The sequence below is a fragment of the Zalophus californianus genome, chromosome 6 (assembly GCF_009762305.2).
Source record: "Zalophus californianus isolate mZalCal1 chromosome 6, mZalCal1.pri.v2, whole genome shotgun sequence".
Taxonomy (NCBI): domain Eukaryota; kingdom Metazoa; phylum Chordata; class Mammalia; order Carnivora; family Otariidae; genus Zalophus; species Zalophus californianus.
In genome coordinates this window covers 47,566,294-47,667,993 of record NC_045600.1, presented here as the reverse complement: position 1 = coordinate 47,667,993, position 101,700 = coordinate 47,566,294, and the positions used below count along the sequence as shown (strand labels likewise).

Genomic DNA, 101,700 nt, shown 5'->3' with positions numbered 1-101,700 from the left:
ATCATCAGTCCTGGGGCATATTTTGATACCCTGTCTCTGTCTACTGTTCTTTATTTGACCCAGCAGTTAATGCACAGCAGGAAGTGGTTATTGAACATGTGCCTTCTGGAGCTCATGAACTGAGCATTTAGGTGCTTTCCAAATACTTGGCACTCACATGGAGAAGAGATGTTGCATGTGTGTGCGTGGCAGAGGAGGAGGGCTGCTCTTCACTTTGGGAAGCATCTATTTTCATGTGTCTGCAATCTGGAAATGTTCTACTGTTCTAAAACCTAAAGACTGACACTCCAGCTTCACTCAAAGTAGAAGAAAATGAAATTCTAGTTTAAGGAACATTGCTGTTCTTTCTCCTCACACTCTCTTCAACACTTAGCCAACATGACATGAAATTTTTACCTTTTTTTAAAAAAAGACCTTTGAATGGAAAATGAGGTAATATCTTTTCCCAAGCAAGACTTCTTTAAGTTTTCTAGAATTTGATGTGCATCCAGAAGAAATGGGAACTCAGAAACATACATTTTTAAATAGTTCAATCAATCAATCAATTAAAAAAACCCATTCTGTCCATAGAAATGTAACATAAGCCACATGTATAATTCCATAATTTCTAGTAGCCACAATTTAAATAGTAAATTAGTAAAATTTTTATATTTCATTTAACCTAATATACCTCAAATTATTATCATTTCAACACATAATCAATATAAAAATTTTTAATGGTATAACTTACATTTGCATTTGTCCCGAGTCTTGGCAATCTGGTGATTTTTGGCACCAGCCGCACATCTCAGTTCAGACTAGCCATATGCAACCAGTGGCTACTGCAGCTCACAGTGCAGTGTTAGAACAAGAAGAGGATTCTAACTTCATAACCTCATTCCTCATTGTCACAAGGAACCTGGGTTCGGGAGGGTTGGGTGCCTTGCTCAACAGGATCTCCTACTGACTGCATCAGACGCCTACGCAGAGCCCGGCCACCCTTGCATTCCCCTTCCATGGTGAGTTTGCATGGGTGATGCAAACAGCTGCCTCAAAATGAAGCATGGTGTTTAGAGATATTTTTTTTTTAAATCACCATCCTCTAAAACCTTTGGACCCACCCCCACAAATATCTTAAAAATAAAATTTCAGAAGAAAATAGCCCAATATATACTATTTATTTATTTATTTATTTATTTAAAGATTTTATTTATTTATTTCACAGAGAGAGGGAGCACAAGCGGGGGGCGGGGGAGAGGGAGAAGCAAGCTTCCCACTGAGCAGGGAGCCCGATGCGGGGCTCAATCCCAGGACCCCGATGCGGGGCTCGATCCTTGACCCCAAAGCGGGGCTCGATCCCAGGATCCCAGACTGCTTAATGACTGAGCCACCCAGGCGCCCCTATACTATTTTAGTACTTAGAAACAGCAGCCCTGTAGGCCATTTGCTAATGCGTGCCCCACGACCTACCTGTTTTCTGCTCAGCTGTATCTGAGTCTGCAGGGCACCCAGCAGAGAGAGAGGGCTAGAGGCCCAGAAGGCACTGCTGAGCATTGCCTGTCCTCCAGGGATATGTGGAAGTGGTACTTCTCCATCATGTCTTTCATCTCACCCACATCAGCTCCTGCCAGCATCCCGAGGACCAGGATGTTGCTTTCCATGATTAATCTCAAAGACCTTCAAATAACTGAGTGACCCTTTGTCTTCAATCTGCACATTTTGCAGTGCATTATATTCTGAACCAAGCCAAAGCTGCTTGTGGGGAAAATGACCATTTCAAAAACAGAAAATGAGACCAACAGAAAGAAAGTGTTGCTTCCAATAATGAGGACATCTGGGAGTAAACCGAATAATAAGGGCATCTTTGCACCTGGATTAATGAGAAAGCAATTAGGCACATCATTATAAAAAACAACATAAATCTTTGATTTGTATTTTGTTTTCAATTGGGAGAAAACGGGTATGGTTCTCTAGGGATATAAATTAGAGCTCTTTACATCAAAATACTGCAGTCAAAGAGATGATAAATTTTATGGTAGTGAGCTCTGTAGTCATATTTCAGGGTACAAAAAAATGCCATCTTAGAGGCTGAGGTTTGGAGGCTACTGTTGAGATGCCCAGATACCATATTCAGACTTTAATAAAAATGTATTTTGTCTGATTCTTGATTATTGATAGTCTGTATGATGAGCAACATCATGCAGCCTTATCTCTGGGTCCTCTGAAGTATAAATAGGATAAAAAGAAACAAGATCAACAGGGAGAAAAATCAGTGCCTATTTATATGTGTCTAGTCACAGGTCAAAATCAAGAACGGGACAAACTGTGTGTGTGTGTGTGTGTGTGTGTGTGTGTGTGTGTGTGTGTGACAGAGACAGAGACAGAGAGAGAGAGAGAGAGGGAGGGAGAAAAGGTAGGTAGTTACGCCGGATAGCTTCTGCTCGTCCCTCTGGGTGCCCTCTCTGCCCTTCTCCACCTGCCCTATGCCCTTAGAGGCCAGCTTAGATGTGCTGCACGAAGGGGCTCTTTTGCACCTGGCTTCCCATTAGGTTCAGCTGATGGGATCACTGGTAAAAGATGGGAGGAATGAAGGAGCATGAGATTGCAGTATTTATTTGGCCAGCTTGCTCCCTGTAGGGTCCCCTAGGCTGGCTGCATCCCTCAAGATCACAGCTTCTGTCACACAGCCCTCTCCACGCAACTCTGTCACCAGTTCTCCGCTTTCCAGTGGAGCCTCGGGTTGGTAATGGCACCCTGTTATCAGTTCCCAGGCAGGTAATCTCCTTGTTTCTCTGCACCCAGCCCACCCCTTTATAATCAGTCCTTTTATTAACTATTCTCCAAAGACCTAATTTGAGTTTATCCACTATTTCCTTCTAAGTCTTGATTGATAAAGTAGGTATGCATACATTTCTTGCCCCAGAAACAATAGCCCTTCTCTCTATCAGCATGAAATGCCTTGAATTTTTCCATTGCACAGAATTTTAAGTCATTTCCCCAGAAGCAGACCCTGAGATAAGGATTTGGGTGCAAGAATGTTGTTAAAGAGATGCTCCTTAATTCTGTAAGGGAGTGTGGTGGAGGAGAAGGATGGGGAAGGAGGAATACGTTAGGGAAAGCCGAAGAGAAGGAACCAGCCAAGAGTACACTTTCAGGCAAAGTCTCAACCTCAGCTGCATCTTGAATGGAGCTCTGGAGCATAAACCACATCTCAGAATGTGCCCTGACTGGCATCAGGGGAGCTGGGCTTTCAGTCTCCTGGAAGGAGAAAGGAAGTCAGGGACGCAAGAGTGTCCAGGCAGAGCACCATCAACTTATACTTCATGTATATTCCCTGTAATTTGAAGGTTGTTAGGGAGGGGGAAAAAAGAAAGTTAGGGAGGGGAGACATGCTGATTATTAATTGGCTTAAATAATGGAGTTATTGGTAGAGAGGAATGAGAACTACCTCCAGATACTAAAAAAGCTTACAGCAGATGCTAAAGGGACACATCCTTTGAAAAACACTACATGTAATCAAATAGTATTTGCTTTTAATGGACTCAGTTAATACACTTTAATATTAGTAAAAATCAAATCAGGGCTCAGTCTTCTTAAAAAGCAGAGGCATCTTTGTCGGAATCTTAATTACCAGATGCAGGTAGTAGTTCTATGGTGTGTGCATGTGGTTGGTGGGGGGGGAGTGTATCAACACTTGCCATTTCCCTCTGAAGCTTCTCACGCTTGGAAATTTGTCATAGAAGCTTTTCTCATCTGCAGTTCAAACACTTTTTTCAGCAGGAATTTAGCTGAAGTTGAAATCACCATCTGGCATCTCATATTGAACCAGGTCCTTTGTGTGCCAAGAACTTCTTCTTTTGGCAATGACGTTGACTGTGATCTTTTGAAAATGTTTCTTGGGTTGGCAGTCTTGACTGAACAGAGCAAGCAGCCTGTCTTGGAATTTAGGAAGAGATATGCTGAGCAAATTGTTGCCCGGGGAAGAAAAGTGCAAGGTGAAAAGTTGAACCTTAAGTTTTGAAACCCCAGAAGCCCTATCTTTTATTATTGAGCTAAAACCAGCTAGGGGGAAAAAAAACCCAGGAATATGATTAGTAGCAGCAAAATGTTGCAAAAGACCTACAAAACGAGTATTCAGTTCGGACCAGTAAATGCAATTTAAGCACTTTCCAGGTGTGAAGTAATATCTTCCCTGCTGTAGGGACATAAAGACGACCAAGAAGGGGTCTTTCCTCTCAAGTAATTCACCATCCGGGGGCTGGAGGTGTTTAGGTGGAAACAAGGCTGAGTATACTGAGGAGTGTAGCTGATACTATCTGCCTCCTCCTAAATGCCTGGGGATCCCTTTTTACCATTCCTGTTCTCCTCCATCAACTCTGACATACTTTTGCTTCCAATGGCTTGCACCTATGACTCCTTGAGCAGCCGCCCTTGAGTACTGCGAACATATTCAGAGGGCAGGAAGTGCTTGGGAGTTGAGTTCCTTGCTAGTGACTGCTTGGTGTAGGGGTAGGAAGGCCCAGCCCCCTTGCCACAGAGCAGGGCATAAATTAGTGTCCAGGCTTTTTCTACTCAGTGAGGCTGAGCCACTCCCTCTGGGACTTCATCTAAAGCCACCCTTGCTCAATCCCTTTCTCTTGCCTGTCTCCTCTCATTTATACTGGCCAATCTCTTCTGAGAATATTTCCTTAAGGAAACACTTCCCTGGGGCGCCTGGGTGGCTCAGTCAGTTAAGCGTCTGCCTTCAGCTCAAGTCATGATCCCAGGGTCCCGGGATCAAGCCCCACATCGGGTTCCCTGCTCAGTGGGGAGCCTGCATCTCCCTCTGCCTGCAGCTCCCCCTGCTTGTGCTCACACACTCTCTCTCTTTGAAAAATAAATAAAATCTTTTAAAAAAGGAGAAAGAAAGAAAGAAAGAAAGAAAGAAAGAAAGAAAGAAAGAAAGAAAGAAAGAAAGGAAGAAAGGAAGAAAGGAAGAAAGAAAAAAGAAAGAAAGAAAGAAAGAAAGAAAGAAAGAAAGAAAGAAAGAAAGAAAGAAAGAAAGAAAGAAAGAAAGAAAGAAAGAAAGAAAGAAAGAAAACACTTTCCTACAAATCCTCCTCTCAGGTTCTACATCTGGGAACCTGACCTAAGACAGGGGCATAATAAGAATAGAAACAAAATGGTATAAGAGCAAAGAAGGACTGACTAACTCCACCTGGATACCAAGGAGGGTATTTGAACTAGGCCTTGAAGGGTAATTTGGATTTTGCCAGGCAGACAGAACTCAGGAATGTCACAATAAGTCTGAGGAGAACACATATATGTGTCGCACTAAGGAAGGTAATGATGGGGAGTGATAGGAAATGGGACTGCTAAGGTAGGCTGGGAGTAACCAAAGGTGAGTCTTGAATGTTATTTCTTTAAAGATTTTATTTATTTATTTGACAGAGAGAGAGAGAGCACAAGCAGGGGAAGTGGAAGGCAGAGGGAGAAGCAGGCTCCCATGGAGCAGGGAGCCCGATGTGGAGCTCGATCCCAGGACCCTGGGATCATGACCTGAGCTGAAGGCAGACGCTTAATGGACTGAGCCACCCAGGTGCCCCAAGTCTTGAATGTTATTAAAGAGTTTGGACTTTTTAAAAATTAGCAATAATGAGCCATTGTAGGTTTCTGAGCAGGGAAGAAACATGATGCGTCTCTCTTTTAGAATATAATTGAATGGAAATATAGAAGATGGGTTGGTGGGATAAGAGATACACCGCGGAAGCCAGTTTTGGGGGGTGGGAGGGGTTACTGCAATATTTTGGGCAAGGATGATGAGGGACTGACTTAGGGCATGGGAATGAAAAGGGAAGGATGGATCTAGAGGTTGAATGAATGGACTTATCAACTAACTGTATGTAAGTGGAAAAACAAGAGCCATCAAAAGTGGCTAAATGTTGGTTTGGATCAAAGAGTGAATGATGGTGCCATCAACCAAGAGACAGAACCTAGGGGGAGAGAAAGACAGATGGGGGAGAGAAATCAGTGAGTTCATTTTTTGATATATCGAAATTGGATGAGACATCTGAAAAAAAATCCCTAATAACTCAAAGAAATTTGAATGAAATCTGAAAATCATCTAAGAATAAAGAACAAAGAAAAAAATGGAATATTGGGGAAATTTGGGATATTCAGGGACTCATGAAGTTCTAGTTCAAGGTTAGATCACAGAAATACTTTTTAAAATTAGCTCTCTGGATAGGAATCAGAACAACAAAATCAACAGTAGAAACTTGGACACCCTTTAAGAATAAGAACACTTAAAATTCACTTGTGACAACAGTGTAATGATTCAGTTTCACCAGGATTTTACTTTGCTGATTAAAACCAGAGTGGGGGTCTATATGGTCTAACGATTAAATCTAATGTATTAAATTTGTGTGACAGTTTGGAGCATTCTATGGAAGCAGACACTGATGATGCTGGTGCTAAAATAAAGAAGAAACATGGCATTTTTGGTGTTCTCAACCTATTGTCTACTGAAATATGTTGCTGGTGGACGGATTTCTATAGTAATATTTCCATCAACTGACAGTGGCCATTTCCTTAATTATTGCTGTTCATTTGTTTATGGACTTGCAATGATTAAAAAAAAATCAATATGTCCATGCACTGTATTGACATTTCAAGCGGCACATAATTAGAAGAAAAAGCGCAAGTCCAAATTCTTAAAAAATGTTTCTGTTTGAGGAAAAATCTACTTTATATAAGACACATTGTTTCAAAAGCCAAATGAATTATAGGGCTGCAGAGAATCCTCCCTACTCTGCAACAATGTTACATTTAAACTCTTCTTTTTGAGAACCCTTGTTACTTAGAGAAACTAACACTTCTTTCTATCTTAGGTAAGATGTTGTAAATTTTAGAGGCGAAATTGCCCATAGAAATAATACAGGAAAAGAAGGCAGAAAATATAAGGAGCAAGAGAAAGAGAACATTAACTGTGTTTATTCATTCATTCTCTCTTCCTTCCTCCTTCCCTCTTTTCCTTCCTCCCTCGGTCCCTCCTGTTCTCCCTCCCCCACTTCCAGGAACACGTGAGGACCTACTGTGTGCCAGGAAGTATACTAGGAGATGGAGACTCCATACTGAGCAAGGGAAACATACATGATCTCTACCTTCAGAGAATTTAAGTCTATCATACTTGATTTCAGATTCTACATGTAAATAAAAGATAATATCTCTCGTCTTTCACTCTTGTTCTCTCACACCTTCATATTGTATATTAAAGCAGATTAGGTTCACCTGTTTTGGGGGCAAATGTGCCACGCATAACCCAACTAGGCCACCTTCATTTGAAATTCAACTCTATCAGTTAATAGTTGTGTACATTTGGTCAAACGACTTAACCTTTTGACCCTCCCAACTCTTTACGTATTAAGCATAGATAATAGCACATGCCTCATGGGACAGTTGTATTACAAGAATCAATTCATTTAGAACTTAGAATGGGCTCTGGTACACAGTGGGCAATCAAATTATGTTACCCATTATTATTTTTAGCATGCACAGGAATAAACAGATGAAACAGACCACATCTTTCAAAGAGCTCATTGTTTTGCTGTTGGAGACAGGTACACAGATAAAGGCAATAAAGTGTGGTGGGTGAATGATGAATAAAGAATATTTAAGCTATAGTCCAGGGTGGCCACAAAGAAGGGAGCGGTGAATTCTTTTGGTCAACTCTTTTGAGATGAATGTAATATCAGTCCAAAGTAGTTTCTTATTTCCCTGCCCCTTACTTAGGTAAATGATCCTTCCCTATTAGATGCCTGTTTTGCTTGCTTTATTTGCCCATAGTTATTTGACTGTGAATAATTACGTAAGCACAAATGCTGGCTTTTCATAAAAGAATTGTCCCTCTTTATTTACACCCTGAATAAAAGAGCTTACCATAATTGGTAAAACAGGGTTACCTGTTTTCTTGATTTCTTATGTTCAGTGGCATATTTCTTATAGAAATCAGAGTTGTTTGTGCAAAGGGAAATTAGGCCTTTTCTTATCCCAGGAAGTGGTCTTTCCTTTTGCTCATGACTGGCTGAGTCATGGCCATGCAATTTAGTTCTGGCCAATAGGACCCAAGGTAAGCTGGAGGTTCTGGGAAAGATTTTCTCAATACGATGAGACTAGTGGAAGGAAACCCTACTATTCTTCTCTGGATGTTACTTGTCTGCATGTGATGGCTGGCACTGCTACAGCCATTTTGTGACCACAAAGAGAGATAGTGCTGATATCCTAAGGATGGTAAAGTAGAAAGATGGCAATAAAATGGGTCCCTGAAGACATCTTTGAGCTACTGGATTTATCAACTTGAGACTTGATCTACCTCCAAACTTCTTGTTGTGTAAAAAAATAACCCCTTAATTGTTCAAGCTGCTTTTAGAGGGGTTTTCTGTTAACTTTCAGTTAACTCTTTGTGGTAAGTTGTCCAAGTATTTGGGGACACTTCCCTGTAGAAAAATTATACATGTTCTCCCTTTTAAGCCCAGACATGGCCACATGACTTGCTTTGACAAAAGAAATATGAGCAATTTGAAGCTTCAAGAGCCCCATGTGGTTTGTCATGTTTTTTCTCCCCTGCCCCTATGATCAAGGAAGCCTGTTGAGATGGGGCCTCCGCCAATCTGGTTCCTCAGTAAGACCTTCTTGTTCCTTCCATGGGGGACTTGTAGCATGAACATGAAGTAAAGTTCATCATTCTAAGTTGCTGAAATGTGTTGTGACCACAGATAAATCTGGTTTACTTTGACTGCCAAACATCCCCAAAACTATAGTGAAACAATGAAGTGAAGGCAAGAGCTTGAGATGCAGAAGCTCAACTCTGAGTTACTGCAAAAGATAGACTCCCCCTGCCCACTCCACAAACTTCCTGTTCAGTGAGATGAGCCTCGGAATGGTAGCTAACTTAATCTGAAGAATGCTGTAAAAATGTCTTCACATCAATGCATTATTCAGAGTAAATTAATCACAACTTATTAAGTGTCTCTCTAGTATCTCTGAGCTCACCTCATCACTTTGCCCCACCGAGCTTTTCTGTAATGACCCCACTGTGCTCTCTCCTAACCACATCCACCTACACACCTTCCTAGGGGGCTGGGTACTGACTCCATAATCAAAGTGCTGAATTTTTGGTGCACAAATAAGAAATGAGGGTGATGCCTCAGTGGGTGGGGCAGGAGAATGATGAGGGTGATAGCTAACACTTACACAGCACTCGTTCTATGCCAGGTGCCATCCTAAGCACTTTATACACAGTAGCTCCCTTACTTCCCACCTTCTGAGGCAAGTATTATCATGTCTTATTATAGACGAACAAACAGAGGCACACAGAAGAGGTTAAGTGTCTTGTCCAAAGTCAGGCAACTGAAATGTGGTGACACTCAAATTCGATTTCAGGCAATCTGGCTCCAGAGTTGTGTTCTTTTTTTTCTTTTTCTTTTTTCTTTTTAAGATTTCATTCATTCATTCATTCAGAGAGTGAGCAAGCAGAGGGAGAGTGACAAGCAGACTCCCTGCTGAGTGCAGAGCCTGACCCGGGCTCGATCCCATGACCCTGAGATCATGACCTGAACCCAAACCAAGAGTTGGATGCTCAGCCAACTGAGCCACCCAGGCGCCCCTAGAGTGGTGTTCTAACTATGATGCTTAACCAAGTTCTTGGGGCGGCAGTTCTTGGAGAAGCAAGAGGTTAAGATCCCAGTGCAGCTTCACCTGACTGAAAACCCAGCTGGGTATTGTTTCACAATTTGCAAACATGTCTGTGTCCTGGTTTTCCTAACTGTTAGACGGCACTGCTTAGGGTTCTGTCCTCTGTGAAGTAACTGAGGCTTGTGAAGAACCCAGCATTGAGCCGGGCCTTGCTAATGTTACCGAGGCTGCTGTAGCTTCTAGGACAACCCCCAGAGAGGGCAGAAGTCTCGGGGATATGAAAAGTCATGCACAATTATGAAATGACTGTGTGGGAATTTCTCTAGGAGTCTGTAGGAGGCTATGGATGGTGAGGTGACAGGACCTAGGGAAGGCTGTCTGGAGCATCATTTCTGGGATCTGCAGACAGAAAAGCAGCTCAAATGCACTTGGTGCATTGGAAGGAAGGCTACGTAAGCCATTTGGACCAACTGTGATTTAAGAGGGCTGGGGGGGACATTTTCCTGAGGCCTGAAAGGTGTGCATATATATATATGCATATGAGTAGGGAGGTGAGGGCAAGGGGCTTGGACATAAAATTGTTTCAGAAAAGCTTTGGAAGTGTTGCTCAAGAGAGAGAACTTAGTTTGGGAAAATGCAGTTAACTACCAGCCAGTCCTTTAGGTTGTATCTCTAAAATATGTTTTGAATTTGAGCACGTCCCACTCTCCCCACTAAAGCCACTGCCAGCAGCCTACTTGGGGCCACCATGTGGCTCTCCTAGACTCCCACATCAGTCCAGCTGGTCTCCCTGTTTCCCTTCTTGCCCCGTCCCATCCATTTGCCTCACAGGAGACAGACTGATCTTTAAGAGAATGCAGTTAGTTCCTATGGCTTCTTCTCACTCTTAGAATAAAGTCCAAAGCTTTACTACGAAAGTTGCCTCTAATACTAATAAAGAGGAGAAAGATCTCCTCTTTCACTACTCTCCCTGCCAAGTCTGGCACACTTCTGTTGTATGAACACACCAAGCTCCTCCCTGCATTCGCTAGTTCTCTTTGCCTAAAATGCCCCTCTTCCCCTCCCCCAGCCCCAGGGTCCCCAGCTCTTTGCCCTGCTGACTCCTTGCCCTTCAGTGATCTAAGCATCACTGCCTCCAATTTCCCAACCACCCTGTTCCCTGCCCCTCACCCTCTCTCATCACCCTCTATACCATTAGCAGATTTCCTTTCCTTCACTGTACTCATCACTATCTGAAATGGTCTTATTCATTCATTTGCTTATTTATGGGGCTGTTGCCAGTTTCCCCCATTAGCCTGACTGGGCTTGTTCGCTTTGTTCATGGCTATATCCCCAACACCTCGATAAGTTCCCAGTGCACAGAGGTTCCAGAACCTAAGAAATAAGTAATTTACATTTAATTTCCATCAGTAATACATTTCAAACAATTTACTTATATGCCCCAGTGGAAAAAGGGAGAAAAAATTAATTGTATTTACATTTAATTGAATATTGATGTATTCTTTGGATGATGGCAATGGAATAGTGATGTTTGAACATAATTTTGTGAGGTTAATCTACTCCTAGAAAATCTGAAATTACATGTGGTTCAGAATGAATTAGTTTTACACAGAAAATTAAAAACCCAGGAGTCATGATTGATAGGTTCCTACATTTAAATATTATGAGAATATAACATTTAAATACTATGAAAATGTAAAATATAAGCTACAACATGTCTATAATAAAGAGTTTATAGTAAGGGCAAACAATACAATGTCAAAATCTAGCCAACCATATTCTCTTTACTGATTTCTTTGAATAATATAATGGCACTGAATGTTTATTTGGAGTCCACTGAAATATTAACATTATACCTGAGTATTGATGACATTTGCCCGTTTGCCTTATTTCTGGATTAGATTCAACAATTTTATATTTAAAGATTCTTAATGGAGAGCTCTCTGGGACATAATCTTCTTCAATCCACATATGACTAAATTTGGTCATATTTGCTGATTGTGTATAGAGCTCCTTTCTGAGAAGTAAATATTAATGCTGCCTGGTTTTGAAGAAAGAACCCTTGGGGCACCTCTTCTTTCCATTTTTAGACACCTCTGTTAGCTGCTTTAGCACTTGGGTAGAAGTGTTTTTAAAGGAGCCTGTGAAGATTTGGAAAAGATTTTATTTTTAATATCCCAGATTGCATTCTCTGCTTTTGGTTGGTTTTGTTACATGTGCCCCATCTGTCTTGGAATATGGAAAACGCAGTAGGGGAAAAAGGGAAAGGGCAAAATTGTTTCCCTAGCTCCATAAAATATCTAAAAATTACTTCACATGCAAGATCTGGCACATGGATTCCTTCACTTCTAACTTCTACACAACCCAGGTGCCTGTCGATCTTTCCTCCAGAGCAGGGAGAGGACAAATTGTCTAGTTACTCCCTGGTTAGAAAGTGTGCAGAGTCGAAAGTCTTTTTACAAAACCTCCACTTTGAAAGACTTCTGTGAGACTTCTTATCATTTTAGGTGAATTTAATGAACGTACAGATTGGTTCTGTTATTATGAATACCCTTAAAGTGAAATCAATTTCCTGGCTGGCTACAGTTGATCTGGGATTTCTGATATCGTTCTTTAATGTTTCAGGCTAAGTACTGGAGGAAAAAAATCTGAAAAACCAAACAAAACATTTCTTTGCCTATCCCCGGCTGCACCTGACAGTGAAAGAAGTGGAAATCTTATTCCTCACTGGGACATTACATCCAATTTCAAGCTTCTATTATCTTTGTTAAAAGCCACTGGTGAATACCTAGTAAAGTTTTTTGTTTCTCTGAAAACCAGCTGGTTATATTGGTAACTGGAGCACTTCATGGACAGGGTGTCTGGGAGATATAAGTGTTTTTATCCATCCTACCATTGTTTAACATTGTATTTATGCATTTATTGAGGGTCTCGTAACCTTGGAATGTGGAGACTTCTGGAGACTACAGATCTTTTATGATGTGTTTAACGCCAAATAAAATATGGATTCTTCAGTATCATCTTAAAAGGGACTTAATCTGGAGCTATGAAATAACACTTCTTTCATGTGTGTTTATCTGCAAATGAACAGAATTAATCCTTCAAACAAGCAAAACAGCTCCAATTTTATGAGCCTACTGAATTGAGATGATGCTAGTATCCTGGTTTGCTAATTTGGGGAGGATCATTATTTTAGAATTATTATAAATAAAGTATTGTCAATCAAAAGTGGAGCATTGGAGAAGGTGATATTTAAGGCTGGTTTTACAGTTTACAAAATCATGGCTCAAGCTGATAAACTTATACATTAGTGCCTAACCCACATAATATCAAATTTTCTCATAACCTATGAGTCATCTGAGAGCTCTATTCACTTGTCATCAATATCACCTATCCTGTTACAAGACCTTGTCATCACCTAGAACTGTTTCACCTCTGACATCTTAAACTTTGAAATTCTACTCTGACCTCAACCCTATACCCTTCCTCCCTTATGCCACCATCCCTCTCATCGTCAGTCTTTTTTTTTTTAAGATTTATTTATTTATTTGAAAGAGCCAGTGAGAAGGGAAAGGGGCAAAGGGAGAGAGAGAATCCTGAAGCAGATTCCCCACTGAGCATGGAGCCCAACATGGCGCTCAACCCTAGGACCCTGAGATCACCTGGGCCAAAATCAAGAGTTAGCTGCTTAACAGGTGCCCCCATCTTCAGTCCTGCCAAGGCATCTGGCCTTCAGTCTCCCCAACTAACAGGCCCCAGCCCTCTTGGTTTTAAGGACATTCTTATCATCAGATACAATCTCTTTACTCCTTTGACTTAATGGCACAGTCAGTCAACAAATCCTCAACTTTGGATCCATCCATCTGTCTTCTTTGGCCCCTGAGTACTACTGGAGAAAATCACATAACACATAACCATGCAGTCAGGTGTTAATATAAATTTTGAATTTCAAGCCTCAACTGGGCACTCAAGAGCATCTGAAATTCAAGACGATCTGATCACTCCTAGTTGGTTCCCTGTATAACCAACCTGATCTTAGACACATGGGACTAGATAACATGAATCACAAACACTTAGGACAGAACTGTGTTGAATATATTATGTATATATTCAAAATATATAATAAAGTTCATTTTCTCCCCTCGATTTCAAGTGAGCCACAATTTCCCCGTTTTGGGGGGGTATTTCCTCTTATTTTCACTTTCTTTTGCAGTTTTCTGAATAGATTACTTTTTTTTTTTCAAATAGATTACTTCTTAAAGAGTTTAGAAGAACAGGGGCGCCTGGGTGACTCAGTTGGTATACACGTCTGCCTTCAGCTCAGGTCATGATCTCGGGGTCCTGGGAATGAGCCCCATGGCAGGCTCCCTGCTCCGCGGGGAGTCTGCTTCTCCCTCTGCCTCTGTCCCACCCCTCCCCCCATGTTCCTTCTATCTCAGATAAATAAATAAAATCTTTAAAAAAAAGTTTAGGAGAATGCTAAAGAATTTATGATAAACAGAAAATATTTACTATACACCTACCATGGGCTAAGCACTATTCCAGGTGCAGGGAGACAGCAGTGAGCAAAATACACAGTTCTGCCCTCAGAGAGTTTATATTTTAGTAGCAAGGGACAGCAAACAGGCAAATAAGTAAAATATATACTGTCAGAAAGGTATAGGCAGGACTGCAGAGTCCTAGAGGGCAGTGGGGAGGTTGTGAGCTGTGCTGTGGAGAGACTGCTTCCTGTACTGGATACAAGTATGAGCCAGACTGCCTGGGTTCAAATCCCAGGTCTGGCATTTACTACATGTGTGAGCCCGGGCAAGTTGCATAATATCTTTATTACTCAGTTTCCCTATCCGTAAAATGAAGATTTTCACAGTACCAACATCACAGCGTCATTAAGAGGATTAAATGACTTAATACACAAGTAACGTTTCCCCTGGTAGGCACTACGCAATTGTCAGCTAGTTTAAATAGCTGTCTCATCATGGCTCCCAGCCTCCCCTTCACAGCCTGTGCCCTCTAGGCAGAGATAGAATCACCTTGAAGGGAAAGCTCCTTGCTGGGTGAGGTCACTCACTTCCCAGGCCCTGAGAGAGACCCCAGCAATGTGTTTATGTGGAGGTTTTATCAAGTTTGCAAAAGTAAGATATATATATATATTTTATTATGTTATGTTAGTCACCATACATTACATCATTAGTTTTTGATGTAGTGTTCCATGATTCATTCTTTGTGTATAACACCCAGTGTTCCATGCAGTACGTGCCCTCTTTAATACCCATCACCAGGCTAACCCATCCCCCCACCCCCCTCCCCTCTAGAACCCTCAGTTTGTTTCCCAGAGTCCATAGTCTCTCATGGTTTGTCTCCCCCTCCGATGTCGCCCCCTTCATTCTTCCCTTCCTGCTATCTTCTTTTTTTTTTTTTAACCATATAATGTATTATTTGCTTCAGAGGTACAGGTCTGTGATTCAACAGTCTTGCACACTTCACAGCGTTCACTATATATATATATATATATATATATATATATATTAAAGTAAGATATTTTAATTGCACTGGTTAAGATGCCGCTGTGTTAGGTAGCATTGAGGTGGCTGTGGGCATTTGGGGAGTTAGCTAACGACGTAAAGTTGGAGACACATTTAGTTTGAGTTTAGTGGGGAACATCTATGTGTTTGGGTCACTTCCACATCAATTTCAGTTACTGCTGGCCATCCCAGTATAGAGGCAGCTCCCAGGCTTCCTACCACCCACTGCGCCGTAGGTACAGGGTGGGACACGGTGAAGAGAGGGGTACCATACAGGCTGACAGCAGGCGCATGGGGGTTGAGGGGAAAACAGGGTTTGAAATGTACAGAGCCAGAAGCTGGTCTTCTGGAAAGTTGGAAAGTTCTTATAATCCTCTGATGTATAAAATTACAAGTAGAGGATTTGGTTCTCAGGGCATAGTCAGAACAGAAATCAGTGCACACACTAGATAATGCAACATTAATAATTGTTAATGTATTTTGATGGATTGAATGCCCCCCCCCCCATTTAGACGTTGAAGCCCTAACACCCAATGGGATGGTGTTTGGAGATGGGGCCTTCAGGAGGTAATTTGGTTTAGATGAGGTCATGAGGATGGGGTCCTTATGATGGAGTTAGCGGCCTTATAAGAAGAGACCAGAGAGCTTGCTGTTTTTCTCTTTGCCGTGTGAGCATAGCCTCTGCAAGCCACGGAGGGCTCTCACCAGAACCCGACCCAGCAGGCACCTGATCTCAGACTTCCCGGCCTCCAGATACAGGAGAAGTAAATGTCTGTTGTTTAAGCCACCCCATCTAGGGTATTTTGTTTTAGTAGCCCAAGCTAAGACACACATTATACTTCTTTTTTCTTTTTGAATGGGAATTAGGTTAGAGAGAATTGTAATTCCTGCATTTGCAGACCGGAACCCCATAGCAGTACTACAAACAGCAAGCGTGTGTGTGAGGTTGCAAGCTTTATGCGTCCCACCTATCGATATTAAAAAATAAATTTCAACCAAGCACATGAGAAGAAATATTGAATTCTTCTACTCTCTCTTTAGAAAATATTACAAAATTATTTTCATTTTGAGATAATCAGAGTCTATAGCCATATATGTAGGGGCAAATAAAGTATTGTAGAAACATGCCAGTCAATGAATATAAATCATATTATTTTCTGAATTTTATCGGGTTTGTGATGTAATTTGTGTGACTTCTTTTCTCATTCTAAATAATATCCATTTTGTCCCTAATTTTGATTTTGTAAATTGTGTGTTTTTTCTTAAACAGGCCCTCCTCCCAAACTGCATGCATTTCAGGCCCACAAGCCCTGGACCCACTTCTACCAGGAGGAAACAGGAATGAGGGAATGCTTTGCCTTTCCTTCTCACCTCGTCCAGACTGAGCTGTGTGTTCTGTTATACTTAACATCTTCTGTCCTGGAAGAGGACCAGATGGCCCTACTCATTCCCTCCCCGTGTGCCCTGATGACCCCTGGCCCCTGACCCTACTCACCCACCGCTTCCAGCCCCTCTGTCCCCACCTTTGGACGGCTCTCCACTGGCTCTTCCCTGTCACACCACAAGCACGCTCAGAAGTGTCATCCCCTGATTCTGCCCACCCACTCCCTGCCTTCCTCTATTTTAGAAGCTTCCTGACTCTTGCCCCCTCTCTCCATTAAATGTTTTGAAAGAGAAGCTCCTATATATGGGCCTCTGCTTCCTCATTCCTCACTGCATTGAGATCTGGTTTCTTGCAGCTTCTGGGAACCGTTCCCTAGAGTTGTCACTGCCGGCCTCTGGCCACTGGTCCTCCTTCCAGGGGGCCTCTCAGCTGCCTCTGCCGATGTCTTCCCCACTCTGCCCTGCATCCTTTCGGTCCTGGCCCCCGTGGCCAGGTCTCCTGGTTCCCGTCCTTCCCCTCTGACCACTTGATCTCGGTTTCTTTTGCCACTGCCTCTCCTTCCCAGGTTCCCTTAAGTACCTACCAGTGTCCCCCAGGCTCCGGCTGCTTGTCTCCCCATCTCCCATGCTCTTCCTGGATATGCCTGTTGATTCTGTGACAAGTCTCTGCTTGACTCAGCAATGAGATTTCTATTCCTGCAGTCGATCCTGAACTTCGTAGCCACGGTTCCAGCTTTCCACTGGAAAGCTCTAACTGCTTTTCATCCCTACCATCTTCACAAATGAAGATCCTCCTCGCCGTGCTCCCCAAACCTCTCCTCCCTCCGTGTTCTCCATGGTGGAAGGTGCCACCGCCAGTCACCCAGGTACTCTTGCAGCTTCCTTGCTTACCTCCTTCTCTCTTGCTCCTCATCACCAACCATTAACAAGCATGACTTATCTTACTTTTCGGTCAGGTGTTCTTTTTTTAAAAAAATATTTTATTTCTTTATTTGACAGAGAGAAAGAGAGAGCACAAGCATGGGGGGGGGGATCAGCAGAGAGAGAGGGAGAAGCAGACTCCCCACTGAGCAGGGAGCCTGATGCGGGCCTCGATCCCAGGACCCCGGGATCACGACCTGAGCCGAAGGCAGACGCTTAACCGACTGAGCCACCCAGGCACCCCTCAGTCAGGTGTTCTTAATTTTTTTTTTGAATCATTAAACCTCTCGGCAGCATGGGTGAAGACTTTGGACTGCTTCAAGAATAATGCTTTTTTAGGGGCGCATGGGTGGCTTAGTTGTTAAGCGTCTGCCTTCAGCTCAGGTCATGATCCTGGGGTCCTGGGATCGAGCCCTGCATCGGGCTCCCTGCTCAGGGGGAAACCTGCTTCTCCCTCTCCCACTCCCCCTGCTTGTGTTCTCTCTCTCTCTCTGTCAAATAAATAAAATCTAAAAAAAAATAATAATGCTTTTCAGAGCATAAAATACAATACAAAGGATCACAAAGGAAATATTTTTTTTGAAATATGGTTTATGAAATTATAAAAAGTTTTGATATAGTAATACATGTAATAATGCATTAATATAGTATTAAATACTCAGATCCAATGTCAGGTCTAATTACCATTATTTTAAAGTAGTGATGAACACAAACGATACTCAGAGATACCTGCTGAAATGTGAAGTGAAAAATCTGTGATTTCTATTGATGATAGAGCCATAAATATTGCTAATGTTGCTACAGTAGGGTTTTTATATTAATCATCAGAGAATATGATACATTTTAGTAAGAGAAAGGTAAAAATAAAGATATAATATTTCTCCCCTACAAGATCACAAACCCCTTGAGTTCTTCCCAGGTTAAGTATGCCTGCTTTAAAATGATCTCCGGCACTTGCCTCCTCTTTTCTGTTCCGGCTGCCAATGACCTAATTAGGGTCCTCTGTCTGCATGGGATCTCCACAGGCCCCTAATTGTCTCCTCCCCTCCCTTCGAAGCCTGATCTTATTATTGCCGTGTGCCCAGCGTACCTGAGCCAAACCCCCCCCCATCCCCGTCCCCTAAACTGGGTGCTAAGTATCAGGCCTTGTCTCCTCAGTAGAGCTCAGATTCATCTACCTTCTCCACCTGGCTTGACCGCCTCACTTGTCCATTAGATGGCTCACAGCCACCTTGCTCCTGCCCTAGCTTTGCCTCACCAATCCTTCCAGAAGCACAGATATCCCTAAAACCCAAATCTGATACAACACTCCATTGTTTCCAATCCTCTCCCCATCCTCAGTATAAAAATTTGGGTTCCTTAGCATCCTGTGGCTTCTGCCCACCTTTCCACCCAGCTCCTGCAACTCTGTTCCAGTCACCTCTCACTTCTGGAGTCACCCAAACTGGAGGATAATTGGGGGTTAGAGCAAGGGCTCTGGAGCCAGACTGCCTCAGTTCAAATCCTGGCTGCACCGCTCATTATGTGCGTGACCTTAAAAAAAATTAGTCCATCCTCTGTGCCTCAGGGACCTCAGCTTTAAAATGGAGCCATAAGAGCACTTGCCCCACAGGGTTGTGAGAAACACACGCAAAGTGTTCAGACTTGGCGGGGGGTGGGGGGCATGAGGTATAGAAAAGCTCAACGACAGAGGGACCCTGTTATTATTTAATGTTTGCCTCATGAGGAATGGATTTTCTCATGTTTTCTGCTTGGCCAACGGTCCTTTCAGACTCGGCTCAGGCATCTCCTCCTCCTGAGAACCTTCCAGGACCTGGGCTGGTGGGGCTGGGCGAGGCTCGGGCTCTGTGGCTCCCACCAACCCATCACTTAACTGCATCCCACACCGAATGTGTGGTCCTCTGGGTGCGGGATGTGGCTCCCTCCTTTTGTAACCCAGGAACTGCACAGGGTGGGTGTTGAGAGGCTGAATGGATTAAAGAGAGAATGCAAATCAAAGGACAAAGTGTTAAAACAAAGAGGAGCCAGTTCTCTCCTACTCTCCTGACAATTTGCTTTTCCAAGTATCATATACAGCGTGGACTTACCTGCCCGTTTTTCTGAGAGGTCCTGTCTGTAGTGAACACTTCCCTGGCCAATTCTTGGGCCTGATAGCATCAGGCTTCTGAAAAAGGGGAAAAACCTGCAGTGTGTAGGGGGAGGGTGGTGCACAGGACGCTGGGCGACTAGGAAGCCCTGAGCCTGTTCCTCAGCAAATAGGCATCCAAGGATAGGACAGCCACTCAATACTCTTCTAGCAAAGGAGACTACAACAGAGAGAGCAGGAATTGAAGCATAGCTTTAAGAATGAAAGAGAATCACCTGCCGCGTGAGCCCTGTGGAGGGCACATCCAGTGTGGCAAGGACCCTGACTTCAGCCAGAGCCGTCCTCATTCTTTCCTTTTCAAACATGACAGAAGAATTCATGTTTCTTGGGAAAAGGTGAAACCATGCAGAAGGGTAGAAAGGAAAAACAAACAAACAAAAACCTCAAACTGCCTATTCCCCATAGGCAATCTCTGCTTCTGTGCAGATTTAAAAACACACCCAGGGAGGCTTGCCGCTGTGTTCAGTAGGGCTACAGCCATGCTCAAAAAATTAGGAATGTGGGCGCCTGGGTGGCTCAGTCGGTTAAGCGGCTGCCTTTGGCTCAGGTCATGATCCTGGAGTCCCGGGATCGAGTCCCGCATCGGGCTTTCCGCTCAGCGGGGAGTCTGCTCCTCTATCCAACCCTGCCCCCTCTCGTGTGCATTCTCTCTGTCATTCTCGCTCTCTCAAATAAATAAATAAAAATCTTTTAAAAAATCAGAAATGTAAAATTATGCCTGGATTTGTCCAGAGAGACAAAATGGATGGAAATGCTTACCACACTTTATTTTTTTTTTAACAGCGGAAGGAAGAAACGATTTAAAATATGACACGTACCAGGAGCCCTTCCCATCAGAGACGGTCTGCGGTGTTGACTCTCGGCTGCGCCTTTCCTCGCGGTGACCGCAGGAGAAATGGCCCACGCTCAGAGCGCGGTCAGGAGGGCCCAGCGTTTTGGGACGCCCTGCGGTCAGGCCGCCTACGCCGGGGCCGCAGGGTTCAAGTTCGAAAGGTCTGGGTTGGAGGCCCGCTGTGGGACGAGCGAGGGAAGGCTCGCTGTTTCAGGGCTGGGCTGGGCGCGGGGACCTGGCAGCGGAGGCGGGAGGAGGGACGTCGGCCCCGGTGCCACCTTCCCTGGCAGCCCCGTCCCTCGTGCCACCGGTGCGGGCAGGCGCGGGCGAGGGGAGGCCCTGGGCGCCGGGGCGTAGGCCCGCAGAAGGCACGGCTCCGCCAGCGGAAAGCCGGGAGCCGGGAGGGCAGCCCCGGCCGGGTCTAAACTGAAACCCGGCCTGCCGGCCGAACAAAGGCCTCTTGCGAGGCGCAGCAAGGGGGGCGGCCCGGGGTGATCCTTGAGGGCGCTTCTGGGGCCGCGGGGGGGGCGGGAGGGCCCAGACCCTCCCTGGCTGGGGTGTCATTGCCAACACCCGCTTGGGGTGGACCAGCCTGCCCTCAGCCGGCACCCCCATCCTTTGCTTCCAGGCGTGTCTCTCTCTCTGTCTCTCTCTCACCCTCAATTGCGGGTGAAAGATGGATTGGCTGTGGTACCTTTGTTCCCGGAATGCCCAGCCTGCAGTGCCCACACAGTTTTCAGACAGACAGGGCTGAGACCAATCTTTCTCTTTGGGGAGGAAGAGGGTTTAAAGGAAAGGAGCCCTTGGAAACCAATTTGCTCTAACAGTGTTGTCAGGGGCAGCCCACAGAGGGTTCTCCCCCTAAGGCGGTCCTGGTTACCTCGTGCCCGCCGAGGAGGAGCTAGCTGGCTTTCTGTGGGGTGGGAACACCGTGTTCACCTTGGACTAGTCAGAGATACCTTTGTGAGCTTTAAAATGCTCCAACTCCTACGTGGATTAAAAAAGAAAAGGGTCGCGGCGCCTGGCTGACTCGCTCAGAAGTACAGCAGGCAACTTTTGATCTCAGGATTGAGTTCGATCCCCACGTTGGGTGTGCAAAAATAAAAAATCGTAAAAAAAGAAAATCGTCAGTAGGAAAAGCAAAAACATTTAGGAAGTAGGGAAAGTAAGCACGAACGGGGAGCAGAAAACATGCTAGAACAGAAAATTCTTCTAATGTTTAATTTTAAAGTCTTTTAAATAAGTGTTCCTGTTGGGGTTATAAGTGATTTTATTTTTTATTTTTTAAAGATTCTACTTATTTGACAGAGAGAGACAACAGCGAGAGAGGGAACACAAGCAGAGGGAGTGGGAGAGGGAGAAGCAGGCTTCCCGCGGAGCGAAGAGCCCGATGCGGGGCTTGATCCCAAGACTCTGGGATCACAACCCGAGCTGAAGGCAGACGCCTAATAACTGAGCCACCCAGGCGACCTGGAGTTATAAATGATTTTAAACAGCTAGCAAGCCAACTTTCGGCCTCCAAGCGGTTACCATTGTTTACGCTCCTCATTGGCTTACTGCTGCCTCCCTGTGTCTGATCTGAAAATAACAACACAGTTTTCTGCTTCACAAATAAATGGTGGATCCCTCCCCCCGCCAGTCCATTAACTCCCATGACAATAAATCACACAGAATTAAAGCAATGCTTAAGCTTGTTAGTGAGAGCTGTATGACCCAGGTGAGGTTTTAATAAGTCTTTCGTTTTAGAAGACATCATTATATCACCTTTTTTCTTTTTTTCAATTCATCCTGCCTTTGCTGGAAGGATACATTTAAAATGTAATCCTTAGAGGGAGGGGTTATGATTATACTATCAATGTGAGTCTTACTAATGCTACCCCCTTGCAGAGAAACTACATGACTTATTCACTGATGTGCATTACATTATATTTTATACCATTCAATAAAAATCCTATATTCAGGATGATCGAAAGTTTGCACAAAAAGTCTCCTATGTGAGATAATTTCTGAAAAATGGCTCAGACAAATACACATCAAAGTGCAACCTCCTTGTGCTCACCTGCTACCTTTGTCTTTAGTGAGCTGACAGGATCAGCATCTTGATGTGAACCAGCCTGCCTCTGTGGGTTTGTACTAAGCACCAATTCTTCCTGTTTCTTGCTCATCCATGTAGTTTATTTTAGTTGCTTCTTGCTTCATAGCAACAGGGAGCCACACAGAATATCATGTTGTCCTGGATGGAATTGGGAAAATGCCTTCCATCCTGAATAGATCAAGGGGTTGCTCCCTCTTGCAGAAACATCACCTGCCTGGAGGAAATGGCCACTTGATCCTAACACTCATCCCAGATTCTTTCTATTCTGCAGGGGTAGCCCTAGCGTCACTCACTTCCTAAAGTCACCTGCCACCTGCAACCTTCTGTGGTTCCTGAGTGCTTGTCTGTGGATCTGATCGATTTTTCGCTGCTCAATCCAAAAATAGCTCTGAGGGAGAAGACGTGGGCTTTACCTCCTCCAAAGTAATCAAACAGATCTAGTCAAATTTCGTGCCCACATAGGATGCTGTAGCTTCCCGAAGGTAAATTCTCTTACACCCAACCCCATGTCTGCTCCCAAAGGGAAGCTGTGAAGGGCATGGAACGGATAGCCTGTATTACTGAACACATCAAATTTGTGTGCCCACCTGGGTGATGTTGAACTTGTTCTTCTCTCTGGCTGGAACTCTGTCCTCAAGTCTTGTTATTAAGATCTCAGATAAAATAGTTTCTCCATGACCTGATTTCATTTTAATAGCACTTACCTGAATTTGTATTATGTGCTTATTTGTATGATGAGTTTTTGTCTGCACCCTCTAGAATGTCAGCATCATAAGAGCAGGGAAGGTCTTTGCTTTGGTTAACATTGAATCCCCAGCACTTAGAACAGTACTTAGTGCATATGCTCAACAAACGCTTTTAGAATAAATAAAAAATAATGCAGAGTTTCCCTAACTATCATCTTAGCTCTTGAGATCAGGAGCCATATCTTATAATTTCTGCTCTTCTCCACAATGCCTGGCATGGCATAACATGTGCGGTTGGATTTGTAAAAATGCTTGTTGAGTGGGGTTGAGCAGGAGAAGGGGTGCGTGTCAAATCCTCAGATGGGTCAAAGGCAGAGTGGGGCGGGACCCCACCCTTATAGAGGGCACAACGGCCGTACTAACCTTGCAACGTGGCGCTGGGTGGGGAAAGCAAGAATAAGGCAGTGCACCCGCAATAGGCCACTAGGCCTTCTAGCACTTTTGCCGGTCTTGGGTTCTACTTTCCCATCATCATGCAGTTCAGAATTTTACAGGTGTGAATCAGAGAATGCCAGAGGGGCCTCTAGAAAATGTATGGTGATGGAGACGGTGGGATTTTGTAGTGCTGGACTGGCTGCTGAACAGATTCAAGTTTTCCAGTTATTGATTCATCTTGCAAAAGACTTACCGAGCACCTGCTTTGTGCCAGGCATTACGCTAGGTGCTGGGGAACCCCATGCTGTTCCCAACTTGACAAGGAATGTCAAACACGGCAAGGATTCCTGATTCGTATATTGCAAGACTATGGGATCGTATGCTAAACCCTATAGCCCCTCTGTTTAAAAATGCCCTAGCAGGTCACCTCACAGTGCTATTCAACACTCACCTCTCCGGGGCTGGTGTTTGCTAAGTAATTTGTGGACTCCTGGGTTGGGAGGGCTCCTTTGGGAGTTGCTATCCTTCTGCCTTTAGCAGGCAGAAGAGTGAAGAGCATCCCCTGCCCCGCACCCCCCCCCCCCCGCGACATTCCTTTGTCTCTCACACCGTGGGGAAGGAAGAGAGTCTCCTGTGATGTCAATTTTTAATTCCTTTTGGTTGGTGATGAAATAGAAGAGATTGGCCCTATGGCCTCCTCTGTACATCTGCGTATGTATTAGTATTTATCAGTCATTAAACTTCTACGTTAGTCTATAAGCCATAATGCTGATGATTGTATTTTTAAATGAATGCATGCAAATACACCTAGGAGCTGGACAAAGACAGTATCAAATACATTCATTAATAAATAATCTCAATACTATGCATTTGCAGGCTGAAAATTTTTTTTAACTTCAAAGAAGAGCTTTCATATCTATGATCTCATCTGACACTACATATTATTATTTTAAAACTCCTCTCTAGGGACAGGTTGTTCCATGCATGCAAAGGCAGGCTGGGTGAGGATAATGAAGGCTACCTGACATCCCTCCGCAGGGCAGTCCAGCACGCAGGCCCATCGGGTCTCGTGAGGTCTCTCCAGGCTGCTTTAAAAAAAACTAAAGGCAAAGATGAAAAAGTACGCTAATTTCAAGCTGCGCTGGGAGCACATAGACGCTCGGGGCATGAACAGGGGAACTAAGGAAATGAGGCTCCTTTCAGGACCGACTTTGGAGATTGTACAAACAATGAGAAATAGATGACTTCAAACTCCTGTCAGGCATCCAGAAAGCCCAGAATTGGAAATCTCTGCTCTCCTGGGATTGCAAAGCCAGTTCCTGTTTACCCTATGTACAGCTGTGACATTTTTTCCTGTCTTCCACAATTTCTCCAGGAGTGTGCCTTCATTTTCAGGAAGATGAATATATTTTCACCTCATCGTTTGGCTTTTCCTGTTAGGTTTCCTTGGGAGTGAAAACCCCGTGTCACTGTTTTCCTAAGGTTGGGCTGTGGTTATGGAAGTACCCTCCTCTGAATTTGTTAGAGGGACATTTTAAAAATAACTCAAGTAGAAGTTAAAAAAAAAAAATCCCTGCTGGTGAGACTCTCCCCCAGTGCTGTCTGTGTTGTCCTAATACCAACCTGTGGTGTTTGTACTTCACAAAAAGTCAGGCCGCGTTGCCTTCCCTTGAGTGGACACTGTAAAGATTACTTCAGAATCTCCTACCTGGCTATCTGATGGGTTGACCCGGGCACTGTGGGTGGTGGTGGATTCTTCCACCCTGATGACTCAACCAAGCAGAAATAACTAAGCTGTGATTAACTATTTTAATTCTTGTATTTTCCAGGGTAAGTGTAAGGACTTGTAACCCAGTTTACAACCGCCAGTGGGTCCCACCACGTTGCCATCCCTGCTTTGACATAGGTTAGTTTCTCGCCAGATACCACGTGCCCTTTGAGAATGACTCTCATCTCGCCTGCTGTTTTGAATGAGTGTAGTAGCCTCGCCTGCACCTCGGCATGCAGTGGGCACTCAATAAATACTGAATGAGGGCGCCTGGGTGGCTCAGTTGGTTAAGCGACTGCCTTTGGCTCAGGTCATGATCCTGGAGTCCCTGGATCGAGTTCCGCATCGGGCTCCCTGCTCGGCAGAGAGTCTGCTTCTCCCTCTGACCCTCCCCAGTCTCATGTGCTCTGTCTCTCTCTCTCTCATTCTCTCTGTCTCAAATAAATAAATAAAATCTTAAAAAAATAAATAAATACTGAATGAATGCAGCTTAACATCTATCATTTGGTCTCTGGGGGGTGTCTCAGTTTCCTCTATGTAAAATGAGAGTATCGGCAAATGATTGCTTATATTTCTTCCAGTTTTAACATCCTCCGAGGCCTTTGGGATGGCCATTTTAAATTACCTCCCATTACGAAAGCTGTTTCCAAGCAACAGAACAGTATTCCCGGAATCCTTGCCTGACCTCTTCAGCCCACAGAGATGTTGCTCCCTGAGCCTGCCCCACAATATTATCTGTAATGGATATTTATTTATTACCTAGTGATAAAGCTCCAGGTTGTTATTCAGCTTTTCCTTGGTGTGGGTCCAGTCCTTGCGATTAAAGTGTAAGCTTCCCAAGCCAGATACTATCTAAAATGAGCTCAGTATTTGTTAAATGAATGAATATTATAACAAGGAATAATCTTCATTCTATCTAGAGGGAATTCTAGGATTAAGGCAAGCAGAAGAATCCAGGGTGAGTCCCAAATATGTGGCTTGGGAAACCTGGTGTGTGATGAGCTGTTCTTCAAGACAGGGCAGGTTTGTGGGAAGGAGGAGAAGAGATTGTTTTTTTTTTTAAGATTTTATTTATTTATTTGACATAGAGAGAGGCAGCAAGAGAGGGAACACAAGCAGGGGGAGTGAGAAGCAGGCTCCCTGCTGAGCAGGGAGCCCAATGCTGGGCTCCATCCCAGGACCCTGGGATCATGACCTGAGCCAAAGGCAGACGCTTAACGACTGAGCCACCCAGGCGCCCCAAGATGAATTTAAAGAGAAGCTGCATTCTATACCTTCTTCTTGAGATTCTCAAAGAATGTTGACCAAGTAACGATTTTGAGACCTGAGATTCTGGCCAAAGGAATATATTTTATTGTGTTGAGCCCAAAACTTCCCAAATAGTTGCATGTGGTTTTGGAAACACTGGTATAAGACAAGAAGAGAAGCAGGGCTAGGAAGGAAGCCTGCAGAACAAGTCACTTTTAAGGAATAGCAGGAGGAATTTGAAGTAGAGTATCCAGAGAAGGAGGAAGAGTTTTAACCGCTGGGCTTCAATCCTGGCTTAGTGCTTCCACAGATACAGGGAAAACCAGAGTCCCATCTCTCGCCACGGAACAAGGGAGTCTGTGAGCCCCGTCTGGGAATGTGCAGGGTTCTTGGGAAGACAGAAGGCACTCAAGCCCTTCACTTCCAGTTTCAGCTCTCCTATCACTCTCTCTTCTCAAAGAAATCACCTCTTTGGCTAAAAGGAAGCTCATATTAACACTCTCAAGTTCAACCCGAGAATAACCACCCACTCTTGTAACTATAATAAATCAGTCCTTAAATTAGATCTGATATAAGCAAAGACAACACAAAACTTTAACAGCATAGAAAAAGAAATGCTCTGAGTGACTCACCTCACTCACTGTCTATCATCTGGGACTGTCCCCAGACTTCCCCTGACTGTTCCTTCTTTTTTTTTTTTTTGACTGTTTCATTTCAACCTCACAAGCATCAGTTTGTTTGTTTTTGTAATTCTCTAATTTGCATATGGGAAGTGGAGGAGGGGTGAAGAAGGTGAGCAAGGGGATATGTGAGGCACTCATGATGGTGAGCTTGAACCATGGAGTAGCCACTTTGGAAAAGAGTTTAGAAGTTCCTCAAAAATTAAACACAAAATTACCATATGACCCAGCAAACAGTATGGGGTTTCCTTTTGGAGTGATGAAAACATTCTAAAATTAAAATGTGGTGATGGATATGTAAAACCACACATTGTACACTTCAAAGGGTGAATTTTATGGTATGTAAGTTATGTCTCAATAAAGCGGTAATTTTAAAAAAGAAGAAAATGCAAGGGGGATGAATTCTTTGCTTTCAAGATAAAATTTTCTTTAAATCATATAAAATTGGTGATTTGTTGTTTGCTACTTCTTTGCTCCTCAAATGCCTTATTAGTAGTAGTTTGCTTTCATGGCTATGTGGCAGCCGAGAGACAGTGTTATCTCCCATTCCTTTTTTTCCAGAATAACTCTTTTTTCTTAAGTTTTTATTTATTTAAGTAATCTCTACACCCCCCATGGGGTTCGAACTCACGACCCCGAGATCAAGAGTTGTATGCTCTTCCAACTGAGCCTGCCAAGCACCCCTCCAGAGTAATTTCTTGGTGGTAGAATTAATCTTTCCCTAACTGAGATTTCTTTTTCTACTAGAAGTACAAATAACCCCCAACTATTGGATTCCAAAGTATTTGTACCCATAGCTTTGTTTTGACATTTCTACAAAATCATGTAAGACATGTTTGTTTATATAATTTATTCGTACATTTCTTAGCTCGCTTTTCCAAAAGCCAGGTATGTTGAGGTATAATTTATATTCAGTCAAATTCACACTTGGAAGGTTTCCAATTCTATGAATTTTGGTGAAAGTTTATAGTCTTATAACCACTACCACACAAAATATAGACTATTTCCATTACCCTAAAATGTTCCCTCCTCTCCCCACATCCAGGCCCTGTGACCCCCCTGACCTGATTTCTGCCCTTAGAGCACGCTTCAATTCCTAATCTGTGTTCTCCTGATTTCTCCTGAGATTAAATCTCTTTACCAGGCAGGATCCTGCTTTGTACCCAACGTGGTAGTTGGCACCTTAAAAGTTGCTCAGTAAATAGATGCTGAGTAAATGAATGAATTGTTTGTGTTCTAGATTCTGCCAAGTCAAATCAGAGACTGCTCTCTGATTTCCTGGATGTGTTATTTGAAAAAGGGTGATTAATGTTGGGGAGAGCTTTCTCCTAGAGTTCCTAATTTATAGAGTCTTTTATTTTATTATTATTTTTTAAGATTTTATTCATTTGAGGGGCGCCTGGGTGGCTCAGTTGGTTAAGCGACTGCCTTCGGCTCAGGTCATGATCCTGGAGTCCCAGGATCGAGTCCCACATCCGGCTCCCTGCTCAGCAGGGAGTCTGCTTCTCCCTCTGACCCTCCCCCATCTCATGCTCTCTCTCTCTATCTCATTCTCTCTCTCAAATAAATAAATAAAATCTTTAAAAAAAAAGATTTTATTCATTTGAGAGAGACAGAGAGAACACAAGCAGTGGGTGAGGCAGAAGAAGGAGAGACAGACAACCCACTGAGCAGGGAGCCTGATGCGGGAGGCCATCCCAGGACCCTGAGATCATGACCTGAGCTGAAGGCAGATGCTTAACCGACTGAGCCCCCCAGGTGCCCGAATGTAGAGTCTTTAAAAAAAGGGGGGGGGCATCGTGATTTCCAACTTCAGAGATTTTGCTGAGCATTTCAAATATTTCATTTGAATGTTTGATTCTATCCACCTGAATGAACAAGTGGAGGTAGAATCTGGGACCAAATGCAGCTGCTGCTCCCCAGCTCTGATCACTCCATCTCCACAGGGCATGGCCCAGGGTCTCCTCCGGAGCTTCCCTAAACAAGTTCTATGGGATTCCGGACCCATCTTGTGAACACCTCCGGGGTGGAATCTTACACCAGCTTGAGTGGGACCTTAACCTTCCTCATCATGCAGGGTGTGGCCCTGAGAAAACCCACCTGCTGCTGGCTCATCAGGCAGGCTCAGTTCCCTTGTGTCCTTCAGATGTGATTCCTCTTCTAGCTTGATACGAATCAGAAAATTGACATCCCCAGAAAGATTACAAGAGGCAGTGAACGAGATTCACCCTTGTCTGACTGGTTTTAGGAAATGGCCTGGTCCTTGAAGAGAACTGCCCTTTCTTGAAAGGTGTGGGTGCTTTTCTCCAGACTGGCCTACCAGCCCCAAACAGGTGGGTCCCTAGGCACTTTCTGTGGCTTGGCAGTCCTCCCTCCTACCTGTTGACCCAGAGCACAGCCACCACAAAACAACACAGTATTCCCTCTTGGAGAGGTTGCACCTTGCCTCCAAGATGAAGTCTGCATGCTGGCATCAAATTGTATCTGACGGAGACCTCGTTCCCTTCCTTCCACCTTTGCCCTCATACTTTGCTGTGTGGCTTCCCTGGGTGAGGATGCATTATGTAAGCCTGTATCCAGGCCAAACCTTTCCAGATGTGAACTTTTTGATACAAGGTGGGGTTCTGTTAGATGTTGCTAAATAAACCAAATGCCAAAATGGTGTTAATTGTGTAGTTCATAACCCTGTGGACGGATAAACCATTACTCAACGGCAAGGGCGGGGGGGGGGGGAAGGGAGCGAAAGAGGGAGGGTGGGTGCTGGAGATGGGAAAGCTTCAGAAAAAGGGAAAAATAGAAAGGACAAAGAAAAAAAAAAAGGAAGCCGGGTCAAAGTAGAGAAAAGCTTATATCCCTCACGCAGATCTTCTGAGGCTGTGATACCAGACTTCCGTTTTATTACTAGCACAGTAAGAAATCTATTTCAGTTCATCACGCGGGACGCGCACACACGTACACACAGGTATAAAATAAAGTAGAAAAGAAAATCGTGCGCAGCTAGCCACAAGCGTGGGAAACTGGCTCCTCCAGCACGGATGTGGGGGGCTGGTGGGGGGCGCTGAAGCCCGGGTGCAGCCCGCCGCCCGCAGGGCCCCCGCGCGGGGGAGGAGGGAGGGCCGGGTGTCCGCGGGGGCGGCTCAGGCTCCCGGCCGCGGCTCCCCGGTGGCGGCTCGCCACACGGCGCGGGATGGAGATGGACGCGCAGGACCGTGTGGCGTCCTGGTGGGACATGGTGGTGCGGAACCTGCGGTGAGTGCTCGTGGCTCGCGGCCCAGCGCCCTGTCATCCCCCCCCACCGCCACCCCGCCCCGAACCCCGGGGGGGATGGGCAGGGCGATCAGGCGCCCCGCGGTGGTCCCGGGCGGGGCATTTCGGAGGCCCCCAAAGCTCTGCGAGCCCTTTGGACCGCGTTATCCTTGGCCTCGGCGCCTACCCCGGCCAGAGAGCCTCTGCTTCTCGGGTTTGATCTTTCAGAATCTTGCATCCCTTTGGGGCTTCTGAAATAGAGATTTCCAGAAAGATGGCTCAGATTCCTATACCAAGCTCTTACCTGCCTTCATCATTTTACTAAAATTCAGGACACATTTTAAAGACCAATAATAGTAATCTACCTTGTACTCTTTCTTAGATGGCATCCTCTTGGGTCAAAGGCCTACCTGTGTAGGTGGAAAAGGATCCCAAGGCCAACTACCCCAGGGTGAACTCTCTTGGATGTATTTAAAGAACATCCCTCCATAATGCTAAAAAAATGCATAGTGCATTGAAACCATACAAGTGCCAATTTTTTACATCCTTTAACTCTGAAATGTACTATATCAGAGGGTTTTAAATTTTTCTTCCTCCTTTTTTTTTTTTTTTTTTTTAAGTAGACTCCTTACCCAACCCTGGGCTTGAACTCATGACTCTGAGATCAAGACCTGAGAGGAAATCAAGAGTCAGACACCTAACCAACTGAGCCACCCAGGGACCCCTCTGGCTCCTATTTTAAATCCTTGGCTTAACACTGCACCAAAAACTAATGATGTAATATATGGTGATTAACATAACAATAAAAAATTAAAAAAAAAAAAAAGAAAAAAAAAATCCTTGGCTTAAATGGTAATGTTAAACTACCTGAATTGACCAGCAATATATTGCCAGTCTCCTTTGCGTTGAAGCCAGGTATTGGCTAGAGACCCTGGACTCAGAAGACTCAGGTATCTGTTTTTGTTGGGGTGGGAAGGTATTGGCACTTTTGTTCACCCTTCTTCTTTATATTTCTTTGTTTTGTTTCTCGCTGAGTACAAAATATGCAAGAGTCCCAGCCAGACACAGGCAACTTCACTTTGGAATGTCTGAGTGATGAAAACAAAAACCCATCTTCTCTCTTCTCTTCCTTCTGTAGCTCAGGGCAAAGAGCAGAGAGCAGCTTTCGCCTGGCCCAGCAGTGTAGACCCACATCCCCCTTCTGTGTTGGATCTGAATGTGAGTCAGAATATCCTGATTGACCGCACTTTTCAACCGCACATTCCTGGGCCTTACCTCCTCGATATGGTTGTTCTAGGGAAGCTGACATGTTCTGCCTTTATCTTTTGTGCTCTCTCTAGAGTTGATGGCTGATATTTAACATTTATTTGGCAGAGAATCAAAGCTGCACTTCATGCTTTTAGAGAACCTGCTTTGTTGATAATGGAGTGGGACGTGGGGAGTTGGGGACCCTCTCTTACTTGCCTTACTAATTACTAAAAAATAAGTCTCAAGAGATGCTTCCTGAAAGAATAAAATACAAGCACATTTCTTCATCTGAACCAAGAATTACTGCTCTAATTTAAGACACACTGAGGCGGAAGCACAGACCGAGATCCAGGATCCTGAATCCTTTTGTTTCTTGGAACCAAGTTAGCTTAGATCCGCAAACATCCACAGAGGGCTGCCTGTGTGTCTGGAGCTGCTAGTAGCACGGGATCCATGGTGATGTGTTGTGTGACTCAAGGAGAACAATTCATCAAAACATGTTTTCAGTGATCATTTTTTAATGCCTTGGGGATCTATTTATTTATTTTGCAAAAATTTCATCTGCTGTCGCTGCTACTTAAGATAGATGGGCCTGGGAGAGTCAGTCTTCACTCGCCACTGGTTTTCTTTGAACTAGAAACATGGAAAATGTGCTCAGGAAAGCAGCTGGGCGAAGCCAGTGGGCTACTTACCTCTTCCTTGCTCCCCATTCACCCCAAGTCTTTACATTTCTGGGTACTGTTAAGGAAACCCCCAGGAGCAGGCTGATAAACTGATTCATTCTTTCTGCAGTACTGGTCATTGCCTACCTTTTGCGTACTAGTTTAGGCCTGGGCACAAAGCTCAGCTCTTGTGGAGCTCACAATTAATTTTCAATTATAATTCAAAAGAGAATATGAAGCCCTTCCCCTCTTCCCCAAAGCTTCCAATAAGCACTGCTTCCTTCTCCCTCAAGAAACAAATACACTTTGCTTTCAGGGCTCAGTCCTGTGCTAGACAGGGTGCACTAGATGCCATGTGGTTCTTCTCAGTGGGAAGCCAGGACGAATAGTGGGAAAACCCCCAGAGAACAATTAAGGGTCAAACCGAGGCCCGATTGTAATGAGTGGGAGAGGTGAAGAGAGAGGAAAGTCACCGTGGAAGATCTGTATAGAGAGGCTTTAACAAAGAAGGAACACTTGAGTGAATATGAAGGAAAGGGAGGATTTGGTGGGGAGGAAAGAAGGGAGGAGAACATAGGTGTAATTTAGGTGCTCGGTGATCAATACATGTTGGCCAAATGAATGGGCACCTAGGATGGATGTGTCGCGTGTCTTAGTATTTGGAATAGCTGTCTTGCCATATGGGGTTAGAGCTGGGCTTCCCGAAGTTGGTGCCTCTGAGCATGAACATGAATGATTGGCCCTGTAGCCACTCAGATTCCAAGGTAAGAATGATCCAGTTAGTTCTGTGGCCCCTGGGGGATGCTGTGCAGTTAGAGCCACGGCTGATCAAAGGGCAGGCGAAAGAACACCAAGACATCAAGGTGGCTGTTTGATGTGGCTGGCCATTGGCAGGGACTGGGCTGAAATTGCATCCTCCACTCGAATAAGGTCTATTAGCCACTGGTGACTTTTGATCCTCTACTGATCTACAGGAAGTCAAATTGACAACCCCTAGTTAAAAGAAGCTGCTGTGCATTATTGATGCTCCGGGGGATATGGTCACTCTCTTCTCCTCCCGCAGTGCTTCTCACAGAAGTGCCTTGAGCTATTTGAGAGAAGGGTCCTATATGAATTATTCTTTAAAAACAGAAACATATTTCCCTCTACCGCCTCTGCTTCCCAAGCACCCTGCCACCTTCAAAAGATAACTTAGTGGGAGACTAACAGGCGGGGTAGCGTGAGTTCAGAGTCAGGAGAAAGAAAGCCTGAGCCAGCCAACTGGAAGGAAGCCTAAGAATTCAGATTGTGTTCAGTTCTGCCCATTTGGGCTTGATCTGGGGCTCAAAGTGGCTTCTCTGGGTTTTGATTTCTTATCTCTAAAATCGGAGCAACAATGTCCTTTCCTTCCTACCACCTTCATGGAGGATATTTTAAACTATTATGAAAAAAATCATTTTCATTTTTTCCTTGCTAATTTTGTGTGTAGGCAGTTGCCTATGTTTGATACACTTGGAGAGCTACCCATTACCCTTAGCCCACATCTCTTTTCCATTCCCTGCAGAATTCATCGGAGATTCATTATCTTCTCTCTTCATGCCTCTTCCAAACATATAAGCACTCTCATTTTTTAGTTATTAACACTTGAGGGAGAATTTTTCTTCGAGGTCTCTCTTTGATGACTTTTAGAGTCAGAAGGCTCCTGAGAATACAGGAGCAGGAAGGAAGAAGAACATGGGAGGAAGAAGGGACCCTAAGAAGGGCCAAGGGTGCAGAAGGGGAGAAGGGGGATCCGGAAACAACTTTCTCTAAGGGCTGAATCTTGCCAGAAGCCAGTCTTATTCCTGGGGTTCATTTTTGCCTGCATCGATGGCAAGTTGCACTCACCAGGATCGTGACAGCTCACTGGAGCTCTTCATAGAACTCCGGGGTCAGACAGACCTGGGTACACGTGACTCAGTCATTCATTGACTCTGTGGCATGGGGCAGGTTACTTAAACTTTCAGTCTCCTCATTTGCGAAGTACAGGTGATAACAGCTATCTTCGAAAATGCTCTGGTCTAGCAGAGAAATCAGGGCAGGGGGAGACTGTTCATCCAACATGCTTTCCAGTCCCCCAGACTCATGATCTCATTATACTGAGCAGTCTTCACATGGACAGCTCAAAACAGGGGAAGGGATTTATTTAATGGACGAGGTGGACAAAAACCAGAAGCAGGAAGCGGTGACAATGACTTCCTGTGTCCCCCGTTTCTCCAAGGTAGGAGACATTCAACTCTCATAAGAGATGTGTCTAGAGACAGAAGTGGCATTAGTGACCCCTCATGGACAAGTCGTAACTTGTCTGCCGATGGCTCCTGGTTCAGGTGGTTTGTGTCACAGCGAACAAATAGTAGAATAAACAAGATGTGCCTGGCCGCTGTGTCCCTGACCAGGCTCCAGCCCTGATGTAGCAACAACCTCCAGGTACTCCCCTCGCTCCCCACCCTGCTCCTCACAGTCCCTCTTACCAGGGATGTCACATCAGAAGTGGGGATTTTTCTTTCATTGGCTCATTTCTTCCTAACACCCAGCCAGAAGAGTGGGGATCTGATGGTTTTCCATTCACTGCTTTAGACTAATAATAGTTAATACATACAGCACTAAAGTGTGATGTGATAAAAAAAAAAAAAAACATGACAAGTGTTAAATAGTCTGAATCCTGTTTCCTGATGACTTTGGGGTCCAGCCTTGGTCTTCTGTGGGGATGCACTTGAGGAAACAGGCTTGACTCCTGTGCGTTCATGTCCCCCCACTCCTGTTCTGTCATACCAGGGCTTTCTCAGCAGCTAGTTGGGGGCCTGATTTATTGCTTTCCTCTCCTGTTCTCCCTTAGTACCCAGTCCTGATCTGTGCTAATGGCATACAATTCTGGAAAGCATTTTGCTTAAATGCCAAGTTACCTGTAATTCCCGGTGTTGGTCTCTGAAATTTTATTTGGATGCTAAGAGAAAAAACACACGACAAAACTTGGAGTGATTTTGAATGCCTTGCTTGTTTCATTATATCTTGCAGATCTTTTCCACATTCCTGTTCAACACTCGGAAGAAAAATTGCCTCTCTGTACAACAGCTTTACTAGTAAACCATTAAAAGAACACATTTTTCCTCCTCTGATGAATATGCTAATATTTTTTAATTTTTGTAAGTATGTATCTATCATGACTTTGCCGATATATATTTTCCCAAAGAAAGAACTCACTGCCCTTAAAGTTGCCCATGTGACAATGAAAAAGGCATGTCGGCTATAAAAATTGTGGCTAGACTTCAGTGGTCTGAAACCCATTTAACAGAGGCTTTGGGGTCTAGCGCGAATCCCTAAAGACTCTTGGGGGGATGGAGAGAAAAACCTGGCCTTGTGGGTGGGGTTTCAGTTCAGGAGCTCAGTCTTTGAATTAGCTGTTAATAGGGATACTTTATTGCTTGGTGTATTCTCTACTTTTTTGCTTTTTCTTTTTACCTATATCCCTTGAAAGAGAGAGAAAACGGGGAGCTGGGGTTGGGGAGAGGCTGATGTGAGGAATCTGTTCTCCCACGTTTTTTCTACTGAGTGCTGTTAGTCAGTGTAACACACAGTCCTAGCCACACAGGTAATGGTCTCACCGGCTTGTCCCCAGGGGTTTGTTGATTCTGGCCACTTCATGGTTTATGGCTAATTACTAGGTTTTATTTAGTGGAAAAAGTAATGCTTGACATAGGTAGCAGAATACTCATTACTTTCTTCTAGACCTCCTTACCTTTGTAGGGGAATGGTCTCCTTTGTTTTTAGCTTGAGACAAGGATAAGGACTGAACAAAACCCTATGATGACCTGTCACACTGGTGCTATTTTTAAAATCTAGCTTTAGGGGTTTTTGTTTTGGCAACTTTCCTGTGGGCTGGTCCTCGTTTATAAAATAAAATACTTTGCTGGTAATTTAGTGTGGTAGCTTGCTACTTAGAAATCATGTTAACGATGAGACTAATTACTTTTTTTTGATTGTGATTAAAAGACATGGAATTTGACTCTGGGCGTTGATAATGAATTCTACTTTCTAGTCAAAGCACCATTTCTTGTGGATTTAAAGAAACCGGAGTTAAAGATTCCTCACACGGTGAACTTGTATATCAGAGTTGAACCTGGGGTGATTCTGGGAATCTGGTGAGTGCACTGATGGACACTGGTACTCTTCTGCCGTGTTGCACACGAGCCTTCCTGCACTGTTGCAGAACGGCTAGCCTCCTGGCACCCCAAGTCACACTCTCGCGGGATATGCTCTGTCTGCAACCCTTGTAGGTCTCTGCTCCCTCCTTTCGCCTAACTAACTGCATACTTGTCTTTACAGTCTCAGTTGCCAATGGTAGTGCGGTAATTTTCAGAGAAGTCCTTTCTCAGCTCCCATTTTAGGCACAGGTGGCAATCTGTGCTTGTCCTTTATGGCATTTCCCCCATTGTAGTTAAATAAATGTTTGTGCGATTATTTGGTTAATGTTTGTCTTCTTTACAAGACTATAACTTTTGTAGGTGACTTTGTTGGTAGGCATTCTTTAAAAAAATTTTTTTAAGACTTTATCCATTTATTTGAGAGAGAGAGTGAGAGAGAGAGAGAGAGAACACGAGACGGGGGAGGGGCAGAAGGAGAAGCAGATCACTGAGCAGGGAGCCCGATGTGGAACTCGATCCCAGGACCCAGAGATCATGACCTGAGCCAGAGGCAGATGCTTAACTGACTGAGCCACCCAGGCGCCCCTTTATTCTTTCCTTTCCTTTCCTTTCCTTTCCTTTCCTTTCCTTTCCTTTCCTTTCCTTCCTTCCTTCCTTCCTTCCTTCCTTCCTTCCTTCCTTCCTTCCTTCTCTTTCTTTCTTTCTTTTTCTTTCTTTCTTTTTCTTTCTTTTCTTCCTTCCTTCCTTCCCTTTCCTTTCTTTTTCTTTCTTTCTTTCTTTCTTTTTCTTTCTTTCTTTCTTTCTTTCTTTCTTTCTTTCTTTCTTTCTTTCTTTCTTTCTTTCTTTCTTTCACTTCCTTCCTTCTTTCTTTTCTCTCGTTCTTTCTTTTTTTCTTTTCTTTCTTTCGTTAGTGGGTTTTCACTGCTTAGCACAGTGCTTGGCACAGCACAGAAAAGACACTCAATTGTCAAAATTGTGAGCTATTGTCTTTTTTGCTATGCTACTGTCAACATTTTTTTCTGTTTGGTTCTACTTCTTGTTCTTGGCTGCCAATTTCCCAGTGTCCTGTTTTATATTTCCTCCCTGACTTTAAACATGTGATCATAGAATGTTTAGGAACCAGTATGAATTCACATAACTTCTTCCTAATCTGCACAGTACAATTCAGCTAACGGTGTTGGAATTTGAAAATCTTTTTGTCCGTTGCTCTTGCCCTGGCTTATGTAGCTGGCAGGGGTGCCAGTCCTCTCAGTCCAGAGGCCCTGGGGTTTGATGTCAGACTTTCTGCCCCTAAAGGGTTGAGAAGCCTGAAGATTTATTATATCGTGGCCAGTTCTCCAGGTCTCCTTGTGACATGTCATATGGAAGTGTTTGTATCTTCAGGGCTCACTCACTGGTTTAACAGGTGGAGGGACTGGAGCTCGGGCAGGTGTTTAACTCCACAAGGTCACTGGTTTCTTGAGTAGAATAGCTTAGTTTCATATTTAAGTTCTTTTCTCCCACCTAAACTGCTCTCTCTTTAAATTCTTTCAGTTTGTTTCTTCAGCTAAACCAATAGCAGGTGGCAAATACCTATTGCCTTTTACTTGTTTCCATCCAGTGGACTGCATTTCAATGGACTGCACCTAAGAATTGCAGTCCTGGAAGATTAGTGGATATAGGAGTCAGAAGGACTAGAACAGTCAGTGGTTAAAAGGGGTTGTTTCTGTGCATGGGGGAGGGGAGTAGAGAAGTAGTGCTTGTCACTGTAAGATGTTTGTGGTATTATATTTTAATTTTTACCATGTGCATATATCACTCAGATAGAAATTTAGACAGACAGATAGATATACACACACACATACATATAAATATGTAATGGATATTTATACATTATACAAATATCTGTCTTTGACCTGAGGAGGGTTTCATACTTTGGCAAGGAAAGTGAATTCTCTCTGTATGTTTGTTAAAACGTTTCCTTGCCCTTCAGGCACACGGTTCCCAGCTGCCGGGGGGAAGATGCTAAGGGGAAGGACCGTGGCTGGTATGAAGCAGCCCTTCATGACGGCAACCCAATTATTGTTTATCTTCACGGCAGCGCAGAACACAGGTCAGTGCCTTCGCTTGGATTTTTTTTTGTTGTTGTTTAAAAAGAGAGGGAGCCTTTCAGCCTGGGGTGGGGGGCAGGGGAAGGAAAGGCAGAGCTTTCCAGAGTTTTCGACTCTGTAAGTGTGCCTCCACATATATATTTTTTTCCTTTGTTGAAATTTGAGGGTGTTCTGGCAACAGGCTTCTCTTAAAAAAAAATCTATATATTCTGTATGTAGACTCATGTCAATCTTTCACTGAAAGGGAGACTAACTTCCAAAATTTGGTTGTTGATTTCCAAGAAGGCAGTGGTTCCTTTACTCCCAAAGAGTGCCTGAAATGCTGAACTGAGCCCATGGATGACGGGAAAGGGGACAGGCCTGAGATATGGGGAGAAGGAAGAGCAATTTCCTTATCCGTGGTCCTCTCACAGAAGTACGTGGGGATTCCTTGATTTAGCATGAATCCTATTAATCAAATGTATGGACTCCCTATGAGAGATCATCTGGAATTCTGACCGTCCGTACTGGGGACCATCTGAGTGATTCTGGTCTAGAAGCCTGATGCCTCAGTCCACTCTCTGTTGTTCCAACCTTGCTTTGCCACCAAGAATGCCTCCCTGAAGTCCTGAGCCCCTTTGATGTGCTGCCAGGGCTTCCCAGTGGGCCTGTCATTCTGGTGGGTGATGATCATCAGCTGAGACTGCAGCGCTTCGGGCTGGGGGAGGGGTGATGTGCCTCAGGGACCCACAGACCCAGCTCTGTGTCTGGAGGGATGTTGCAAACTAAGTGATGAGCTCTGGAATCTGCCCCTTGGCTCCCTTGCCTATGTCTCTTTTTCTCATTGTCTTTTTCTGTGTTGATGGCTTTCTCAAGGCTTGCCTTTGCACTAGGGCCTTTCTGAAGGTGTCCATTTTAGAGTGACAATGATGAAGATTTCCCATGAAATTCAACCTTTTTCTTTTTCTTTTGTAATTATTTTTTTAAAGATTTTTATTTATTTATCTGAGAGAGAGAGCATGAGAGAGGGGAAGGTCCGAGGGAGAAGCAGACTCCCCGAGGAGCAGGGAGCCCGATGCGGGACTCGATCCCGGGACTCCAGGATCATGACCTGAGCTGAAGGCAGTCGCCTAACCAACGGAGCCACCCAGGCGCCCCCAAATTCAACCTTTTTCAACATTGTTGAACATTGTTCTGATTGTGCAAACTTGGGCATGGTGTTACAGTGTATGTATTTAAAGGATCATCCGGCCCACCCATTCGTGTCTGTCCCCCTGTGCGGATCTGCTGTGGTCCCAGATTGACTGGCTCTGCGGTCAGCCACAGCTTCCTCCTGTCCACTGCAAAACTCTCAGCCGGCTAGCAGCAGTACTGAGCCGAAAGGAGGCCAAGTGGGAGGTTATAGGAGCCTTGCTGAGAACAGTGCTTCCAGACTTGGCACCCAGAGAAACCCCAGAGGGTCCATGAACCTCCTCCCAAAATTGTACTAAAAATGTCAAGTGTGGATACATTTTTCTGGGAAGTGGGTCCATAGCTTTAATCATACGTTCGAAGGGCTTCATGACCCACTAAAGTTTAAGACACTTGGCTCTAAGACAAAATTCAAACGGTTTTCAAAAGAATCCTCTGCCTTTTCAATCATCCTTGTCTCTCCTTTATTAGCGTGGTTAATAGAGAGTAGATGATATCGTTATTTTGGGAAAAAGCCTTTCTTGTACCTCCAGCGCTGTGAGTCTCCCTCACTTCATCTTGTATTTAATGGCAGAGTGAACAGGGCACAGGCAGGTCTTGGTTTAGTGAACATGACTGTATCATCCTTTGTTCTGAAAAACCACTTTCTGGAGCTGATTTTCCTTCAGCTTCTAAAAGTATTCTCAGAAATTAGTTTTGCTGTGTAGCAGTGAGAGGAGGTGGATTATCAGTAATTCATCACATGCCTCTGTTGAGAAGCACTAACCATCTGGGCATCCAGTGCTCATGCAGAGGAGTGCAACAGCAGTGGGGAGCCATCCATCACTCCCCCTGACACAGCCAAGTGGGCTATGACACCAAAAACCATTTCCCTTTCTCCCAGTTATTTATTTCTCTAACCTGAAAAACAAAGGCATGAGATCAGATGCTGGAAGCATGATAGTGATTTTTATTGAATTTGTCATTGTAATTCCTAATTCTTGCTCTTTGTTTTAACCTCTTCCACAGGGCAGCTCCTCACAGACTTGAGCTAGTAAAGGTATGTCTGAAGGGGCCTCAAGGTACCAGTTTTATGTCTCTGTTTTTTCTCTTCTGGGCTACAGCCCTAGATCTTCCTCAGCCCTCAGCAAGGTTATCTACTGAGAGCTCCCAAGGGTGGGTTTGGAGTCTGGGACTCAAAGTCCCACACGTGGATTTCTCTTCCTGCAGTGACCACAGGGCTTTAAAACAGAAGCGAACATCTCTGACTCCCCAAACACTTTCATAAATACATTGCCTTCATCACCAGGTGGAGTTCAAGACCCTCTTTATCTGCTTTTCCTGAGGGCTGGGGGGGAAGGGTTGTGAGGGTATATTAAATGTGAAAGTTACTCCCGTGAGAAACAGCCTCTTTTTTTTGTGATAGAGGATAAATACACAGAACGTCTGCTGTTAGAGTCCTTCAGGCTCTGGCTTCAGCCCCATGGAAGGTTTTGCGCGTGGGATGGCAGCCACACTCTTCTTGCTAGCCTGCTACACGACTGCAGTTTGTTGGGGCGGCCCCCGCGTGGGCAGGGAGATGCAGCCGTGGCTGACTCACAGTTGGTAGGGCTGTCTGTTTATCTTCTCCCACACCCCAGTTGGGTAATCTCTCCCTCAGGTGACCAGGCTGCTTGTCCAATTTTTGACCGAGGACCTGCTGTCGCCTCCCACAGACCAGCTCCCACCTCAGAGCCCTTCCCTGGTGTAACAGCCTGAGTGGGGACCCGCGTCCTGCCAGGCCCAGGAGGGCCAGCCCCTCCTTCGTCCTCCCTCCCTTGTTCAGACAGGAAGCCCCTCTCCAGTCTGCTCCTCCCTTTCCTCACGGTCTTCTCGGAGCCAGCTCTGGTGGGTGGTGGGCTAGATGCTGTTCTGCCTGGGATGATAATGTCTATTAATTTTTAGGTTTGCTTTCTACCCTGCACCTCACTGTCTGCACTTCCTACGTGGGATGGTGGTGAGGCTGACGTCCATGAGACCATGGGTTGTTTTTTTTTTTTCTTTTTTTCCTCTCCCACCCTCGGCAAAGCTGAATTATAGCCCCTGTGTGCACAGAAAGGAAAAGAATCATAGGTGTAGGTGTGAAAAGGAGCCAGGTCATCCCTGTGGTAGTTGGCATGGTAAGGGAAGGTATGATAAGACTTCTTCCTCCAGGCAGATTCTGGATACCCCGTGCCATAGTCATCATCTCCCAGCCTGACCAGACTTCCTCAGGCCTTTGTTCTCTTCTTTGGAAGGGTGATTTCCCTGAAAAACCAAGTCTTTGCTATTATGTTGTCCTTTCCCCCCCTTCTTCTTTCCTTTCTTCCTCCACATCCTCTCTGTTTCTCGTTCATTCCATTTATTCATCACTTCAGTCATCCAATACGGCTGTTTTCATTTTGTAATCCCACCTCGTCGTCTTTATGTAAAATTTTTATGTGATTATATCTATATGTAATTTTATGTTGTTGCTCTTTTACTTAATGCTATATTATGTACTTACTATGTTGTAAATATTCTTCCATGGTTTTCTGTAGTTACCATAGTAACAGATTTAAAAGGTGATCCTTCTCCATTATATTTGTAGACAATTGTTTATTTAACTATTCCACTGTTACTAGATACAAGTCCCCCCCCGCCCCCCCCGCCAAAATCATCTCAATAATGTTGCTAGAGAAAACCTGAAGCATCGAGTTTATTCTTTTTTTGGACTTTTTCCCTAGAGATAAATTCTAACTTAGGAGTCAGATCTGTTCTCAAGTTGTTTCACCAAGTGGTCCTTCCGTCCACAGCACCACAATGACGCACAGACGTTCCCACCTCCCGGGGCGCTTAACTGCTCTGTGTCCTGGATCTCTGTTTTGGAGGCAGTGTCATTTAAATAGATATTAAAAAGTTTCCTTTAGTTCCTCAGTATTAGTTGAATTTGTATTGAAAGATTTCTGGTGAGACTCAGCTCCCCACGTCTGTGCTGTGGCAGGGGGAGCGCAGTGTTTGGACAGCAGACCGAGGGGTGAGTCTTGGTTCTCCCTCTAGCTGTCTGGGTGACCACGAACGAGTTACTTAAACCCTCAGGACTCAATTTCTTTATCTATAAGACGGGGATAATACCTACCTTTAGGGACTATTGTGAGGATTAAATAAAGTTTTAAAGTTATCTGCGCAGTACATTTTTGTCCCCATTTTCTCTCTTCGTCTGTCATTGTAATTCACTTCGTTTGAAATGATGCTGTCATATTCCTTCCTTATTTATCCACATGGGGCATGGCAGTGGTTTCATATAATCGAGTGATCTCTTTTTGATTGATATTAACTCTATCTGTTCACATTTAATATAAATATCTTCCCATTATTTGACTGCCTCTACTACAACTCTGTGTAGACCTTCTGTTCTCAAGGGAATTCTTAAAACGGACATTTACTTTGCACCGAGGTACTTCAGTACTTTCATCTCATGTCATCTTCCAACAGTCCTGAAGGTGCTACTGTTGTTTTTCACTTTTCAGAATCCTGTTTACATAGTCAGACGTTGGGTGGCTCAAGGTCACACAGCCAGGGGCAGAGCAAGGGTGTGGCCAGGCTCTCTGACCTGCTCTGCCGCCTGCCTCCCTTCTTTCCCCTTGAGCCTGACCTTCTCATGTTTGAGGTCAAACAGCAGATTTCATCTATTCCCTGCCTAGGAAGCCATCACAATGAAAATTATGCAAGTGTTGAGGCGGTTACACCACCGTTTCGGTTTATACCTTCTAATTAAGATGATAACCTCTCTTTTGTCATCTAGATGCTGAGCGATGGTGGCTTTCATGTCCTGTCTGTGGACTACAGAGGTATGTTAAGAGCAGTATATAAAGACTTCTCAGGAAGCAGGAGGGCTTTTGATGGCCCTCATTTTGGAGGTAGTGATACTGTGCCCACCTTTCCTTACCACCAGGGTACGGGGACTCTACAGGTGAGCCCACAGAGGAGGGGCTGACCGCAGATGCTGTTTGTGTCTATGAGTGGACCAAGGCGAGAAGTGGTACCACGCCTGTGTGTCTCTGGGGCCACTCTCTGGGTACAGGGTAAGTGGGGTCTGAAGATGGCTTCTTGGGGGTGGGGAGTCCTTGGGGCTTTAGTGTCATCAGAGGCAGCCATGAGCAGAGGAGGGAACACTGAGCTAGGAGGCGGAGCTCTGGTTTCCCTCACATCCCATACGTGGTTAGAGCCAGTGCCATCTTGGCGAGCCTGTTGTAATGCAAGGGAGGGTGAGGGTGTAGCTCTGTGGTTATCTAGGACACTGAAGCCCATTCCAATACTCCTTGAGAGTATTAAAGGGATTTTGGCCCGTGGAACCCCTTGAAATCCTATGCAAAGTTGTACATCTGGTCCTACCAGAGGGCCCCAGCGCTTTCATCAGGTGCTCATATCAGATGTTGCATTTTGTACTGTTTACCTGTTAAGTCCCTGCTTTACATATGTACTAATTTTCATTGCTTTGCAGAGTTGCAACAAATGCTGCAAAAGCACTAGAAGAGAAAGGTAATGTAAAATGCCTCCATGTGGCATGTCTTGGCTCGCAGTGGTGAAGGAAAGAGAGCCTGCGGAACATTGTGCACACTCTGAACACAGAGATACCTAAGCCCCCCCGACCTCAGACAGCCTCTGATCGTGTAATAAACTTTCTTTTTTCTATTTAATATAAAACAACAGTTGCCTTTCAAGGCCATGAAATTAAAAATAAATACTCAGCAAGAGTTAAAATTCCCCTTGAAAAAGCCCTTCTCCTGAAGTAAATGTTCCCGTGGAGTAATTTGGATTATGGCAGAGGAAAACATCCTTTATGAAGTAACAAGCAGGACTTGCTTTCAGCTGCCCGTCTTCCATGACATTTATGTCCGTGTTTCCCAAAGTGTTCTGAGCATTACCTGTCTCAGGTTCCCTGGCGCTTGTTATAAACACAGGTTTCCTGGATCCTAGCTGTTTTGATGAATTAGCATCTCTGTGAATAGGACAAGGTGATAGTGATGTACATGAAAAGCTTGTCATCTCTTGAGTTGTATCTTAAGCTTGTCGATACTGGTCAGGGTGAGTTATGTGAACATGTTAAAGCAAGTCACATGCTATCCACAGTCTTAATTAATTATGGAAATAAAGCTGACATTATTTCCTGCTCCTCTAGCTCTCACAGCTCCCTGGGCACACTTCCTGCATAGTGTTGACGGTGCTGTATTATTTAACCTAAATTCCCACATAAATGAATACTTCACTTCTTGGATAATGCAGTGACCTTAGGACACTTAAATTCCATTTACATCTCTGACTTTGAACTCTTGCTATTATGTATTTTAATTTTCTCTATATTATATACTCCATAAAACATTATTGCTCTTATATTATAAAGTCAATATCTAGATTTACCCTTTTCTTTGCTTTTTATTACTTCTTGCATTTCTGTGCTTCCATTTGGGATATTTGTTCTGCCTATCTGTGGTGAAGAATTCCCTCAGTTTTGGCCTGAAAATATCTTTATCTTTGTTTTTGAAGGATATTTTCATTGGGCATAGAATTCTTGGTTGGCAGTTATTTTATTTCAACACTTTGAAGACGTTCATTTTGTTCTGGCTTTCACTGTTCCATTGGGAAGTCAGCTTCCAGTCTTCCTGTTGCTCCTTTGAAAATAATTACTTTTTCTTCTGGCTGTTTTTGAGATTTTCTTTTTGTCTTTGTTTGTCAGCATTTTTACTGTGATTTTCCTAGGTGTGGGTTTCTTAGTAGTTATCCTGCTTGGGGTTCATAGTACCATAATAACTCTAGCTTGATATTCATCCATCTTGGAAAATTGGTCATTTATCTTCAAATATTGTGCCTACCCCATTTTTCATCTTCTCTCCCCCTGGGACTATAATTATATGTATTTTTTTTAGGTCTTTTCCCATGTCCTGTATGTCTCCAATGTTCTTTCCTGGGTTTTCCAGACATTTTTCTCCTTGTGCTTTAGTTTAAATATTTTCTTTTGACATATTACACAGTTCACTACGTAATATCAAATTTTATTAAATATTAAAATTTTAACAAGTATTTTACTATAGTACAATTGGTTATTTACAAATTATTTTAAAGTCCATATAGAATAATGCCAATATCTAGATCCTTGTTGATCTATTTCCATTATTTGGTTTTTTTGTTTGTTTTTTGTATTTTTGGCCTATTTTAGTTTAGTTTTGTATGTCTAGTTATTTTTGATTAAATGCTAGATATTGTTTATGGAAATTGTAGAGATAATTTGAGGGTTAGGGATAATATTATCTTCTTCCAGACAAAAGTTACTTTTCTCCTGAAAAGAAGTTAAAATAGGGGGGAGATCACCTTAATCCAATCAGAAATTGAGCTGATTTGAAGCTGGGCTTTAGTATTTATGAGGGCTGGTCCGGTTTTAGTTCACCATTACTCCCAGGGTGTAGTCTTTTGAAGTCACAAAAAGCCTGAGAAATTTATTAGAGTTCTCCTTCTTGTCAGATTCTGACCTCTAATTTTTGCCCTTTTGGTCCTGTGGGACTGCTGAAAGTTCTGTCTAGTTCTAAGCCTCTAAGAGCAGCCACCACTGTTGCTTTCAGGTTTTCAGCTGTTTTGAGGGGAAAAGCATCTCAAACTCTTGTGGATTTTTTTCTTTTGGTATTGGCTCTCAAAATCTCGTGGATTTAGTAGCCCTCAGATGCCTTCAAACATATACATATACATACAGTAGTCCTCCCTTATCCATGAGGGATATGTTCCAAGACCTATAGTGGATGCCTGAAACCACGGATAATACCAAGCCCTATATATACTGTGTTTTTCCCATGTGTATATACCTATGATAAAGTCTAATTTATCAATTAGGCACAGTAAGAGATTAATAATAACATGCTAAAATAGGACAATTATAACAACATACTATAATAAAAGTTATGTGACGGGGGTGTCTCTTAAAACATCATATTGTACTGTACTCACCGTTCTTCTTGTGATGATGTGTGATGATAAAATGTCTCCATGATGAGATGAAGTGAGGTGAATGATGTGGGCATTGAGATGTAGTGTTAGGCTACTACTGACCTGACAATATGACAGAAGCAGGATTATGTGCTTCTGGACTGCTCTTGACTGCACGTAACTGAAACTGCAGATAAAGGGGGACTACTGTGTACATATACAAATACATATCCCCATCTGACACGCATTTTCTAATTGTTCTTAGAGGAAGTGTTGGCCAAACAACCTAGTCAGCTTCTGATCCATTCCTAACCATGGGCTGCAGAACACTGTCCCTTCCTATAGTACTTTGCCTTCTTAAATTATCCAAGTCATGAAAACCTGGCTGTGTCCTAGAAGGTAGTGATTTTCAACAATCATGTGCATAGAAATCTCTTGGGGTGGGGATGCCCATTAAAAATGCACTCCCCCCACCCCGAGACTCTGACTGATTCAAGTCTAGTGCAGAGTCCAGGAATTTGCATTATTAACAAGCTTCGCAAATAACTTTGGTTCAGGTAGTTCATGTACAGGACCTTGAGGACTCCTTATTTAGGAAAGGTAGTATTTAAATATGATAGCAGAGTTATTTCTTTTTTATTGTTTTCAAGGATTCCCAGTTGATGCTATTATCCTGGAGGCTCCATTTACCAACATATGGGTTGCAAGTATTAATTATCCCTTGTTAAAGGTGAGTCTCTGAATCATCTTTATAAGATGTGAAAATGTAGGCTATTTCCACAGACTTATGCTTATTAACCGTTTTCCTTTTCTTAACCAGAATTATATGTTTCTGAGTTATTCTAACCTGAGACAGGTCATGAGCCAGTTGCTATTGAAGGGAGGACACGATGGCTTTTGGATTTTGCAGTTCTTTTATTTCTTCTAATAGGTTGAGATAGTGGCTTATTAAGAGCCAAAACTTTTTTTCCACCTCTTCCTTTAACTGTACCTTTTATCATGTACTTTTTTAAATAGACTTGATTTACTTTAGTTTATTATTTTTCCCTTTTAAAGTGAAAACATGCCTCTCATACATCATTTTTAACCCTATGATTGTCAGCCATATATTTATCATTATTTTATGATAAAAAAAAAAGGCTTTAGAGAATTCAAGGAAGCTGCCAAAGGGTTTTACACAGTATCCCAAGTAGAGACGACAATCTTTCCAAGATAAAGTTTAAAGAGTTGGGCAGCAAGATCTAGTTTTTTATCTGTTGTGCAGATTATCCTAACTTTATCCCATGCCTAATGCTCAACTGCTTATAGACATAACCTCCATATAAATGTTAGCCAATGAGCCAGAGAAAGAGATAGGATTCTCAGAGGGGATACACGACCCAAAATTTTAAATTGTTGATTAATGTTAGAAGGTATTTTAAGGGTACTTTAATACAACTGCCTACTTTTGGAATCTTTTTTTTTTTATAATAAATCATCACAAAACTTTCTGAATTTGCTTAACTATTTCAGGAGAAGGTAGCTCATCACTTCCCAGGACAGCTAATTCACAGAACCACATAATCTAGAATAATGCCTGTACTATAAACTCCACCTCAATACAGAAATCCCCTGAACAATAGAAAATACTGAGTGCTGAGTAATTTGAGATAATGAAACACTTTCAATTGGTTTTAGACAATTAAATCATTTTAAGATAGCCACTAATTGAGCATCTATTATATTACTCTAAGTAATTACTAATAAATTCACTAACTTGTAGGAATAAATCAGGTACAATCCATGTACTTTGGTTTCTATTTTGAAATTCTAATTTTGAAATTTAACATAATAGGAAAATATATGATTTAACAAATAATTATGAACTGCACATCCATTTAACTAGCATTTAAGTCCAGAAATTAGCATCACTAGCCCCCTAGAAGTCTCCTGCATGTCACTTCCCAATTCAATAAGCCTCACCTTAGATGTAATCCTTAGACTGAGTTTTATGATAATCATATCCATGCTTTCCTTTATAGTGTTACCATCTATGTGTGCATCTCTAAGCAATATAATTTTGTTTTTGAACTTTATATAATTAGTAGAATTATATAGGATATGTTGTGTTTTTCAACGAACATATATTTGTGGGATTTTACACAAGAGGTATAGTTGTAGTTTGATCATTTTCATTGCTATATAGTATTTCATTGTATAAATATACAATATACAATATACATTGTATATAATATACAATATATTGACCTATTGTTTATGGACATTTGAGTTGCTGTCTGTTTGGGGTAATTAATAACACTGCTGTTATGAATGTTCTTGAACATGTATCCTGCAAACGTACATATTTCACTGGAGTATACCCTAGGAATGAAATTGCTGGATAGTAAGATATGCATATGTTTAGCTTTAGTGCCAAACAGTTTTCCAAAGTGACTTAACCATTTTACTCTCCCACCTGTTGTGTCTGAGAGTTCCAATTGCTTCACATTCTTACCCTCATATGGATATCTCATTGTGGTTTTAATTTGTATTTCCCTTATGACTAATGAAGCTGGGCATTTTTTTCATGTTTATTAGTCATTTAGATATCTCTTGTGAGATACTTGTTCTTCCTTTTGTCTTTTTTTATTTGTAGTTTTTCATAGGATGAATCATTAGAAAATTATTTGTATTGCAAGTATATTCTCTCATTTTGCCTTTTTACTCCCTTAATGATATCTTATGATGAAGAGATAGTCCTAGATTTAATGTGGGCCAGTTTATCAATTACTTTTTTCATGGTTAGTATTTTTAAGAAAAGTGTCCTGTTTAATAAAACTCTGGGTACCAAAGATTATGAAGATACCCTTCTATGCTATCTTATAGAAATTGTTTTATCTTTTACATTTAGAGCTATAATCTACAGGTATGGATTTTTGTATGTAGGAGGTAGAAGTCCATATGGATATCCAGTGTTGGTCTAGTACCATTTACTAAACAAACCTTCCCTACCAATTCTGCAGTGCTAGTGTTTGAATATATCAGGGCTTAATGTATATGGGTCTGTTAGTAGATTCCCATTTCTTTCCCTTATCTATCTGTCCATTCTCATATGAATACTGCATCTCCTAATTACTAATTACTATAGCTTTTTTTTTTTTAAGAGAGATTGAGGGTGAATGGAGGGAGGGGGAGAGGGAGAGAGAGAGAGAGAGAGAGAGAGAGAGAGAGAGAGAGAATCCCAAGTAGGCTCCACACTCAGTGTGCAGCCCAAAGTGGGGTTCTATCTCACTACCCAGAGATCACAACCTGAGCTGAAATCAAGAGGTGCTCAACCGACTGAGCCACCCAGGCGCCCTTAATTACTGTAGCTTTATAATATGTTTATATATATGTCTGTGTAAGTTCTTCAGCTTTGTTCTTCTTACTCAAGATTTGTCTTGACTATTCTTGATCTTTTGTATTTTGATGTATATTTTGGTATATACTCATCAATTTCTACAAAAAACTTCCCAGGATTTTGATTGGAATTGCCTTAGGTCTATATATAATTTGGGGAAATTGATACCTTTTTAATATTGAATCTTCTGATTTATGAACATGGTATTTATAAGTTTATTTTGATTGATTAAGGTTTTAATTTTAGTTTTAGGTCAGGTTCTCCTATAAGCAGAGCCCATGGCAAGGACTTGATGTACGTGATTTATTGAGAGTGCTCTAAAGGCAAAACCTGCAAGGTCATTTGAAAGAGGGTTGTAGCATAGGGATGGGGAAAGAGCAGAACAAGATGTGACTTCTGGTAAAGTGTAGCTTTGGTCTGATCCACATGGGACTCTAAGCCTTGAGTCAACTGTAGGGGGTTGGTGGTTGTTTCTGCCATCTGCAGGGTTAGAGAATAGTTTGAGGGAGGGTGACATAACTTTGACGGCAATGGCTTCTTTTGTCCAAAGCTAAGGAGAAGGGGGACAGCCAACATTTACAGCCAGAATTAATTTTATTAGTCTCTTCAAAGAACCAACTCAGACTGTTGATTATCTATATTGAATGCTTTCAGTTTTATTATCTGTTCTTACCTTTATTATTCCCTTCTATTTTCTTTAGATTCATTTTATTATTTAAAAAATTTCTAGAGATGGTACTTGGATAATTTATTTTCAGTATTTCCTCTTTTCTAATTTATGCATGAAGGCATACTCTTACAGAAGCCACTCTTCAGATGGATCCCACCAGTTTTCAAATGCATTTTAACAATAATTCAGTTCAAAATATTTTATAATATTATGACCTCTTTGACCTATGGGTTATTTAAAAGTATATTTTGTAATTTCTATACATTTGGGGATTTGATTATGTTTGCTGTTGACTTCTAGCTTAATTCTACCATGATCTGAGATTTCTCTCTGTAGGATTTCAGTTTTTGAAATTTGTTCAGACTTGCTTTATGTCCCAACATTATGGTCAATTTTGGCATATGTTCCATATGCTTGGAAAGAATATGTTCTGTTTTTGGTGCAGTGTTCTTATATATATCAATTAGGTAAAGATTGTTAATCATGCTGTTCAATTCTTCTATATTTGCACTGATTTTTTTGACTGGTTGTTTTATCTGTTACGCAGGGAAGGGTATTAAAATACCTTGCCGTGATTGTGGAGTTGTTTATTTCTATCCTAGTTCTGTCAATTTTTGCTTTAGCTTTTTTGAGCATATGTTATACATGTGTAAAGCATACATCGAGTAATAATGTAATTTTATATCTTCCATGTAAATTGATTTTGGACACCTTTTTTCATTATGAAATATCTTTTGATTAATAATGCTTCTTGACTTAAAGTCAACTTTGTGCCTGATATTAATATATCTTTGTTTTGAATAGTGTTTGCATAATATATAATTTTCTATCCTTTGACTCTAAACTTTTCTGAATTCTTGTATTTAATGCATATCTCTTGTCAGCAGCATATAGTAGGGTTTTGTTTTCATTTCTAACAAGCTTTGTCTATTAACTACAGTAGTCTATTTAACTTAATGAAATTATGATATATTTAGGTTTAAATCTACTTTCTTTTTTCTTTTCTGTTTGTGTCATCTGTTTCCTTTTGTGTTCTTTTGCCTCTACTTTTTGCTTTCTCCTGACTTGCAAGCTGTGTCTCAAGGCGAAAAGCGGCCTTGAATGTCACTTTCACCTCTCTGACATTCCTTTCTCTCAGGGATCTAGACCATTCAAGATGCCTTGGCAGGTCTCTGACACCTTCACAGAAAGGTTTTTAAAATACTTTTTTCAAAAAAAAAAAAATATATATATATATTTTTCCAGCTTTTCTAGTTGTCTTGGGTAAAAGGTCTGGTTTGTAATGATTCTTCTATTATTAAAAGTGGGGAATCTTCCAATATTTTTAAGTTTGGAATTTAATTTAAAATGTCATGAAATCTCAGTTTAATAGGTACCTTTATGGTTTAGAAGTAGAGGAGTCCTGTATTATCGTGCTGTCTTTACGAACCATAGCTCTGGTGTCAGACTTCCTGGGTTTGATTTCCAGGGCTGTCATTTATCAGCTGTATAACCTCAGATTAATTGCTTTTAATGCTCTAATTGCCTTATCTATAAAATGGGGGTAATAAATAATTTATTCCAGATTACTGTGATAACTAAATATATTAGTATATGAAAAGCATCTATAATAGCGCCTGGGACAGAGTAAGCACTGAATGGCCACTAACTCTTTTTATTACCAGTGGAGTGCCATAACCCTGAACGTTCCTGTTAAATAAGAAAGTGTAGGTGGTGTGAGACATACAAATATAATGGAAGGCATGGGTCCTTACTCTCAAGAAGCTTCCTGTCTAGTTGAGGAGATAGGAAATTAATGGTGGATATAAAGTAATGGCAGGGATTTCCATTAAGTCACTTTGGAATCAATTTCATTACTAAAAATAGGAAGGCAGCATGACACAGTGGAAAAAAGAGCATGGGCTATGGAGCCAGACAGATTTGGGTTCAAATTTGGCTTCTGCCACTAACCACTTATGATCTTAGAATACTATTTCCCTTCTCTGAGTTTTCCCATTTTTAAATAATGGGGTTGATACTGCCTATTGCCTAGGGTTGTTGAGAAGATTAGATTAAGTAAGATAATCATTGCAAAGTACCCAGCAGCTAGCGAGGACTCAACAAATACATGTTCCCTTTTCCCACTTTTTCTATTGCTAAGCAGACTAAGGTAAATGCTAGGGTAGGACCCAGAACAGTAATTTTAGGGTAGGAAGAATTCAGGGAAGAGAAAGGTCTTGTGCACAGATATGGTCAGTGAAGACTTACAGAGAGATAGGATCTAAGCTCCTTTCTTGAAGGTAAGGGAGAGCAGTTAGGAAACATAGAGAGGCGGCAGAGGGTGAGCCAAGGCAAGGCACATGGGTGGAGTGGAGCAACTATGTGCTATAAAATATCTGAGAGTCATACAAGGCTTCCATGAAAGATCTTGCACACTCATCATCCTTTTAAATCCTCGTAACAGCTCTCTGAGTTTGGCATCATTGCCTCCACTTAGAGCTGAGGGAAATGGCGGCTCAGAGGGCTTACCCAATTGTCACACACCCTATAAGAAGAGGAAATGGGACGCAATCCTATATCTTCTAACTCTAGGCAGATGGATTGGAGCTGTGCAGCCTTTGGAATGAAAGATTGTGGCCAGATGTGGATGGGCTTGCAGCCAGGATGGGAGTTTCTTACTTTAAGTAGCTTGTGTGGTACTATGGAAGCTTTGTGACAGTACATTTCACATTACTAGTCTTTTAAGAATATTTATTTGATGGCATTCCAGAAGAGAGAGGAGGCAGGAAGACCAATTAGGAGCCCATCGCTGTGGTCTGGGCTGGAGGGGATGGTATGACCTCTGAGTCTCAAGGGGCACCTCTGGCTGATGAGGAATAATGGGGGTAGATTGACTTAGGCCTGCTTTCTTCTTACTCCTTTGGAATTTGAGATGAATTGCTGAGGGGCTTCTCTTATTGAATTTTCCTCAGAGGAGTCCTGATTCCAGGGGTGGCAGAATCAGGAGACAAAGACAAAAGAAAACAAAACAAGGAATCTTGCCCTTAGTTATGGGTAAGAGAAGGAAAAAGGAAAAGGGGCAGGAGAGGCAGTATTAGGATCTCCAGACTGCTCCTGAATGCAAATCATCTGCCATGAGACCATGCAAAAAATGCAAGCCAGACAAACTCCCATGAAAATGTGAAAGCATCCTGGAAACAGCAGGCCTATGCCAAAATTGTGAAGCAGACACCCAGCCTCCCTATTCTGTGCTAATTTCCCTACAATGACACGAACTACTTTTTAAAAGCAGGAAAACAAATTTTTAAGTTCATTCTACTTAGAAAGATACTATTCTCTGTATTATTACAGTTCGTAGTGGAAGACTACAACAAACGATGTATTATAGCAGCTGACTCTAATTTCTCATATCATAAAGGGGCAGTGATACGTATAACCTAAAAATTGCTTCTACAACGAATAGAACTCTTTTCTTTTTAAACTGGCCCCAGCCGACCTGTGCTGTACCCAGTTCCTTCCTTTGGCAATGTCCCATTTGTTATGTAGCGCTTTCCTCCCCACTCCCCTCTCAGGCACAACGGAGGAATACACATAATACTTTTCTGGTCTTTTCTCTTAGCAAATCTATTCCAAGGAATAAAATCTGAATGAAATTCAAGTCACACTAAGATGAACATGACAGATAATAGCTTATAGTGTACGCCAGGGATATTTGCACAGGAGATTCATTCCATCTTTAGTAAGTCTTTATTCAAGTGTCTGTTAGGTACTCAGAACTTTCCTAGGTTCTGGGAATACCACAGGGAATAAAAAAGCTGTGGCCTGACTTCCTGTGAAGTGTATCTACTTACTGGGAAGACAGGCAGGAGACGAGTACACAATAAGCTGATTTTCAGGAGTGAGAAGTGCTGTGTGTGACAGGGAGTGACTTGTGGGTGTTGGGGGGGGGGTCGGTAGCGAAAGCTTCCTCGAAGAGCTATCACCTGAGCTGAGACTTGCATGACAAGAGGCTGTCATGGGAAAATCTGGAGGTCTTGAGCTGAGGGAAAAGAAAGGCAAGGGCCCTGAGGTAGGTTTGAGCCTGATGTGTTCCAGGAGAAGGCAGCAGGGTGGACAGGGGTGGGCTCAGTGAGAGGACAGACAGGCAACAGCCAGATTCTGTGGGGCCTCAAAGGCCAAGGTGGTGCAAAAAGGACGAAAGAAGAAACAAATCACACATAATCCCCACCACCCAGAGATAATCACTGTTAACATTTTGTTGTTTTTGCTTCCTATCTTTCTTTAAAATACAAACAGCACCACTAACTCTTTTTCTTCACACTTGTAAAGGAGCAGTGATATGCATAATCTAAAAATTGTTCTACAGTGAACATAATTAACTGGTCTAGTCACTGAACAGAATATCCTGATTAGTCAAAAATTTGATGCCAAACTATGGAAAGAGCCCAAATGTCATGAATGAAGAAGAGGTGGTGTGTATGTCTCTCTCTCTCTCTCTCTCTATATATATATATATATATATAATATTCCATTATACACCACCTTTTCTTCCTTCCTTTTTGTATTTTCCAATTTCCCTACAATGACATGAGTTACTTTTATAATCATGAGATTTATTCTTAAAAAAGTTTATTATATGTGGAAAGTTGCTACTCTCTACATTAGTATAGTTCATGTAGGAAAACATAACAAATGACATAGATATAGGCCATGTTTTAATTTTTTTTTCTTTTTAAAAAACAGATTTACCGGAAACTTCCAGGATTTTTACGTGCGCTTATGGATGCCCTGAGAAAAGACAAAATAGTCTTCCCTAATGATGAAAAGTAAGCTAATGATGAAAGAATGTCCATTATTAGTGTATCTATGCGATTCTGGAGGGTAACTATCATGTAACATACTGAACGGGTAGATGAGAATTCTTAGATGGGTACCAAACTTTGAGGTAATGTGTGTACAAATTTTTATTGTTTGATATTGTCCTCATGTCTAATTTGAAAACTTCACTAATTCAATACTTTCTCTGAAGTCATAAAGGGAGTTGTAGACTTAGGGTTTACAGGATCTTTTAAAGGTGCTCTGAGAAGGTCTAGCCTAGTCAGGATCCCTGACTTCTAGGCCTTATTCCCCATGTAACCAAAACCCACCCACCATTCAGCCTATTGACCCAACAGCAAGTCCAATGACCAGAATTTGGCAAGTTAGCCTCTTGCAGCTGGAGAATTTAAGAGTGCCTCCAATGGGCAGTTGTTATCAGTACTTTATGTCGACACACTTGAGGGATCTAACCTTCTCAGGAGCAACAGTGAGTCATTGTGACAGGGTGGATGGGTATCAGAATTTGGGAAGTATTGTTTGAGAAAGTTATTAGAATGAGGAACAAGTCTTCTTCATGCCGTAGCCTCTCTGAATTACCAAGCTAGGAGGTTGACCAGGAAGCTGATTAAACCTGTTAATCGTGTGTCCCTCTGTATATTTATGGGGAAAAGTAAATACATTGCTACAAGGAGTTCTCTTTAGTCCTATGGTAGTTCTTGTTATTTTTGAATTTTGAGTTGTTTTGTTTCTTTTATATAGTCTTTTAGTTAAAATATCCCAGATATTATGAAATAAGGTAGAATAAGGGAAAAGATGAGGTTCTTTTAACTGTACAAATTCAGTGTTTTTTCTTATTTAAAAAAATCATGTAGAAATAAATTAATTAAATACCTAATTAAATTGTGTGAGTAAATAGAAGAGAGAGAATCTTGCCTGGAAGGGAAAACAGTGACTATATGAAGTTTATTACATATGAAGTTGTCATTCCTGGGAAGGAAGGAAAGAGAGATCTTGTATTTTGAGGCAAATCTCATGTTTTGCTAAAGCTTTAACTTAGAAGAGAAATCTCAACATATAATTTTTGAGCTGAATGCTTTTCTTCTACTTGTCCCTAGTGTTAAATTCCTGTCTTCTCCCCTTCTCATCATACACGGTGAGGATGACAGCACGGTGCCTTTGGAGTTTGGCAAAAAGGTAAACTAAGAGCTCAGTGCTGACTGAAACATACTATACTTGTATCACCATTTTCTCATCTAGCCAGACTTTGAGATTAGAGCCTACAGGAGGGTCTCTGACATTATAAGAGATTCTCTACATCCCTAAATAGGCATGCTGCCTGGTGAATACAATATGCATCAGCGTGCTATGCTTTGTAGCTTGAAGGAGTGTTTGTGGTGGATCCTGGTTCCTCGTCGGCAAGTGCGTGTGTGGATCTGCAAGTATAGAGAAGATCCCAGGCTGCTGTGAGAATCTCCATGTAGTCTCTCCCATAGTGGCTCCAAAAACAGGATGCAGTTTCTTTTCTTTTAGACAAATACAGTGGGTCCATCGCAGTTCCTGTCCCCTTGCAGGGAGGGTGTTGGCAGCAGAAGGATGAGGTTCTGTCAGTGTTCTGTGTTAGCTGTGCAGTTTTTAGTTCCTTAGTTGTAGAGACAGCCAACACCGGGTGTTGGGGAAGGGTGGTAGAGAGTCCCTTATCTCTGACTTAATGGGACTAACTCCCCAAGTTGACTGTTTCTGTACTGTTTAGGAAAATTAAACTAGAAAAACACCACCTTTGATGGTCAGCCTTTGAGTCTCTGTCTTTCTGTCCCGCACAGCTCTATGAAATTGCACACAATGCATATAGGAACAAAGAGAGGGTCAAGATGGTGACCTTTCCCCCTGGTTTCCAACACAACTTCCTCTGTAGAAGCCCCACACTAATAAACACTGTGAGGTAAGAGTTGCTTTGCTAAATGTGATTATCCTTCTCTTAAAGGCAGATAGGGCTGTTCTGGCTTACTTAGACTGGGAAGTGGAGAAAGCATGTGAGCTGACCTAAGTCCTTTTTTTGCAGAGATTTCCTGAGTGAGCAGTGGGCATGAGGTCTGAGAGTAACAGAAATCTGAAGTGAAGACTTGGTCCAGACACCACCCTAGGGGCATATTTTTCATGTAAAATTGTACTGGGCTGCTGGGATGAGCTGAAGTCACTGACATTTCTACAATTCACTTGCCATTTTAGTAAGGGAAAGCATGGATGTTGGGCATTATTGAAAGTTGTCATTTAGCTTATCATAGTCTACTTTGTGGAACAAACTGAAACCTCATTGTAGAGTATCAGAATTTGGTAAAATTTGGATCCCATCTAAAAATGTGTGGTTACCAAACATGCTGGGGATATTTGTGAATGAGGTGGTCTTTGGTTGGGACTTAACAGTATACGAAAGGTACTCTAAAGTTAAGTAATTTGTGTTTTAGTTTAGTTAATTTAAATGGCATTAAAAAGTTCCAAGTATTTTCTAGCTTTTTGAATAGCCCTGGAGAAAGTCCTAGCATGCTACTTAATCTGCCATCAAATAACAAGTTTTGGCACTCATGTAGCCCTTATAAATTGGCACTTTATTTTTAGCCCTAATACAGTCATACACTTTCCCTCCTAATTCCCAGAAATTCTTAACTAGATTATTAGCTAACAAAACAAAACAAAATCAAAGAATGTTGTAAAAGTTTTTAAATCCAGTAAGAAGTTATTTTTTTTTCTAGAGACATTTTACAACTTACTTTCCATTGGCTTTGTTCACCCCATTGCTAGATTCACTGGATAGGGAAATCTTGAGATCTGAAGGCTCCATGTTCCAGATGTCCCTGGCATATTCCTTAATTGTTCGGTCACTAGAGAATTTCCCTGCAGCAGCTATATTTTTGAGTACCATTGTGTTCCAGGCCTTTGGATTCTGTAAAGAACGCACATATATATGGCCCATGGCCTGAGTGCCCATCGAACTTTATGACAAATGCCAGGCCAAGCACATCCAAGCACATTTGCAGGGGAAAAATGACAGGAGTAAGTTGTAGTGAATCACAAATACATTTGTTTCACAGCTGAGAGCTAGATAGGGCAGATCATGCTTTTCTCCTGTTTAGAGTATATTTCTCTTAAGAACGAAAAAAAAGTATTTTTCATTTTAAAAGAAACCATGGATGTAAATTCCCTAATTGGTAATTGTTGCTATGGTTACAATATTTTGGCATGCAAGCCATATTTCCCATGCTTTATTTTTTATTTCACATCCCTTTAATTAGAGAGGAAGGAAGGGACTAACGTTCATTGTCTGCTAGATGCTGTGTCAAAAGATTTAACCTGTGGCTTAGATCACAGTTTGAAAAACACTACTCTAGAATGTTAGCTGTTGTGCAGGGAAACAATGTAATGGGACAATTATTGACCTACTTCTCCTTTCTTGTTCTTTCTGAAGGTAGATGCCCCAGTTGATTTACACTGAATCCCAAATACTCTATTGGGGTTTCAAAATAGGATCAATTAAGGCCTTATCCTTAATAAAATATATTCTATCCAAATTTTATAATTTTTATGTAAAATAATATAAGAAGCTATTTATTTTATGCCCTCATGATTTTGTAAAGAACTCTAAAAGTTCATTAAAAATGGCCAGAACATGGGAACCTGGATGGCATAGTTGGTTAAGTGTCTGACTCTTGGTTTTGGCTCAGTCATGATCTCAGGGTTGTGAGATTGAGCCCTGCATATGGCTCTGTGCTCAGCTCCCTGGAGTCTGCTTCAGTTTCTCTCCCCTTCTCCCTCTGCCCCACTCCCCACCCCTGCTCTCTCTCACTCAAAAAATTAAATAAATCTTAAAAAAAAGAAAAAGACCAGAACATTACTCAAAGCCATTAGCAATGCATTATAAACATTTAAAAGAAAAGCCAAAACTATGATTATTCCATAAGGTACTGCAACACAGAGTCTAAAATTTGTTTATTCGGACTTTGAAAACTTGCTAAATAAGAGGAAAATAAAAGCTTCCTTTTCTTCACTTTCTTTAACTAGTTAAATGGATAATGAATAGACTTCCCAATATGTTTCTAAGCCCCAAAATACGATAATTGTTATGAGTAAAAACTGCAATTAGCACTAATGAACAAGGAAGACTGAACCAAATGCTGGGCTTTAAGATGGGCATCTTTGGATTTGGGCCATAACATTAGCAAAAGAGACCCCATTGTGCAAAACTGGCATTCACATTTGTCCTTGCCCTTGTCATATTTTCCTTTCCTGCTCTATTTATATTTCTTTTCCTCTTAGCCATTCTACACACAAATACAAGTGGAGATCAAGAGGAAAGAGCTAGAGTTGACCATTTTCTTTTGTCTTTGCGTTCTTGGAGGCAGGTAGTGAGCCACTCAGCTTAACTCGAGTACTGCCCCTCCTTGCTAATGGCCTTTAACTTTAATTTACTCTGGCCTATACATTTTTGGGGGACTAGATATGATTCTATTAGAAGATAAGGTCTGAATATCCTAGATAGTTGCCTCATTTCTCTTTTGGATTGATTAATGGGGCCCTCTTATTTCGATTTAATAAAAAGAAACAAAAATTTTAATTAACCATAGTAAGCTGGTTACTTTTATAGGTCAGCCATATACTCACCATGTACAGCTGGCTGGCTTTTTCTTGACACTTGACATAGGCTTCGTAGTCTGCGAAGACTTTAAACCTGTTTTTTGTGATTGGAAGGGAAAAACAAAACAACAAAAATCTTCATTAAAATATGTGTGCTAAGATTCCACTTAAAATTATCTTTTGCTTTTTTTCTAAGATTTATTTGAGAGAGAGAGAGAGAGAGAGAGAGAGAACACACAACCATGAGCAGGGGGAGGGGCAGAGGGTGAGGGAAAGGGAGAGAATACCAAGCAGGCTCCGCGTTGAACAGGGAGCCAGAAGTGAGGCTCGATTTCATGACCCTGAGACCATGACCTGAACCAAAACCAAGAGTTGGATGCTTAACCGACTAAGCCACCCAGGTGCACCACCCCCTTGACAAATTCTCTTTAGTATAACATCAGGCATGGCTGGTTTACCAAACTTACATTTCTATTCACAAGAATTTTAACCAGCCCTCAACCTTTATATTGGTTCTTCCCACATGTAAGAATGTCAACATATGGATGTTATCTGAAAGCTGGGTATACCAGTGGAAAGAGAAAAAGAATCCCAGATCTGTGGGTCTTGTTCTTAAACCTTCCTGCATAGTTAGTAGAGAATATCTTATTTTTCAAGTATAGGTTAGCTTTTCAGATCACAGATCTATGCTAATTACACAGGTGTGTTGTAGTTGGTTTAGATGTTCTTGTCCCCTTTTCATGGCCCAAACAGCACGATTGTCTTGTGGGAACTCACCTGTCGTAATAAAATAGCATGTTGACTAAGTCTTTGAAGAGGTCAGGCTGCTTGGGAGAGAAGAAGCCATTGTCAATTTGATCAACGGCCAGCTTCAGCTCTGGAAGTGCTTCGTAATATTCTTTTGCCTCATACCTGTGGGGTGAGAGTGGGGGTGATAAGAAAAAGGTTCCGTTAGTGTGTGTGATTAACAATACACTAGACAGGTGACTTCCAGGGAAAATGGCAGAGTAGGAGGACCCTAAGCTCCCCTCATCCCACAGATACAGCGAGATAACACCCACAGCGGTGTAAATAACGGGAGACAATAACCTGAAGACTGACAGAACAAACTTTCCACAGCTAAATGTGGAGAGGAAGTCACATCAAAGAGGGTGGGAAGAATGGAGACGTGGTTGGGAGTTAAATGGACCCATGGGACTGTCCTCAGGCGGGAGGGATGCCGTGGGCATGAAGAGGGTAGAGAAACAGACTATTACACTGGGGAGCCCACATGGGGAAGATGAATCCCCAGAACATTTGGCTTTGAAAACCAGATGGGCTGAATTTTGTGAGTTCTTACCATCAGTGGGGCTTACCACCTGGGACTTTAAAAATCAGCAGGCTTGGCTCTGGGAGAGCAGGGAGAGCTACAGGAAACCGAGTCCCTGCCCTTAAAGGGACAGCGCAGCAAGCAGCCCCGGAGATACAGTATAGAAGCCGCAGTTTGAAAAACACCTGGGGTATACTGGAGGGAGATTTGTTTACTAATCTCAGAGCTATGCTAGAGGGACAGGGATCTTTAGGTGACTTCTCCAGGAACAAAGGAGCTGCTGGTCACTATCTCCCTTCCCTGCCCCCCACAGCCTAGCCACCCGGACCCCTGTGGGACAGTGCTGTGGCAGTACTGGCTGCCTGACTTGCTAACAGTGCGCCCAGCCCCCAGCTTCCTCTGCAGATCTGCCCCGGCAGTCAGGCCTCTGCTCCAGGTCCCCTCCCACAGCAGACCTGGGTAAGCCTCGCTGGCACTGCCCACCCTGCCCCCCAGTTCTCCTGTGCTCCTGCCCCCTACAATGTGCTCTTGGCCAGAGCCCATGCAAAGTGGGGCCACGAGCCTAGCTGTGTGCAAGCAGCCCCCACACGGGCCAGCACCACTCCAAAGTGACTCCCACCCCGAGGAGAGGAGAAGACAACCACACGCAACAATCAGACTGCAGCCCCAGCAGTGGGCTGGGCGCAGACAGCTGGTCTGCCTCCAAGCACTGTCCGCAGATGAAAGCTTCTCAGGGGAGGACAGAGTCACACTTTGGTGTGATTGCAGCTCTGGCAAATGCCTGGTCCGACTCCACTCAAACCCGAGGTGGCCCCAGCCTGGCTCACTAACACAAGGACCAAACTGTGCCTACAACAGGCAAAGAGGGCCACTGCAGACAACTGGATTGAAGGAAAAAGTGGCTCAGCTACAACAGCAGAGTGTGTGCAAAATGCATAGAAGACACCCCTGAAGCACCAGGTTCTGATAAATGGGACACTGCACTATGGGGCACTACTGGACTCTCCATGAGGCCACTACTTTCAAGAGCAGGAGACATAGCCGACTTTCCCAACACATAGAAACAGACACAGAAAGTTAGGCAAAATGAGGGACAGAGGAAATGTCCCAAATGAAAGGACAGACAAAATCACAGCAAGAGGCCTAAACAAAATGGAGATAAGTAATATGCCTGATAGAGATTTTACAGTAACGGTCTTAAGAGTGAATGGTCTTAAGAGGAAAGTGTGCAGGACCTCAATGGATCCTTAACAAACAGAGAGAAAACATAAAAATGAACCAGAGATGAAGAACTTAATAAATGAAATTAAAACTGCACTAGATAGAATAAATAGTAGACTAGAAGAAGCAGAAGATGGGATTAGCTACCTACAGGATGGAGTAATGTAAAGTAATCATGTTGAACAGGAGAGAGAAAATATAATAATAAAAAATGAAAATAGACTTAGGGAATTCAGCAACACCACAAAGTGTAATAACATTCATATTATAGGGATCCCAGAAGGAGAAGAGTAAGAAAAGGAGGCAGAAGTTTTCTTTGAAGAAATAATAGCTGAAAACTTCCCAAATCTGGTAAAGGAAACAGAAATCCAGATCTAGGATTCACAGAGAGCCCCCAACAAAATCAATCTAAGGAGGTCCACCCCAAGACACACAGTAATTAAAATGGCAAAAAGTAGTGATAAAGAGAGAATTTTAAAAGCAGCAAGAGAAAAGAAAACAGTTATTTACAAGGGAAACCCCATAAGGCCGTGAGCTGATTTTTCACTGATTTTGCAGGCCAGAAGGGAGTGGCATGATATATTCAAAGTGCTGAAAGAAAAAACATTCAGCCAAGAATACTCTGTTATTCATCATAGAAGGAGAGAGAAAGAGTCTTCCAGATAAGCAAAAGTTAAAGGAATTCGTGACTATAAGAAATGTTAAAAAGGGGGCGCCTGGGTGGCTCAGTCGTAAGCATCTGCCTTCAGCTCAGGTCATGGTCCCAGGGTCCTGGGATCGAGCCTCCCATTGGGCTCCTGGCTCCACGGGAAGCCTGCTTCTCCCTCTCCCACTCCCCCTGCTTGTGTTCCCTCTGTCACTGTGTCTCTCTCTGTCAGATAAATAAATAAAATCTTAAAAAAAAGAGAAATGTTAAAAAGGATTCTTTGAGTGGAGAGGAAAGATCATAAGTAGGAGTAAGAAAAGTAGGAAGCACAAAAGCAGTGAAAATAAGTATATCTATAATAATCAGTCAAAGGGGGCCACCTGCGTGGCTCAGTTGGTTAAGCATCTGCCTTTGGCTCAGATCATGATCCCGGCCGGGGTCCTGGGATTGAGCCCCATGTCTGGCTCCCTGCTCAGTGAGGAGCCTGCTTCTCCCTCTCCATCTACCCCTCTCCCCTGCTCATGCTCTCTCTTGCTCAAATAAATGAAATCTTAAAAAAAAAAAATCAGTCAAGGATCCACAAAATGAAAGAATGTAAAAAGTATGATACCATATGCCTAAAATGTAGGGTGGGGGGTGGAGTAAAGAATGGATTCAAACTTAAGCGACCATCAGCCTAATAGAGACTGCTATATGCTTAAATGTTATATACAAACCTAATGATAACCACAAATCAAAAACCAGTAATAGATATGCAAAAATAAAGAAAAAGGAATCCAGTGTATCACTAAAGAAAGCCAGCAAACCATGAGAGAAGAGAACAAGGAACAGAGAACTATAAAAACAACCATAAAGCAAGTAGCAAAATGGCAATATGTACATACCTATCAATAATTATTTTGCATGTAAATGTTCAAAAGACATAGGGTAATGGAATGGATAAAAAAGTAAGACTTATCTATATGCTACCTACAAGAGACATACTTTGGACATAAAGACACATGCAGATTGAAAGTGAAATGGAGGGGTGCCTGGGTGGTTCAGTCACTTAAGTGTTTGCCTTGGGCTCAGGTCATGGTCTCAGGGTCCTGGGATCAAGCCCCACGTCCAGCTCCCTGCTCAGTGGGGAGCCTGCTTCTCCCTCTCCACCTCCCCGCCACCCCCATTCATGTTCTCTCTCTTTTTCAAAGAAATAAAATCTTAAAAAAGAAAAAAGAAAGTCAAGAGATGCATTTATCATGTAAATGGAAGTAAAAAGAAAGGTAGGTGGCAGTACTGATATTGGACAAAATGGACTTTAAAACAAAGTCTGTAAAAAGAGACAAAGAGGCTATATAATCAAGGGAACAATCCAGAGAAGATATAACAATTCTAAATATTTATACACTCAACATGGGAGCACCCAAATACATAAAGCAGCTATTAACAAACAAAGGAAGTAATCAATGGTAATCCAATAATAGTAGGAGACTATAACCCCCGACTTAGATCAATCAATAGATCATCCACACAGAAAATCAACAAGGAAATAGTGGCCTTGAGTGAAACATTGGATCAGATGGATCTAACAGATATATTCAGAACATTCCCTCCTAAAACAGCAGAATACACATTTTGTTCAAGTGCACGTGGAACATTCTCTAGATCACATTAGGCCACAAAATAAGTCTCAATAAATTCAAAAAGATTAGTCATACCATGCATATTTTCCAACCACAATGCTTTGAAACTAGAAATCAACCACAAGAAAAAAATCTAGAAAGAGCAGCAATACATGGAGGTTAAATAACATGCTACTAAACAATGAATGGGTCAACCAAGAAATCAAAGAAAAAATAAAAAAATACAGAGGCAAATGAAAATGAAAACAGAGTGGTCTAAAATCTTTGGGATGCAGTAAAAGCTGTTCTAAGAGTGAAGTTTACAGTAATACAGGCCTATCTCAAGAATCAAGAAAAATCTCAAATAAACAACCTAGCCTTACACTTAAAGAAGCTAGAAAAAGAACAAGCAAGACCCAAAACCTGTAGAAGGAAGGACATAATCAAGATTAGAGCAGAAATAAACAATATAGAAACTAAAAAACCCCAATAGAACAGATCAATGAAACCAGGAGTTGGTTCTTTGAAAACATCAACAAAATTGATAAACCTTTATTCAGACTCAAAAAAAAAGAGAGACGACTCAAACAAAATCAGAAATGAATGAAAGAGAAGTAACAATAGACACCACAGAAATACAAAGGATTATAAGAGAATATTATGAAAAATTATATGGCAACAAATCGGACAACCTAGAAGAAATGTATAAATTCCTAGAAACATATAAATTCTTAAAACTGAATCAGAAAGAAATAGAAAGTTTGAACAGACCAATTACCAGTAATAAAATTGAATGAATAATCAAAAGACTCCTAACAAACAAAAGTTCAGGACCAGATGCCTTCACAGGTAAATTCTACCAAACATTTAAAAAAGAGGAAGGAAAGCCTCCAAATTAATTCTAGGAGACCAGCATTACCCTGATACCAAAATCAGATGAAGACACTACAAAACAAAAACAACTACAGGCCAATATCTCTAATGAACATAGATGTAAAAATCCTCAGCAAAATATTAGCAAAATGAGTCCAACACTACATTAAAAATAATCACTCACGAAATCAAGTGGGATTTATTCCTGGGATGCGAGGGTGGCTGAATATTCATAAATCAATTAACGTGATACATCACATCAATAAGAGAAAGGATAAGAACCAGATGGTCACTTTAATAGATGTAGAAAAAGCATTTGACAAAGTACACCATCCATTCATCATAAAAACACTCAACAAACTATTTAGAGGGAACATGCCTCTACATAATGGAAGCCGTATATGAAAAACTAATAGCTAACATCATACTCAATGGTGAAAAACTGAGAGCTCTTCCCCTAAGGTCAGGAACAAGATAAGAATGTCCACTCTCACCACTTTTATTCAACATAATACTGGAAGTTCTAGCCACAGCAATCAGACAACAACAACTACCAAAACAAAAGGCATCCATATTGGTAAGGAAGAAGTAAAACTTTCACTATTTCCAGATGACATCATACTACATATAGAAAATGCTAAAGACTCCACCAAAAAAAAAAAAAAAAAACAAACTACTAGAACTGACAAATCTCGTAAGATCATGGGATACAAAAATAAACATACATAAATTTGCATTTTATACTAATAATGAAGCAGAACAAGAAGTTAAGAATTCCATTTACAATTGCACCAAAAATAATAAAATACCTAGGAATAAACTTAACCAAGGAGGTGAAAGACCTGTACTCCAAAAACTATAAAACACTGATTAAAGAAATTGAAGATGACACGAAGAAATGGAAAGACATTCCATGTACATGGATCTGAAGAACAAATATTGTTAAAATGTCCATACTATCCAAAGCAACCTACACATTTAATGCAATCCCTATCAAAACTAGAACAATAATCCTAAAATTTGTGTGAAACCAGAAAAGACTCTGAATAGCGAAAGCAATCTTGAAAAAGAAGAACAAAACTGGAGGTATCACATTTCAAGATATATTATATAGCTGCAGTAATCAAAACAGTATGGTACTGGCACAAAAACAGATACATAGGGCGCCTGGGTGGCTCAGATGGTTAAGCGTCTGCCTTCGGCTCAGGTCATGATCCCAGGGTCCTGGGATCGAGTCCCGCATCGGGCTCCCTGCTCCTTGGGAGCCTGCTTCTCCCTCTGCTTCTCTCTCTCTCTCTCTCTCTCTCTCTCTCCCCACCTCTGTCGCTCATGAATAAATAAATAAAATCATTAAAAAAAAAAAGACTGCAACATCCTTTAAAAAAAAGAAAAAAAAACAGATACATAGATCATGATTATCTGGTCAATTAATCTTAGACAAAGGATGCAAGAATATTCAACGGGAAAAAAAAATCTCTTCAACAAATGGTACTGGGAAAACTGGTCAGCTACAAGCAAAAGAATGAAACTGGACCACTTTCTTACACCATACACAAAAATAAACTCAAAATAGATTAAAGACCTAAATGTGAACCTGAAACCATAAAAGTCCTAGAAGAGAGCACAGGCAGTCATTTCTCTGACATGTGCTGTAGCAACATTCTTCTGTTTATGTCTCCTGAGGCAAGGGCAACAAAACAAACTTTTGGGGCTACATCAAAATAAAAAGCTTCTGCAAAGCGAAGGAAACTATCAACAAAACTAAAAGACAACCTACTGGATGGGAGAAGATATCTGCAAATGACTTACCTGAGAAAGTTAGTATTGAAAATATATAAAGACCTATATAACTCAACACCAAAAAGACAAATAATCCAATTAAATATGGGAAGAAGACATGAAGAGACATTTCTCCAAAGAAGACATCCAGATGGCTGACAGAAACATGAAAAGATGCTCAACATCACTCATTATCAAGGAAATGCAAATTAAAAGCACAATGAGATATCACCTCACACCTGTCAGAATGGCTAAAATAAAAAATGTAATAAAACAACAAGTGCTGGCGACCATGCAGAGAAAAGGAACCCTCGTGCACTGCTGGTGGGAATGCAAACTGGTGCAGCCACTGTAGAAAACAGTATGGAGGTTCCTCAAAAAATTAAAAATAGAACTACCATATGATCCAATAATTTTACCACTGGGTATTTACCCAAGAATACAAAAACCCTAACTCAAAGGGATACATACACCCCTATGTTTATTGCAGCATTATTTACAGTAGCCAAATTATGGAAGCAGCCCAAGTGTCTGCTGATAGCTGAATGGATAAAGAAGTGGTATACACACATAATGGAAATTTACTCAGCCATAAAAAGAATGAAATCTTGCCCTTTGCAACATGGATAGATCTAGAGAATATAATGCTAAGTGAAATAAGTGAGTCAGAGAAAGACAAATACCATATGATTCCACTTATATATAAAACTTAAAGAAACAAAACAAACAAATGAAGAAAAAAAGAATAACCAAAAAAACAGACTCTTAACTACAGGGAACAAACTTATGGTTACCAGAGGGGAGATGGGTTGGGGGTGAGGGAATGGGTTAAACAGGTGATGGGGATTAAGGAGTGCACTTGCCATGATGAGCACAGGGTGATGTACTGAATTGTTGAATTACTGTATTGTACACCTGAAACTAATGTAACCAACTACACCGGCCGATAATGAATAGCAAGGACCTCGTGCACCTGTGCCCAAGTTCCTTTCACGTTCACTTGCTGGGTTTAATAAAACTAAGCTGTGAGGAGGCTGCCCAGGAGCATGGGAGATGTTCTGTAGCCGCATTTCACATGACCCTGCCTCAATGGGATACCTGGGTGGGCAGGTGATGTACTGAATTGTTGAATTACTATACTGTACACCTGAAACTAATGTAATACTACATTAACTATACTAGAATTCAAAAATGAAACAAAAATAATACACTAGATGCTACATTAGCTGTGAAAAATGCACTCAGAAACATTAGCATTTACAGAAGCTATTATCACAGAGTTCAACATGAGTATCAATAATATTTGATTAGATCTGGAAAAATTTCCCCCCTAAATTTGATTAGTTCCCTATAACTGAAGACCCAAAGAACAGTAAATACTAAAAATAATCCAATCCGTTAAAATACAGTTTAATAAAACTAAGCTGTGAGGAGGCTGCCCAGGCGCATGGGAAATGTTGTGTGGCTGCATTTCACATGACCCCAACTCAGTGGGATACCTGGGTGGGCAGGCACCCTCCTGGGGGTGGGGGTGGAGCACCTGCCCAATAAGGAGGAGCTGCTCCCTTACCCTTTCTTGTCCAAAGCGGCCACATCATCTACTCTCATGCCAAAGATGAACAGGTTCTCTTCCCCAGCTTCCTCTGCCATTTCCACGTTGGCTCCATCCATGGTCCCAATGGTCAGGGCCCCATTCAGCATGAATTTCATATTGCCTGTCCCTGAGGCTTCAGTGCCTGCAGTGGAGATCTGCTCCGACAGATCTGTAGCTGGAATGACTGCAAGCAAGGTATATTAAAATCAGTGATTCTGTCTCTAGATCTTCTCCTATTGTATCTGAGTATTTATCTAGCTGGCCTGTTCTGATCACATTAAAATAGACCATGTACATCAAGGTAAACATTCATATGGTATGGAAGGATGGATCTCACTCTTCCTCTTGACTCAGGCAACTGCTTTTGTCCATTTTTGATGTGCTATCTGGGTGGTGATGGCCACAGTGCTAAATAATTATATGCTCATACTACTCTTCCTTGGTCTGTAAACTCCAGAGAGCACCTGTTACGCTCTGCTATAAAAGCTGACACTACGTTTCTCTCTTTCCTGCTCTTCCTTCCAATTTTTGTTATGGTTTTGTTTTTATTTCTTCTGCTTGATAACTTTATAAAATAGATTGAAACTTCTCTTTCTTGATCTTTAAAATTCAGTCTCTCCTGACCCTTCCTTTATAATCTGAGGAAATTGGATCCTCCGCATTCCTTCCACTTTCCACTTCCTCCCTCCCTCCCGCTTATATGGCAGAGAAATGCACCGGGTGCACCTGAGGTGTGCCTGGGGCTAGACACCAAGCCTCTGACCTTTCAGCCTAATTTACACATAAATTAGTGCTGCCGGAAGGCCTCCTTCTCCCTCTTTTGAATTCAAAGGTCAGAACCAATTCTCGTTTTACTTTGAAGTCTTATTTGTGGATTAGATATCTCTTCATTTGCATCGGTAGGAACCTGGCTCTTCTCTTTCTGCGTACAGTCTTAAAGAGTAACATCAGAGGACCCAAAAATACCTCAAAAAGAGAAAGGTCTGTTTTCAATTTGGGACTGGGGTGAATGCACAGTTGGCATCTGCATGTGGATGGTGCTTTGTAAGCACATGATGCAAATAAGCAAAGAGAGCAATAGAGAAAAGGATGTTGGCTTTTTGCCAGTCTAACTGCCCCATGTGGGAACTCCGTGCATGATCAGTCTAAGCACATCTAAGCCTCATGATTGGCAGCCTGACATCTGTCCTCATTCCCTGTTGCCATGTGAACAAATGACAGCCCTTCTTCATTCCACTAAGTGACCAGAGGAATATTGGGGGCTGGGGAATTGGTGTTCTGTTGCAAAACTGGAGCTGGGAATGGAAGACCCTTTCTTTTCCTTTCCTTTGTAGAGCCTGGTCTGCGCTTTGCCCAAACTTCAGGGCCACCTCCTGCAGCACCCAACTCTGGCTAGCTAGCTGGCAGGAAAATGCACTTGCAAAGGTAACTGGTGATACTGACTCCTGGGACAGCAATCTCATTGTCAGCTGGATCATCTCCACGACTCTTAGCCTAGGCCCTAATTTTGCCCAAGAGTGACACTTTCTATTCTAAGTTACTGACCCCCAGAACCCAGCCACATCATTTTTCCCTACCATGTAACCTTTCCCAAGAATTTGCCCTGGCCCTGCCTGATTTGGGATGAGGATACTACCTTTTTCAGCAAGAGACACTCTGTAGTTCTCCAAGAAGATGACTTTCAACTTGTTTCCAACCACAGGGTCATTGTTCACCACATTTGCCACCGAGGTGATGAGCTTTATGATCATTTTGGCCATGTGATATCCTGGGGCAGCCTTGGGGAAGAACGGCAAACACACGGTTGGCAGGCAGCCGTGATGAAGTGGAGAAATGGCAAGAGATCTGGGCCCCCGCATCCCCAGTGAATACAATCAGCTTACTTTGCCACCGATTATGACTGTTCTGGGCACGAATAACTTCCTGGGGTCTTTCTTGATGCCTGAAAAAGATTTAGGAGTGGGTGGAATGGAGGGCGGGTGCGGGCTGGGGTGGTGAGGCTCCCGCCTCCGGGGGGTGCGGCGGCCGCGGGGTGACTCACGGTTGTACATGGTGACCACGTGCAGGCAGTTCAGGAGCTGCCGCTTGTACTCGTGGATGCGCTTCACGTGCACATCGAACATGGAGGAGGGGTTGATCTTCACTTTGTACTCCTTCTCCAGGAACTGAGAAAACTTGAGCTTGTTCTCCTGTGGAGACAGTGCGCCATGCCGGGGCCCTTTTGACTCGGAAGCATCAACAGCTAGTCTGTTTTTTAAAATTGGGGGTGGGGTGGGGTGGGGTGGGGGAGCTTCATAAACCCTCAGAACTAGTGCTGCCGAAGGAATCCACACTGGGAAGCCTCACCTGCTTCACGCTGGCGATTTCTCGGAGGAAGATGTCATTGTCCAGGAAGCCCTGCAGCTTCGTCAACTGGCTTAAGTCTTTCATGTAGTCTTCCCCGATTTTCTTCCAGTTTAAAGAAGAGGTTATGTTAGTCAGGGACGGCAGTCCAGCCCACATACGCAGTTTCTGTCAGTCTGTGGTGGGCGCCTACAACAGGACAGCTGACTAGTGCGCCTCACACGGAACGGCTACACTCACAGAAGAGCCTGGAAATGCTGGCTGGGAAGAACCCTCTGCTAGTATCTTAACTGTAGTTTCAGTGGCAGTAAGTGCTTAAAAACAGATGACCTACCTACAAGGGGTAACGCAGAACCCAGGTTCTACTAGTTATTTTTATCACCTTCGCTTACTAAATAGGGCCACCATCTTCCATCTGTGGGCCACAGGAGTCCTGGCAGCCAGCTACGGAACCTGTGGACCCCTTGTTTAAAAAATTAAGAATTTCAAGCAGGCTAGAGCAGAGAATTCAATCAAGCACGGAGCCTTGTGGGACAGCACATGTCACCGGCTGAGGGCTGGACTGGATTCTCAAATTATAAGGGCACTCATCCACCTGTAGCCTTGCAGCCAGGCCTCCCCTGACTTCCCCCTTACCTCCGCTATTAACTCTGCCAGCCCCGGGTTGCAGAGTAAGAGCCAGCGCCTCGGAGTGATCCCATTGGTTTTATTCTGAAATTTGTCTGGTTCTAGCTCACTGAAGTCCTTGAATCTGGAGTTGGAAGAGACACATCGCTGAATTTGAAAGAGCAGGTTCCTTTTACATTCCAGAAGCCAAGGGTAGGCTTAGAGAGATTAAAGGTGGCGGTGGGGGGGGGGGGGTGGCTGGCAGCACTACTGCTGTCATTCTAAATTGAGATCCATTTGCAATTCAACATAATTATAAGAAAAATTCCAAATCAAGTCACCTCCATATGATTTCCTGGCACTGATATATATACACCAGATTTTCAGTAGAATAGGTTGTTTTTTTTTGGCTCCTACATCTAGAAGTAGGATGGTTCAGAGAGGAAGGCATTTTCTTTTTGAAAAGAAGTTACTTTGTATAGAAGAAAATACTTTTGCACATTTTGACAGGGCCTTTCTTCATCCCAAAATGCATCCTTGCATTTACTAGCATCGGTGCATAATACAGCGATGTTGAACCCACCACCACAGGAATGGAGACTCACACTTGGGTCTTCACAATGTCTGAGTGAATTTTAGCCACGCCATTCACAGCATGGGAGCCCACAATGCAGAGATGGGCCATGTTGATCCTTTTGCCTCCTTCCTCTTCAATCAGAGACATTCTTCTCAGACGGTCGACATCTTTAGGAAACAAGGCCGCAATTCTCTAGCCAAGGGAAGAGAAAGGCCTTGCTGGCCACTCAGGTTTAAAGCAACGTTAAGACAATGTCATTCACTTCCCCAGCAAAATCTCTAATGGAGCAAATATGGAACTTCACTACCACAGAGAGGGGCTGGGTTTGCCCTGGGGAGATGCCATCCTCCATTTTAGTGTTTTCAAAAAAGTGTCTTTAACAGAGCCCCACCCAGTCTTGAATACTTTTGATGTATCTATGAATACTATGATGTATCTATGACGTTTGGGCCTCCAGTTTGGTGAGAGGGAACATCCCAGCCACCCTTAACATCTCAAGACCTCATTCTCAAAAGGGGTATGAATCCCTCAAAATGACTTACATCCAAATGCTTCTGATTTATCTCATAAATGATTTGCAAATGTCGAGGAAGCAACTTTTCCACCAGCCCTACGGGCCAGCGCTCCAGAGCCTCTGGGAGCACCGTGTGGTTGGTGTATGCAAAGGTCTTCTGGGTGATCTCCCAGGCCTGAGGGAAGGGGAGAAGAGTTAGTTGCTTCCCTCTGCAAGAAGGCTGCCCTGCAGGTGCATACCCCATCACACAAGACCAAACATTCCCTCAGCTCCTGCCAGTCTGCAACAGTTAGACAGACACAGTTAGACATAGTCCATACAGTTAGACACACTCAATTCCACCAGGGTCCAAATCATCCAGCGAATGGGAATATGGTTTTTTTCTGGGGTCGGAGGAGGGGAAGCAGCCATTTGTAAAACTGTCTGAGAAAACTGAAGACAACATACGGATAAGTCTTCTCTACTATCCTAACATGCCGTTTATTAAAAGCAAAATCTGAGCAATACAAACAAGTAATGTTCCGTGAAAAGTACAGAGTACGTTTAAAATACTGATTTGCAAACTGGTGGAGACACATAATTAGCTGTGTTCTGAGGTTGGAGAATTTAATTTAGAATCCTTTTCGACCCAAAAATGGCAATCACAGTGTAAGTCTGAGCTACTGAGCTGTGTCCCATTAGGAATGTATTTATTTATTAGTCTTCCTCCCTGTAAAGCTGTAAGGACAGAGAAATGTTAGCACCAGGCAGACTTCACCTTTAACCACTGGAAGTGAGCAACAGTAATTTATTTTGAAAAACTGTAAAAGGAGCTTTTGGCAAAAATCTCTGAACCACAGATATACTATTTAATTAAACGAAAAGGAAGCCAAACACTCCAGACCTTGGACCAGGGCAGTTTTTCAATATCCACAAAAATCCTCATCAGCTCAGGGATGGCGAGTGCGGGGTGTGTGTCATTCAGCTGGATGGCAACCTGTATGGGGAAAAGGCATCAGCGTGCAGGTGATGGATGGCCCGAAGTCTGGGTTCCTTACCCTCATGTACATCTGCACAAAGCACCAAACAGAATGCCCACCCTCGGTGAGGCGCTTTAAGCCTACCGCACCTACTCAACTTTTTTAGCACTGAGAAAGGGGAGTAAATCTGATAGGAAGTCCTGATCCCTCATTGTCTCTGTCCGTGTTCAAAGACAGAATACTTGCCTGGTCTGGAAAGGCATCAAAAGCCGTTTTGGCACTATCCGTGGAGCCAAACTTGGAGGCTTTGAAACGTCGGATGACATCTTGCAAGGTAGCAGCCACCACAAAGTACTCCTGCTTCAATCTCAGCTCCTTCCCTTCAAAAAACTTCAAGCCAGAGAGACGGAGTGAGAGTGTGAGCCACGGTGTGAGCCACGGCCAAAATATGCCAGGGATCTCCTGCCCAGAGAACTTTAAGACGAAAGCTCATAGGACATCTGGAGGAAGAGGGCAGGTTGAAGGCCAAACATCAGGCTTTGCTCTTTCCTGAAGTGTAAAGGGATTTAAAGAAGGCATACAGGATGAAGGGAATGGGAGACAAGACAATAGCAACAACCTTTTTGAAGCTGAAAAATAGATGGGTGAGTGGTAATTGGGCCAGAAGACCCAGGAAAACTGAATAGAAGAGCCAAAAAGCAATTAAATTTATGCCCCAAAGCCCCTGAAGGCTCAGGACTTGGCAGCACCGGTGCCCTTGGAAGTAGGAGAGAAGATATGGTAAAAGGTCAGCTGTGAGCCTAAGCAGCAGCTGGCCTCAGACTTCACCCCCAGTCCTCCCCAGCTGAGCAATCTCCTTCCCCAACGCAGGCAGAAGCCCGATGTGTATTCTCTGGAGATGGTAACACAGGGGCCTCTGGGCTGGAGAGAGGCACGGAGAGTCAAAAGCAGGGGTACCACTCTGTACTGAAAATGGGGGGAAGGGGTTTAAGTGAAAGTTTATGTGCTGAATTGTTGAGACTCTCAGCCTTCTTCTCCCAACCAAATTTCAGAACCCAGGCAGTGGATATCAATTCTGCCAGGAAGGAAGCTGCAAGAGCCTTCCCTCAAAGGTGAGAAAGATTAGAGCAAACAGTCCTGCACGGTGGGGACCTCAGGCAAGATCATGGAGGATGCATCTGAGAACTCATGACTGTACCACTCACTGAGGAACTTAAGGAGCACATCTGAGATTCTGCACTTCTCTTATAGATGATCAGAAGACTTTAAAGAGCTTTAAGCAAAGAAAAAAATAGCTGCAGAGGGACGACAGTTGCAAGATTCCTGGAAGAGGGACTCATGTCTGGAGGAGGGCTATGGCCAAGTTGGCGAGAGTGAATGAGTTTGCTTTTGTAATTACAGTACAAAAATGATTTATCAACTCATACTTAAAAACAGGCATGACCCTGACAGCTACCTTTTACTCAATGAATTTAGTTAACTCTGCACCCCACGCTAACTTTGTATCCCCTATGAATTGCTGTAGATGGTTATTTCCAAGCAAAGTTAGGTTTGGTCCTTACTGAAGATAGGAGGATTGATTTCAAGCCCCTTTCAGTTAAATAATTCTGCAGGCTGGGTTTGGCTAGGCAGTGCTTGGAGGGATTCTTACTTTAACTTACCACGAAACAAAATGACTTTTTGCTTTTGGGTCAGAGATTTTTCTGACATGTACTGAAGTCACAATGTCTCTCTCAAAGGAAAAAAATCACATATACCATTAAGTTTCTGAAAATGCTGCAGCAAACAGCAGAGTACCAATCTGGTTGTTTGTGAGACTTATTATCAAAAGAGTAATCATTACAGCTTCAAGAAAATAATTTTACCCACATATAAGATAGAGCTAAGTATATTTAAACCAACTAGGAATCCACAGTGGTCATCTGTGATGCAGTTCCAAGTTAATTTTTTTTTTAATTTTAGCTGAGCTATTTTAGTGTAAAATTGGGAATAATCACCTATGAGAAAAAATCTCAAGAGATGAATGAGTGGCATAAGAAACAAGTGTTTGCTCCTGGGTCTGCTCTGAGGTCCAGACCCCACCTCGCCTGAGTGTAGAAGGCTGGGAAGAGCCTGTCAGCGAGGGGAAGAGGCCAGGCAGGAAACCTCCAGGGTCTTCTGACTCTGTGGAAGAAACTTCCATTTGGAAAGGAAGTAGTATTTTACCAGTGCTTCACTTCATCTTTTATATCCAGGTTTTGTTTTGAAGTGTACAGACATAACCTCCTTATTGGTTGTGAGGTCACTAGTCAAGGGCAAAATACCAATTCTGACTTCATGTATGGTACAAATTTGTTTTCCTTACTTGGGTGGCAGGGGAAATCTAGACAATCCAGGAAGAGATATGGAGATTATAGTGCATTTAAGAAAAAAAATCAATATTGAAGATGTGCTTTATGGGCTATGGAAAAGTGCTTCTGAAATAGACTGCTTCTGTTTCCACTGAGAAAACAAGCTCGACCACTCACGTTATCATTGGGATAGAGGACCCGGGAGATGTTCTCGGCCAGATTGCGGTCCAGCACAGCCTGAATGTAGTCTCCAACGTTAACTGAGGGAAAGGTTAGAAAAATGAATAAATAGATAAGCCAGCCACTGTTATCGAAGCCCCTTGACCTCACCTGATGCTTGCTGTGTACCACGTGGATGTAGGGATTCCTACAACTCCTGAAAATCCAAAAGGATTTCCACAGCCCTCCATGCTGTGATTCGCAAGAGAGTCTAAGAGGGCTAGACTGCAGGACTGTTTTTAAAATGTCCTCTGCACATGCTCCATAAAATGGCTGCTCACTGGAGAGTTCTGATCAGAAACTCAAAGCTTTTCTCTCAACTAGCGATACTAACTAGCGATCAGAAAGATTACACGCACACACACTGACACACACAGAAACCATTTATGTCCCAGTTCCCAAGATCCTTGTTTTGTGCCCTCTTTTAGAGCTGGTGCTGATCTGGTTGCGTCTCGGATCAAAAAGATGAAACACACACGCACATTCATGAGAGCCCAGGCTGTACTCACAGTCTCTGAGATTAAAGTCATTCGGCGCCCGCGCGGACCAGAGGCGCATGGTGTTGACGGTGTTATTCATATACCCAGGCACTGGGGTGTCATATGGCAGGGCCAGGACCACCTGTGGGGTTAAACCGAAGCAGCTGCTTAGTTTCCCATGTGTGGTGACGTAGGCTGAACAGTGTGCCGGGACACAGCAAGGGACTACAAAATAATAATCAGGGTTAAGTTTAGTGTAGGTAATTCAGTGATCTGATTTCAAATACGGATCAAAATTAATGGAATGGAAATATATGAAGATAGATTATAGATGATACTGAAAATGCTATGCAAGATTTTTCAAAGTTGCATGAAGAAGAGTTATTTTAGTGGTCTGACAAATCAGCTGATAATTAGCTGAGATGGGTGTAAGAGGTGAGCTTTGGAAAATCTAACTCAGTCTCTGACAGTCATTGAGACAGAGAACAGGAAGATAACTGCGTTGCATGTGAATTTAAAATTTATGTGGGAAAAGACTCACTTCTATTCCCTGCCTCATCAGTCAAGCTCGAAGGAAGGGGAATGACAGACTGATTTTACTGGAGGATGCTAGAGATCATTTCGTGCAATCCAATCATTTTGGACATGAGAGGAATGAGGCTGAGAGAGAAGTGACTTACCCACAGTCACAGTCAGTGGTAGGGTTGAAACCTACACAAATCTCTTTAATGTGGTCTGCTGAATTATGAATGAATGAAGCATTATAGCCTGTATCAGTCAATCACATATTTTCAGTCATGCTTCCATGAATACCATGACCGCGAAGTAATAAATCACCCTTCTTTAAATACTTTTACTAGAAAATAAAAGTCTCTGGAGATTTTTAAAGCACATTGTGATCCGTCAGGAAAAGGTGTTTACAGAGTGGGAGTGAGTGTGGGTTCAAACGTGATTTGTCCTTCTGACCCTTGAAGTGTAATTGAGGCAGCTGGGGAGGCACAAAGCTCAGATGTCTCTTTGGAGAACTTCAGGCACGACTTACCACCTGGGAGCTCGAGCCCAGCCGAGCTGAGGTTTGCTTTCTTAGGGATGCTCCCATTGTGGTGGGATCTTGAGAGCCAGGACTGGTCTCATGAGCAATCTTTAACCTCGGGCCCCATCAGCCTGGCTGCTTGCTCTGAGTTATAAGGCCCACTGAGGCTCTTACTGAGGATGCTCTTTCTTTCCCCCTTTCTCTTCATAGGTGCCATGCCTCCTCCTCTCCCCACTCCCTTCTGTCATTCACAGGCACTGCCCCACTACGGCACTTGCACTTCTAATTCTCTCTGGTGTCTGTTCCCCAGAGGACCCGAGCTGACACACAAGTGAAGGGGATTGCTCAGTTTATCGGAAGCTGCCCACAGCATGTGCACACCATGCCTGTCCTCGTGCTCTCTGACCTCACCAGCTACAGACCTGGGCCTGACTTGGGCAATGGCTTCCAGAAATCCATGAAGTGATGCATGGCCTGGGGCAGCTCACTTTGTATTCCATCTGCCCCATAACATTGCCTTTGTGCGCACAGAAAAATATACTGTCTCTAACTGAATTTCTGGATATATTATGAAAATGTTTAGAGGTGCTCTGTAAATACAAGGTAGCTCAACAGTGGGACCTAGTGTAAACAGAATATTTCCAGGATTGATTGTGTAAACTGCATACATTTAAATAGCTCAGAAGTCACTGGAAGTTTTAGACACTAAAACCTACACCAAATACTCACTAGTTTAATGCCAAATACATGTGTGAATTCTTTGGGCATATTAATGATTGATTTGTTTGCAGCTAGCTCTCCTAACTGTATTTGTAACCAACTGCAACTCAGATTGTGTTTTTTTAATACAAAGATTTTTTTTCAGCATTGTTGAAAAGTCCATAAATGTCCATCAAAAAGAGTCTAATAGAATAAATAATAGGATATCAATGCAATGGAATTCTGCATTATTAAAATTATCGTATAGCTACCTATTAATTAGTATTGAAATTGTTCACAGTGATGTTAGCAAGTGAAAATGTTACAAAACAGTAGAGTAAAATCGCATTTAAAATATATATTGATATATGTATGATGAAATGCATGGGAAAACTTTTAAAAACTGATACACTAACAAATCAGTGGTACTTTGAACTAAGGGATTACAGGTGATTTTTATTCTTCCCCTTACGATGATTTGTATTTTAAAAATCTTCAGTGAATGATAGGTATTTATATTACTTGGCTAATTTAAATAACGTGCAATAATTTGAGCATTTATTTTCTGACTGAAGCAAGGGCTGGAACAATGTACCCAAGCAAGGAGGGCATACATTCAAGATTTCCGAGAGTTCTCAAAAAACATACCTGCTATGCTGGCAAGATGCCAGACCTACACACGTGAATATAAGAGCACCGGACTAACCTGGCCCTGAGAGTCAAATGTGCGCAGCGGGACATCGACTACCTGGAGTACCTGTGAGAAGCTGACGTGTGCGTGGAATCAAGAGGACAAGACCCTGGCAGAAAAGCTCGTCCAAGAGGCGGAAGAAGAGAAGAAGAGAAGAAGATCGGGACTCTGCTGAATGCAAGTAAGACAACTGTGTCTCACGCTCAGAGACACAAACGAAGCACAGACAGGGGTCTGGCCAAGTAGGAGAGTAAGAACTAGATGTGTGGTTTTGGGTGCAGGTATTGGGAGAGAAACCTTAGCAGGAAACAGGTGTCTGAAGGAAAAGTCAGATTGTGTTCTGTTGTTTAACCAAATTTAGAAAAACAGAAAGAGAAACTTATCCTGAAATTATAGTATTAATTTATTCCTTATACTATTATACTATCATGACCTATTTTAGCTTCTAATCTGCTATTTCCCATGTTGAATAAATTCATCCTCAGATAGAAAAATCCTTTTTAAATAGTCTTATTTTTCTGAACTGTGAAGAACTCTACATGGATTAGCAGAATAAATTATCAGTTTAAAAAGTCAACTATAAAATGGGTCTTGATTCTTCTAAAATAAAGTATTTATTCATGGGGAATAATCCGCAAACCAACTTAATTTAGCATTACAGTACTGAATTTCAGTCACAATTTTGCCAACTAAAAGTATTAACTTGCTCTTTACCATTTCCTTTAAGCTTTTAAAGACTGGCCAGTAACATATCCTTCCCAGCCTGAGATGATATTTATTAAGCAAATATCTCAAGTAGAGCCTCCAAAGATTGGACAATGCAGTCTAGTAATTAATAGGGGTTATTAATCAGGAAGTAAGAAGACAGCAGAGCACAAAGCATCACTGGGGGTGCTTAGAAGTGAATTGGTCAGCTACAAGGTAATGCTCAAATCTAGTGGCAGGATAAATACCTAGCCATGAATTAAGTCCACTTGGATGGACACCAGCATGATTTCTCTAGAAGTGATTTTGCACAAAATAAAAATACAGTTTGCAATATTTTGTATTATTTTTCTTGACTTTGCAATGAATACAATTTTTGGCAATCCTTTCAATAAATACTTTAGCTTTAAAATAATTACCCCTGGTAAGTCCCAAGTAAATGTATCTATGGCAGTGAGGTAAGAAAGGACATTTAAATTTATTTAATCTTGGCATCAAAAACTTTATATAAAACTGGAGAGCTAAGCATACTAGAATTACAGAATTGATTAATCTCTGAAAAAGCTGATTGCAAAATGACTGATAAGTCACTTGACCTTGGGGAAGTTACTTGTCTCTTGGTCTCAGCTCCCTTGTTTCCAAAGAGTGGGTTCACTAAGAGAAGGAACAGATTTATTGATAAAAACATACTCTATTATTCAATACATAATATACTATCCTCAATATCATATACACATCATCCTCTATGCTAAGTATTCACTGTGCTATACAAAATGCTCAGCATGAGGACACTCTGAATACCTGGGTGTCGATCCATTTGGTCCCAGTGTTGGTGTGCTCTACTTTTCCATAGAAGTGCACAGGCAGCATGAACTCAGGCCGGGCCTTCTCCCAGGGGTTTCCATGTCTGAGCCAATCATCTGCCTCTTCCACCTACAAAAAGGACACAGCTGAGAATTTGTTTTTCAGGAGATGTAGACCTTCCATTATCTCAAATCAAATTATATCAAATCAAAATATCTTTTTTTTAAAGATTTTATTTATTTATTTGACAGAGAGAGAGAGACAGGGAGAGAGGGAACACAAGCAGGGGGAGAGGGAGAGGGAGAAGCAGGCCCCCCGCCGAGCAGGGAGCCCAACGCGGGCCTCCCTCCCAGGAACCTGGGATCACGACCTGAGCCAAAGGCAGATGCTTAATGACTGAGCCACCCAGGCGCCCCTCGAATCAAAATATCTTTGACTAAATCAATGCAAGAATACTGTTTTGGTAACAAAGATTATTGATTCTGTCAAACTCAGTTCACCTTTGTTAGAGTATTACAACCTAAATCAACAACAATCATATCTGTCAATACATATTACTGCATTTAATTCTCATAGCATAACCCTGTAGGATGGAACTATGATTTTTCCCTTTTTAAAGATGAGGAAATTGTAACTTGCTCAAAGTCACATAGATAGTTTAAATGGCACAGCTGAATTCTGACCTTAGGTGTGTGGGTTCTATGGGTGGATTCTGGGTGTCTGTGTCTTAACATCTGTGAATACAACTGTCCAGCTTGAGGGACAGAGAGGCCATCCAGGGATGTTTATAGTTGGGTACCTGGACCTGAAGGCTCCTACGTGATGGTTTCTGTCAAGATTCTTTTGCCTAGAATGCACAGACCAGTTAAGAAATACCACTCATAGAAAGCTCTCTCTTTTTAAAAAGATTTTATTCATTTATTTGAGAGAGAGAGAGAGAGAGAGAGAGAGAGAGACTGAGAGCACAAGCAGGGGAGAGGGAGAGGGAGAAGTAGGCTTCCCACTTAGCAGGGAGCCTGACGTGGGGCTCCATCCCAGGACCCTGGCTCAACTGACTGAGCCACCCAAGTGCCCCAAAAAGCTCTCTTAATAAAGCTGATGTCAGTATAGATACAAGACACTATTACATTTTGTAGTCTTTGTTTAATTTAATCCCTTTAGTAATTTTGATCTGATAATGAACTATTAATTATGGTTCATGTTGAAAATAATATGCACTAAGATGTAAGGAATTTATTTTATTGACAATTTCAACATTTTCCCATGTATTTATGTTAATTTATAACCACATGTTTCTTATAAAAAAATTTAAGATCATAATTTGTATTTAGGGTATTCTGGACATCAAATGGATTTTGGTTTGCAATAAACAAACATGCCAAAACAAAACCAACAAAAAACACATTGGAGGGGGGGGGATGTATTTTTAAAGTAAATAAAGACATTATTAGTGAAAGCTTTAAAATATTACACCTATATTAAAAAATGCAATTGTGTTTTGACAAGAAAGGAGGGGTAAGGGCTTTTAGGACAAAGTACTCTCATCAAAGAGATTACCCCAAATCTGTTTATTTTACTTATTTGATTTCTCACCTTCCCCTCTTAGAAAAGTTAGCTTTAGTTTAAGAAGAATTTGTTTATGAATTATGACACACTGCTGGATGTTTCATGACCACCACCCAAACATGAATTCAGTGCCTGCCCCAGGCATAGTGTGGAGACAAGGAAACACAGCTACTGTCTTTTGAGATATCAGACAAAACACTGATGTCAACAGACAGACAAGGAAATACACATGCATTTATTCAAACATTGATCATGACTTTATGTCAAGAAAGCCAGTGAGCTACCCAATAACACCAAGTACCAGCATAGTGGTGAATGAAAAGAGGACTCACAGAAACAACACCTGTAAATAGTAGATCCGGGAGTTAGAGAGATGCAGAGGCAGGAGGATGCATCAGAGGCAGGGTAAAGCCTAGCGGAGGCTGGAGCCAAGTTTGAGCTAGTCAGCTGATCCAACCTTGTTAAAATGCAGATTCTCAGACAGTCTGGGGAGAGGTCTGAAATTCTGCATTTTTTTTTAAGATTTTATTTATTTATTTGACAGAGGGAGAGAGACACAGCGAGAGAGGGAACACAAGCGGGGGGAGCAGGAGAGGGAGAAGCAGGCTTCCCGCCGAGCAGGGAGCCCGATGCGGAGCCCGATGCGGAGCCCGATGCAGCGCTCGATCCCAGGACCCTGGGATCATGACCTGAGCCAAAGGCAAACGTTTAATGACTGAGCCACCCAGGCGCCCCTGAAATTCTGCACTTTTAACAAGTCCCCAGGGGCTACACATGGTGATATGAAGTCAGTAAATGCAACTCAAAATTTAGACTTCTGCTAATCTAGTCAGAGAACAAAAAATAAAATACAAACTAAACACGGAAAAGGCTGAATTTCATTAGCTGTTAAGCTTTAGCGAAGTCAGAGTCCACTAGCTTGTGTTAATAACTAGAAACTCCACACAAATAAATGAGAATATCCACAGAGGATCAAAACATCCTGACTTACAAAACATTTTCTGCTGCTCTTAGGCAAGGGCAGGTGGGGGTTTTCAAAGACTGGTCACTTGTGAACATTGCTTCCTGTAATAGGAAGACACCTCATTTCAGCACTCGGGACTATTGTAAAACACACCTGAAGATATGACACGAAATGGGACATGGAGGCAGAAACAGCTTTCCTCTCAAAAACCATGTGTACAGGAGAGCTGACAAATACGTGTTTTTCTGTTGAACTCTGGGCTTGCCACCACCGGCCTACTCCTACGCGAGTCAGAGGTTGCGTTTGCTCTTTTGAGGGTATGCAAAGTGACAAGGCACCAGTCAGCAGATTACTCCTAATGCTATTAAATGTTGCTCTAATTTCTCCCTGCCAAATAATGGCTGATTTCGACCTGACTGGAGTAACAAGTTCGGTAGGAAGACAGAACTCCTAGCTTGCCGTTCTTTATTTTGAGTCTCTTCCTGATTTGGCAAGGAATCAGACAGTAATTCCCTCAATTTCACAAAGCTTGATTTTCAGGTAAATCGAAAAACATTTCATCACCACAAGCTGGTCCGAGCAGATCAGAGGAGAAAAGAGAATTGCCCCCACCACCCTCACTAAATCCACAGAAGCTGTGGGATGGTGATAAACGTCTTCTCTACCTTGCTTTCTTCCAATGAATCAACAAACTGGTCCGTGTAGCCAGTGATCCCTGAAGGCACTAACATGCTGAGCTGTGTGAAGGGTGGAGGCAAGGTGGGAGAAGAGCTTTCATTTATGTCCAAGTGGGCTGCTGGGTCTGAACGTCCCAGGTGAAAGAGAACTGAGACAAAGCAAGCGTGGGTCTGTGGAGTGAGGAGCCGGGTGCCAGTCAGGCGAGGGGGGGCCCCCCGCTAGAGGAATTACTCAATGGCATCGGTCCTCCAGCCAGCACAGAGGCAGAGATCAGCTCAGGGAGCTCTGTTAGTGACTGGATTCTAAGAAACGCTTTTACCATCAACTGTGGGATGCACAGGACATGAAAAACTTGCGAGTCAAAATACAATAAAACCAGCACTCAAAGAATGTTGGCTTCAACATTGCTTTCTGATGGTACAAATAACTGAAAACCGTATCTGGGGAGCCCCACGAATTCAACAGCGGTAACAAGAAGCTTGCCGGACAACGTGAGTTGTGCATGACTGGTTTACAGAGGGCTTGGCACAGGTTCTAAGAGAGAGAAGGGTTCCAGTAGATACTGTTTGATTCAACTCTGAGACACATGTGACTATTAAACTTTAATGCAGGGCGGTCGCAATTGTCTTTCTGTCCTTCTTCCCAGGGGCCAATTATTTTCATAGAACGCTATTACTGATAAAGTTTCAGCGATCCTCATTAGAGTTCTAGAGTTCAAGAATTCTGTTAAGTAAAGAATTTTGGCAATAAATTATTTTCCTGAGGGGGTTTACAATGAACACTTTATTCTTGTATATCTTCCTTGAAGAGAGACTTCAAAACCTACAGGTCCACTAGCCTTTATAAATCTTCCCAGCTTGGGGGTGCCTGGCTGGCTCAGTTGGTGGAAAGGGCAACTCTTGACCTTGGGGTCATGAGTTCAAGCCCTGCGTTGGGTGTGGAGCTTACTTAAAAAAAAAGAAAAAGTCTTCCCAGCTTGTGCCATTTTCTTCAGCAATGAGGCATCTGATGTGTGTGGGGCATGCCCTTCCCCCAAGAGGCATGCTGCTTTCCTGGAAGATAAAACTTTGTTTTTTATGGAAATAGTTTCTTTTTTAATGATATGATGTTAAAATCCCATCCCAGTAAACAATGGATATGGTAAAGAAAATGATGAGTTTTTCTGACTCAGTTTCAAGTCATAGTGAGAGTAGTGATGATGGCCAGGGAGGTCAGCTTTGGAGACAAGCAAAAGTCATGGAGTTTCTCTTTTTTACGATCACTAGAAAAATATACTTCCTGGGTCTGATAGGAGAGAAAGGGAAGGTTTCCTGGAATAAAGGCTGCTGAACAGTAGCAAAGAGAGCAGGTATGATTTTAAAAGAGTGAACTTTCATTAAATCCTGGGGAAAATGCACTTGAAAAACAATTTTTTGAGATGGATTTGCTGAATTTCTTTTAAATTTTTCACAGAACAGTAAAGAGATAAGAAAGGAAATCCTTAAACAGTTGGGGGTATAATGAGTACCACACAGGATACTTTCAAAGACTGGGAATGGATACCATGTATTGCTTGGTCAGATGGTGTCAAAACGTTGGTCGTCCGGGAAATGCCTGCTAACCTAGGTTTCTCACAGTGAAACTCTAGGTTACTTCATTGAGGAAGGGAACCCATTATTTTGTTTTTATAACTTCTATGATTATAACATACACATTTCTTATGGAATATGAGTCATGTGGAAGAGCAAATATAAGATAGTAAAAGTCACCTGTAATCCTATCTCCCAGAGATAAAGATTTTCGAAGCTTTGATGTATTTTTTTCCTACTACTTTTCCTTTATCTTTTTGGCTTCTTTTGGATAGGTCATACCATCCATATGATTCCATACCTCCTTTTCTCAACTAACATAAACAATTTCCCATTTCACTAAAATTAATAAAAAATATGATATCAATATTAAATAATACCACTATTTATTAAATTACCCTCTTTTCTTAGGCAAAATTAACATTTTACTGAGTGCCTCTCTGTGTGCCAGACATTTTACATATATTCACAATGGTTTCATGAAGCTGGTATCTCCACTGCGCAGATGGGAAAACTGAGGTTCAGAGAGGTCAGATAACCTAATCAAAACAACACACCTCATAGGGGTAACGAGTTGCAATCGGGCCTCAAATGAGAAATCAGATCTCAATTAAGGCCTACGTGTTTTTTCTCTACACAATGCTGCCTTCTAATTTATTTAGGGATACCTAAGATCCACTGGTCCTTAACAAAATTTGGAAGTTTGTCTTTCCCTATGCACCCAGTATTCTCCTTCTGAGACTTTTTCCTTGAAACATTCTCTTATCACATCAGACCTTTTAGTTCCTTCTTCCCTGGCTCAGAGGGTGTCAGAATCTGAGGGAGGGGAGGGGAATGGTGTGGACACTAAGCTTATTCTCATCCCTCCTCACCCTTGGGATTAGCTCCAGCCTAGGTCCCCTCAACCGATCCTGAGCACTCTGCCCTCTCAGACTGACTCATGGAAGCGTGGGAGGGGCTCAGAGAATGTGGGTTTTTTGGAAATCGAATCCAGTATAATTTTGTCAATGACGTGTATGCAGGGGAAAAAGACAGGGAGAGAGAAAGTCTAAATCACACGTAGCATCAGGGAAGACTATCCCCACTAGGGCTGATTGTAGGCTCAAAGAATGACCAAAGATAAGAATGAAGGGGGGAAATCGGAGGGGGAGACGAACCATGAGAGACTGTGGACTCTGAGAAACAAACTGAGGGTTCTAGAGGGGAGGAGGTGGGGGGATGGGTTGGCCCGGTGATGGGTATTAAAGAGGGCACGTACTGCGTGGAGCGCTGGGTGTTATGCACAAACAATGAATCATGGAACACTACATCAAAAACTAGTGATGTAATGTATGGTGATTAACATAACATAAAAAAAAAGAAACGAATACCTAAGAATCCAGTTTAGTTATATAAAAATCACATGAGAGTTATTTGCGTGGTCTGATTACTATCGTGCAAATTTCTGTGGAACCCTATAATTATACATATTAAATATGTGCCAGATTTATTTGACATAATCATTACAAGACTGCCTGCTTGCATCTTATAAAAAAATGAGAACAGTGAATTTACATGTCTTATACGATAAGGATATTAAGGAGGGCAGGACTGAGTGGAGGCAAGAATACTGAACACGGGCCTGGAAATCTGGGGCTATAGACCCATGTTTGCCAGCAGTGTGATCTGAAGTAACTCCACTTCTCAAGAGTCTCAGTTTTCCCGCCTATAAAAGAGCAGCATGCTTCCTACTATCAAGAGTTACAGTGGGGGATCTATCAGTCAAAAGATGTGCTCCTCCATTGTGCGTGCTGCAGAGAACAGATGTCACACATTGGAGGTAGTCCACCGTCAGGAGGGTCAGTGGTGAATATTTTCAGAGTACTCCCAGGAGTCAGGCACTATGTGAGGTGCTTATGGATCTGGTGCTGAATGATACTGGCAGGCTCTCTGCTCTTAGGGAACTCACTTCCCAAAGGGGGAAGACTGATAGTTTTCAGTGATGGCGATTAAATGCCAGAGATATTAGAAAAGCTCTATGGTAAATGTCTGTAAATTATAAATCACCCAGCATACTATGAAGGAGAAGTATTTTAATAACAAAATTTTGAAAGATGGCTCACATACCTGCCATCCATCTCGGATCTTCTGATTGAAGATTCCATATTCGTACCGGATGCCATATCCATAGGCTGCAAGTCCCAGGGTTGCCATGGAATCCAAGAAGCAGGCTAAATTAAAGTAAAGGCAGAGTCATCAAGGTTAGTCCAAATTTCATCTTTTAAAAAAGATGGCAGCCACAAAACATTTTTTGTCTGAAAAACCACATTTGTATTTTGAAGCAGAGACAGCTGTGCAGTGGGTATTATTTTAAAGTAACATTTTAAAATTATAAAATGAGTATTATAGAAAAGCCAGAAAATACAAAAATGAATACAGAAGAAAATAAACAGCATTTACTATCTTGCCATCTACGAGTAACACTGTGTACCTGTTGGCATTTCATTTGAGAACAGATAAGGAAGCCGGCCTGCCTTAGATATACCCATTACTGTGTCTGTCACTCACACTGCCCTTTCTAAGGGAAGCTGTCTCTATCGCCCCCTGCTTGAAAGATGGCCCCAGGAGAGGATAATTTACATGTGACCACCTAACCAACTAGCTGGACATCTGTGGCAGACTCTCTTTCTGGCCAATAGAATTCCAGTGTTGTTCGGATATCAGGGGGCCATATGCTTCAGGGAGGCTGGGCCAGGAAACGAATCTTGCTTTGGTCTAAGCTTCTAAGCCAATCATAGTAATTCTATTTCCTTCACCAGTGATTGGTTTTGGCATGGGCACACAATGACCTACGATCTAATGAGAGGTACTAGGAAGTCTGCTAGGTACAGTGAAAGATTTCCTTGCTCCTGCCATCTTTTTTTCCATGGGAGGAAAGCCAAAAGAACCACACAGACCCAGAGTCCTGACAGAGTCATGCTGTTGAATAAACTCATCTTGGAATGGCTGAAATTCTGGAGTCCTTGTTTAGTCAGTGATAACACACATCCTTGTCGGTTGAACCAATTTTTGCTAGATTTTCTGCTACTTGTAGCCAAGAGCATTAATGACAGAGCCCCTGATCCAGAGCAGCCAATCAAAAGGCTGGGAAGGGGTGCCTGGGTGGCTCAGATGGTTAGGCATCTGCCTTTGGCTCAGGTCATGATCCCAGGGTCCTGGGATTGAGCCCTGCATCAGGCTCCCTGATCAGCGGGGAGTCTGCTTCTCTCTCTCCCTCTGCCCCTCCCCCTGCTCCTTCTCTTTCTCTCTCACTCACTATCTCTCCCTCTCAAACAGATAAAATCTTAAAAAAAAAAAATTTAAAAAGCCGGGCAGGGATCTATGTTGTGGCCAGATGCTATCTGAGGGGTTACACCAATCTGATTGTCCCTCTCAGGTATCTGAACTGAGAAATATACAGAGAATGAGGAAATGTATAATAGGGTCTAAAACCGAAAAGAACATTTGTAGACCAAACAGAAATGGGCTAAGTTAGGTTCACGGTGGGGCTCTGAAACAGAGAATCCACAAAGGCCAGTGGCCAATGCCTTCAAGTTACTGGAACCTCACAGTGGTCTTCCAGTCCCGATGCTCATGAGGCCTGACTCTGCTCCAGTTCCTGCTCTCTCAGAGCTGTGGCCATTTGTCCTTTTCTGGGTCTTGATCAAATTATTCTTAGAGCCTGACCAGAATGGGGTCTCAACCTTTTCAGTCAGACAGAGATGAGGCTACCTCATGAGAATCCCTCAGCCTCGCTCACCACTTCACTCTTTGCACTTCTCAGCCAACTGAAGGAGCAGGGTCATTAATATCAGGCACACAGTGGGGTTAACCCAGCCAACAAATAGGCCTAGGGCTTTACAGAAATGAAAGGCAGGCTGGTTGTCATTCTTAGATGTGTATGCCACTGGTTCTGCTAGTCTTCTTACAGCCTCGTGGAAAGCCTACTAAATTGCCCGATGGTTGACTTTACAAGGTAGTTAAGTATCTCTAATACTGATAGCAATGTTAATGCACACTGCCACTAGTGTAAGGATTAAATACCAAGAAACACACACAAATGGATTTCCAGTAACTTGAAAGTGTGTGTAAAATTAAGAGATATTGGAATCATTTTTGAAAAAGAAGAAACAGATTATTTTTCATAGAGTGCAATCTGATAAAGACATGTATGGTGGTACATTTTTATTATTCAATTTAAATTTCACAAGTACACTGTATGTTCATTATACTGGAATTAAAATAAAAAATAAACTTCACAAGTCATACATCCTCATTGTAAAACCATTACCACATTACAGAGACGGTAAGCACCCCCAACTTTGCACTCCTCTCTAGGGAAGATCAGAGGGAGCACTTTAGTATTTCAAATTCCAGACATTTTCCCCCTATGGATTTACACATATACTTACAGAAAATAATTAGTTTTTAAAAAACATAAACAGTATCACACTGTGTTGTTTTTAATGCCACTTGCCTTTTTTTTCCTTCCCTCTTAGAGGTCTATATAAAAGTACATAGAGCAATTTTATTGTTTTTATTCTTTTACTGCATATTTTTCTGCAGCATACATGTTCTGGTACTTATTTACCTATTCTCAGATCAAGGGACATTTGGTTATTTCTAATATTTTGCCTTAACAGACAATACTGTAATAATTTTTTAACATGCCTCCTTGTGCACATGTTGAGTGTATCTTTAGGGTAAATATCAGGAAGTAGAATTGCTTGGTCACAGGGAAGCCTATTTTTAATTTAATGGAGTTGGTATTATCTTTTTAATGTTTTCCTTTACATTTGTTGGAAAAATCACTTCCTGGATAAAGCACTGGAATTGTATTCATACAAAAAAAGATATTAATGAACCAAACCATACCGATAATATAATAAGTGGATCATTGCCTACCAGTAAATAAGAAAGCAGACAAGACAACTACACAATGGCGAAACAACTCAGGTCACACCTCACAAGTATGTGAAGCGAGCAGCTGTAGACAAATAACAGTGAAGGAAAGGGGCCACTCTGGAAACCCTGAAGTGCACAGGAAGGAGCCGGTTAACTTTGGGGTTTTAAGCAATGTCTCCAAGGGTTTTAAGCAACGTCTCTTTGGTTCAAGTTCCCTTCTCTGCTCTTTGTGTAGAACTGATCAAACCACAGTGCAAACCCAAAGACAAAGACATCTGTAAGCCAGGTCACACCTTGCACTCCCCCTGGAGAGCTTGTCTGGCTCTCCCAAGCGTGGTCACGCACGGCATCTGGGAAGCCGTCAACTGGTCAGACAACACATAACACACGAATGATGTCACTTACCGGCAAGCCTCCCAAGACCCCCATTGCCAAGCCCGGCATCCTCCTCCATTTCTTCCAGCTCTTCCATATCCAGTCCAAGCTGGAGATGAAAGGAAAGCAACATTGGATGCAGGCACAAATGCAGGCCATTTCAGGAATCACAGTCATTTCCTTAGTCCCTCGGTCGGGCATCCAGGATATTCTGTGTGCTCAATTCTGTCAGCTCCTTCACAGAGTGTTCTGCCAACAGAGGCCCCCTGCAAAGGCTGGTGACTGCATATGCAAACCATACGAGATGGCCCAGCAGCAGCGTGGGAAGGAGTGTGGGTTCCAAAGGGCCATTACTGGCTCTGTTACTTCTTAGCTCTCTGACTCTGGGCAACATAATTCTCTCTATGCTTCTCCTCTCTTATTTAAAAAAATGAGGATAATAGTATCTGCCTGATTTAGGGCTGTTATGAATTAAACGAGCTTATACAAACAAAGCATTTAGCATTACCCTGAACAGATATTTCTCAATAAATGTCAGCTATTACTATTTCTTAAAATTATTATTATTATTTTGTGCTGTAGGGGTAAAACCTCAGGAATGGTCCAGCATCACGCTGACACTAACTGGGCTGAAGGATTTTGAACACTATCAAAAAGTATGAGGTCAGACTTTCTGGGATAGACTAAAGTTCATCTTTTCATGACCACAACATATTTACTCACTAGGGTCAATAGTTGTTAACCCAAAACCAGTTATTGAGTCACTGCCCATGAGACCTGGGACCAGACTGCAGTCCGGGGAAACAGCCCTGAGGGCCAGCTGGACGAGGGCAAAAAATCCTCTACTTCTTTCTGAGGCGGGTAAGAGACTGTGGGAGGCCAATGAACATCTGTGGTGGTGATGGATGGATTTGGTGGCCAGCCAGCTCTCTGCCCCCAAGTGTTTGGCTCACACAGTTAGAGACTGGTTAGCACCAGCGTGGACTCATGTCAGGGCTGTGCGGTCCTGGAGATCCCTTTGGGCTGCTCATCTTACAATGAGAAAACTGATGGCTAGATAAATTAAATGACCTCTCCTATGTTGACTTGATAGTAATCTAGCCCGTGGATGGCTAACAATGGTTTGTTGTGAAAATGACGGTATTCTTATCGGAAAGTGAGGCAATCCATTAAATTAGACATTATTTAAAATGGGAAGATAATTCACACATTTACAAACATATATGTAAATTAGAACCACGCTTGAAGTTGATGCCCCAGTTTCCATGAGCCACCTTCTTGGATCCCCCACCCTTACACCAAAAGTGGCTTTTCCACACAAGTCTTGACAACTAAATCTCCCGAGGGTTCAAAAATAGCTTCGCCTCTGCTTACTTTTGGAGGGGCTTTCAAATGTGCTCCCCGGTGACTAGAGTTTACCGGGGTCCTTGTGCAAGCCAACAACACAATGGTGAAGCAACTTAGGTAGTATCACACCAATATGTAAATCGAGTAGCTGTGAACAAATAACAGTAAAGTAAAGAAGAGGCCACTTTGGAAACCCTTCATTGCTAATGCTAACACTCAGGATTTTTTCAATTCTAAACATGGACGTCTCAAGTAGGCTGTAACCTTGAGGAGGTTGACATAGGTTACTTCAACCACCTGGTTAGATGCCAGGCCAGGGGAGGTATATTATTTTCACCTGCTATCAGGGGAGGCAAAGAAAAGGGAAACGGAGGGGAGCTGCAATGATTCTTTCATTGAAAATACCTAACCCCTAACCGCCATGAAGGAAACCAGCCCTTGGCCACAGTAGCTGCTCACACAGGACAATCCCATGCCAAGGAAAAGGAGCAGTTTGGACGGTCTCTCATTTAGAATGTGTCATTGCAAATACACATGCCCCCTTTCTGTCACATGAAAAGGATTAAGAACTATTTGTTTTTTGGCATGGAGATCCCTGAAGCTCAGGGGAGAAATAGTTAAATACATTCCGTTCCGTAAAAACAAATTAGCATATTAAGTATAAGACCTCGAGTTCCTCATTTAAGGAGGAAGTGTATTTTACATCTCATTAAGCAGTAAAGAAAGTATGTCAATGTAATTTAAAAAACTTATTATTTATGCATGTTGCCTTGATACATGAATAATAGACAAACTTTGATCATTTTTAAAACTAGAGAGGAGGGGGGGCTTGGCTGGCTCAGTTGGTGCAGTGTGTAACTCTTGATCTAGGGGTTGTGAGTTCGAGCCCCACGCTGGGTGTAGAGATTACTTAAAAATAAGTTCTTTAAAAAAAAAAACAAAAGTAGATAGGAACTCAAAGTAGAACTTGTGATTCTGATAGCAGGGGCTCAGGTACCTTTAAAAGGCTTGTTTAGATACTAAGTCCTAACATGTACTTTGCTGGGGAATGCTGTCAAAAACTGATTGCAGAAGAAAATTCTCATGAGGCAAAACCAGTTCTCTTTGTCTCTCTTAAACCAGAGATCTCTAGTTTGTATTTCTAATTGTAATAACCATAGCTATAGAAGCTACTTTTCACTTTTTTTTTTTTTTTTTTTTGGTGCTACATTCCCAAGGTTCCTGAATTGAACTTGAAATTTAAGGGGAGAGAATGAAAGAAATACGGAGACAACGTACCTGGTAAATGGCCTCGTCACAGGCATTTTGCAGGCCAAGGTTGATCATGGTGTTCTGTAATGTTCGGCCCATGTAAAATTCCAAAGAGAGGTAATAAACCCTCTGAAACAAAGAAAGGTCATGTTAATGCTGTAAGGCCAATGTTCCTTGTTAACATAAAAACACAAAAGGTCACCAATAAGAAACAAACAGGCGAGACTAAGGTTCAAATGAGACTCTTAAAGATGCATGAAAGGCTAAATACAAGCAATACTGACAAATGGCTTTGAGAAAAACCATTTTATACCCTATTTTTGGCAAAGTAGTTTTTATGCCCAGGGAGAAAAAAAGCAAACTCATCCAACTAATTAGATTCAATGTTTTGTATGTTTTCCTTCCCGTTCAGGAGCCTCATGAATTAAGCATATGTTTGGACAAACAGAAGTCAGACTGCCATAGCTCATCACTCATTTGTAACATATTTATATGATGAGAGTCAGGTGGGTTTGACTGTGATCATCTCAACTCATCTAGAAAACGTAAAGATTAACTCCTTCAAGATACATACTGTGGCTAGAACATAGCCAGTGTGTCTGATTACTGCAAGTAATAGTACAGTTAATTATTTTAGAATAAAATGATTCTAGAAACGCTGTGGTCTGGCAATAACAAAAGACTACCTCAGGTTTTTTGGTGTTTGTTCTTGATGAAATGGGAAATTTCTCTATCAACTCAGCAACTGTTCGCCTTTGACATAAAGCCAGGTAAATACTATTTGAGATGAAAGTGAAAGGTGCCAAGGTTAGAGTTGCCTAAAACCTTTCAAAATACAAGCTAAGTTTACTAACTTAAAAAAAAAAATAAGGAAGATCAGTGAGTAACTTCATCCTCTTTTACAATACCTTACTTTCCATACCGCTTCCCCTTTTCTTTTCCGCCAAACATGAAACAACAAATATCTATAAATGCATCAATATAAAGTCACTTCAGACCTGTACCACTGAAACAAATAATACATTATATGTTAAAAAAAAAAAAAGAAGATAGTAGGAAGGGAAAAATGAAGGGGGGAAATTGGAGGGGGAGATGAACCATGAGAGACTATGGACTCTGAGAAACAAACAGGGTTTTAGAGGGGAGGGGGGTGGGGGGATGGTTTAGCCTGGTGATGGGTATTAAGGAGGGCACATATTGCATGGAGCACTGGGCGTTATACGAAAACAATGAATCGTGGATCACTACATCAAAAACTAATGATGTACTGTATGGTGGCTAACAATAAAATTAAATTTAAAAAAATATAACTTCAAATTTTAGGGATTCCTTCATTACCCAATAGTGAGAACCCAAAAGAAAAGTATTTGGTCAACCCGAAAATATAAAAAGAATATAGCTCAATATCAAAAATGCTTATTATAATATTTAACTCATTAGTTACACATATATATTTAAAATATTATGTGAAAATGTCAACTTAGAAATTTCACTTTTTCCCACTTTCATCTTATGAAACAACTGAATTCTAAGTGTTCCCATGGATTGTCAACATAGTGGTCATATAACATGATTATATGTGGGTCATATAACATGATTTTCCAGAGCATATCTTCATTATTTTTATCCAAGGTGTTTGAATATCTATAATGCTGTCATTAGGGCCCTCATCAGCTTATTAGCTGCCTCTGTCTGAGTCAGGAAAAGGTATCTTTTCTGAGGCAGAAACAAGCCAAAGAGGTGCATGGCCCCACTCCCCCCAATGGATGTACCCTTGTATACAAGGCTACTGCAATACAGGAAAGCCACAAGCCACATTTGCATAACATCAGGGCAGTTTTTTCCATTCTTTGTGTATTCATGATCTCGATAATAAAACCACCATATACTGCTTTTTATGTTTTAGTGATCCATAAAAAGCTTGTTTGTAAATACAGTATATAGATGCAACACTTGCAATTGTGAGTTCACACCCCGGATGACGACATGCGTTAAATTTGTTTTCCTTTTTTAAAAAATATTTTATTTATTTATTTATTTAAGAGAGGAGGAGAGAGAGAGCCAGCAAGGGGGGGAGGGTTGGGATGGGGAGAGGGACAAGCAGACTCCCCGCTGAGCACTGAGCCCCACATCAAGGGTGGGGGTGGGGCTCGACCTCAGGACTCTGAGATCACGACCTGAGCAGAAATCAAGAGTGGGACACTTAAATGACTGAGCCACCCAGGTGCCCCTCTTTGCTTCCCTTCTAATGATTCCAAATTAGCATGGACTTCAGACATTTTAGGACAATTCAGGATCTTCCTAAAAAAATGTTGTTGCTTAAAATAATTGAAAAAGCCCCTCATTACATGACAGACTATACAAGTACATGAATTTAAGGTGATTTCCTATTTTCACTTAAATAATTTTTGGGGGGGAAACCTTACCTCATATTTGGGGATATACAAGACCTTGAAAAATTGATCTACCCCATCCTCTTGGTTAGCAGTCTCTAAACACTTAAAACACACTCCTAGTAGTAAAATTTTTGAACATCTCCAATACACCTTATAAATTATGTGCATGCACTATTACTGATATTTTATGTATATTTTACATAAAGTGGACATTTTCAAAAGGCCTATAAAGATAAAGAAGACATAACAATAGCCAGCATTTAAAAATAAAGTTATTTTTAGTCCTACTGTCAATCAGAGGCCCCGGGTACTTCTGGGAAGACCTATGAACGGGTACAGGACAGGCAAGAGTTGAGCATGGAGACACATGGAGGTGGGGCAAGGCATCCCAAGTGACAGGTGCATTGTGGGCAGAGGCCCAGAAGTGGGACAGGACATGGACCTGGACAGGGACAGCACATCAGTTTGGTGGGAGAGCAAGGTGAGCCCAGGAGGGTAATGGGAGATAGGATGGATAGGAGGCATAGGTACACCTGGCTGAGAAGGGCCTTAAATGCATGACCGTGACAGGCAGTGGGTGCCATGATATCTAAACATGGGGCAAGATGTGTTGCTTTGGGAAGCTTAATTGGACTACAACACACAGAATGAGATGGGATTGCATATCCAAATGCCTTCAGGAGCCAGGCAGAGAAAATAAATGTGTAATGGGAGTCACATGAAACAATGAGGAGGAGTCCTGAGCCAAGAACTGGGATGTATGTGTCCTGCTCGAGGGCACTGAAAATTTAACTGCTTAAAGGTGTTTTGCTGGCCAAAATGAAACACAATAGCTAGCCATATTCAGCTGCACGCTCCCAGCTTTATCACCTGCGGGGAGCAAGGTAACCACGTAGAGGTCTACTTCCTACACCAGCAGCCTGGGCCTCCAGCGCAGAAAACAGAGAATGCAGGAGAGTGGGTAATTTCAAGAGAACCCACAGGAATCAACAGAATTTGGCAGCCTGCTGAATGGGGGATACAGGAGGAAATCAAAGGTGAGACTCAAGTTTTATGTCTGGGTGACTGTCAGGATGGCAATGCCATTAAAATTACAGACAGAAGATAAGCCAGGATTCACAGGGATGATGATATGAGTTTGAGGAAATAGGAAGAGATCTAGGTATGTTCACTGAGTACTCAGACATGTAGGAATGGAGTCTGAAAAGGAATCCCAAATCTGGGATTCATCTGTACAGTTACCAGACAGCAGGGGAGATGGGAGGAGAGCTTGGACACACTGGCTCCACTCTGTGTTCTAATGAGGGCAGGGACCTTCTGTTTAGGAGAACAACTGTCACAGCCGAGATAATTAAGACGCGGAATGAATCTTGTTCGCTGTGGTATCCCCATCCTATCACCATCAAATACCTGGTTTATACCTGCACTCAGGTAGGAAAGTGCTGTCCAATGAGAAACTTGCCAGAGGACAGGAGAACAAGAAAATACCAGATATGCCAAGGGAGGAGAAACACACAAGGTGCTAAAGGCTATGGAGGGGGGTGTGTGTGTGTGTGTGTGTGTGTGTGTGTGTGTGTGTGTGTGTGTGTGTGTGTGTGTGTGTGTGTGTGTGTGTGTCATTCTAAAATATGGCTCATCGTCTCATTCTCCAGTTTAAAAACAAATTATTTTTAATAGGAGGTGCAGTCCCTTCTATACAAATAAAAAAGATACAGTAAATATAAGTATACACCAAGTGTTTTCAAGAATTATATTTTAGCGGTTGCTACCTTTGGGTAGAGGCCTAGGCCTCCGGCGTGCAAAAGCATTTGAAAGCTTTGTAACAGCCGCAGTTTCTTACTACAAGAATTTACTTTCTTTTGCTCATGGGTTCTTTGGACTAGTCTTTCCCTCCCCCCATGTTTTTACATATTAAAAATATTCCTAATAGATGTTTATATGCATTTCCCACTGCCTTCTGGATATATCTTTCACCTATCTTTCACCTTTCCTAATATGCCCCCAGCCAGTTTTTCCAGTTTCCTCTCTCAATACATACTCACACCCACCTCGTTCTGCACAACGCAATTCTTCTCCCTGCCAGGTCCTTTCCAAATCCCCCCCACCCCCACCTTCCCAGACTGGCCAGGTGGAAATAGTGTCCCTCTGTGCGCCCAAAAGCTCCCTAAAGAACCTTGCGTTCCAGCCCCTGCGTAGTGGAGAGGGTTGGTCAGTGCACAGCCTTCCTCAGCAGCTTCTGGGGTAGGTCTTAGAGTCAGAGCCTGTTCTGGCCCTCGGCCTCCCTCCCGCAGGAAACAAGGAAGTGCCCAGCTCCACTCCCTACTCATCGGAACTGGTGGGAGTGACTGGGCGGAGCTCTGACTGTGGGGCGGGGCCTCTGCCCCTCTCTTCACCTCACCTCAGACCCCACGAGAAGCCGGGGTCATCCACGCAAACCCCAGTCCAGCCCCTCCAAAGGATCTAGGGGCAGTGAGGCACCTTCCTTCGACTCTTCTTTTCTGCCTCCTCTCCACCCCCCCGCCCCCGAGTCCCTGATCTTATTACCATTTGACGGCGTCTGTGTTTGTCTCCCTTCCCTAAACATTAAACTCAGCCAAAGCAGGGCTTTCGTCGGTTTTGCTCGGGGCCGACCAGCCTAGAACTGTGCCCGGCATACATACAGGAGGCGCCCAATACCTCCTATTAAATGCTGATGTAGCTGCTCCAAAGTTTGTGAAAGAAGCGGACAGACGAGGGAGGCCTGGCGTCCGCTCCCCAGGCGGTCGCAGGAGCCCAGAGCTCGGCGGCTCGGATGGGGCTGGGGTTGGCGGAGTGGTGCAGTGCCGTCCCCTGGGCGGCCCACCCCCCACCCCGCCCCGACACGTCCAGCCCGGGCTTCGGGGCCACCTCCCGCCCGGCCGGTACCTTGGGGCACTTCTCGTAGTAGTACTGCTGCGTGCGGATCCAGCGCCCCACCAGGTGGTCGCGCACGGTGTGCGCCAGCGCGAAGAAGTAGTCGCGGGGGGTGGCCACGTTGCGGTCCTTGACCAGCGTGAAGTGCAGGTGTCGGTTGAAGCCCTTCTTGATCTCGGCCACGTTCTCCACGCCCACGATGCCGCGGATGCTGATCTGCCGCCTCTTCTCCTGATCGGTCAGGGGCTTGGCCATGGCGGCGGCGGCCGGCAGCGCGGCGAGCGGGACTAGCGGCCCAGGCGCCCGAGGCAGGGCAGGGGCGGAGCGGGCTCTGCGCCTGGCGCCGCCGCTTTTGAGTGGGAGGAAAGTTTGCGGTCCGCCCCTGGGCGCGGCGCGGCGGGGGCTCCAGCTCCCCGGCCAGGGGGGCGGAGGGAGGGGAAGGGGGAGGGCCCGCTCGCCCGCCCCGCCCCGGGCTCTGCGGCCGCCGAGGCGGGGGGCGGGGCGCGCGCGGGACCCCCTGGCGGCCGGCGTCTGCGCTCCCTCGGCGCCCGGCTGGTGCGGAGTGGGGGGCCGTCCGAGGTGGCACCTACGGCCCGTCACGCATCCAGTCGGCGGCCCGCTTCCGGATCTGCGAATCCCAGAGCGCGGCATTGTCGTGTCAACCCACTCGAGACGCTCCGATACTCGGAGGATGTCTGTGTGTGGAAGCACGTGTTGGCAAACTTTTGTCTGACAGACGTTTACTTGCTATGTTATTATTGTTATTTCTCACCTGGAATGCGTTCCACCATAAGCATCTGAAGGGAGCAGCACGCTTTTACTTAAGCTGTCCCGTCCTCCTCGTCAGTCCTTGGCACTGCCCCACCCTGGATCCCAGACCTCCGAAAGAGATCCCAGGTGCCTCCTGTGCTTTCAGTTATTTTTCAAAGACTCAGAGATTCGGGTTTCTTGACTCCTCAGAGCCATCCCCAGTTTGCCCCGTCAAAAGCACCCTACTGCTCATCCGTAGAGACAGGTTCCTAAGAATCAGCAAGTCCTGAGTTGGCTCTTTGGGCTGATTAGGCGCCAGGAGCTTTTCTGTCAGGACTCTTCTTTGAATTACCTTTTTAAAGGAAGGTGGGGTGGAGTAGGGAGAAAAGAGAAGGTATGTGTGTGGGAAATGAAGGGATAACTCACAGAGCCAGTTGCCTTGTTTATATAAAACAAAGCAGTCTGTGTTAATCTGCAGTACAGACTGATCTTTGCATGGTCACCTCAGCTTTGGTGGTGGTGATGGTGTGTGTGTATGTGTGTGTTTAAGCCTTGGCCAAGGCAAACACGTGGTATTTTAGGATGTCAGAGGCTTTTTCGTCTTCAATAAAGGGGAGTATTAATCTACTAGAATGTATTAGAGGGGCGCCTGGGCGGCTCAGTCATTAGGCATCTGCCTTCGGCTCAGGTCATGATTTCAGGGTCCTGGGATCGAGCCCCGCATCAGGCTCCTTGCTCAGCGCGAAGCCTGCTTCTCCCTCTCCCACTCCCCCTGCTTGTGTTCCTGCTCTAGCTCTCTCTCTGTCAAATAAATAAATAAAATCTTTAAAAAAATACTATTAAAAAAAAGAATCTATTAGAAACAGTCTGTTGCCAGAATTGCCAGCCTTGCCAACAAAGACTTGTGTTATTCTAGTTCCCAACTACTGCTCCCTGGTGGGCACTATGATGAAACGGTGCTTAGGAAGAGCTGAACATCTTGTCCAGACCTCCCAGGACAAGTCTAAGTTGCACATTGCCGGAAGACAACCTCGGGAAAGTGTGTTAGTCCGGGTCTTTGGAGAAGCAGATGCTAAGACATGATTAAACGTGCAAAGATTTTTATCAGGGCAAATTCCTGAGGGAGAGAAAACAGAGAAGGAACCAAGTTAGCCTGGGAGAGCATCAGACTGTGAGGCAAATCTGAGCCCCAGTGAGGGAGGGAGGGAGGGAGGGAAGAATGGGAAGGGGGTGTCCCAGGCTGCCCTGCAGTCCTAGGAAGAACCAGCAAGGCCAGCGGGATGTTCTGGAGCCAGTCAACTGTCAGAGGTGTCCCCATGCTCTCTGAGTCATTGGTGGGAGCACACCCTGGAGGCGTGGCCTCCGCACACGCGAAGCAAGGATATCTGGGACCCTTGGTCACTTATGCTCCTTGAAGTTGGAGGTCTCTGAGCCCCATTCTGGTAGCCACCCCAGAAAGATAAACATAGGTCACATAGATAAACATAGGTTAAACATAGGTTAACGTAGATAAACATAGGTTAACAGTCACTGTGTTTCAAGGTAGAGATTATTGTGTTGGCATACCATTTTCGGATTCATCAAAACCACAATGAGCATTTCCTGAGGGCTCTGGCTGGGCACTTGATGTGCATTCCCTCAT

General features: G+C 42.8%; 2 protein-coding genes across 17 annotated transcripts; one reads left to right on the top strand and one right to left on the bottom strand.

The window, feature by feature from the left end:
* Positions 1 to 1,721: 1,721 nt before the first annotated feature.
* On the bottom strand, positions 1,722 to 99,674 carry PYGL (glycogen phosphorylase L). Of its 11 annotated transcripts, none has more exons than XM_035728238.1 (22): positions 99,321 to 99,673; positions 94,048 to 94,149; positions 91,453 to 91,531; positions 88,231 to 88,334; positions 81,346 to 81,477; positions 77,447 to 77,558; positions 76,896 to 76,978; positions 74,635 to 74,778; positions 74,313 to 74,405; positions 73,458 to 73,604; positions 72,944 to 73,107; positions 72,369 to 72,483; positions 71,736 to 71,837; positions 71,431 to 71,578; positions 71,273 to 71,331; positions 71,026 to 71,167; positions 69,366 to 69,573; positions 61,144 to 61,278; positions 60,394 to 60,460; positions 58,506 to 58,678; positions 35,445 to 35,485; positions 30,676 to 30,864 (listed from the first exon to the last, which is right to left on the bottom strand). In XM_035728238.1, exons 1-22 carry the CDS (start codon positions 99,561 to 99,563, stop codon positions 30,797 to 30,799), a joined length of 2,661 nt encoding a protein of 886 aa, XP_035584131.1. In that variant the 5' UTR covers positions 99,564 to 99,673; the 3' UTR covers positions 30,676 to 30,796. The 11 variants fall into 11 exon arrangements, with proteins under 11 accessions (XP_027428161.1, XP_027428160.2, XP_035584131.1 ...); XM_035728237.1 differs by lacking the exon at positions 30,676 to 30,864 and adding an exon at positions 33,477 to 33,610; XM_027572360.2 differs by lacking the exons at positions 30,676 to 30,864; positions 35,445 to 35,485 and adding an exon at positions 1,722 to 1,849.
* Positions 29,154 to 80,906, top strand: ABHD12B (abhydrolase domain containing 12B). Of its 6 annotated transcripts, XM_027572379.2 has the most exons (14): positions 29,154 to 30,616; positions 31,752 to 31,831; positions 35,557 to 35,684; positions 36,578 to 36,680; positions 38,656 to 38,775; positions 40,952 to 40,982; positions 43,725 to 43,770; positions 43,875 to 44,004; positions 44,424 to 44,461; positions 47,545 to 47,624; positions 55,666 to 55,748; positions 56,856 to 56,934; positions 57,561 to 57,679; positions 79,724 to 80,906. In XM_027572379.2, exons 3-14 carry the CDS (start codon positions 35,657 to 35,659, stop codon positions 79,851 to 79,853), a joined length of 987 nt encoding a protein of 328 aa, XP_027428180.1. In that variant the 5' UTR covers positions 29,154 to 30,616; positions 31,752 to 31,831; positions 35,557 to 35,656; the 3' UTR covers positions 79,854 to 80,906. The 6 variants fall into 6 exon arrangements, with proteins under 6 accessions (XP_027428180.1, XP_027428176.1, XP_027428179.1 ...); XM_027572375.2 differs by lacking the exon at positions 31,752 to 31,831 and having other exon boundaries at positions 79,724 to 80,902; XM_027572378.2 differs by lacking the exons at positions 31,752 to 31,831; positions 79,724 to 80,906 and adding an exon at positions 78,760 to 79,698.
* Positions 99,675 to 101,700: the final 2,026 nt, after the last annotated feature.

Coding starts and splice junctions, on each gene's coding strand:
- ABHD12B (XM_027572375.2), top strand. CDS start 30,555: ATGGAGATGGACGCGCAGGACCGTGTGGCGTCCTGGTGGGACATGGTG. Junction 30,617..35,556: donor ATGGTGGTGCGGAACCTGCG/GTGAGTGCTCGT, acceptor TATATCTTGCAG/ATCTTTTCCACATTCCTGTT. Junction 43,771..43,874: donor CCTGTCTGTGGACTACAGAG/GTATGTTAAGAG, acceptor CCTTACCACCAG/GGTACGGGGACTCTACAGGT.
- PYGL (XM_027572369.2), bottom strand. CDS start 99,563: ATGGCCAAGCCCCTGACCGATCAGGAGAAGAGGCGGCAGATCAGCATC. Junction 73,605..74,312: donor AAAAACTGCCCTGGTCCAAG/GTCTGGAGTGTT, acceptor CCCTTCCCTCAG/GCCTGGGAGATCACCCAGAA. Junction 73,108..73,457: donor TAAATCAGAAGCATTTGGAT/GTAAGTCATTTT, acceptor TCCCTTGGCTAG/AGAATTGCGGCCTTGTTTCC.